Here is a 144179-nt window from a genome sequence, read left to right as displayed (position 1 = left end):
GATCGAGAGAGTTGCATGTTTTCGTACTTTGAAACTATTTAACTTTATTTTAATTATGTTTGAAATGTTTGAACTATTTATGTTTGGGATTTTGGGTCGTTATGGTTCCAAATTGTAGGAGGCCTCAATACTTCATTTATTATGTTTTTAAAAGTTAGTTGACATTTAATTCCGCTGCGTAATTCTGGTAATAGCCTTAACCGTTATCACGGTGGCGGTAATGCTTTAGTAATTCCTTTATTTTAAGTTGGAAAATGGTTTTATAAAAGCAAGGAATTATTAGGGTGTTACACCCGAGGAGAGCCACCCCATGGCAACTACCCCCTAGTGCCCGAATATGGTTGGCCGCCCTATACCGACGCTTCGGGTCCCGATGTGGACCCCACCTTCAATTTTACCCCGTTCACCGATGATGCGGCTCGTGCTTATCGTCTTGAGAGGGATGAACATTGGAGGATTTATGATGCAAAGGGTAAAGGGCATGCCCCGGGCCCTTCTTCTTAGGGTTCACTCCATTTCTCCCCCATCTTGATGTGATGGTATGCTTGTGATTAGCTTGGGGGAGAAATTGTTAGGTTATGATACATATGACAATTCATAAATCATGCGGAAAAACCATAAAGCCAGGAATACATATTATTTACACATTATCATTTAGCATAGTTTAGATGCATACTCTTTGTTGCGTGCCTTCCCTAGCTGCGCCCGAACCGAACAAGAACAAGTCTTTAGGACTCCAAGTGTCGTCCCTCCGTAGATAGTCCACAGCACGTCCGGATCCGCCTTAAGATTGACCAACTAGAATCGCCCTTAAGGTACTATTATTTTCGGCACTTTTAGGCAATTGTGTGAGTGAATTTTTCTCTCAAAAACTCACTTTGAATACTTGAAAACTCGTTGTAAATATGTGACCCTAGGCACCTATTTATAGAGTTATGGAAAAGGATTTGGAATCCTATTAGGATACTAATTTATTTAATTATAATCCTACTAGGACTCTAATTAAATAAACTAAATCTTTTAGGATTAGATTTAATCATATGACGAATCCCGGTAGCCTTAGGATTCGATTAACACACTTCGAGTAATACGCTAGCACCGCACGCAGGCCTTGCGGCCCACGCACAGCGCCAGCCCACTCGTCGCAGCCCCGCGCGCGCGCCCAAGCTTCGGCTGGGCCTGGCTTTTGCGCTGGGCCTGGTCGTATGCTTGGCGTGTGGTTGTTGCGCTTGGCTTGCTGGGCGATGGCCCGGCTTCGTGCTGGGCCTTCGTCTGGCAGGCCTCGTCCGATGCTAATTCGTACGATGCGCTTCCGATTAAATTCTCGATTCCGGAATTCATTTCCGATACGAACAATATTTAATATTTCCGATTCCGGAATTAATTTCCGTTTCGAACAAATATTTAATATTTCCGTTTCCGGAACTATTTTCCGATTCCGATAATATTTCCGATTCTGACAATATTTCCGTTTCCGGCAATATTTCCGATTCCGGCAATATTTCCATTTCCGATAATATTTTCCGATACGTACTATGTTTCCATTTCCGGCAACATCTACGACTTGGATAATATTTATATTTCCGATACGATCCATATTTCCGTTTCCGGCAATATCATCGTTTCCGGAGTATTCATTTCTTGCCTGTGACGATCTCAGCTCCCACTGAAACCAAGATCCGTCGATTCCGAATATCCATAGATGGAGTATTTAATGCCATTAAATACTTGATCCGTTTACGTACTATTTGTGTGACCCTACGGGTTCAGTCAAGAGTAAGCTGTGGATTAATATCATTAATTCCACTTGAACTGAAGCGGCCTCTAACTAGGCATTCAGCTCACTTGATCTCACTGAATTATTAACTTGTTAATTAATACTGAACCGCATTTATTAGACTTAACATTGAATGCATACTTGGACCAAGGGCATTATTTCCTTCAGTCTCCCACTTGTCCTTAGGGACAAGTTTGCATTTCCTAATTCCTTTGTCGCTCGATGCTTGCTCTTGAACATAAGGTAAGAGTTGTCATCCTTATTATGTCCAGAGGTGTTCCTCGGTTTCAGAGTTCAACTGATCAAATAAACAGATAATCATAGCCTATGATTCATCCGAGCACGGCCATGCATTTCACAGTTTCTAGCTCTCCGAGTGGCCTTGTACAACTTTTAAGCATCTCATCCCGATTTATGGGAGGACAATCCCAATCTTGCGATCTTGAGATTAGACTTCCTTTATAGCCTCCTTTTACGGTGCGACGGTTGTTCAACGTCAAAGCAACCAGTTCTCAAACAAGTAATCTCAAATCACTCAGATATTGAGGATTTAGTGTCTAATAATTTTAATGAAATTTACTTATGACAGATTTTCATCTCTTACAGTAAAGTTTCATAGGTCTTGTCCGATACTAGTCTTCCCAAAGTAAGTATCTATGCAAATGATTATGACATTGCCATGTCCACATAGTTCAAGAAACAGAACTACTAGTCATCTTGCATTCTAATCGTCTAACGTTTTCTATGCGTCCAATTTTATAGAAAACTCCGACTAGGGACCATTTTCAACCTTTGACATTCAAGTTCACTTGATAGACATTTCTTAGTCACAGGACTGGTCCTGACAGTCTATCTTGAATATATCGTCAACCTGAAGGGACTCATCATTTAATACTAAACCAAGATTAAATGGAATATGAAAATACATTTCATATATGATAAATGTTCAACCCCATTGTTTTACAACCATGGGCCTCAAACCCATCTTTAAAACAGTTCATGGAATTCGAAGCTATGCTTGATTTCCAGTGCTACAACGTGAGTGTTGCTTCTCACTTTTTGCATAGGTTTAGTTATCACGCTTTGCCAATCTTAACATCCTTTTCATCGAATGTTCTTCGAGATATGATGATAAGATCTTTTGAGTTTGTTTATTATGTGATCTAGTCTTTCTTACTTCGATAGTGGTTCTACGCATTTTGTAATTAAGAACCATCAAGTTAGCAGACATGTGATCCACCCAAGTTCAATGAAGAACTCATTAATATAAACAACTCTGTTTTATTGCTTCTTAGGCAATAAGTACTTTTACTTCAACTGTTTAGGTTGCTAGTGATGCTTTGTTTGGATTTACTTATCCAAGCAGTTCACAGATATGTGGAAGACTTTCCAGCTGTATCTTAGAACATGGAAATTATTATTTTAATTTCCCACGCAACAACTCATGGTCTTCAATCCATGTTGCCATTTCAAAACACGATGCTCTTTAGCTCGTCCTTGTCAATGGTTAACTCCAAAGGGTCTTGCTTGATCCTTTGCCAGTGTTTATGCGTGTAGCATCAATATTTAGCATATCTTTATTTCCTTGAATCAAGAACTAATCCTATGTACCTTTTCAAGTACCATAAGTGTTCTTGATCTCAATCTAGTTGATCTTCACTTAGATCAATAGAGATTGGTATATGTTCGTCATGCCTAAAGTCATACGATACATTTTTGGCGATCCTCATATTATATCATACATGATAAATTCTTTTGCAGAATAATTCCCAATTGAATTCTATTCATGTAACTTTAGCTCATTCAATTTCAGCAGATACTGAATCCAGCTAAATTCTTTGACATATAATATAGGTTTAAGAATCTCATTTAGACTCTTTGATGTTTAACTTAGTAAATGCTTATACATAGTTCAAACATCCTTTACTTAGATTTATTCATATGGGTCGAATATCTCCAATGGAGTCTTTCGTGTTTGATTTAGTAAATGCCATTACTCAATCTAAAACATTAATATAAGATCTTTGTAAATAGATCTTAATACCCAGTATGTACTAAGTTTCGCCTTGGTCCATCATTGATGAATAATTTCAAATCTAAGTTATTAGCATTTGAATGTTATTTCACAATAGAGAGATATGTGTGTGATACACATAGGACCAATTAAGTTTTACGTACTCCCACTAAACTTCTTATATATCTATAAGAATCATGTACATTTTATGAAACTAAAATACTTATTAGCTTCACTAAAATACATTTCTAATTCCCAAGCATCGATCTACTCGAATGTCTAGGGACTAGACTCATTCGAGAATTAAATGGAAAAAATATTTTAGGTTGTTAACCATTGGTAAAGCTGAGCGTTTAAACTCAATGCTTTATGATCTCAAAACTACATTGTATTTTGAATTCACAAGCACCAATTGGTTTGCCATTCGATTTTGATATTCGAAAACAACCATAAAAGTCACTAAAAGAAACGTACATTTAAATTGCTCATTTTCTCTCATTTCCGTGAATCGTTCTTGGATTCATTACCAATCGAGGAAATTTACTGTTACATTTCTAAAAGGATTTACCGCAGTGCAAGATTTTTAATTATAAACAATAATTAAAACATACATTGAAGCATGCAAAGTCTAAACATTTATCATGAATAATAACTTGAAAATTAAAGCAATCATGCAATTCAAACAAGTTATTACATTTTATTCGAATTTATTGTTCCGGCAGGTGTGAATAAAATGATTCCAAGATCCTAAAATCATTGAAGAATTAAGCACAGTTTGTCGACTTAATCCTAAAACATCTTAGGTAAGCAAAAGCCGTTTGCTAATAGTCTAGAAACTATTCTTGGTTGATAGGTACGTCTAAGAACTTATTAGGTAAACCTATCGATTTTGCCATGACATAAAAGGACTCCTTACTTATATCGTTGAGTTTCACCAAAACTAACGTGTACTCACAATTATTTGTGTACCTTGCCCCTTTAGGACCAATAAGTAACACCTCGCTGAGCGAAAACTATTACTAGATTGATGTAAAGGATATCCAAGCAAGTGTATATTTTGGCATGGCACCTTTTAACTCAATTTTTAAGTTTGGAACTTAAGGCTCTTACTATGTTGGTTAGATTTTAAGTGAACTAAAATCCTTAATCATGCAACATAATCAAGCTTTTGATCTCATGCATTTTAAGACATATTTAAAAGCAATAAATAACTTAAAACATGCATAAGATAAATGTGATCTAGTATGGCCCGACTTCATCTTGAAGCTTTAACTTCAAAGTCCGTCTTGAAAATCTCCGTGGGAGGCACCATTTTCTTCAAATAGGATAAGCTATAATTAAAACTAATTACAACTATTTGATGGTACGCAGACCATATTTGAATTGAAAAACAACTTTGGTACTTTAGACAAATTACATTCAAATTAATGGTACGCAGACCATATTTTCTATCCTATTTGGGCCATACTAGTCACTTCATAACCTGCAAAACAGTACATATACAATATATACCATTCACCCATTCATTATCATGAATGGCCCACATAGCTGGTTAGTAAAACACATTATGCATCACGTAAACATTTGCAGCAATTAATCAAGGGCACCAATAATCTACCAATTATTCAGTCCTTATTAATTCTAATCAAGTTGTCTTAACCTTAAGGATTTGTAGACCTAATCAAGAGTTTATGACTAAAAGGGCTCCCACTTAAACCAATAAATTCATATGCTTTACTAATTTTAAACATAAAAATGTATTTCTAGTCTAACCGGAAACATACAAATTTAATTAAAATTTAAAGCTCATATAAATTTATAATTGAATCCAAAAAGTTTAATTTAATTTCAGTCGTATTTAAATTAATTCATGATTTTAATTTTAGTAAAATAATTAGAATAAATAAAATTTATTATAATTACAATATTCAAAATTAAAATCCAAGAAAATAATTTAAATTATTAATTTTAAAATTAATTAAAATTACGTAAACTGAAAATTTCAAATTAAAATTTCAAAACGATCTAATCGCAACGCAACAACCCTACGCGACGTACGCCCATGGGCCACACGCACACAGCCATCGCTGGCCATGTGCGCGCAGCCCATGCGCTGCGTCGCATCGGTGCTGCTGCTTTCCTTCGCAAGGCCTCATGCGAGCTGGTGCTCGCTGCGCGCGCGCCAGCGCTCGATGCACGCGAGCCATCGCTCGCTGCGCTCGCCAGTGCTCGCTGCATGCGAGCCAACGCTCGTTGTGCGCGCTCGCCAGCGCTCGCTGCGCGCGCTTGCCAGCGCTCGATGCTGCGAGCCATCGCTCGCTATGCGAGGCATCGACGCTGGGCGGAGCACTCGTGGCACGCGAGCTTGCGCTCGCTGCGCGCGAGGCTCCGCACGCTTTGCGCGAGGCAGTGCGCGCTGTGGCGCAGCTCGCTTGCTGCCCACACGCGACTGCCGTGCCTTGCCTTCGCCCATGCCCATTCGTCCATTGCTCATAGCCCACGACACAAGGCAGGGCTGCTGCCTTGTGCTCGTGCACCATGGCCTTGCTCATTGCATTCGTACCGCATGGGCGACGAGCTCCCTTGCTCGTCGTCACATGCCCGCACTATACAACACCCCTTAAGGGTAACACGTAGCGTCCATTGCTTTGTGCGTGCAAGTTATATGAGCGAATCGCATAAAATTTTAAAAATTTATATTTAAAATTAATGACAAATTAATAAATAATATTAATTTCATAATTTTAGGGCGAAAAAAATCGAAAATTTATTATTCAATTGATTTCCGATTAACATGGATTCAAGTCTAGGTCATAAAATTTTAAAATTTATCATAAATTTACAATTTTTATGGTGGTTTTTAATCATAGGTATCTAATTAAATTATAATTAATTATGAAAATCATATTAATTCTAAATTATTCTAATTTTCAACAAATTAATCATAATTACAAATTAGATTGCATAATTAACAAGGCTAGGCATTCAAACTTGTTAAACATATACAGTAGGTCAATCAAAAATTCAAGATTTATCAACAAGAATCGCAAATATTTAATTTAACATCTTAAATTTACGAAATTTTGCATTCGAAAAACTAAAACCTCCGAAAAGTCATAGTTAGGTTGTCAAAATTTTAGAATGCCTTTTACATGCGGAATTGACACAAAAATCACTCGATTTGGATGAGTAACGAAGAAACTGCCGAAAAACTGCGTACGTATAATTAAATAAACGCAATTTGCAATTAATTAACAATTACGAAAATTAATCACCCCTTTTAATTCTTGCAAATTTGTAATATTTAACCATGTTCATGCAATTTAGATTATGAAAATAATAAGAGGCTCGTGATACCACTGTTAGGTTATGATACATATGACAATTCATAAATCATGCGGAAAAAACCATAAAGCCAGGAATACATATTATTTACACATTATCATTTAGCATAGTTTAGATGCATACTCTTTGTTGCGTGCCTTCCCTAGCTGCGCCCGAACCGAACAAGAACAAGTCTTTAGGACTCCAAGTGTCGTCCCTCCGTAGATAGTCCACAGCACGTCCGGATCCGCCTTAAGATTGACCAACTAGAATCGCCCTTAAGGTACTATTATTTTCGGCACTTTTAGGCAATTGTGTGAGTGAATTTTTCTCTCAAAAACTCACTTTGAATACTTAAAAACTCGTTGTAAATATGTGACCCTAGGCACCTATTACTTTAGAAGCTTCGGCTGGGCCTGGTCGTATGCTTGGCGTGTGGTTGTTGCGCTTGGCTTGCTGGGCGATGGCCCGGCTTCGTGCTGGGCCTTCGTCTGGCAGGCCTCGTCCGATGCTAATTCGTACGATGCGCTTCCGATTAAATTCTCAATTCCGGAATTCGTTTCCGATACGAACAATATTTAATATTTCCGGTTCCGGAATTAATTTCCGTTTCGAACAAATATTTAATATTTCCGTTTCCGGAACTATTTTCCGATTCCGATAATATTTCCGATTCTGACAATATTTCCGTTTCCGGCAATATTTCCGATTCCGGCAATATTTCCATTTCCGATAATATTTTCCGATACGTACTATGTTTCCGTTTCCGGCAACATCTACGACTTGGATAATATTTATATTTCCGATACGATGCATATTTCCGTTTCCGGCAATATCATCGTTTCCGGAGTATTCATTTCTTGCCTGTGACGATCTCAGCTCCCACTGAAACCAAGATCCGTCGATTCCGAATATCCATAGATGGAGTATTTAATGCCATTAAATACTTGATCCGTTTACGTACTATTTGTGTGACCCTACGGGTTCAGTCAAGAGTAAGCTGTGGATTAATATCATTAATTCCACTTGAACTGAAGCGGCCTCTAGCTAGGCATTCAGCTCACTTGATCTCACTGAATTATTAACTTGTTAATTAATACTGAACCGCATTTATTAGACTTAACATTGAATGCATACTTGGACCAAGGGCATTATTTCCTTCAGAAATGCGGAGTAGGGGTTTGCTATGGGGAGTGTTTGATGTTTGTTGGTGTGATCTTCTTGCCACTTCATGTGGTTGTATATATGATGATGAGTTTTTTTGCTTGTTTTGTGTTTGTTTTGGCCATTTGGCCTTGTCTACTAACATTTTTCTTGATTGTTTATGAGTGTTCTTTGTGGATTGGTTTCGTTGATGTGGGTTCCAACTTTCCACCTATGCCTTGTTCGTCGTTATTTTGGTGAGTTTGTTCGGTTTTTACCGGTTCTTTGCGGGACTTGCTCCCACGACATTTCCGGTAATATCCTTCTGTCTCACATGCATTCTTTGGGACGGGCATCTTGCATTTGTGGCATTTGGTTGGATGGGTAGTTGTGCCCCTCCTTACTTAGTTTTAGGCCTTGAGGACATGGCCTATTTCTAGCTTGGGGGGAGTTTTGTTGTATAGTTGCCTATTTGTGATGCTCATGTCTTGGAAACCATACCATTATGTGCACTTATATGTTAGTTTCTTTGTTTTTAGTTTGATTTTAGTTTCTTTCTTTTCGTTTGTTTCTTTTTGTTTTCCTTTTTGGTGTGTTTTCTTATTTTCTTTCTTTTTCTTCTTTTTCCTTTCCTTTTGTCAAGGCAAGTTTTTCTAGGTTTTCTTAGGCAATATTCTTGATTTGGGCAAATAAAATTGGAACTTGTAGACTAGAATGCTTTTATTCCCAATTGGTAGATGTTTACACGGTTTTTAATGTCTTGGGTCAAATTTAGGATTTGGTGTTAAGGAAGTTGGTTAGAACTTTGGGTAGCATGCGTCTTGAACCCTTGGCTTGTGGTAAGATGGTGTCGATCTCTCTATTGACTTGAAACCGGAGAGAGTGGTATTTGCTCCCATGTGAGGTTCATGTTCAAACTAGCCCAAACACATATTCATATATTTTGAGTGGCATGGATCCTTGGCATTGACTTTCCTACTTCCCGAATTTGACTATTTCCTTCCCGAGACCGCGACCGAACTACTTTAGGGGACGATAGAGGCATTTCTTTCGGTGACTATTTTTCTTTTTAGTTTAGGACTTTATTTTCTACTTTTCTCATATATTTTTGTTTGCATTTGCCCCCTTGCTAGCCATTTGAGCCTTGCCCCTTCATTTCTTATAAGCACATTACAAGCCTAATAGCCTTTGTTTTGTTTTCACCCTTAGAAGTGATAGTGAAGCTTAGAGTTATGATGCTTGTTGGTTTTGGAATGATTATGCATATTTAAGGAATGATGTTTATTGGTATGAATGGCAAAGTTTGGGAAGTATGTTTTACATGTGAATAAGTAATGCAAAAGCAAAAATGAGAAATAAAATTTTTGAAAAATCCAAAAATAGAGAAAAACAAGGCATGAGAAAAGTTTCAATTGAAACACAAAAAAAAAGAGAAAATCAAATCAAGAAAAGTGCAAAAAGAGTTGTAGTTTAGAATTGTTGTTGAATAAGCTTGGGGGTACCCCAAATAAGTGTTATGAGTTTGTATTTGGTTCGTTTTGCTTGAGTTGAGTTCTATCATTGCGCTTCACTTTAGGTATGAGGACCAAATTACCAAATTTGTTCCACACCTTACCCCTAGCCTACGTTACACCCTAAAAAGTCCTCTTGACCCTTTAGAGTTGAGTCATTGTCGGTGGAGAGAGGATTTGGTCAAGTTTATGGAATGGGATTGTCATGCTAAGAAGTCGGATAGCCTATCTTATTTTTTCTCCGGCGCCTTCGCGGTGTCTCGAGACGCTACTCTCAAGGGTGGATAGGATCTAGAGATTTGACGTGGTATGCTTGGTTGAAGGGGAATTGATTAGTGTTCACCCTTAGTTCGCTTTGCTTGGCACTTGAATCTTTCACTCGATTTAGGACATTAGTTAGCGTGTATTCATTTATTTGATTGGTAATGTTAGTGTTCTTTTATACTTGTTCCATAATAAAGGCCCTATCTTGGATTTTGTAGTTTAATTTCTTTTCTTCTCTTTTCTTTTCTTCTTCTTTTCTTTCTTTATTTTCTTGGTTTGTGCTTTTCATTTTTAGTCTTGCCTTGATTAGATTTGCTGGTTTTTTGTGTTTGGCGGTTTTTAGGATTCAATTAGTTGCTCATTCTTTCCTAGTTGAGTTTAGTTTGCTAGAGACTAGCAAACGCTTAGCTTGGGGGAGTTTGATGAGCGACATTTATGTCGCTCTTAGCTTAGGATTTTATGTTAGTTTTTATACTTTTTTATAGTTTTTGTAGCTTTTGTGTGAATTTTATAAGTTTCGTTCCATCTTGTGCTTTATAGGTGATTATGATGAAAAGTGATGGAAAACAAGTAGAATCAAGCCAAAACAGGGCTTGTGCGATCGAGTTATGGTTTGTGCGCCCGAACAAAGGAGTGCAAATGGGCACAAGGAGTATCCAGTTCTGTGCGACCGAACGTGCTCTGTTGTTCGGTCGCACAGGTTTGGTTTTTGGAGGCAGAATGTCCCTAATTTGGGATGCGATCGCAGAAGCCTACTATTCGACAGCACATGTTTTGTGCGACCGAACGTGCTCTGTTGTTCGGTCGCACATGTTTGGTTTTTGGAGGCAGAATGTCCCTAATTTGGGATGCGACCGCACAAAGCTCCCAACTCGACCGCACAAGATTTGTGCGCCCACACAAGGCCTTTCGTTCGATCGAATCATGCTGCAGAGGAATTATGAGCCAAAGAAACCCCATTCGACCGAACAGGGTTCTTCGTTCGGTCGCACATGACGAAGGAAATGTTCTTTGCTGCCTTCGCTCGCACAGGACCCAGTATTTGCTCGAATGACTCTTTTACGTTTGGTCGCACAAATGGTCTGTGCGACCGAATGGTTGCGCGGGCTGCTCTTATTCGAATTTTTGCTTCTATTTGGGGAAACTTATAAATAGATTTTTCGAGTATTTTGTTAAGTGGAGAATCTTAGTTGATAATTTTAGACTCTCAAAGTTAGTTTTTCAGCATTTCTAGAGAGAGAAACTCTCCTCCATTGAAGCATCAATTTGTAATTCTCTAAACTCTTCTTCTAATTTTGTGCAATTCAATTCAATTTCTTAATTATTGCTTTGTTGTGATTGTTGATTGTTCTATAATTCCTTCAATTCTTGAATTCTTCTTGATTTTACTTTAGTTACTTTGATCTTTAATTCTCTTGTTGATTGTTCAATTGATTGTTCTAGTCTTTGATTCTCTCTTCCTAATCCTTCAATTTCATGCTTGCTAGTGTAGAATAAATGGATTTCTTGATTTCTAGAATGGCTAGTGAGTAGATTTAGGTTAGGGAAAGGGGAGAATCTAGGGGTCTAATTAGGGGAATTTATGATTTAATTGATTAATGATTGATGTGATTAAATTGATTTAGTGCTAGGATTTTCCATGATCAATTGAGTAGTAGTTGCAAATTCTAGTTGATTGAGTTAGATTGGAATGTATGATTTAGGTTTGGCAAGACATTGTGAGCCTAATTCATGCAAGTGAATGATAGTTCCTATTATATGCAAGCTAATCTAGCTTAGGACTATGCGAAAGCTTTTCTATAGGCTAGGTTGCTTCGCGTGCTCTATCCGAGAGGTGGCGAGTACGTCATTAGTTTTTATTCCCCTATGTGCTATTTCATTGCATCATCCATGATTACTATATGGTAGTTCATTTCCCCTGATTTCCCTAGACTATCCCCAACTCCCTAACGTTTAGCTTCCTTGATTCAATCTAGTTTAATTCTTAGTTTAGAATCTTAGTGATAATTCAAATCAAACCTCTTGTTCAAATTAGCTTGACATTTAAACTCGAGAACCATCATTTCTTTGGGACGATCCCTTTACTTGCCACTATAGTTCATATAGTTGGTTAATCTAGTGGTTCTATAAATTTTGTTTGATTGAGGCGTTGATCTTTCAACGACAGAAAAACCCCCTATCAAGCACTACGTGCCTGCGTGCTGTGTGGTCGTCCTCGCCCGCTGCCCACTCGTGCATCACCCCTCGTCGTGTCGCAGCACAGCAGTAGCGATGTGTGCGCGTGTGTTCCTCGCGTGTGCCCAGCGCCCAGCTCGCCTGCCCCTGTCCCTTGCGCGCGCGCGCCCTTGCTGTGGTGCGTTGCGTTGCCGCTGCTGTTGCTTGTGCTTGTCATGTGCGATGGTCGGCACACACACACACACGATCATTAATCGTTGTGTGTGTGTGTGTGTGTGTGTTGATCAATTGTCTCAATCAAAATTTATTTTCAAAAATATTAATTTTCAGTTTTAAATTGATTTAATTGTTGTGATTAGTTTAAATATTTGAGTTGTTTAAATTAATTAGAACGGTTATGAACACCGTATTGGGTTAGTGTTGTGTTTTAATTAAAGAGATTGATTTTGATGATTGAAATTATGATTTTCAGATTTAATAAGTTTATAAAGTGTTGATTTTTGAAGTCAAAACATGTTTTGGAATAAACTATTGTAAGGGTTTTAATTTCAATTAATTAAAGCGATTGATTCACATAATTTAATGACAATTTAAATTATGGGAATCAACTTAAATTTTCAGATTGTTTATAAGCTTTAAAAAGTTAGTTTTAATGATTTTAAAGCTAAAAAGTCAACGTTTTTATGTTAGGACTTGAGTTGACTATTTGAGACTATTAAATTAATGATTAATGATTGATTTCTAATTAAAACAAAGGTTTTAGAATCTTAAATAGTTGCTGGAAATGTAGTAAACATGGATAATAATTTAGTTCTCTTATTTTTTTTATAGGAGTTGATTTCTAGTGAGTCGTGATTCGCACAGTGGCCCCCGTACTTAGGAATTCCAGGTACGTACAAGACTAGGGTGACCACCCATCCCTTGAGGACTTTGTGAAGTGTATTGAATGCGAATCATGTTAACTTATATGTTGTTATGAATTCATGTTGATGATTGAGAAAGAATATGTTATTGAATTCATGTTTGATAGTGAGAACAAGCATGATATTATTATTATTGAATCTATGTGAACGAGCATGTTATGAATTGAATTATGCTTTATAGATTCTGGTGAACTATCATATTATGGACTTTTATAATCTTTGAATTATGCCAAGCATGTAGTTCAAGTTGGTTTGCATGTATGAGTAGTGCGCATGCAAGTTGTTATTATTGTTATGCTATAGTACAGGATGTCTAGCATAATTATTGAGCCAGTCGAATATTGCCGGAGAGCAATATATATTCTACCAAGGGGTATAATATGTTAGAGAGTCTATGTGAATTGAATTAAGGACAATTCGTGCTAAGGGCACACCCCGTTTGTTAATAGGCAATGTCGGGTTATCTCAAACAGTGTTTTTGAGAAGGAACAATGGGAGTAATTTCACTTGAGTCTATATTTGATCACAAGTCCTAAAGAAGTAAAATAATGAAGTGTCATTGTTGAATTGTTTATTTGTTCAATTGTTTGTATGTCGTGTCTTGAGTCGCCTTGAACATAATATACTAATTAACGTAAAGTGTAACCCAAAGAGCTTCAAAACTCTTGGAACGTATATACCTTGAGTATGAACAATGGGGGGAGTCTTGCCGGAAAACTTGTACTCCTAGAATGATACAAGACGTTGTTTCATTCTCTTTTATGCCGTTGTGCATTGGAATTCCTGTCGGTATGGCCCGACTATCGGTAGTAGCCCGACTTATTTTGGTGTATGGTTGGCTCCCATCACCCTTTTCTTTCCTTTTGAGGATACTTTACTTTACCCGTTCGAAGCTACTTTTTTATTAATCTGTGAGTCAAGACTCGTGTCAAGTGTCGAGTCTTGTCTCCATGTTTGATTGTTTATTACATGGCTTTTGCATGTGGATTATTTAATTTGTCGAGTGAAGCATGTTAGGATAGAATATTATTCTAGCTTGTTCGTACTCAGCTTTCGCTGACTTCGTGCTTCATGTCTTCCGGTCATGGCCATTACCTTAATGACCCTATGATGATCCATCAATTGCATTTGCGTTGTTGGGGAGTAGATTTTCAATAAAGAAGGTTTGTAGAGATAACTTGCGGGATAAGTTATCATGGGATTCGAGTTGAGAGTTTATTCTTCCGTATTTTATAAACTCTATTTCTATTTTTAGTCATGACTACTACTAATACTATTTATAGTTAATGGATTTTCAAATGGTTTAATACTTTGGATTTGGGCCTCAACGGTTCCAACTTGTTTTAATAACCATTAACTATTTATTTAATATGTTTTGAAAGTTAGTTAATTTCGCTGCGTAATTCTGGTAAATAGCCTTAGCCGTTATCACGGTGGCGGTAATATCTTGGTAATTCCTGTGTTTTAAGTTGGAAAATGTTTTATAAAAAGCAAGGAATTATTAGGGTGTTACAATTATCTCACGCACATAATCAGCATAAACTATTCTTGCCCATTTTCTTAATTGCCCTACTTGTTATTTCTTTTCTCTCTCCTCAAATCCAAAACCTAATCATCTTCTCCCTCCCTCGAATCCCAAAACCTAATCACAACATGTGCTTTCTCATTTGATCTGCTACAATCAGAATATTTATCTATAGAAAATGCTTATCTATTTTGGAGAGATTATGCTAACCAAGGTTAAGTCACAACGCCATTAAACTAAAACTAAAAGATGGCGTTATGATTTATGAACTTGTGAGTTCTAGTGTTCTATAGATCTAGTTTTCCCTTTTTACATATATTTTGTTGTAAATTTTCCAATAAAAATTTATTAGGTAGTTAAAGATTTTTTATCTTTTAGATATATGTATGTATATACTCCTTGTTTTCTATCTCTAGATCAATTTTGAGTACCATAAATTATCTCAATTTTAGTCATTTAATGATTTTGTTAATTCTGTTTTTTTTTTCTTGCTTCTCCTTTGTTTGTTTAGCCCATAAAAATCTCCACGAACTGGAAATATGAAACAGTGACACTGGAGTTTAGATATCGGATATCCGTTATACCCCGATCCGAGAACTTTCGGATATCTGATATATCCGTCCGAAAATGTTTGGATCGGATACGGATATGAAATATTAAAATTTTCGGATACGGATATCCGATTCGAAGTCGGATTTCGGATCGAATATCCGACCCGTGCTCAGCCCTATCGGCGGCAGCAAAGTTCGCGAAGGCTGCTGTGAAAACCCGAAACAAAGTGAGGGGGAGAAAGGCAAGGAGACCGAAAGAAGAAAAAAGGACGAGGGAAGAGAGAGAGAGTTATCGGCGGCGACGTACGGTGGTTGCAGGTTGGCGGAGGCGGCGAAGTGAAGCAGCGTGAGGAGCAGTGTCGTGAAAAGTGAGGGAGGAGGGTTTGAGAGTTCTTGTTCACGTGAATAGTTAAGGAGAAGGGGTTTGGTGCTTCTTTTGTTTTACGTAACATTGAAGGAGAGGAAAGGAGTAAAGTGTTTTGGGTCTTATTATTTGGGCTTTGCCAATTGGGCTAGAATTAGGATTTAGTTTTAGGATTTGAATCCAAAACCAATTAGGATTGTTTTCTAAATTCAATCGGTTTTCGTAATTCGATTTCTTTTCAACGTAAAATTCTAAAATTACTTTTGATTTCATAAATCGTTAAAAATATTCAAAATGTAATCAAACAAATATACGTTAATTATATATTTATTTCTAAAATTCTTAAATTCTTATTTAAATAAATTAACTATACGTTAAAATATATAAGTAACGTTTATAAATTTACGGGGGATTACCAGTTACCCCTCTTAAAAGAAGTTTCGTCCCGAAACTTGACACAAAAATTCACACCCTTTTCCAAAGTTTTCAACTTATTCTTACGTAAAGAAGTACTTGTGCCACTCATGTGCACTCTTTTGCCAACTTAGAGTTACTTGTAATATTCACGAACACATTTTCTTATGCGGAGAATCTATTTACTTGCATCAACATGTATAATTTGCTAAAATAAGCATAAAAATGCATAAAAACACCATAAAAATAGGTAAAAAGCGCGAATTTCTATCGCATTCTACCCCCCTTAAAGAAAACGTGTTACGCCCTCGTAACTCACCTCAGAAAATAACTCTGGATACTTAATCTTAATTTTAGCTTTGGCTTCCCACGTTGCCTCTTCGTACTCATGGTTCGACCAAAGCACTTTTACGATGTTGACGTCCTTATTGCGTGTACTCCGCACCTTCCTATCGAGGCTTTTCACAGGCCTTTCCTCATATGTGAGGCTACTATCAATCTGGATTCTCTCAGGCTCTAATATATAACGCTCATCAGGGATATAGCGCTTTAGTTGGGAAATGTGAAACACGTCGTGCATCTTTTCGAACTCCATTGGCAAGGCTAACCTGTATGTTACTTTCCCTATTCGTTGCAGAATCTCATATGGGCCTACATATTTGGCACTTAGCTTGCCCTTTTTCCCAAATCTCATCACACCTTTGGTTGGCGATACTTTCAAGAGCACCTTATCACCTACTGCAAACTCATCATCTCTTCTTTTCAAATCAGCATAACTCTTTTGTCTATCCTGGAAAGCCTGAATTCTAGCCTGAATCATTTTTACATTCCTGACAGTATCCTCGATGAATTCTGTTCCCAAAACTATGTTTTCAGTGAAATCATTCCAGCAGGTGGGACTTCTACACTTTCTCCCATATAGTGCTTCCAAAGGTGCCATCTTAATGCTTGCATGGTAGCTATTGTTGTATGAAAATTCAATCAAGTCTAGATGGTCTTCCCATCCACCCTTAAAGTAAAGCCCTCAACATATCTTCCATGGTCTGGTTAGTTCTCTTAGTCTGACCATCGGTTGTAGGGTGGAAAGCGGTACTCATTTTCAATGTTGTACCAAGGTTCAACTGGACCTTTTGTCAAAATTTCGATAGGAATCTTGAATATCGTCTGAAATAATATCGGTTGGGACCCATGCAACCTCACTACATGCTTAATGTAAGTCTTTGCAAGTTGTTTCTTCTTCCATGTCTCTTTAATCGGAATAAACACAGCTGATTTTGTTAGACGGTCCACAATCACCCAAATAGTATCATTTCCGTTCTTTGATCTAGGCAAGGAAGTAACAAAATCCATAGAAATGGAATCCCACTTCCATCCAGGCACCTCTAAAGGTTGAACTTTCCCCATGGGTCTTTTGTGGTCTATTTTGACTTTCTGACAGGTTAGGCATTTAGACACAAACTCAGCAACTTCACGCTTCATATTGGGCCACCAATAGATATGCTTAAGGTCTTTGTACAGCTTGTCACCCCCGGGGTGCACAGAATATGGAGTATTATGCCCCTCATCCATAAGACGTCTCTTAAGTTCTTCACACTTCTGCGGTACACACCATCTCCCTTTGAACGTCAAACTACCATCATCATGAATCTTGAAATCTACTTCCTTTCCTTTCCCCATATTTTCTTTGATCTTCTCTAAGTATTCATCCCCAGCTTGACTTTCTTTAATCTCCTCGAATATGGACAACCCCATTGATAATGCACTCAGTCTTGCTTTGATCTCCCCAGGATTCACTATTTCCATGCTAAGTCTCTGCATATCTCGACACAACTCCTCAAGAACTACCAAGACATTCATACCATGACTCGATTTTCTACTCAATGCATCGGCAACCACATTTGCTTTCCCCTCATGGTACTGAATGTTCAAGTCATAATCTTTGATCAACTCTAACCATCTCCTTTGTCTCATATTGAGGTCTTTCTAGGTGAAAATGTATTTCAGGCTTTTGTGGTCTATAAAGATCTTACATGTTGCCCCATAGAGGTAATGTCTCCAAATTTTCAAAGCGAATACAATAGCATCTAGCTCTAGATCGTGGGTAGGGTAATTAGCCTCATAAGGTTTCAATTGGCGCGACGGATATGCAATTACCTTCCCATTCTGCTGCAACACAAACCCCAAACCATGCTTCGAAGCATCACTATACACCTCAAACCCCTCGTTCCCATTAGGCAATGTCGAAACAGGTGCGGAGGTTAATCGCTCTTTTAGAATCTGGAAAGCTTCCTCACATTTTTCACTCCACTCAAATGTTGATTCTTTCTTCATCAAATTGGTCATGGGTCTTGCTATGTTCGAAAAATCTCTCACAAATCTCCTATAATAACCAGCTAGGCCTAGGAAACTCCAAATATCAGACACATTCTTTGGAGTAGGCCACTCACTCACAGCTTGAATCTTGGCAGGATCCACAGAGACTCCCTCTTTTGACACATAATGACCCAAAAATGCTACTTTCTCTAGACGAAACTCACACTTAGAGAACTTTGCATACAACTGGTTCTTCCTAAGCGTCTCCATTATAACCCTCAAGTGTTCATCATGTTCTTTTTCACTCCTCGGATAGATCAGGATATCATCAATGAATACCGCAACAAACTTATCTAGGAATTCGTGAAAAATCCTATTCATCAAATCCATAAATATGGCAGGTGCATTGGTTAACCCAAAAGGCATTACTGTAAACTCATAATGACCATAACGAGTCCTAAATGCAATCTTAGGTATGTCTTTCTCAGCTACTCTCAATTGGTGATACCCCGAGCGTAAATCGATCTTTGAGAACACACTCGCCCCATTCAACTGGTCAAACAGGTCATCTATCCTAGGCAAAGGATATTTGTTTTTTATGGTTACATTGTTCAACTCCCTATAATCGATACATAGTCTCATACTCCCATCTTTCTTTTTGACAAACAATACAGGAGCTCCCACGGTGATGCACTAGGTCTAATATAACCTTTATCGAACAACTCTTGCAACTGGGTCTTCAACTCACTCATTTCTGGAGGTTCCATTCTATAAGGTACCTTGGATATAGGTGTCGTTCCAGGATTTAACTCTATAGTTAACTCAAGGGATCTAGCAGGTGGCATACCCGAAATCTCACTCGGAAATACATCCATGAATTCATTCACAATTGGGACATCCTCTATCTTCACCCCAACTTCTTTACTTACATCCTGGACACTGCAGTAAAATGATTCACACCCCTTCTTGACCAATTTCCTCACTTGCATCGCAGAGATCACCCCAAAGTTCTTGGACTTCTCAAAACGTCTATATGATATCAATTTCCCAGTAGGGTTCCTTAGGCTCACTTTCTGAATCTTACAGTCTATCTTGGCCTTGTACAAACTTAGCCAATCCATCCCCGGAGTCACATCTAGATCTCCCAAACTAAATTCTATCAGATTAGAAGGAAAAGTGCAGTCTTTTATCTTCAAAGGCAAGTTCTTAAATAATTTCGTACACCTTATGGTTACACCAGTAGGCATACTAACAGGTAAATCAATCACCTCAAAATCTACTAACTTCAAACTTTTAACAATAGAGGATGAAATAAAAGAATAAGTTGTCCCTGAATCGAACAATGTTTTAACTAGTAAGGAGTTAATAGACAAAGTACCCGGAACTACATCCGCAAAACGTTCAGCTTCATTTCTGCTCATTACGAACAGTTTGCCCGGAGCCTTGCTGTGATTGTTGTTCCCATTGGCAGGTTTGTTTTGGTTTCCCTGGTTATTTGCTGCCCCAACAGGCTTCGAACATTGGTTCCCTGAATGGTTAAACCCTGGTTTCCCTTGGTTACCACTCCCACTACCATTCTGCTCTCTCTTCTTCTTAGTGAAACACTCGAACTCTCTATGCCCCTTTTTCTGACAGTAGTTGCAAGTCACCAACTCTCCCTTACAGTCCTTCCCAAGGTGGTTATTGTTGCACCTCTTGCAGTGATATGCTCTTTCATATTGGTTTCTATTGTTGTAGCTATTGCCATGGTTGTTTCTCCCTTGAAAATTCCCATGTCCATTCCCATTTCCATTTCTATTTCCATGCCTATTCCTTTTGAAGTTCCCTTGACTTCCCCCAGCATTAAACTCTTTCCTTTTATCCCCAAAAACAACATTTTTCTTGTCTCTCCTGGTCTGCAGGCCATGAATATGAGCAGCTCTCCCATACACAATGTCTAAGGATGTAAAGGTTTCCCCACCTAATCCTAGTTGGATCTCATCGGTCAACCCTTGCTCAAACCTCTGAGCCTTTAGCTCCTCTATAGCTACAACCTCAGGTGCAAACCTCGACAACGCTATAAACTTGCTATAGTAGTCAGCAATGGTCATATTCCCCATCCTAAGGTTTATGAATTCATGGGCTTTCTGCTTCCTCATAAAAGGAGGATAAAATTTCCCCCTCAATGCAACAATAAATGAGTCCCAATTAAACCCCTCGGCAGCACCTAGCCTAGTTCCATTTTCCCTCCACCACAGGTCGGCCTCATCTTTCAAGTAAAGGACAGCTTGGCCTACTTTCATGTTTTCAGGACAGTTTACCGCCTCAAATAGTTTTTCGAACTCCCTAATCCAGTTTTCCAGGAAGGTCGGATCTACTTGCCCCTTGAAGTATGGTGGCTTGACTTTCTCAAGCCTTTCAAACATGTCCCCTGCAGAATCGGGGCGCTCAGTTCTTTCCTGGGTTAGCTTTTCCGCCAAGAGGAGAATAGCAGCAGCTAGGTCATTATTGTTGGCCATCCTAGAGCGCGACCTGAAAGTAACATATTCTACTTTAGGTTCGAAACATCACTTAATAGTACCCTAGCAACGTAATATCACCTCAACAACCAAAATTCACAAAAATAAACAATCATTTATGAAGATACTCCCCTCGATCATTTGTGAATGATATTCGCATAAAGAACATTCCATTGAGAAATAAGGAACAACATTCAATCATCACGAATAATAAGATAGAATAAAAAGAAGAAAACATTCTCCTTGCATTTCCAGAATAAACTCTTGATCCTTTGTATAATCAATAATCTAACTTTATTCCTCAAAAGAATGTTAATAACAATCCTAAATATTAACAACACACTTGCCCTCAAAACAAATAAAAGGTTCTATGATATAAACATAAACTACGGTTGGGCGAATTGTCCAACTTTATTCTCAAACACAACTGAATAAATAAACAAGGCTAGAGGGAAACATTATCAGACTTGTCCTTTGATTCGTTATAACCTTCTAGGGTGAATAGCTCGTATTTAAGTTCATCATCATCTTCCATATCGAAATAATAAGATTGTTTTCTTGGCCTTGTGGATCTTCGGGGACCTTGAGGTTGATGATTATCTTCCTCTGGCTCGGGCTCATGCTCAGGCTCAGGCTCAGGCTCTCGGGCTCAGGCTCAGACTCAAGCTCAGGCTCAGGCTTAGGCTCAGGCTCAGTCTCAGGCTCAGGCTCGGTATCAGGCTCAGTATCACTATCAGGTCTCAAAACGGCATGATAAATATCGATCCTAGTTTGTCCCCTAGCACGATCAAACTCACAAAGAGCTTCATCATCACTATCAGGTTCTCCTGTTCTTAAAATGTAATGCAGAGTAAGTTCGTAGCTGGTGTAACTATTAATGTCAGACTCATAATCCATTTCACTTTCATCATCGCTCAGAACGATAGGGTTGGAGTCATCGTGGTTCAGAACGATAGGGTTGGAGTGGCTGCCTACTCTATTTTCTTCTATGCCAGACATGGTTAGTGATCTATAACAATTAAACATAGTATTTATGTTAGTAATTAGTACCCTCACTTACCGTACGATCCCATTATACAATAAGTAAGAAAATGACAATCATAAAGCATAGGAAAGACAAATAGTTAGCACACATAGGAAATACAATCATGTTGAACTAACTATTTAATGCAGACATAATGCTCCTATTCTATATGCTCTTTCCTACACTACCCATCTCTCAAAATAATCATAATAGGTCAAACATTGAAGCATTCGAACGATGAAACAAGAATGATTTGTAAGAAATAATTTTATTAAACGAATAATTAATAAACGAATAAATAATAAACAAATAAATAAAATAATTTTTTTTAACGACACTGTAGCAGCGCCAGCAGTGAGAGAATTTCTTTTTTTTTAAATAAAGAAAATTTAGAAAAGATTAATTTCGAATATAATAATTTAAATTCGAAAGAAACGTACTAAATTCGCCTAAACGAAAAAGAAAATTTTGAATCATATAATCATAAACTTTGAACTTAAAATAATTTCAGACTTTTTCTAAATAATAACGAAAATATTTCAATTTATTTAATTTAATAGCTGCAGCTTAATTCAACAAAATTCGGTTTAAGTAAATACTTATTTAGTTAGTTAGGCGCCTAAAAATTTAAAAAAAAAGTAGACACGAAAAGTCAATAAAACCTATAGCTCAAAAATACCACTTTGTAACACCCCGAGAATCCTCCATTTTCTATTTTTATAAATATAACTACAGAGAATTATCAAAGTATTATCGCCCGTGTGAAAACGTAACGGCTTATTCAGAATTTTTGCAGCGGAAAACATAAAACTAACTTTAGGTTTATGAATAATAAATTACAGAGTAAATCCCAAAACCAATCAACGGAAATAAAGTAATGTAGCTTGTACGACAAGTTTAAAGTCCAATTAAACAAACCAAATTCAACTTAGCAAAACCAAGTAAATACAAGCTCTCTAATCCCGAACCCAATGATGCATCATCTTCAAACCTGTAGATGGGAAACGCTTATTGATCCTTAGAGACTGCTCACCAAAATGGGTCATCACAGGATCAATAAGGCATAGCCATGATCAACACACACAAACAAAGCACGTAATCAGCAAAGATGGGTACTACACACTAAATCAATGCATAAACATTCCTAGCATGATACTAATAAAGCATTAGTAAGGACGACCCATACATATTAACTTGAACACCACAATTAACTGGACTAGACCTTTATATCATTAATTTTATTTTAATTGAAATAGGCAATGGACCGAGTTGTCCAACCATAAGTCTTCATTAAGGAAGACGAGGTACGGGCGCGACTCCGTAACCTCAGTGACCTGCGATATCGAGGAACTTTTGAATAAAGTAGAACACGGTGATCAATCCGGTCCCAGAAAAGGCCATGGGCTACCACCATGAACCCCAACTCATGTTTGTCTGTTACTTCAGACATGCACAGTCTAAAGCTATTGGTATTCAGTTTCACTTTACATGGTTTACCAAGTAATACTTTGTTATGACTCGACAATCACATAAATCACGTAATCATCAAGTATTCACAATTGTTTTTATCATGGAATTAAGTAGGCGATCAGAAAAGCATCAATCAAGAACTCATTCCAATTAATTCAACATTTCCTTTAACAATAATCAACCCCTCTATATGGGTATAAGGTTTCAACTTACTAAATAAGGTCCTCGACCCTCATAAAGTAGTGAAATGCTAAAAGGGAACAACGATCAATCGATCCAAACCAATATATATAAAATAATATAATGTTCCCAACCAACATGTTTGCATCAATCATCCATACTAACATGTCATCATTCTCATAACGAAATATATATTCAACATGTTCATCTAGCAACACTAAACATGTAAATTTCAACATAATTAAGTTCATCGACGAATTCAGCATGGGTTCAATAATAGCACACATCCCAAGCACACAGGTATGTACGTACCTTGTGTAAAAAAAACTGATATGCCACTTTAACACTTTCAAAAGTCGCCTATAGAGAATTCTCCGCCTAAAACAACCAACAAATGTTCCCAATCAATTTCTAATCATTCGCAACAATAATAAAGCATTCTAAATACATCCTAAACATATTTAGAACCTTCACCAACATCAAAACTTGAATATTTGATTTCCTAGCATCATAATTATTGAATTAGTGATTGAAATTCGTTGAAAACTCTTCGCAAACCTCATACTTTAAATTTTCAGCAATATAACTTGTTTAAAAACTTCACCAAGACCAATTTACGTTCTTAGAACATTGAAATAATAAATTTCAAAATCCCTAATCATCCCACCATGATTTCCAACCATTAAAGACTAAAATTCTCGCTTTAACTGATTCAAATTCTCGTTTCAATCAATTTATGAAATCTGAAAAATTAATAAATCGATTACGCAATATTAAAATCTGAAATTCATGAATAAGTCATAAAAATCATAAATTTAACTAAATATAACTTAAATTAATAATATATAATTAAAACATTTAATTTAATTAAGTTAAGGTTCAAGAAATAACCAAGTAGAGAAGGAGAGAGGAAAGCTCCGGCGAACGCAAGGTGGCTGGCGGCGGCAGCGAGGGGGGTTGTTGTGTGAAGGTGGTGAGGAGGCTCGCGCAAGGCTGTGCGAAAGACAGGAAGTCGATTGAGGAGGAGAGCAAGCAAACGAACGAGAGAAAAAGAACGAAAAAGGAAAGGAAGGAGGAACGGTAAACTACCGTGCGGTGGCCGGCGGTCAGGGGCTGCGCTGGCGGTGGCATAGTGCTTGGCGGCAGCGAAGTTCGCGGAGGCTGCTGAGAGAAACCGAAATATAGTGAGGGGGAGAAAGGCAAGGAGACCGAAAGAAGAAGAAAGAAGGACGAGGGAAGAGAGAGAGAGTAACCGGCGACAACGTACGGTGGTTGCAGGTTGGCGGCGGTGACGAAGTGAAGCAGCGTGAGGAGCAGTGTCGTGAAAGGTGAGGGAGGAGGGTTTGATAGTTCTTGTTCACGTGAATAGTAAAGGAGAAGGGATTTGGTGCTTCTTTTGTTTTACGTAACATTGAAGGAGAGGAAAGGAGTAAAGTGTTTTGTGTCTTATTATTTGGGCTTTGCCAATTGGGCTAGAATTAGGATTTAGTTTTAGGATTTGAATCCAAAACCGATTAGGATCGTTTTCTAAATTCAATCGGTTTTCGTAATTCAATATCTTTTCAACGTAAAATTCTAAAATTACTTTTGATTTTATAAATCGTTAAAAATATTCAAAATGTAATAAAACAAATATACGTTAATTATATATTTATTTCTAAAATTCATAAATTCTTATTTAAATAAATTAACTATACGTTAAAATATATAAGTAACGTTTATAAATTTACCGGGGATTACACATATAATCACATAATCATATATTTCATATACGGGCATATAAACTTAAAAATTGGGCATAAAAATTACAATAACATAATATAATAATTTTATATACGGGCATATAAACATAATTGTTGGACATAAAAATTACCTCGACTGAAATATCCTTAACCACCTTACTTAGATTTCAATAATCGATATCCGTAAGCTCTAACCGTTAGTAGCCTCCATTATTCATAACCTCAATATCACATAATAAAAAATTAATGTTAACCTCTTGCTTAATAATAAGTCACGAATAATCTTCAATGAAATCTCTACTTGAAAATTAGAACACTTACTACTCCATATAGTTTCTCTCCTTTTGTTTTGATGAAATCCCATAATTGCTCCTTAAAAACACACGGTCCACTACATACTAGTGCTCCTTAAATAACCAATCTTGGCCCACTAAATAACAACTCCCTTCTTTTTTTAACTTGACTTTAATTTGTCAGAAATCTAAAACATACAACAGCAATGAAACTGGGGAAAGCAACAAACATCATACCCATCATCTCATCGATGTGGCGTAGCCACGTAGAACGGGGCTAAAAATGGTGGTTGGGTGGCGGCAGACGAAGGTCGACGGCATAAGGTGGTGGTGGTAGCGGTGGCCAAGAGGTGGCTCCGCGGTGGTCGAATGGAGGAGAAAGAAAATGGGTAGCCATTAGTGGTTTCTTGAATTGAACAAGGAAAAATAGAGAGGAGCAAATTATATTAAGCTTGGAAATACAATCAGAAAGATTAATTGATTTTTAGCTTGCATAACAATGGAGTTCTCCATGGCTATTTATAAAAATTATTGACATTGGTGAGTCATGGAAGAAGAGAAAGAAATTGAACATTTGGCAATCAAATTATCAAGATTTTGACACGCATAAAAGGAGAAATAAGAGTTGTCTTTCAATGAAGATGAACTGATTTTATGAAGAAAGATAAAATATTTACTTGTCAAGCTCCCCCATTTACACCTTTAAAGAAAGCAAGAAGAAGAACATTGAGTCTTTTAATTGACTTAGGGGTAAAATTGTAATTTCAGAATTCAACAATAAAAGATCAGATTTTTTTGGTATACTATGCTTAGAAAATTGGAAACTCACGTGTAAAACAAAAAGAAATTAGGCTTAAATATTCTTATCATGTCACAATTAAAAGGTAGACATAATAAGATAATTAAAATAGATTGGAAAAATTAAGGACGTGATTCAATAATAATCATAATTACAAAATAATAAGTGAGGTTTAAAAGTACGGGGTGTTACATTCTTACCCTCTTAGAAAAAGTTTCGTCCTCGAAACTGGATATCTCAAAACTCAAGGTAACTCTAAACTCAAATAGTCATACTATGACATAATCTTTTAATAACCCCAAAAATTTAATTCACTTCTTTCGAAAACTCTTATCCTCATAACTTAATATCTAATAACCCAAATAGAGGTTTAAACTTCAAAGTTTTTTCATATCCCAAAGATCATACCTAGGCAATGCAGAGCACTTCAGGCTGGGCTCCGCTCTGATACCATCTATAATGCCCCGACTTTTCGGTACCTTAATTATCGGTAATAAACCGTACTTAACTTGTCATTAGAAGCAGAATTAGGTATAAAATAATCCTGGGACCTGTGGGTATGGGCACACAAATAAAATAATCCTCAATAAAATTTCATAAATAGTACAATATTCCCAAAATAAATATAATTCAATATTCTCATAATCACCTTAATAACAACATTTCAATAATAAATAATTTTTCATCTTGATTATATTTCTCCATAATAAAAACAACAATTCCAGTAATAACTTTGACTTTAGCAACTCGAGCTACTTACTCGAACTTGTACATCATTTTAAAAGAATAAAGAACAACTTAAACTCTTATTGCTTTAACTTTAAATTGTTGTAACTTTGCTACGTACTTATTCTTTAAAACATAAAAGAATTAACTAACTATTGCAACTTCAAACTCTTATAGCATCTTGCTATCTGTTCTTTCCTTGGAAGCTTGCGGACTGAAGTCTAGAGTTTCAGGATTATCGAACTCTTCCTCCGGCTCTGAGTCTTCTTCCATGTCTTCATCTTGATGAGGCTCACTTGCCACCTCACCATCACCTTCAGGCTCCACATGTGAATCACTAGAGATCTCAATGGTAGGCTCATGGGCCACTGGGTTAGGGTTCTCTACCTCAACCATTACATCCTCATCCTCCATAGCTACATCATTTCCTTCTAGATCATTATCAACTCCTATAAGTTCCTCTAGAACCGCATCACAAGCATGACTCCATATGTTTCTACCTTCCTTGAACCCACTTTCTGCTACCTTAATAATGGTGGTCATTATTTCTGAGTCATATCTCCACCTACCATCCCTAGTCCCATACTTAGCCAAATTTGGGGTTCCATCATCACAATGCATGTCTTTAAATCTATCTTTGAACTCTAGGTATGATATTTTATTAGGTAAACAATGAACAATATTGGATGATATGATATCCTCTCTCATTAAGATGGGTTGCTCTTGTATATTAGCAAAATACTCACATCCAAACACTTTCTTCACAAAGAGATGAGGGGTCTCGGCGTCGATCTTTTAAAGGGATCCTATGTTGGTGTACTTAGAAAGCCACATTTTATTCTTGAAAGAAACAACTTAAGGTCTCACTAACGATTTCCCAACCAAACCATAATCAAAGTTCAACAAAACAATAAGTTTGGTGGAATCAAACAATTTCTCTTATGCTCATTTAAATGCAACACTTAAACATTTAACAAATGCACATAACAATTAACTTCTTATATTCCCTAGAATTAACTAGCTACTAATGCACATATATTCTATCCTATATGCCCTTCCTATAGTACCCATCTCTCATAATATAATAAGAATAACTAAAGCATTGGAGTAATTATAAATAATGGAATAAAACAAGAAAAATTAGTAAGAAAAGAAGAAAAAAAAAAGAATTTTAATTTTTTTTTTCCGAATATATTTAAATTAAATTCGAAAAAAAAGCGCTTAATTCAAACAAAAACGTTTTGAAACCTATAACATAACAAAAAAAAATTGGAGTCTTTTTTCTTTTTCAAAATAAATTTGAACCCTTTGAATAAATAGAGAAAATATTTCGACCTCTTAGTTTAATATTTGGAGCTCAATTCAACGAAATTCATTTTAAGTAACAAATTAGTTACTTAGGCGCCTAAAAACTTAAAAATATACACGAAAAGTCAATGAAAACCTATAGCTCTAATACCACTTTGTAACACCCCGACAATTCTCTCTTTTCTAAAATAACATTTTAATATAAAACGTAGAGAATTATCAAGGCATTATCGCCAGTGTGAAAATATATTGGCTTATTCAGAATTTTGCAGCGGAAAACATAATGAATAACTTTAAGTTTGGAAATAGTCAAGTACATAATTAACTACAAAACCAACTAACGAAAAACAAAGTCAACGTAACCAATTCAACAAGTTCAAAGTCCACTTAAAACAAACTAAAGTCAACTTAGAAAATTAAGACTAAACTACAAGATCTCCAATCCCGAACTCATTGATGCATCATCTTCAAAGATGTAGATGGATAATGCTTATTGATCCTTAGAGGTTGCTCACCAAAATGGGTCATCACATGTTAAATAAGGCATAGCCATGATCAACACACACAAACAAAGCACGTAATCAGCAAAGCTGAGTACTACATACTAAATCAATAATAATCCTAACATGATTCCATTAAACGAACAATCCTAACATGATTCTATTAAACGAACAATCCTAACATGATTCTATTAAACGGACAATCCTAACATGATCCTATTAAACGAACAATCCTAACATGATACTAACAAATCGTAGACAATAATAATTAACATCATAAAGGCTCACAGATAACTTTTACTAGGCTGACTTGAATAACTATTCTTTTAGTTGGATTTGTCAATGGACTGAGTTGTCAAACTGAGAAGGTTCCATTTGGAAGACAGAATACGAGCGCGACTCCGTATTCTTATGACCTGCGATACCGATGAACCTTTTAATTAAATAGAACATGGTGATCAATCCGGTCCCAGAAAAAGCCATGGGCTACCACCATGAACTCCAACTCCTAATTGTCCGTCACTTCATACGTGCACAGTCTAAAGCTATTGCTATCCGGTTTCACTTTATATGATTTATCAATTAATGTCGTTATGACACATCAACAACATACACAACACAATCAACAATCAACAAACAATTACAACATCCTTTTTATCTTGGATCTTAATAAGTGATCACACAGCTTACAATCCAGGATTAATTCCAACTTTAATTCAATCATTCATTAACCAACGATTAACTACCTTTCATAGGTGTAATTATCAACTTACTAAACAAGGTCCACAGTCCTCATAAAGTAGGGAAATACTAAAAAGGGAACAACGACCAATCATGATCCATGTCAATATATAAATAATAAAAAATTCCCAAAACAATCATGCTTGCATAAATCAATCATGCCTACATAATATAAATCTCATAATAAAATTCTACGTTCAACATGTTAATACAAGGGCATCGAACATGCAATTTCCAATATAATCAAGTCATACATGAATTCAACATAGTTTCCATTAATAGTATTACATCCACAAACACATAGGTATGCACGTACCTTGTGTAAACAAATTGGAAGGTCACTTTAACAATTCAAAAGTCGCCTACAGAGAATTTTCCACCTAAAAACAACCAATATAAATTCATATCAAACCTCCATGAACTTACATCAACATTTGAGTACTTCAACGCATCCTAAACACATTTAGAACATTCCCCAATGTCAAAACTTAGCTACTAAACCTCCTAGCATAGTGATTACTTCACTAATGATCACAAATTATCATAAACTCCAATAAAGCATCCCTTTTTAAAATTCCAGCAATCTAAAATAATTAAAAACTTCACCAAAACCTAATTAACATGCTTAGAATTATAAAAACAATAACTTTAATAATCTATAATCACCCTACCATGACTTAAAACTATTAAAACCTTAAATTCATGCTTTAAATAATTAAAAATCTTATTTCAATTCAATTAAATAATCTGAAAATTAAATTATTCATTATGCAAAATATATAATCTGAAATTCATAACTTAATCATAAAAACTATTAATTTAATTCAAGAAACAAAAATTAAATCATTAATTAGTTTTAAGGGTTTAGGAATTAACAAAATAAAGAAGATAGGGGAGGCTGTCCGGCGACAGGGGTGGTGCGCGGCGACAGGTGGTCGCGGCTAGGCGACGCGGCTGTGCGGCAGGTGGTCGCGCTCGGTGGTGCGTGTGGTGGTGGCTGTCGCACAGAAACAGAACACAAGGATTAAGAAGGTGAGGAAAACGAAAGGGAGAAAGAACAAGAGGGAAGAGAAGTAGAGGATAATACTGACTGGAGGGAGCAGGGTGGCGCAGCAGCAGCGACGACGGTCGTGGTGGATGGTGCGGCGGCTGAGAGCAAGGAGAGGGAGAAGCAAGTTCTACGTGAAAGAGAGAGGAGGAAAAATAACGTGAGTTTTGTTGTGGGTTTGTGAGTTGATAGGAGAGATAAATAATCGTGAGTAAACTTTTGGGTTTAGGGGGTTTATTTGGGCTTAGATATTTTAATTGGGCTAGAATTATGATTAATTTTCTAATTTAAAAGTGTTCGAGTCCAAACCCGATTAGAAATACTTTTCTAAAATCGAAGTGTTTCTATGTTTCAAATCGTTTTCGAATTATGATTCTTAAAAATGTTTGATTTCATAAATCATTAAAGTATTTAAAATGTATTTAAATAAAATAAATATACAGTAAATATATATATATATATATATATATATATATATATATATATATATATATATATATATATATATATATATATATATATATATATATATATATATATATATATATATATATATGTTTAGGCTCACGTGAGAAGTACAAGTTACGTGAGAAGCATGAGAAGCATTTTGAACCATTGGATCAAGTAAATCAACGGATGATAACCACGCGCGTTTGTTTAATTAATACGGACTTACGGAGTAACACTGAATTCCTTAACCCAGCCCATCTTCCCGCAGACCCGCACGTGATACAACCAAACAAACAAACATCCATTTTTTCTCTCATCTTTCTTTCTTCTTCCTCTCCCCTTTCTATAAACTTATTCTGCAACAATGGTAACAAAATTTGGTGTCAGCAAATATAAGAAGCTAATAATCTATTCCATCAATTTTCTCTCTCAATTGTGATTTTTTATGCTAATTCTTTTTTACGGGTAAAATTAATTGAAAAAATGATGATTATTACTATGTGTTATGTGTTATTGTTTCTAATTTTTAAGGTGAAGAAATGACTCAAAGAAACTAGAATCAAGCTCATATCAATTTGTTTTTTTTTAACCCCTGCTTTATTCGTACGATGTATCTGAGAGGGACTTATAATGTACCTCCAATACATTTGTGATGTACCCCTGACATGTTTTCAATGTATCTGCAATTTTGATGTACTTATAATGTACTTGTGGTGTATCTGCCATAGATGAAATTTTAGGAGGAACATGGAAAGTATTGTGATTAAACAATAGTGGTATTAATTAGGATGTGTAACAACAAAAAGAATCTTATTTGGTAGTGTTTCTGAGTGTCTATTGTATTGGAGGTGAAGAGAGAAGAAAGAAAGAGGCTTTGGGGGTTTTATTTTTCGATGTATCTATAGTTCTATATTGATGTACTTATAGTTCTATCTTGATGTACTTTTAGTTTTATGATGATGTATTTACATAGGTTTCAATATGTACCAGCGTTCTTCGTCCACGATTAAAGCTTTAATTTCATGGCATATTAATGTTGATGTAGAAAAAAAAGAAAGGGCGAGAGAGAAAGGGACAAGCACGTGCAGTGGGGTTGGAAGAGGGCTGTAATTTGTTACGTTTTTATCGACTTCTCGGGCCATTATTCCATTAGTGAAGCAGTGCTCTATTGGATTGTATTTACTCCGTTGGATTGTGTTTTATCTAACGGTTGAGATTATTTCTCACGATTCTCACCGTAAGATCACTTCTCACCGGATCCCAACCCTACATATATATATATATATATATATATATATATATATATATATATATATATATAGGGTGAGGTTCCTGTGAGAACCCTCTTATCGTGAGAACCTCTATTTTTTGAATTATATGTGCATAATATTTGAACTATATATGCATAACTTTTAAACTAAATGTGCATCAATTTTTTTATTGTGAATATAATTTTAAAAAATGCACATTTTGGTCAAAAAATGTGCACATAATATGTGGGTAAAAATATATACACTTAGTTAAAAGATTATGCACATTTCGTATAGTTGAAATATCATGCATATTTAGTTCAAAAAATATGCACATTTAGTTCAAAAAATATGCACATTTAGTTCCAACAATGTGCATATTTAGTTCAAAAAATATGTACATTTAGGCTTTCACCCTAAGTGGTTCCCATAGAGTTTTCCCTAGTAAACTTCTCGTACTCCGTATGCATTTTTGTTGCCCCTCCCTCTCTCCTGCTTTTCTGTGGAATTGCATCTTAGCTAAAATATTGCAGTATATAATTGTTTGTGGGTTATCATTGATCATTTGTATTGTGAAATCAGAACGAAAATCAAACAAATTAAGCTAGTAAAGGTTTCTTAATTTAATTTGTTAAATGATTTATTCTAAAATTATAAACAAATTGGGTGGGGGAAAGCATTTATTGATCTCGAGTTTAGCAGTGATAAGGCAGAGTATTCATCGGAGACCACAAAAATCGAAATTGTTCGCCGCTTAACCACCGCCCTCATCCCTTGTAATCAAATTGTATAAATGCGAAAATTTTGAAGTGTTTAGATGAGAGAGAAGTGAGTATACCAGTGAAGAGAGTTTTGATGGCAGATTAAAATTTAGCAGTTTCATTGGATTTTTGCTTCAATGGGGTGACGAAAGTATTCGGGAGAAAATGATGAAGCTAGTAAAGGTTTCTTAATTTTAATTTGTTCAATGAGTTATTCTGAATTGATAAAAGAAAATGGGTGAAGAAGCCATTGATTGATCTTTTACCGGTGATAAGGTATGTAGATGAGGATGTTGATTTTTTTCTCTCTCTTCATTTTCTCTATCTTGGAAGCATGGAGATTGGTAATTGAATTTATTTTGACGGGGGAGAACGAATATTTGTGAAGGAAATAATGCCCTTGGTCCAAGTATGCATTCTATGTTAAGTCTAATAAGTGCGGTTCAGTATTAATTAACAAGTTAATAATTCAGTGAGATCAAGTGAGCTGAATGCCTAGCTAGAGGTCGCTTCAGCTCAAGTGGAATTAATGATATTAATCCACAGCTTACTCTTGACTGAACCCGTAGGGTCACACAAATAGTACGTAAACGGATCAAGTATTTAATGGCATTAAATACTCCATCTATGGATATTCGGAATCGACGGATCTTGGTTTCAGTGGGAGCTGAGATCGTCACATGCAAGAAATGAATACTCCAGAAACGATGATATTGCCGGAAACGGAAATATGGATCGTATCGGAAATATAAATATTATCCAAGTCGTAGATGTTGCCGGAAACGGAAATATGGTACGTATCGGAAAATATTATCGGAAATGGAAATATTGCGGGAATCGGAAATATTGCCGGAAACGGAAATATTGTCAGAATCGGAAATATTATCAGAATCGGAAAATAATTCCGGAAACGGAAATATTAAATATTTGTTCGAAACGGAAATTAATTCCGGAATCGGAAATATTAAATATTGTTCGTATCGGAAATGAATTCCGGAACCGGGAATTTAATCGGAAGCGTATCGTACGAATAAGCATCGGACGAGGCCTGCCGGACGAGGGCCCAGCACGAAGCCAGGTCATCGCCCAGCAAGCCAAGCGCGCCACACGAACAGCCAAGGCCACGCCAGGCCCAGCGCAAGGCCAGGCCCAGCAGGCCATGGCAGCGCGCGCAGCGCGCGCAGCAATGGGCTGCGAGCATTGCTGCAGCTCGCGTGGGCTTGTAGCTCGCGTGGGCCGAGCGGCCGTGTGGGCTGTGCGCGGGCATGGCCTACACGCTTGCGGGTCATGCTCGTGTAGAGTTTGTGTTCACATACAAAACCTAAAGAGTATAGGATTTGTTTAATGATTAAAATTCCTAATCCTAAAAGATAAATTAATTAAATAAGAATTCTACTAGGATTCTAATTTAATTAATTCGTATCCTAGTAGGATTCGATTACTTATTCCATGGTCTATAAATATGAGTTAAGGGCTCATAATTTATATCGAGTATTCAAGTATTCAAAGTGATTTTTGAGAGCAAAAATTCAGTCATATAATTGCCTACAATAGCCGAAAATTCTAAGTACCTTAAGGGCGATCCTAGTTGGTCAAGCTTAAGGCGGATCCGGACGTGCTGTGGACTATCTACGGAGGGACGACACTTGGAGTCCTAAAGACTTGTTCTTGTTCGGTTCGGGCGCAGCTAGGGAGGGCACGCAACAAAGTGTATGCATCTAAACTATGCTAAATGATTATGTGTAAATAATATGCTTTCCTGGCTTTATGGTTTTTCCGCATGATTTATGTTTTGTCATATGAATCATAACCTTGCAGTGCTATCACGAGCCTCTTATTATTTTCATAATCTAAATTGCATAAACATGGTTAAATATTACAAATTTGCAAGAATTAAAAAGGGGTGATTAATTTTCGTAATTGTTAATTAATTGCAAATTGCGTTTATTTAATTATACGTACGCAATTTTTCGGCAGTTTCTTCGTTACTCATCCAAATCGAGTGATTTTTGTGTCAATTCCGCATGTAAAAGGCATTCTAAAATTTTGACAAAAACAGTATTTTTCGGCCGAACCCAGAATTCTCAAATTCGAAGCCTAACTATGAATTTTCGGAGGTTTTAGTTTTTCGAATGCAAAATTTCGTAAATTTAAGATGTTAAATTAAATATTTGCGATTCTTGTTGATAAATCTTGAATTTTTGATTGACCTACTGTATATGTTTAACAAGTTTGAATGCCTAGCCTTGTTAATTATGCAATCTAATTTGTAATTATGATTAATTTGTTGAAAATTGGAATAATTTAGAATTAATTTGATTTTCATAATTAGTTATAATTTAATTAGATACCTATGATTAAAAACCACCATAAAAATTATAAATTTATGTTAAATTTTAAATTTTTATGACCTAGACTTGAATCCATGTTAATCGGAAATCAATTAAATAATAAATTTTCGATTTTTCACCCAAAAATTATGAAATTAATATTATTTATTAATTTGTCACTAATTTTGAATATAAATTTTTAATTTTTATGCGACTCGCTCATATAACTTGCAGGCACAAAGCAATGGACGCTACGTGTTATCCTTAAGGGGTGTTGTATAGTGCGGGCATGCGACGACGAGCAAGGGAGCTCGTCGCCCATGCGGTACGAATGCAGCGAGCAAGGGCATGGTGCACGAGCACAAGGCAGCAGCCCTGCCTTGTGTCGTGGGCTGTGAGCAATGGGCGTGTGGGCAGGGGCAAGAGCAAGGCACGAGCAGTCGCGTGTGGGCAGCAAGCGTGCTGCGCCACAGCGCGCACTGCCTCGCGCAAGCATGCAGAGCCTCGCGCGCAGCGAGCGCAAGCTCGCGTGCCACGAGCACTACGCACAGCGTCGATGGCTCGCGCGCAGCGAGCGCCAGCTCGCATACTGCTGCCTCGTGCGATGAGCGCAAGCTCACGTGCGGGAAAGGCAGGCGCACAGCGAGCGATGGCTCGCATGGATCGAGCGCTGGCAAGCGAGCGCAGCGAGCGATGGCTCGCGTGCATCGAGCGCTGGCGCGCGCAGCGAGCACCAGCTCGCGTGTTCGATTGATGCCTTGCGATGGTGAGTAGCAGCGATGCGACGCAGCGCATGGGATGCGCGCACATGGCCAGCGATGGCTGTATGCGTGTGGCCCATGGGCGTGCGTTGCGTGGGATTGTTGCGTTGCGATTAGATCGTTTTGAAATTTTAATTTGAAATTTTCAGTTTACGTAATTTTAATTAATTTTAAAATTAATAATTTAAATTATTTTCTTGGATTTTAATTTTGAATATTGTAATTATAATAAATTTTATTTATTCTAATTATTTTACTAAAATTAAAATCATGAATTAATTTAAATACGACTGAAATTAAATTAAATTTATGGATTCAATTATAAATTTATATGAGCTTTAAATTTTAATTAAATTTGTATGTTTCCGGTTAGACTAGAAATACATTTTTATGTTTAAAATTAGTAAAGCATATGAATTTATTGGTTTAAGTGGGAGCCCTTTTTAGTCATATACTCTTGATTAGGTCTACAAATCCTTAAGGTTAAAACAACTTGATTAGAATTAATAAGGACTGAATAATTTGTAGATTATTGGTGCCCTTGATTAATTGATGCAAATGTTTATGTGATGCATAATGTGTTTTACTAACCAGCTATGTGGGCCATTCATGATAATGAATGGGTGAATGGTATATATTGTATATGTACTGTTTTGCAGGTTATGAAGTGACTAGTATGGCCCAAATAGAATAGAAAATATGGTCTGCGTACCATTAATTTGAATGTAATTGGTCTAAAGTACCAAAGTTGTTTTTCAATTCAAATATGGTCTGCGTACCATCAAATAGTTGTAATTAGTTTTAATTATAGCTTATCATATCCTATTTGAAGAAAATGGTGCCTCCCACGGAGATTTTCAAGACGGACTTTGAAGTTAAAGCTTCAAGATGAAGTCGGGCCATACTAGATCACATTTATCTTATGCATGTTTTAAGTTATTTATTGCTTTTAAATATGTCTTAAAATGCATGAGATCAAAGCTTGATTATGTTGCATGATTAAGGATTTTAGTTCACTTAAAATCTAACCAACATAGTAAGAGCCTTAAGTTCCAAACTTAAAAATTGAGTTAAAAGGTGCCATGCCAAAATATACACTTGCTTGGATATCCTTTACATCAATCTAGTAATAGTTTTCGCTCAGCGAGGTGTTACTTATTGGTCCTAAAGGGGCAAGGTACACAAACAATTGTGAGTACATGTTAGTTTTGGTGAAACTCAGCGATATAAGTAAGGAGTCCTTTTATGTCGTGGCAAAATCGATAGGTTTACCTAATAAGTTCTTAGACGTACCTATCAACCAAGAATAGTTTCTAGACTATTAGCAAAAGGCTTTTGCTTACCTAAGATGTTTTAGAATTGAGTCGACAAACTGTGCTTAGTTCTTCAACGATTTTAGGATCTTGGAATCATTTTATTCACACCTGCCGGAACACATAACTTGAATAAAATGCTTAATGAATATTGAATTATGCATGTATGCTAGAATTTAAGTTTATTAAGAGAAACTGTGAATGGTTATTTATTTGTTTATTCTTTTCAATTGTAGTTTTAACTATGGCAAACAACAATCAAAACATCATCATGGGTTCTGAGCTTATGGTCAAGCTGAACTTAGCAAATTTTCTTGAATGGGAAGCTAAGCTAGTTGAAATAGTCAGACTCAATGGACTTGAGTATGTACTGACCAATCCCATGCCAAGCTACTATGCCAGAGACATGACCCCTGAGAGATTTTACGCCTGGGATGCGGATCTCAAAAAGGTTATGAGTCTCATGCTGAACAATATCCCTGATGATTGGGCTAGAAGGTTTGTAGCCTAGGAACCTTTTACGCTCATCAAGAATCTGAGGGATATCTGTCGTGGAAGCACGGAGGACAGGGACCTGAACGTCCATGAGTTGATTGAATCAATGTCTGGTCTAAAGGTTAGTTCTCCCAACAAGTGTTATAGGATGGAAGTCCAAGAAACACATGTTCAGCTCCTTCGCACTAAACAGAGGGTAGGCGTCCCACTAAGGTTCCATGTGGATCTTATGCGTTCATACTTTGATCGCCTAAGTCTACTAGGAACACCAATAAGCGAAAGGATGGCAGTCTCTATCTTGCTCAATTCACTACACAGTGGGTTTGGTCGCTTCAAGCAACTATACCTAAGTGAACCAAGAGAAGAAACAGTTGCAGAATTTGTTCACCTTGTCAGAAAGGCTGAAATAATACTGGACTGTGAAGCCAAAGATTTACTCAAGGCTAGAAGGAGACCGTTCAAGAAAAGTGGAAAGTCCAAGGGCGATGCTAAATCAAAGCAGGACAAGTCCACATCAAGCTGTCTTTATTGTGATGGAATAGGCCATTACAAAAGAGAATGTCCAAAGCTAAAGGAAGATCAGAAGAACGGAACAGTCGTTCCATCTTCAGGTATTTTCGTTATAGACTGTATACTTGCTAATTCAACTTCTTGGGTATTAGATACAGGTTGTGGCTCACACTTATGTTCCAATCCACAGGGACTAAGAAGAAGTAGAAAGTTAAGCAAGGGAGAAGTCGACCTACGAGTGGGAAATGGAGCACGGATTGCTGCATTAGCTGTAGGAACTTATTATTTGTCGTTGCCCTCCGGGCTAGTTTTGGAACTGGAAGAGTGTTTCCATGTTCCAAGTCTTACTAAAAACATCATTTCTATTTCTTGCTTAGATGCTAAGGAATTTTCCTTTTTAATAAAAGACAATAGTTGTTCGTTTTATTTTAAAGAGATGTTTTATGGATCTGCTAGATTAGTCAATGGACTTTATTTATTAGATCACGACAAACAAGTATATAACATAAATACCAAAAAGGCCAAAAAGGATGATTCAGATCTCACCTATCTGTGGCATTGTCGATTAGGCCATATAAACTTGAAACGCTTAGAAAGACTTCAAAAGGAAAGAATTCTAGAACCATTTGACTTAGAGGATTATGGTAAATGCGAATCATGTTTACTTGGCAAAATGACAAAGCAACTTTTCTCTAAAGTTGGAGAAAGAGAAAATGAACTATTGGGTTTAATCCATACAGATGTATGTGGACCAATGAGTACAAATGCTAGAGGTGGTTTCAGCTACTTTATCACTTTCACTGATGACTTCAGTAGATATGGTTATGTCTACCTAATGAAGCATAAGTCTGAATCCTTTAACAAATTCAAGGAATTTCAGAGTGAAGTAGAGAATCAATTAGGCAAGAAGATTAAGGCACTGCGGTCTGATAGAGGCGGTGAATATCTGAGCTATGAATTTGATGACCATCTGAAAGAATGTGGAATTCTATCAGAATTGACTCCTCCTGGAACACCACAATGGAACGGTGTGTCGGAACGGAGGAACAGAACCTTGCTAGACATGGTCAGGTCAATGATGGGTCAGGCCAAACTTCCATTAGAATTTTGGGGACATGCACTAAATACAGCTGCACTCACTATAAATAGAGCTCCGTCTAAAGCTGTCGAAAAGACTCCATATGAGTTATAGTTTGGAAAGCCTCCAAATGTGTCTTTTCTTAAGATTTGGGGATGTGAAGTATACGTCAAACGATTAATTTCAGACAAACTTCATCCAAAATCTGACAAATGTATCCTTGTGGGCTATCCAAAGGAAACAAAGGGGTATTACTTCTACAATACATCTGAGAACAAGGTGTTTGTTGCTCGAGATGGTGTCTTTTTGGAGAAAGATCACATTTCCAAAATGACAAGTGGGAGAAAAGTAGACCTCGAAGAAATTCGAGTCGAACAACAAACTCTAGAGAATTCTCAAGATGACATTCAGGATGAAACTCATAGATCTTTAGAAGAATCTGGTGAGAATCATGGTCAATCTAGAAATGTTACCCCGCGTAGATCGCAAAGATATAGATCTCAACCGGAAAGGTACTTAGGTATTTTGACGAACGAGAGCTATGACGTTCTATTACTTGAAAGTGATGAACCTGCGACTTACAAACAAGCTATGACGAGCCCTAGCTCCAAGCAATGGCAAGAAGCCATGCAATCTGAATTAGACTCCATGTCTGAAAACCAAGTATGGGATTTGGTCGATTTGCCAGATGGCTACCAAGCCATTGGAAGCAAATGGGTTTTCAAACTGAAAAAGGACAAGGATGGGAAACTTGAAGTTTTCAAAGCTAGATTGGTTGCAAAGGTTACAGGCAAGTCCACGGTGTGGATTACGATGAAACCTTTTCACCAGTTGCAATGCTAAAGTCTATTCGGATAATGTTAGCAATCGCTGCATATTACGATTACGAAATATGGCAGATGGATGTCAAAACTGCTTTCTTAAACGGCATTTTAACAGAAACTGTGTTTATGACACAGCCTGAAGGTTTTGAGGATCCAAAGAATGCTAAAAAGGTATGCAAGCTAAAGAAGTCAATCTACGGATTGAAGCAGGCATCCAGGAGCTGGAATATACGTTTTGATGAAGCAGTCAGTGACTTTGGTTTCATCAAGAACGCAGACGAATCTTGTGTATACAAGAAGGTCAGTGGGAGCAAAATTGCTTTCCTAGTATTATATGTCGACGACATATTACTTATCGGAAATGACATTCCTATGTTGAACTCTGTCAAGATTTGGCTTGGGAAATGTTTTTCGATGAAAGATCTAGGAGAAGCACAGTACATATTGGGCATCAAGATTTACAGAGATAGATCTAAAAGGATGATTGGACTTAGTCAAAGCACTTATATCAATAAGGTGCTTGATAGGTTCAAGATGGCAGACTCCAAGCGAGGCTACCTACCCATGTCTCATGGAATAACTCTAAGCAAGACTCAGTGCCCAAAAACACTTGATGAGCGTAGACGAATGAATGGGATTCCATATGCATCATTGATGGTTCAATAATGTATGCTATGATATGTACACGCCCGGATGTTGCGTACGCACTCAGTGCTACGAGCAGATACCAGTCAGACCCAGGAGAGGCGCATTGGACTGCTGCCAAGAATATTCTGAAGTACCTGAAAAGGCACAAAGATGGCTTCCTGGTCTATGGTGGAGATGATGAATTAATTGTTAAAGGTTATACGGACGCAAGTTTCCAAACCGACAAAGATGATTTCAGATCACAGTCTGGGTTTGTCTTCTGCCTCAACGGAGGTGCAGTAAGCTGGAAAGGTGCTAAGCAAAGCACCATTGCGGATTCTACAACTGAAGCGGAGTACATTGCTGCACATGAAGCAGCAAAGGAAGCTATATGGCTAAGGAAGTTCATAGGTGAACTAGGTGTAGTCCCCTCCATTAAAGGACCAATACCCCTGTATTGTGATAATAACGGAGCTATTGCACAGGCAAAGGAGCCTAGACACCACCAGAGAGTCAAGCATGTACTTCGTAGATTTCACCTTCTACGAGAGTTCGTTGAAAGAAAAGAAGTCGAGATAAACAAGATTGGAACTGATGACAACATATCAGATCCATTGACTAAACCTCTGCCGCAGGCGAAGCACAACTCGCACACTGCAGCTATGGGAATCAAGCATATTGGAGAATGGCTTTGATATCCCTGTTTAATGTTTTAAAGTTTTAGAGTTTAAATCTTTGTAAAACATTATTGGTTAATCATTCACAATAAATGAAGAGAATTGATTTTTCCATTTAATTTGTGGTTTATTAAATGATGAGTCCCTTCAATTTGGCGATATATTCAAGATAGACTGTCAGGACCAGTCCTGTGACTAAGAAATGTCTATCAAGTGAACTTGAATGTCAAAGGTTGAAAATGGTCCCTAGTCGGAGTTTTCTATAAAATTGGATGCATAGAAAACGTTAGACGATTAGAATGCAAGATGACTAGTAGTTCTGTTTCTTGAACTATGTGGACATGGCAATGTCATAATCATTTGCATAGATACTTACTTTGGGAAGACTAGTATCGGACAAGACCTATGAAACTTTACTGTAAGAGATAAAAATCTGTCATAAGTAAATTTCATTAAAATTATTAGACACTAAATCCTCAATACCTGAGTGATTTGAGATTACTTGTTTGAGAACTGGTTGCTTTGACGTTGACCAACCGTCGCACCGTAAAAGGAGGCTATAAAGGCAACGCTCAGGTAATCACCTATCAAACGAAGTCTAATCTCAAGATCGCAAGATTGCGATTGTCCGCCCATAAATCGGGATGAGATGCTTAAAAGTTGTACAAGGCCACTCGGAGAGCTAGAAACTGTGAAATGCATGGCCGTGCTCGGATGAATCATAGGCTATGATTATCTGTTTATTTGATCAGTTGAACTCTGAAACCGAGGAACACCTCTGGACATAATAAGGATAACAACTCTTACCTTATGTTCAAGAGCAAGCATCGAGCGACAAAGGAATTAGGAAATGCACACTTGTCCCTAAGGACAAGTGGGAGACTGAAGGAAATAATGCCCTTGGTCCAAGTATGCATTCTATGTTAAGTCTAATAAGTGCGGTTCAGTATTAATTAACAAGTTAATAATTCAGTGAGATCAAGTGAGCTGAATGCCTAGCTAGAGGCCGCTTCAGTTCAAGTGGAATTGATGATATTAATCCACAGCTTACTCTTGACTGAACCCGTAGGGTCACACAAATAGTACGTAAACGGATCAAGTATTTAATGGCATTAAATACTCCATCTATGGATATTCTGAATCGTCGGATCTTGGTTTCAGTGGGAGCTGAGATCGTCACAGGCAAGAAATGAATACTCCGGAAACCATGATATTGCCGGAAACGGAAATATGGATCGTATCGGAAATATAAATATTATCCAAGTCGTAGATGTTGCCGGAAACGGAAACATGATACGTATCTGTAACACCCCGACAATTCTCTCTTTTCTAAAATAACCTTTTAATATAAAACATAGAGAATTATCAAGGCATTATCGCCCGTGTGAAAACGTAACGGCTTATTCAGAATTTTGCAGCGGAAAACATAAAACTAACTTTAGGTTTATAAATAATCGATTACAGGTTTAGTCTCAAAAATCAACCAACGAAAATAAGGAAATATAAATAGTATGACAAGTTTAAAGTCCATTTAAACAAACCCAAGTCAACTTAGCAAATCAAAACTAAATACAAGCTCTCTATTCCCGATCCCAATGATGCAACATCTTCAAACCTGCAGATGGACAATGCTTATTGATCCTTAGAGACTGCTCACCAAAGATTGGGTCATCACAGGATCAATAAGGCATAGCCATGATCAACATGCACAAGCAAAAGCACGTAATCAGCAAAGCTGAGTACTACATACTAAATCAATAATAATCCTAACATGATTCTATTAAACGAAACACCCTAACATGATACTAATGAACACAAACAAGGGTAGACAAAACATGATAGTTTGACGACCATACTTGACCAGACTAGACTAGGCTAGACTTTTAGCAATAATATTATTTTAGTTGAAATAGACAATGGACCGAGTTGACCATCCAGAAGTCTTCACTAAGGAAGACGAGGTACGGGCGCGACTCCGTAACCTCAGTGACCTGCGATATCGAGGAACGTTTAAATAAAAATAGGACACGGTGATCAATCCGGTCCGAATTAAAGGCCATGGGCTACCACCATGAACCCCAACTCCTGTTTGTCCGTCACTTCAGACGTGCACAGTCTAAAGCTATTGCTATTCAGTTTCACTTTACATGATTTACAAATTGAGATCCCGTTATGACTCAACCATTACATAAGACAGACAATTCACATTTGTTCACAACTGTTTTTTTTTATCTTGGAATTAAGTAAGTGATCATAACAGCATCAATCAAGACTCATTCCAACTTAACCAACCTTTCCTTTAACCATGAGCAACCCTTTATATGGGCATAAAGTTTCAACTTACTAAACAAGGTCCTCCGCCCTTATAAAGTAGTGAAAAGATAGAAAGGGAACAACAACCAATTGATCCAACCCAATCATATAGAATAATCTAGTGTCCCCAACCAACATGTTTGTATCAAACATCCATACTAACATGTTACAGTTCTTATAGTGCAAAATAAGTTCAATAAGTTTGTCCAACAGTATTAAACATGCACATTCCATATAACCAAGTTTGTCTATAATATCAACATCACCAAGTTCAACAATAATATCAACATGATTTCAACAATTAGCACACATTCCAAGCACGCAGGTATGTACGTACCTTGTGTAAACAAATTGATAGGCCACTTTAACACTTTCAAAAGTCGCCTAAAGAGAATTCTCCGCCTAAAATAACCAGCAAGTAATCCCAATCAATTTCTAATCATTGGCAACCATAATAAAGCATTCTAAATGCATCCTAAACATATTTAGAACTTTCCCCAATATCTAAACTTAGACATTTGATTTCCTAGCATCATTGAAATTCGTTGAAAACTTTTTGCAAACATCGTACTTTAAATTTTCAGCAATATAAATTCATTTAAAAGCTTCACCGAGGTCAATCTATGTTCCTAGTATCTCAAAACGACGAATTCAATAATCCATACTCAACTTACCATGATTAATAATCATAAAAACCTTGAATTTCATACTTTAAACAATCAAAATTAATATTTCAAAGTAATTTGATAATCTGAAAATTAATAACTTTATTATATAATTTGCATAATCTGAAATTTATAATTTAATCACAAAAACCATAACTTTAATTCACGAAAACGTAATTCAAATTAATAAAACCTCATTAAGCCCTAACTTATTTTTAATTAACCAAAACTGAAAATAATTGGTTTATAATATCAACACCCAAATCTGGAAATCATATTCAACAACAAAATTATAAATTTAATCCAAGAACATCATTTAAATTAACAAACTATAATTAAAATAATTAGTTACTTAGGGTTTAAGAAATAACCAAGAAAGAGGAGAGGAAAAGCTGGGCGGTGCACGACGCGGTCAGCGGCGGCCGGCTGGGTTGTTGACGTGGCGGCAGCGGTGGTTGCTGTCGCGGGTGGTGCTGTGCGCAAGTCGAACAAGAGGAGGGGAGTGAGGGAGGATGAACAGCAGTGAATCGAAAGAAAAGAAGGGAACGACGAGGAGATGAAGCGGTGGCTTACCGGCGAGGACAGCGACGCGGTCCGGCGGCCTTGGTGGCTGTTCAAGAAGACAAAGCATTAAGGAGGAGAGGAAACGCAAGGAAGAACGAAAACAGGGGAAAAAAGGACGACGAAGGAGAAGGTCGAAGGATACTTACCGACGGCGAGGAGACCGGCGGCTGGAGCAACGGCGTGAAGGAGGAGAGCAGCGACGAGGAGAGAGAGAGGATGAGTTCTTGAGGGTTTGAAAACTTACGTGAATAGTGAAGGAGGGTTTTGTTTTTCTCTTCCTAGCTTTCACGTGAATTAGAAGAAAGAAGGGGAGGGTTTGAGTTTGGGTTTTAATGTTGGGCTTTTCAAGTGGGCTAGACTTAGGATTTAGCTTTAATGATTCGAGTCCAAAACTGAATAGGATCGTTTTCTAAATTCAATCAATTTTCGTAATTCAAATTCTTTTCAACTTAAAATTCTAAAATCATTTTCGATTTCGTAAATCGTTGAAAATATTAAAATGTAATAAATAAATATACGTTAACTATATATTTATTTCCAAAATTCATAAATTCTTATTTAAATATATTAAATATACGTTAAAATATATAAATGAAATATATAAAATTACGGGGGATTACAATCTACCCCTCTTAAAAGAAGTTTCGTCCCGAAACTTGACACGAAAATTCACATATTTTTCCAAACTTTTCAACTTATTCTTATTGTAGAAGTACTTTGTGCCACTCTTGTGCACTCTTTTGCCAACTAAGAGTTACTTGTAATATTCAAGAACACATTTTCTTATGCGGAGAATCTATTTCCTTTACATCAACATGTATAAGTTGCTAAAAATGAGCATAAAATGCATAAAATACCATAAAAATAGGTAAAAAAAGCGCGAATTTCTATCGCATTCTACCCCCCTTAAAGAAAACGAGTTACGCCCTCGTAACTCATCTCAGGGAATAACTTTGGATATTTCACCTTCAACGAAGTCTGTCCCCAATACAATATTTTTACGAAAATTATTCCCGCAAGTGGGGCTTTTGCACTTCTTTCCATAAAATGCTTCAAAATGTGACATCTTAATGCTCGCATGATAACTATTGTTGCACGAAAATTCAATCAAATCTATATGGTGTTCCCAACTGTCTTTTAAAGTCACTAGTACAGGCTCTCAACGTATCTTCCATGGTTTAGTTAATCCCCTCAGTCTATCCATCAGTCGCAGGGTGAAAGGCAATACTCATTTTCAATGTTGTTCCCAAGGTTCAATTGGAACTTTTTGCAAAAATTTTTGACTTTTATGGTCGGTAAGGATCTCAAACGTTTTCATATAAAGGTAATGTCTTCAAATCTTCACAGCGAATGCAATAACAATTAGCTCTAGGTTATGGGTAGGGTTATTTGTCTCACAAGGTTTCAACTGACGCGACAACAGGTGCGGATGTCAAACTCTCTTTTAAGATCTGGAAAGCTTCTTCACATTTCTCACTCTTGAATTTCGATTCCTTTTTCAACAAGTTGCTCATTGGTTTTTCTTTCTTCCAAAAGTCTTTCACAACCTCCTATAATGGTCATCTAGGCCTAGAAAACTTCAGATATCAGACACGTTCCTTTGGAGTTGGTCACTCACTCACAACTTGATTCTTAGTAGGATCTACAGAAACTCCTTCTACTCAGCTTTCTCTTTCTAGTGATCCTCATTACGGCTTTCATGGATGTATAACTCTTGGGCTTAACTCTTAGCACTTTCACCAATTCATACATTACCATCTTTTCAAGACAACAAATGATTTCTAACGATCCTGGACCACTCAAATTTTCTTTTAAATTTATTCCCTTACGTAACATAGCTCTCAATCAATTTAGTCCTTCACTTTTCCGTCGGTGTCACTTATACACATATGACTTCAAGATTTGTATACTTCATTTAATAAAACTAGATTCTTTCTAAGCGTCTCCAAGTAATTCTCAAGTGTTTGTCATGCTCTTTCTCATTCCTTGAACAAATCGGGATATCATCAATAACATAATAACGAACTTAATTCGGAATTCGTAGAAAATCTTATTCATCAAATCCATAATTATGGTAGGTGCATTGGTTAACCCAAAAGACATTATTCTAAACCTATAATGACAATAACGAGTCCTAATGATGTCTTAGTCCCTTATCAGCTATCCTCAATTGGTGATATTTCAAACACAAATCAGTCTTCGAGAACACACTCGCCCAATTCATTGATCCAATATGTCATCTATTCTAGGCAAATGATACTTGTTCTTGATGGTGTTTAGCTCCCTAAATTCGATGCATAATTCCATACTCTTATCCTTCTCCTTAATAAACAACACATGAGCTCCTCACGGTGACGCACTAGGCCTAACATACTCCTTAACGAAACAACTCTTGCAATTGTGTCCTAATTAGATCATTTGTAGGTGTCGTTTCAGGATTTAACTCTATAGTGAACTCAAATGCTCTAGCTGGTAACATACTTGCAATTTCACTCGGAAACACATCAATGAATCCACTCACAATGGCAACATCCTCGATTTTAACTCCAACTTCTTTACTCACCTCTAACACACTACAGAAAAATCGTTCACACTCTCTATTCATCAATTTCCTCACTTGCATTACAGAAATAACTAAGGTTCTTGGACTTCTCAAAACATCCACATGAGGTCAACCTTCCCATAGGGTTCCTTAAACTTACTTTCGGAATTTCACAATCTACCTTAGCCTTGCAAAAACTTGGCCAGTCCATTCCCAGAATTACATCTAGGTTTCTCATTAAACTCTATCAAGTCAAAAAGAAAACGCAATCTTTTATCTTCAAAGGAAAGTTCTTAAATAACTTGGTACACCTTAAGGTTATACCAGTAGGTATACTAACAGGTAAATCAATCACCTCAAAATCTACTAACTTCAGACTCTTAATACGAGATGACGAAACAAAAGAATAAGCTTTCCCCGGATCAAATAACTTTCTAACTAGCACGGAGTTAATAGAAAAGTAACAGAAACTAAGTCAACAGGTCGTTCAGCTTCATTTCGACTTATCACAAACAGTTTACCCGGGGCTTTGTTATGGTTGTTATTCTAATTAGCAGACTTATGGAGGTTTCCTTGGCTGTCTTGCGACCCTATAGGCTTCAAACTCTAATTTCTTGACTGGTTAAATCCCGACTTCACCTGTTTAGCACTCTCATTACCATTTTGTTCCTTTTTCCGTTTAGTAAAGCACTCATACTTCCTATGCCTCTTTTTCTAACAATAGTTACCGTTCATTAATTCTCCCTTACAATTCCTACCAGGATGGTTGTTATTGCACATCTTACAGTGATACACCTTCTCCGATTGGTTCCTATTGTTGTGCCCCTGTTTGTTCCTTCCTTGAAAGTTTCCATATCCATTCCCATTCCCATTTTCATTCATATTCCTCTTGAAATTCCCTTGGTTTTCCCCAGCATTACACATTTTTCTTTTCTCCCAAGAACAATATTTTTCTTGTCCCTTCTAGACTGCAAACCATAAATATGAGCAGCTTTCACATACACAATATCCAAAGATGTAAAGGTTTCCCCACCTAATCCTAATTGGATCTCCTCAGTCAAACCTTTCTTAAACCTCAGAGCCTTTAGCTCCTATGTGGCTACAACCTCAGGTGCAAACTACGACAGTGCTATAAATTTGCTATAGTAATCGGCAATGGTCATGCTCCCCATACTAAGGTTTACGAATTCCTAAACTTTTTGCTTTCTCATAAAAGGTAGGGTAAAATTTCCCTTAAGGCAGTAACAATTGAATCCTAATTGAATATCTCAGCAGTGCTAAGACTAACTCTATTCTCTTTCCACTATAAATCAGCTTCGTCTTTCAAATACATGACAACTTGACCCACTCTCATATTCTAAGGACAGTTCACAGCCTCAAACAATTTCTCAAACTCTCTAACCTAGTTCTCTAAAAAGTAAGATCAGTTTCCCCCTTAAAGTATGGTGACTTAACTTTGGCTAGTCTCTCAAACATGTCCCCAGCAAAATCGGGACGCTCAGTTCTCTCTTGGGTCAGCTTTTCCGCCAAGAGGCGAATAGCAGCAACTAAGTCATTATTGTTGGCCATCCTAAAGCGCGACCTGTAAGTAATATATTCTATTTTACGTTCGAAACTTCACTTAACATTATCCTAGCAATGTAATATCACACCAGCATCCAGAATTCACATACATAAACAATCATTTATGAATGATATTCGCATACATGACATTCAACTGAGAAACAAGGAACAAATTCAATCATCACGAATAATAAGGCAGAATAAAAGAAGAAAACATTCTCTTTGCATGCCCAAAATAAACTCTTGATCCTTTGGATAATCAATGATCTAACTCTATTCCTCAAAAGAATGTTAATAACAATCCTAAATATCCACAACACACCTGTCCTCAAAATAAAATTAAAAGTTCTATGACATAAACATAAACTATTGTTGGCGAATTATGGAATTCTCACATTGGGAACGAATGCTTTAACTTTTATTGCTAATTCTATAAAGGTTTAATACATCCTTGAAAAGAATAAAGAATAACTCAAACTCTTATTGCTTTAACTTTAAACTGTTGTAGCTTTGCTACTTATTCTCCAAAACATTTAAGAACAAACTAACTATTACAACTTCAAATGTTTAAGGCATCTTGCCTATCTGTTCTTTCCTAGGAATTTGTGAAGTGAAATCTAGATCCTCAGTATTCGTCGATCTTCTCAAAGGATCCTATGTTGGTGTACTTGGAAAGAAACATTTTATTCCTGAAATAAACAATTCAAGGTCTCACTAACGATTTTCCAGCCAAATCATAAACAAAGTTCAATAATGCAATAAGTTTGGTGGAAGCAAACAATTCTTTATGCACATTTAAATGTAACATTAAACAATTAGCATACGCACGTACATAACAATCAATTTCTTATGCTAGCATTGACTAGCTACTAATGCACATATAATTCTATCTTATATGCCCTTCTTATACTACCCATCTCTCATAAACTAAAGCATTGAAATAGTTTAAATAACAAATTAAAAGGACGATAATATAATAAAATTATAACATAGAATAAAAATATAAAATAAATAAAGTAAAATAAATTAAGGAAATGCGTAGCGAATAAATTCGAAAATAAAGTTATTAATTCGAAGAAGATTTATATATATATATTTTTTTTTTAAATAACGAATTCTAACTCTTGAAACAATTTAAAAAAAAATTGAACTTCTAAAAAAAAAATTGTACTCCTTTTTTTGAATAATAATTAATAAGAAAAAGAATAAAAATTTCGAAAGTCAATTTAATTCGAATAAATAATTTGATTTCGAACTTAAATAAGAAATATTATATACTTTCAAACAAGATAAAAGGAGATCTGCCCCCCCAAAAAAAAAGTACCAATTTTTGAACACTATAATACGTAGAATCTCGATTTTTAAGAAATTTATTTTAAATAACTAGATAGTTAGGCGCCTAAAAATTTATTAAAGTAAAACCTTAGCTCTGATACCACTTTGTAACACCCCGACAATTCTCTCTTTTCTAAAATAACCTTTTAATATAAAACATAGAGAATTATCAAGGCATTATCGCCCGTGTGAAAACGTAACGGCTTATTCAGAATTTTGCAGCGGAAAACATAAAACTAACTTTAGGTTTATAAATAATCGATTACAGGTTTAGTCTCAAAAATCAACCAACGAAAATAAGGAAATATAAATAGTATGACAAGTTTAAAGTCCATTTAAACAAACCCAAGTCAACTTAGCAAATCAAAACTAAATACAAGCTCTCTATTCCCGATCCCAATGATGCAACATCTTCAAACCTGCAGATGGACAATGCTTATTGATCCTTAGAGACTGCTCACCAAAGATTGGGTCATCACAGGATCAATAAGGCATAGCCATGATCAACATGCACAAGCAAAAGCACGTAATCAGCAAAGCTGAGTACTACATACTAAATCAATAATAATCCTAACATGATTCTATTAAACGAAACACCCTAACATGATACTAATGAACACAAACAAGGGTAGACAAAACATGATAGTTTGACGACCATACTTGACCAGACTAGACTAGGCTAGACTTTTAGCAATAATATTATTTTAGTTGAAATAGACAATGGACCGAGTTGACCATCCAGAAGTCTTCACTAAGGAAGACGAGGTACGGGCGCGACTCCGTAACCTCAGTGACCTGCGATATCGAGGAACGTTTAAATAAAAATAGGACACGGTGATCAATCCGGTCCGAATTAAAGGCCATGGGCTACCACCATGAACCCCAACTCCTGTTTGTCCGTCACTTCAGACGTGCACAGTCTAAAGCTATTGCTATTCAGTTTCACTTTACATGATTTACAAATTGAGATCCCGTTATGACTCAACCATTACATAAGACAGACAATTCACATTTGTTCACAACTGTTTTTTTTTATCTTGGAATTAAGTAAGTGATCATAACAGCATCAATCAAGACTCATTCCAACTTAACCAACCTTTCCTTTAACCATGAGCAACCCTTTATATGGGCATAAAGTTTCAACTTACTAAACAAGGTCCTCCGCCCTTATAAAGTAGTGAAAAGATAGAAAGGGAACAACAACCAATTGATCCAACCCAATCATATAGAATAATCTAGTGTCCCCAACCAACATGTTTGTATCAAACATCCATACTAACATGTTACAGTTCTTATAGTGCAAAATAAGTTCAATAAGTTTGTCCAACAGTATTAAACATGCACATTCCATATAACCAAGTTTGTCTATAATATCAACATCACCAAGTTCAACAATAATATCAACATGATTTCAACAATTAGCACACATTCCAAGCACGCAGGTATGTACGTACCTTGTGTAAACAAATTGATAGGCCACTTTAACACTTTCAAAAGTCGCCTAAAGAGAATTCTCCGCCTAAAATAACCAGCAAGTAATCCCAATCAATTTCTAATCATTGGCAACCATAATAAAGCATTCTAAATGCATCCTAAACATATTTAGAACTTTCCCCAATATCTAAACTTAGACATTTGATTTCCTAGCATCATTGAAATTCGTTGAAAACTTTTTGCAAACATCGTACTTTAAATTTTCAGCAATATAAATTCATTTAAAAGCTTCACCGAGGTCAATCTATGTTCCTAGTATCTCAAAACGACGAATTCAATAATCCATACTCAACTTACCATGATTAATAATCATAAAAACCTTGAATTTCATACTTTAAACAATCAAAATTAATATTTCAAAGTAATTTGATAATCTGAAAATTAATAACTTTATTATATAATTTGCATAATCTGAAATTTATAATTTAATCACAAAAACCATAACTTTAATTCACGAAAACGTAATTCAAATTAATAAAACCTCATTAAGCCCTAACTTATTTTTAATTAACCAAAACTGAAAATAATTGGTTTATAATATCAACACCCAAATCTGGAAATCATATTCAACAACAAAATTATAAATTTAATCCAAGAACATCATTTAAATTAACAAACTATAATTAAAATAATTAGTTACTTAGGGTTTAAGAAATAACCAAGAAAGAGGAGAGGAAAAGCTGGGCGGTGCACGACGCGGTCAGCGGCGGCCGGCTGGGTTGTTGACGTGGCGGCAGCGGTGGTTGCTGTCGCGGGTGGTGCTGTGCGCAAGTCGAACAAGAGGAGGGGAGTGAGGGAGGATGAACAGCAGTGAATCGAAAGAAAAGAAGGGAACGACGAGGAGATGAAGCGGTGGCTTACCGGCGAGGACAGCGACGCGGTCCGGCGGCCTTGGTGGCTGTTCAAGAAGACAAAGCATTAAGGAGGAGAGGAAACGCAAGGAAGAACGAAAACAGGGGAAAAAAGGACGACGAAGGAGAAGGTCGAAGGATACTTACCGACGGCGAGGAGACCGGCGGCTGGAGCAACGGCGTGAAGGAGGAGAGCAGCGACGAGGAGAGAGAGAGGATGAGTTCTTGAGGGTTTGAAAACTTACGTGAATAGTGAAGGAGGGTTTTGTTTTTCTCTTCCTAGCTTTCACGTGAATTAGAAGAAAGAAGGGGAGGGTTTGAGTTTGGGTTTTAATGTTGGGCTTTTCAAGTGGGCTAGACTTAGGATTTAGCTTTAATGATTCGAGTCCAAAACTGAATAGGATCGTTTTCTAAATTCAATCAATTTTCGTAATTCAAATTCTTTTCAACTTAAAATTCTAAAATCATTTTCGATTTCGTAAATCGTTGAAAATATTAAAATGTAATAAATAAATATACGCTAACTATATATTTATTTCCAAAATTCATAAATTCTTATTTAAATATATTAAATATACGTTAAAATATATAAATGAAATATATAAAATTACGGGGGATTACAGTATCGGAAAATATTATCGGAAATGGAAATATTGCCGGAATCGGAAATATTGCCGGAAACGGAAATATTGTCAGAATCGGAAATATTATCGGAATCGGAAAATAATTCCGGAAACGGAAATATTAAATATTTGTTTGAAACGGAAATTAATTCCGGAATCGGAAATATTAAATATTGTTCGTATCGGAAATGAATTCCGGAATCGGGAATTTAATCGGAAGCGTATCGTACGAATAAGCATCGGACGAGGCCTGCCGGACGAGGACCCAGCACGAAGCCAGGCCATCGCCCAGCAAGCCAAGCGCGCCACACGAACAACCAAGGCCACGCCAGGCCCAGTGCAAGGCCAGGCCCAGCAGGCCATGGCAGCGCGCGCAGCGCGCGCAGCAATGGGCTGCGAGCATTGCTGCAGCTCGCGTGGGCTTGTAGCTCGCGTGGGCCGAGCGGCCGTGTGGGCTGTGCGCGGGCATGGCCTACACGCTTGCGGGTCATGCTCGTGTAGAGTTTGTGTTCACATACGAAACCTAAAGAGTATAGGATTTGTTTAATGATTAAAATTCCTAATCCTAAAAGATAAATTAATTAAATAAGAATTCTACTAGGATTCTAATTTAATTAATTCGTATCCTGTAGGATTCGATTACTTATTCCATGGTCTATAAATATGAGTTAAGGGCTCATAATTTATATCGAGTATTCAAGTATTCAAAGTGATTTTTGAGAGCAAAAATTTAGTCATATAATTGCCTACAATAGCCGAAAATTCTAAGTACCTTAAGGGCGATCCTAGTTGGTCAAGCTTAAGGCGGATCCGGACGTGCTGTGGACTATCTACGGAGGGACGACACTTGGAGTCCTAAAGACTTGTTCTTGTTCGGTTCGGGCGCAGCTAGGGAGGGCACGCAACAAAGTGTATGCATCTAAACTATGCTAAATGATTATGTGTAAATAATATGCTTTCCTGGCTTTATGGTTTTTCCGCATGATTTATGTTTTGTCATATGAATCATAACCTTACAATTTGGGCATATTCAGGTGGATAAACAGGGGCCATGGGAGTGTTGTCGTGGGGAGGAGATTGGGAAGGGGGAGAAGATTGAAACAGGTTTTCGCTATAAACGGTTGAGATTTCACCCAATCAACGGTGATGATTGGAGTTCTCACCATAAGATGGTTCTCACCCTAAGATGGTTCTCACCAATTGTTACTAAAATTCACCAATTGTTTTCATTCAGCTATGACTGGGCTTTGACCCGATACGGTGCCCATATCTCGAAACCTGATGTGAGATCTCATTTAAATATGAATAAATATACGTAAAATATATTAATAAACTTTATAAATTTACGGGGGATTACAAGGGTCATTCCTAATTTAGAAGTGTAACAACTAATCTGGGACGGACGAAAAAGGAAAGTGTAACAACTAATCTGGGACGAAGGGAGTATTAAGATGAAGCCAACAATATATTATATACTATTCTGTAAATAAAATAGGGTAAAAGTGAATTATGTGAATAGTGCAAAAAATCAAAACGTTGCAAGTATTCATGGACGGAGGAGTATTACATAAGTGTTTGTGTTTAAAATTTGTATATTTGTGATGTTTATATTTCGTTTTCCCGACCTTTACTATACAAGTTTAAAAATTTACTTTCACTAATCCGTTTTACATCCCTTGGGGGACCGCGCGCTAGCGCGTGGTCCAACAACTAGTGTCAGTAAAAGCATCCCTCTCCCAACTTTCCACCCATGTGCAATAGTAAAAATCAGATCCCCATCCACTTGCATACACTTTCTAATTTTGCTCTAAACTAACTTATCATATAGGCATTGAAGTAATTTTACCCTTCATTTTTCACTACAAAAAGTGGCCCAAAAGTATATAGTGCGATAATTCCGGAACGGAGGAAATATATCTTTTAAAATTTATTATTTAAAAAAAATTAAAAAGCGACACATGAACTTATCGAGTTGACCCAGAGCTTGCTCAACTTGTCTCGTTAAGGTTTCGAGTCGAGTCAAGTACGAGTCGATCGGAATACAAGTCAATATGCCGAGTTGAGCCAGACCTTGCTCAACTTGACTCGTTAAGGTTTCAAGTCGAGCTGATTACAAGTCGATCTAAATACAAGTCAATCCTACTGGTGGTCGAGCTTTGACCAAACATTAAACGAGTCGAGTTTGAGTTGCTCGCGAGATCACTTTAACACCCCTACTCCCCTCTCTTAGGTACGACCTCTATATGCTCCTTCCTGCCGCAAACCGGCATTAGTAATATTGCTCATCGCCCTCATCCTCAGAAATCAGCGTTTCCATGGTGGATTAAGGGTGTTGCAATTTCTCAGTTGAAACTCTGAAAACAACTCAATTTCTCAATTAAATCTTAATTTTTCCAACAATTACCGGACAACTGTGTTCTATCATAAACCCCAGAAACCGTTTTGCAGAAATCAAACAATTAGCGACAATCTCCGCTCAATTGGGTCATAGAATTGATTAACCATGTCTCTTCCTTCGATTCAGTGTGCTTATATAACGGATGATTTTCTCCATCAATTGAAAATCGGAGACCCTAATTTCAAATTGCCCAACCCCGTTCCGGCACTTCGATTCCTTTTCGAGCTCGTTTCGTCCATGGTTTCTTTCTATTAATATTCCTGTGAATTAAACTGAGTTGATTTTAAACTTTTGAACTTTTTTGATTTTAACTTGTGGGTTTTTTGATTTTACAGGTTCATGGTGCCTTGCCGTTTCAGAAATGTAAAGCGGCGTTAGATGCAGTTCGGTTTTCGGATGTGGTTACGGAGGAGGAATTAGGTTCTTATTTTGCAGATATTGTTACCCAACTGGCTCTTGATGTGAGTTACTTTAATTTTCCACCGCCTCGTGGGGTTTTTTGTGATAGTTTTTGTCTATGGTTTAGTAGAAGACTACCTTTGATCAGGAAACAACTATCAAGCTTTCGATTATGACCTGCTTCCTCTTTCTTGTTAATTCGCTCTTACGGGCTGGCTATTAGTTTTACTCCCGCTTCATTAGCAAAGAGTTTAGGGTTGCGGCCGCCTGAGGCAGATGCGTGTATATGTAAATTAGATTCAAACTTATAGTTTGTGTTAAGTTAGGAAAAATGATTTTGGAGCAAATCATGTCTGGAAGATGAATTTATTTTGAGTTTAGAGTTTGATTAAATGAATTCACCTGAGTTCAAACATTACCAGAATAGATGTTATCCTATTGTTCTTTCTAGGTTATCTTCGTTTGTGGGTTCCTTCCATCACAATTTAGATGCTGTGTTGAGATCCTTGTGCAATACTTTCTGGAATTCCATGGTGGGTAGGGTTTTAAGGGCTAGAATTACTTCGATAGCTTCTCTCCGTCTGCAATTGATGCCTTTCTTTTAAAATTCTGTGTGTTGTAGATGACATAATTGAACTTGTTATTTCCTGCTTGCTGTTCATATATAAAAACAGACATTTGAATTAGCTTGGACGTAAAAGGAGAATGACCATCAAGTTGGGATACCCTTGGTCTTCCGTGTTTAAGATGTTTTTTTTCTCTATGATAGAAAATAGTTACCCAGCCTATTTGTAAAGTTTATGTGGTCTAACGGTCATAAGAATAGAGTGGGTGGATTTTTAGGAAGGGGGCTGTTTGTTTTTGTTATGTTGTTCTTGTGAGAATTTGGGATGTTGATTTCCTTTGTATATGTTCTCTAACGAAATTGTGGATGTTACACATTCAAATCATTGGGTTTTTTCAACCAGTTTACTTTGTGTTTCTTTTGGAGAATCAAAAGGGAACAGAAGGGGAGGGGTTGTTCAATTCATGTGCTTTCAATTAAGGTTGGTGGTCGACTGGTTGTAGAATTTGTCGCATGTTAGGTTGTAAACTTAAGATTCTGATAATTAGTAGACACTTGGTTGATGCCTTTGTCACATGAAAGTGGGCCGTTTTTAAGTTACTACTATAGTACTATGTCCCTCCTAGGTTCCTTTTTGCGAGGAGAGAGGCCGGGGGGGGGGGGGGTACTACAAGGTGGTTAGACCCTTGTAATTTCTTTCTCCATGGGATGGGGCTACAAACTTATGCCTTGGATACTGAATGCTCATCGTATTTGTTTAAACTTTTTTTTTTTCCCTTGTACTCATTATCGATTTCTGTCTCTGTATTCTGTTGACTTTTTAAGGCTCTATTTTGTTGCATAGCTCACTGGTTTATTATTCATTTTGCTGCCACCCGCTTTACCTGGTATTAACAAGCTTATTTGCATTGCAGCTGACCTTGCCCGGGGAAATTCGAGCTCGCCTAATTAAACTGGTTAGTTGTGTTATTTATTTTAATACCGAGTTTCTGTAGACAAAAAAAAAAAGAATAGTGAATTAACATACTCCCTCCGTTCTTTAATTTTTGTCCTCTTTCCATATTGAGTTGTTTTTTTATTACTCCCTTTTGGAATCTTTTCTCATTTGTCCAATATTTATCCCCGTTATACCCTCATCAATATCTAAAGAGCTCACTTGTTTTACTCCCAAATAAACCTTTATCCCTATTAAGCCCCTTAATTATTTCTCTCCCCTACTCACATGGGTTAGATTCATGTCACAATTGGCAAGTGTACTTATTTAGAAATCAACCACAGACTATTGATTTTTTAAATCAATGGCCACATTATAAGACATTAAAAAAATATGTACAATTGAGTACAACAAAATTGTAAAAATATAAATTACATATTCATATTCAAATGGGTTCTATATGTAAAATTAAATATCAAATGGAAATCCAAATTTACAAACTGCGGGATTAAGGACTACCATCATCCTTTCATCGTCATTCGTTACACGGTGTTGAATGTTAAAATATCTCGATTATCCATGGAGGAGGACCGGTGGACACAAATCTCATTCGTTAGAGAGGTGAAAGAAAGTGAGAGTAGAGACTAGAGAGGATGAGGAGAGAGAGTGAGAGTTTTGGAACGGCCTGAGTAAAACAAAGTTTAGGGTTTATTTTCTTTTTATATCAGACATTTTATATGGCCCTTACTATTCGGATTCGGGTCGGCTCCAACGGACTAACCGCAGGGTGTCATCAATCGGAAATCAAGACAAACCGGACACTATGGTGAGACGTAAAACGCCCGATCCCATTTTGACCTTGATATGTGGAAGCCCTCACTTCACTCCTCTGTCTAAGTATCAACACCTATGTTACTCGAGTGCCGGACAGTGGGTGTCGGTGTCGGTGTCGACACAACCCGACCTGCGATACGACACTCTACACGTGTTCGGGAAGGTGTCGACACCGGTGTCGGAAAGAGTCCGAAAGACAGTGTCGAAATCAGGAGGAGAAAAATACGAGTAAAAAAATTCAAATTTTATCATTCAAGATGATATACATCGTAGGTGTTAAAATTTGGTCTTACCCATAACCAAAGACACTAGATCTTGAAGAAGTCGAAACCCTAGCTCTAGCAATTGACGGTTGGGGAAGGCGAGAGAAGAAACATATTGTTGGGCTTTTATTGTAGAAGAAAAAACGATTTGAATGCCCTTTTCAATTTTGTTTTTCGTTGAAATTAACTCCTTGAGGATCGACCATATCCATGGCTTTCGAGTTCCGGCGTTCCTTCCTCCCGTCATTTTGTTGTTTGAGTTGTTTCTGCAATTGTGCCTGGGCGGGAAGGTGGACAACTGGGCTTTGAACTTCACCGTTTCTAACTTCTATTTTTTTTTTAACCTTTTTTTTAGTAAAGTAAAGGTGTGGTGTGGGAAGTAGACAAATCCACGTGCCTACTTCCTACCTTTCCCACTCAATGCTGTATTTTAGTTTTTTTGTTTGTTTTTCTTTTATTATAAAGTGGTGACAAACCCATGTGCCTGGCAGTATGTTTCCCATTCATTTTTATTTAGTATTTTTTTCCCTGTTTTTCATTTATTATTAGTTTACTTTAATAAATTTTGCATTTGGATATTTAAGCAACTTTGATTAATATTTTAATATTAATCTTTTTTTAAAAAATTATTTTTGTATATTTTTTTAAAAAAGTGTTGTGTTTTTTTATCCGACACTTTGTATGAGAGCCGTGTCTAAAAAACAAGTCAAGACACTCCTTTGACCGTGTTAGAGTTTCTCCAAATATTTTATTTGGATCGGAGTGTCGGATACGACATCGACACCCGTGTCTGAGTAACATAGATTAACATAGATCAACACTATTCTTAGGCGCTGTTAGCCAGTTTGAATTCCCACTTTTGAGTTACTTGTGTATCGCTAAGAGGGTGGTCCCCTTTCTCGCGTCAAGAGCTTCATGGAGCACCCGAGGTCCCATGTATGAAACAAAACAAGCAAACTGAACATGGAAGAAAGAACATTTACTTTTATCTGAGAATTCGACCTGAGTTCGATTATCGGACTCGTAGTTTTTTACTCGGATTCAGACTTTTTTGTATCGTATTCGGATCGGACTTTTTCCTTTGGATCGGGTCGGGCTCGAGTTGGATTTGGATTTAATTGCCATCCTAATTCTAACTTTCTCCCTTACTAGACGTTTCCCACTATCAACCTGCAAAAATACATAAGAAAAGTGAGAGAGACAAACTCCAAGTAATTACGAATCCATCCCTTAAAATAAATAATTTTATTTTAAAAACATTTTAGACTTAAACTTAAGCAAAACATGGTAAGAAAATTAAATAACTTCGTTAATTAATCGACAAACAACAATTTTATATTTTATTTAAGAGAGGGAAAGAGAATGTAAGTAGAGCCGGGATTAATCCCCAAGTAACCACCTACTAAATAAAGGTCGCTCGTGACCCTTTAATGATGGCTACATTAACAAGATGACCCCTCATTAATAACTTCATGATTAGGAGGAAGACTTTGTGAAAAAGAGTTGAAAGAGAATAATACGAAACCTACGAGAAGCATATTAAGTAGTTACACGTGTACCCAATAGAACAAAATCTAGTAGGGCAACCTGTTCATTACCCTTACATAAGTTTAATAAGTCCAATACACACACATAACCAAATTAACCAAATTATTACTCATTAGGAACAAATTGTGTATCCAAATACCTCAACCCAATAAGTCATGCATAGTCACGCAATACGTACTGACTAACCCTTTTTAGTCAAATCTGTCCGATATTCCAAATCAGCATTATTAGCATAATACTTTAAGTCGTTCGCAACTATAAACTCGATCATATGTAAAACATGCATCACTTACAAAACAGTTTCATCCCGTAACTCATTACATAATTTCAAACTAGAATAGGTAATAGTAGTATAGATTATAAAATGACATATCTTCGTACTTTATAAAAACACAAACTTCATACTTAATAATCGTACCTATATAATGCAGTACACTTAACACATGGTCGCATTAAGTTACTTCCTAACGGGATCTTAGAAACGATGGACGTTGATAATTACCTCACGTTGCTTAAAACCCAAAATACGTACTCCCTCCGTATTTATTTAAGGGATACACTTGGTTGGACACAGGTATTAAGAAGAAGAATTGAATGAAATAAAGTAATAAAACAAGTGGGGTTGGGGTAGATATTTTAATAAGTAAAACAAGTGAGGACCATGTCATTTTAGAGGGGTGGGGGGTGGGGTGTAGTTTTGAAATTATTTGTTTAATAGGGTGGTGGGACATAGGATATATTAGATAAATTATTTAATTAGATGGTGGGGTTGATAAGTTAATAAAAATGACAAGTGTATCTCTTAAATAAATACGGTCGGAAAAGGCAAGTGTATCCCTCAAATAAATATGGAGGGAGGGAGTAGTACCCATGGAATTAAAACTCGGCCGTTCTGTTACGGGTTTTGTATTTGCCATTCTGCAAAACGTTAATACATAACGGTGTAACAAAAATCACACCTTTCTTCCTTCGCCATCCGTTACGTAACAGTAACTCGCCGCATTAGAAGGTTTTTTTCCCATTACACCTTTCTTTTTTACAAATTGGCCAAAAATATTTTAGTATTTACTATGTACTCACTCTGTCCCTAAAAGATTGCCCCATAAATGGAGGTCCCTATTTGTTTGCCCCATACCTTATTTGGGTTATGGTCCCCACATATTTTTCCTCAAACACTATTATTTAATTTAGCTAAAAGACAAATCTACCTACCTATTTGCTTTTGAATATACCCAATTCTTAATAAAGTGAACAAATGTGTTTGGGCAATCTTTTTGTGACGTTGAGAGTATTTTGTGAAACATGATATTTCGAGTGATTATGTATTCAAAAAATATTTTACCCACTAATATTATGATACTTTTGGATTATTGTGTTGAAATAATATTTTTTAAACTTATAAGTATTAACATGCTTATACATGTTATATGATTTTTAGTCGAAATTCACACCGCGTTGGCCGCGATCCGTTATATTTATCCGTTACAAGCAGTTTTCACGACAAGTCGACAATGCAACCGTTACCGCGATCGCGACCGCATCCGCGATTTTTTTCTATGGTAGTACTCAGAACTAGGAACGTCCTTGATCGTTGTCACCTATGTAGCCTCGAGCTAAAAGCAAACAACAAAATAGACCCAGAGTTAATTTCTTATTCAACTTCTACAACATCCGCTGAATATTTTATAAGCCAAAAGCTCTACCCACAAAACCCATAAATGAATGGTTTTTGTACTTTGTAAGAATCACATGTTTTAAAACAAAACAAGTTAATCAAGTCATAGTACTACTATAAATTCTAAAACGTAAAATAATATTATAATAGAGACCTAAAATAATAGTTTGAAGAAGAAAAGAAAGCATTAACAAACGTAAATTCTCCATTTCATGTTACTGTAAACCGAAACAAAAAGAAAAAAAGGTCAACAAAACCATTTGTAAAGCAATAGCTTCTCAAGTTGTAAAACCACCGTAATGAGACAAGATTTCGAGAGAGCAAGAATCCAAGGAGTTCAAGAGTGAAGGAATGAAAAGTACGGCAATCCCATCACCGTAGACTGTGGAACAAGACTCAATTATTTTGATTGAATGCGAAACATAGGATAGGAAATGTATATTATCAACAAGGAAGGAAGTGTAGACAACTACGTAAACGGAGAGGAATAGGTGTATATAGATATATATACACACATTGAAGAGCTATCATTCATAGTATTGCTTGGCAATTGGTGGTGATGATGAATAGTAGTGACGATTGGAAGGCAAAGTTGCGTCATATTTCTCCTCTTTTTCTTTGTATTGTTTAATACATAAATTTAGTTTCTTAGAATAAGTTAAAAGGCCATTACTCATTTACTCCAAATATATATATTTTTATTTACAAAGTGAAGCTAAAATATAACTTTCTCTTTTAAATGATAACATAAATTGAATGTACAATCTATAAATCGTAATCGATTACTTACGACCCCAATTTTATTAAAATGTACTCACTCCGGTTTTTTGTACTTGCATCACTTGAACTTTGGCACTATTCATATACTAAGTTTAACTTGAATTTTTATTACTAATATATAATAATCAAATGTTATTATGTCAAATGTAGTTGTATTAGTCACCATATATATTTTCATAATATCATATTTTTATAATTTTTACAAATACAAAATTAGAGATATTTAATGGTTAAATGATGCATTGACAAGTGAGCCGGTCAAAGTGATGCAAGTAATAAAAAAACCGGAGGGAGTAGATTTTAAGTACGTAGAAATACAGGGTATTACATATACTCCCCCCTGAAAAATAAAGTTCGTCATCAAACTTAAATGCCAGCTCTCATAAGAAACCCGGAAAAAGGAAAGACGGAATTAGCATGTTAGTATCGTAGGTTACCTAACCCAAAAAGTAGAAATCTGAATAAAGAGAATCAGTAATCATATTAATGGTTGAATTACGTTTATATAAGGGCGGATCGAATTGATTGCTGAGTTTCCAGGGAGCCTGCAATTTAGAGTTATTTTTTTTTCTTTTTCTCTTTGTTAAATATACTGACACAAGTAAGATGTCTTTTCCAAAATTGTGAGAAAGGTTACTTTTCCTCGTGTGTTATGTAAAACTTTTGGCCAACCAATGTAGTTTATTTTTCAAAATTGCTGTTGGCTATCTGCTACATCTTCTATGGGGCTTCCCATGTGATGCTTGAGAAAATCGCATCAAGTGTAACCTCCTGTTTTTTGTAGCGATGCGTACGAAAAACCTCCCATTCTGCTGGAGTTTATAGTCTTGTAGATAGCTGAACCCCTCTGTTGTGAATAGCTCTTTTCTACATTGTAATTTTTCCTTAACTAAAATATTTTGTAAGTTACAACTTCTGTTCTCTTGCTCGGTCGATGTTTTGCATGATTTTTTCTTCTAAATTTAGAAGTTCTGGCATCAATAGTTACTATCCTCTCATTATGCATCTCTGTTTGAACTTATTGGTTCTTTGACATTTATTGTCTGTTTTTACTCTGGTCTAGGCAAGGTGGCTTGTGGAGTGTTCACTAGTTCCAGTGAGGTGTTTTCAAGAGCGGTGTGAGGTTTGTATTCTTATTTCTTATTTCCGTTTTATAAAGATTTATTTGGTGCTATAGTTTTAAAAGCAGTAACTGTTACATTGCTTACACCTCAGGAAGAATTTCTCTGGGAGTGTGAAATGGTCAAGATAAAAGCTCAAGAACTAAAATCTAAAGAGGTTTGCAGTTGTTATGTTTTTCTGTTTTCTCATGCTAGCTATCTGTGTTTTTGTCTTATATTCTTTTGCAGCATTCTTTTGTGCATACTTATCTGGGATTGGTCTTAGGCTATGCAAAGCAACAATACGTATTATACTTGAATTCCAATTGATTTGTTTGCTGCAAGTTTTCTTTTCTTCTGTTTTGTGTGTGTTTGTTTTCAAGAAGCAATAATTGTATAATATCACCTAAGCCGTCCGTACCCTAAACCATAAACTCTCATGCTAGATTGCCAGCTATCTGTGTTTTTGTCTTATATTTTTTTGCACCATTCTTTTGTGCATACTATCTGGAATTGGTTTTAGGCTGTGCAAAGCAAGAATACCTATTATACTTGGAATTAAAATTGATTTTCGCTGCAAGTTTTCCTTTCTTCTGTTTTGTGTGTGTTTGTTTGTTTTCAAGAAGCCAAAATTGTGTGATCACTTAATCTGTCCGTACACTAAGGGGGCTTTTGGCTCAGACGGGGTAAACGGAATGAGATCAAGAAAGGGAAAGAGAGGGAATGAAAAGTAACTCCATTTGATCTTATATGTTGTTTGGGGAATTTTGGCCACTTCAATTCTCTTTCCTTCTCTCATCATTGCTCCACCAAATCTCTCTTACTCTAATTTCTCACCACCGCCCTTCCGGTTTCTGAGATTGCCGCGGACCTCCAAGCTTCTTCCGTTTTTCCGTTGCCCGACCATTCTCCAATGCCGCACCGGCGCGCCGCTGCACCCTTCTCTCTTCCTTCCCATATTGTTTCACCACCACCATGGATGTGATAAATTTGAGGCTTTGAAGGCCAAATTCGATCATGAAAACTTCGGATCTGGAGTTTTCATGGTCGTATTTGACCATCTAAAGCTATTATTGTTGGTAGAAAAAGTTAAAATTTTCATTTTAACTTTGAAATTTTAATTTTTTAATTTTTGGGGTTGTTGGTTTTTGAACAAGTTGGGTGGATTTCTAGATGAATGGGAGTGTTTTGCAAGAGTGAGAGTGGATTTTCCGGATGTGTTGGAGCGTTGTTCGTGAGTTTAGATGGTTTTCTGGGAGCGTATGTGTCGATTTTAGGGTGGTTGGGTTGCTTTTTCGTGGTGGGGATAGGGTTTTGGGCGGGAAGGGGTTGGGTTTCTTGGGTGGAGGTTGGTTTTTGGGTGGGTATGGTGGGGTTTCACGGGCAGGGGTGGGGTTTCAAGGACGGTGGTGGGTTTTCTGTTGGGTGAGGGTGGGGTTTGCGTGGGAAAAGGTAATTTTTAGTGGTTGTCTGATTTGTAACAGATGGTGGTAAGGTGGCGACGGCGTGTCTGGTTAGGGTGGCGGTGGTGGAGCGGTTCAGATGAAGGTGGAAGTGTGGTTGGTGTTTAGTGGTAGGCGGTTCTAGTTGGGCGTGTTGGTGGACATGGACATGTGGTGGTGCATTGGTGGTGCGGTGAAGTGAATGGAAATACCTTGAGGGTGGGGTGGGGAATCAGAATAGAGGGCTTTGGGGAGAGAAGGTAAAGGGAATGATTAAAATGCATTTACAAACGACAAAGGGAATTAGACATTCTCATTCTCTTTCCCTTTCCTGAGTACCCCACGTCAAACGACCCCTAATATGAATGGTGGATAGCCCGTCCTACTGTTGCATCTCTGCTGTCTGGAGGTCAGTATTATGTAAAATAGAAATGTTCATAGCTGAAGGAGAATAAGGAGGATGGAGAGATGAACTCAGGGTAGGGTATGAAAGTGAATGTAAGAATAATTTAAATCTCGGGATCAACAGCTGAAAATCAACTCGGGGTGGGGGGCTGAACTCTTAATTAAAGAATTTGATTATTTGTTAAGCAAGTTAAAGGACTCTTAAAGCAATGTTATTTTTAATCAGGAGACTAAAATATTTGTAATGTTAGAATATATGGACCGTCTTAAAATACATATTTCCAGTTTACCATAATTTCTAAATGGAAGCTAGATACATTTGTTGACGAAATATAAGCATGTCTTCCAATTGCTTGGAGTAATTGTTAGAAGTAACCTTGAAAATATGTTCTTTTACTTCTGTTCAAATCGATGTCTTGAATTATTTGAAAAATGACCTACGTTGAATAAATTTCTCCGTAGACATATGGGAATAGGAAAGGCAATGGGTCTGTGTAGGGCCCACTAATGTCTGGATCCTACTTTTCGATGTATACCCATACTCTACGTGGACCCATACCATTTTACTTTTTATTTATTTTTTACATGTATAATGCACAAAAAAAAAAACTAATATATGACGAACATTGACATGGTAATGCAATTAAAAGGGCTAGTAGGTTAGTTTGTCCTTGAATGCGTTACTGATCGATTTAAACTTGAATGCTTCAACAATTCAGCATACAAAATGAGTGATCTACTTAACTTGGTGAGTAGGTTAGTTTGTGAGGGTTCAAGCATAAATGTCTGATTTGAATATAGTAATTTGAGTACAGTGATCCGACAAGTGACAATAATTTATTATGAGTAAATGAGTAACACGAAGGTGTTATTTATTTGTTTTTGAAATCTGTATTTTGTTTGTTTTTGTGCATGTGTGTTTTTGTGCATGTGTGTTTTTGTGTGACCAGGTCCCGGGTGTGAACACTTTGGACATACCCTACCCAATAACACCTAGACCCATAATCTACTCGGACCAATAGGGTCTTAAAAAGTTTAGACCCATACTCTTAAAATTGGGGAGGGTCCTATAGGGTGAAGGTAGGCTGGTAGGGTTCTATACCCACTGCCATCCCTACTGACAATATTAGCTTTCCTTGAACAAAATTATGAGAAAGTGTTGTTGAAGTGATTGTTGGCTTGTTGTTATTACGTCTTAAGGAAATTAGAATGAGGGGGAAACTGTTATTGTTTGGTCGTTTTCTAGGTTGAAACTGCATAATATTGCTATGCTAAATATAATTTCTCCATCTGTTCTATTAATTTGATGTTTTAGCTTATTAAGGGTTCATTGATTCGGATTAGTTATCTTCCTCTTTTGACATTAACATTTAACAAAAAAAGAGAATCAAATTTATTTCCAGCCACTATTACTTTTTGCTCATTGAATGAGAATGTTTCCAAACTCTCATTTGTAAGTTAATGAAAAGAATGTCAAATTAGCAACAAGTGCACAAATATAAAAAATAATAGACGCAGTATTAGGTGACATAGTTTCTGAAAAAACAAATGAAATTTTGGTGGTCTTTTATAGTTTTCTATATCTTTAAAGTGGCTTTTAAGAAATCACTCAACCTTTTAAAATATCTCTCATGCGCTTACGACATATTGTTGAATCACGAAGTTGAATTATTTACGGTGATATGATTTTACTTATTCACATCGATCTCTGGCTTGAGTTCCTTCGGCAAGTCACTAGTGCAATCAGCTGCAAAATGGATTTGTTAGCAATGTCTCTTATTTTATTGTTGTTTGTATCAGGTCAGAGTGAATACTCGTCTTCTGTATCAACAAACAAAGTTCAACCTTCTTCGAGAAGAGAGTGAGGGCTATGCTAAGCTGGTATGTATACATGTGAAGGAATAACTAACACCGGTGATGCTTTGTTTGGATGATAGGCCTAGTTGGTCCTAGTTTGTGACTATAAATCATAATTCGTAATGTTACAAATGGATTTAATTATTTGATCTTTAATTTTCCTTATTAATCTGTACTTGAATGTGAATTTTGATTGATTGTGTTTATGAAAATTGCAATTGATGTATAATGGGGAAAAGTACACTTTCATATACCCAATATTATTTTCCTCCGTTGTCTAAACTTATTGGAATTAATTATATTCTTAACTTCGCAAAACTTAATAGAAACCGTTATCTGAATTTATCTAGACTTATTTTAGTTGTAAATATACCGGACTTGTCTAGACTTATTTTAGTTGTAAATTGAACTTGGCAATCCTTATTTATCGTGAAATAAGTGGAAATAAGGTGAACTAAATCGGGTATGTTCCATCTATGCTAGTTGGAACTAATATTAACTCAATTTGAAGATAAATATTAATTATTTCCAGTGAAGAATGTTTCCCACCAACTTGTATGGTTAGATGGAGTTGATGCATGAACTTGTCCACATAATTGTATATTCTCAAAAGATAAAGTTTAGACAAGAGCATATAGCAAGGATCCAAGTTTCATATATATATATATATATATATATATATACATATATATATATATATATATATATATAACTGTGATACGTTTTAATGTACTCCTTCCCTCACATAACTTGTTACGCTAGTCTTTGCTCAAAGTTGTTGGTGATAAGTGGTTATTTGGTTTTTCAATTGTTATGACGTGATAAGAGTTGGTGGGAAGAGAAAGAGTGTGGGACCAAACTTGGGAAGAGAGTGTGGGACCAAACTTTTTATTGGTGGGAAGAGAAAGAGTACAATGTTTGTGGGATAATTTTTAATATGGAAGTGTGGGAAGTATCATTGGACATATGAATAAGGAAAGTGTAATAAGTATGATGGAATGGAAGAAGGATATACAAAATTATTTATCTTGATTTAAATGTCTTTCGGTTTCGGAATTTTGGTCGGCTTCGGGCCAAGTTGGTAACATGTCGGGTTGAATTCGGGTGTCCGTGTCAGCAGGTCTAATCAAGTTGGACTGTTGGAGTCTCGAATTCTCGAGTTAACTTCCGAATGTTAGTTGTTTTTCGATTTAGTACTTTTGTTGGCTTTAGCTCACCATTTTCTCGCTTTCAACTACGTTGAGTTATGATTGAGCTCGATTGGTTTCTCTGTTGGTTGGGTTAGCTTTTAACAACTCTAGTTGTACTATCCGTTTTCCTCACTTCTATCCACTTTCCATTTTCATCCGGTTTTTTGTTCTACTCTCTTTTGCTCTTTTCTCTTTATGGTAACCTTTTATTCAGCTTCCACATCTTTAAACCTGCAGTGTAAGACTTCATTATATGAATCAAACCCTTATTTTCTCCTCTTGGTACGAAGGCGTACAAGTTAATATTGGACTTCTTGTTGTCCTCGTGTTATAATACTACTTCCATTCTTTTATTATTGTAACACTTCTATTTTGGGAAGTTCCACAACTTTTCCATCATTTATATTTTTGGGATGTGCTCAAGCCATAAGTTACAACTATTCTTCTGCCCACCCACATGTCTATCTTTATTTCACCTTTTTGTTTAGTCACGTGGGTATTTTGGTCTAAAATCCCACCTGCGTTTTCTAAAATATTGTGCCAAGCCATTAATTTGCAAATGTTGCAATAATAAAATAAAAGAACGGAGGAACTACGATTGTTGTAACAGTTAATTAGAGTTTTAAATGAACTAAAATTTGAAAATGGTATGCATTTCAATTTTGTATTTTCCTGTCACATTTAAATATTCAAAGTGGAACTGCCAGAAGTCTCGAACACTAAATATTAATAACTTGTTTGTACGCGTGAAATGATTGTAATAATTTTAAAACTAAATTTTACATTATATTTCACAATATCATAGGCAATCACAATATTCCAAATATTTATTGGGATAAAAAAATCACACTTTGATTTATGCTAAACAAATACTCCGTATGACCAAAATACATCCTTAGTTTTAAAAGCGCGCTAAATCCGTATGACCATAGTACATCCTTAGTTTTAAAAAGATTTGGGAGCGAAGAAGTTCCACTAGGAACGATTTGCTTGGCAGAAGCCAAGTGAGGTACATTCCAAGCGCTTATGGGGAGGCGAGGAGCGATGTAAGCGTTGGCTTCCTGTTGCCGGGCGCGCATCAGGTCCCCATGTGACTTATCCTTCTTTTTCAAAGTACAACTGATTTTTTTTTAAATGCACTTGAGTTTTTAGTTTTAGGTAGTGGAGTAATTTGAGGAGAGAGAAAAACTCTTTCCAATATTTTGGGGGGTATTGGAGAAACCATATTGCGATTCTCCGGCCTTCTCGCCACCGTTCCAGTCTTCTCGCCGCCCGCTGCAGCCTTCTCGCCGGCCAGCCGCTCCCACCTTCTCGCCAGATTTTTCCTTTTTCTAGTTTTTCCAATACTTGTTTTATGTTGGTTGTGACTTTTGTGGCCTGTGACTTACTCTAAGTCTTTGTTTAGTACTTTAGCCTCTTAGAGGCATTTCGGTTTGGTGTCTATTATTGAATAATGCTTCCCTTTGTTAATATTGTCCATTTTCGATGGAGCCAATGATTCATTTGTTCTTTTGGCTGTGGGATGTAATGGACTAAATCAAAATGTCTTTTAAAACCTCTTCGCTTCCTTTCCATGAAATAGAAGATAGTCGTCCCGTTGTCGTCCCGTTATCACCTCTCTGCAATTGCAGGGGTAGAGTTGCGTACGTCCGACCCCCCTTACCCCGCTTCTTGCGGGAGCCTCTTTGAGGCAATGAGGTAATGATAATGAATGGATAATATAAGTATCATGTTGTTTTAAGTACAAAATATGTTCTAGAAATGATTTTAAAGGTTTTTGGCACTTAAGGTCCGCCTCGCCTACGAAAAGCATGCGCTTTCGCTTTGCGCTTAAGCTCCAAGGCCCTTGCGCTTCAATGCACTTCACGCTTTTTAAAACTAAGAGTACATCCTACATTCAATTTCAATTCCACATGTAACTGTTACAAAATAAAGTAAAAGAAATGGAATTAAGCTAAATATTCATATTGTTGAAAAACAGAGTAACTGAAAATTCATATTGGGGTTTGGTGAGATTGATAATGCATGGGTTTTATAGAGAGTGAGTAAAGACAATCCTAATAGTTTATGATTCTTTTTTTAATTTTCTACTATTTGATAAATAAGAATTGTAATAGCATTATGATTCTACATTATTATCATTTATTACCCATCATACTACAATTTTTTTCCCCCTAGGTTACGCTTTTTACGCTCTTGAAAAGTACCTCTTTATTCGGATAGCTGGATTGAAACCCCAACAATATGAGGTGGCACTCTCGGAAAGTGCCCTTTGTAATCCGTATACATATAAATTGAACACTAATATATTCATACGCGGTTGGATAAAAAATTATGATTTATTTTTAAATTTTTAAATGTGTGATAAAGGATCTCATTTAAATTGTTTAAGTCTTTCTAATGGTAAATAGACTATGTTTTGTTGGATTGAATTTCAAAACTTATATTCAATTCACATGACTTTACTCACTCTAATGGTTTATTTAAATCAAACTTCATTTTTCTATTTCCTCCATTCCAATTTAAAGTGCCCCCTTTATCATGACACATAGTTTTAGGTAGAGTTTTGGAGTGTCTTTATCAAATAAGGAGTATTAATTTATTAGAAAAGTAGGTAGAATGAAAGATAGTGGTGTATTTTTTAATTGATTGAGAGAGGGTTTAGGACCCTAGATCTTATTATTGTGAAGAGAGAAGTAATGGTGGGTCCTTGTCAAAAAATAGAATGAGGCAAACTAAATTAGGATGGGAACTATAAATTATTAATTTTTTTTGTAACATAATATTTGTGACAAGGAGCGCTTATGTGACATATGCTCTTGAAAACTTCATCTTGGTGTACATTGTGTTAAGTTATTGAAAGACGCTAATGTAAAAGTTCCTCTAATATTAGATTCAATTATATTATTATTGTATACAATAAATCATAAATCAAATATTTTTGGATTAGGTCGTCGAATTTTTTTATTTTTTTTATAAAATTATGTCAAATAAGCTAACTGCCTGTATGGGATTTGAGCTTGATGTGATATTTATTATGCATGTCACTTTTTCTGTGGCATTTTCTAGTGAATTTTACTTGTATGAATTTTAATGATAGATAGTCGTAGATTATTTCTTAAAATAGATAATCTTGTCATATCCTTAAACTATTGTTCTTGAAATAGATAATATTGTCATATCCTAAAACTATCATCCTACATCAGCTGGTAGTAAACAACTAAGTTGATCAAACATCGATTTGCAAGAAAATGCAATTAACGGGTCAAATCAACTATTGTAGTATGAGCAGTTAGCAATGGATCACAAGCATATAATATTTTGTTGCCACTCCTTTTAAGCTACTAACTTTTTTAGGAGGACTCTCGGTCTTTCTTACAGTTTTCATTTAATTTTTCTTTATTTGACAGCGGTAACCTATGTATAGAATGTGTTATTGAATTATACACTTAAGCGACTACATTTGCTTTCAATTTTATTCAACTCTTTGGGCATTGACATAATCTTTGTGTCACTTTTCACTTGAATTTTGTCAAGTTCTCTCTTCTCTGTGCCCAAATCGATAGTGATTTGCAAGAGCTCGACAAGAGCTTCAATGCTCTTTTCTATAGATCATTGAGGAATTTATGTTAGAATGTTTTCATTTAATGAGAAAGAGAAGACGTTGAGAGTTGAATGTTTTTTTCTTTTGATTTCTGTTATGTTGGAATGTTTCATTTGTTGAATGGTCTTTCAGTCGTGTAAGATTGCTTTAACTTATAATATTTCTGGTTTGCATGTTCTTTATTTGCATTTCTCACAGTTTCTTATGCTTTTTGCTGTAGGTGACTCTTCTTTGTGAGGGTTCAGGAGCTCCTAACTCATCATCCTCAATGATCGGCACTATTAAGGTTTGATTCCTTTCCTGTTTCATGCAATTGACAGTCTTGTTGCTTTTCTGTTTGCATTGACCTTGTATATTTTGCAGTCCTTGATTGGTCACTTCGACTTGGATCCAAATCGTGTTTTTGATATTGTAAGTTGCTGTCAATTATCACCAGATTTGGGCCATGCATACATATGGTTTCCTAGTTGTTTTGTATGTCTTGATTGATTCTGTTGTACTTCTTTCAGGTCATGGAGTGTTTTGAAATGCATCCTCACAATAGGCTTTTCTTGGATCTCATTCCAATTTTTCCTAAGGTATGTAATAAGTCAACTGGAGTATTGAATGGCTAATGTTGGTTTGTAATTTGTGGTCAAGACTTACCATGCCAACTTTGTGCAGTCACATGCTTCTCAAATCTTAGGTTTCAAATTTCAATATTACCAGCGAATAGAAGTTCAAGATCCCTTACCTTTTGGGCTGTATCAGCTTGCAGCAGTGCTTGTGAAAGAAGACCTTGTTGATCTTGATAGCATGTGAGTGTGTTTGTCATAAGCTGAGTGTTCCTAATTTCCTATGGTTTTTGTTTTTTCTTGCAGCCTTTCCCTCTTTGCCTTTTTGTTTTAAAAGATCATTGTTGAATTTTTTCATCTTGTCCTTTTGAGCTTTCTGTTTAGGAAAAAAAGCAAGAACGGAAAAGGCACTATATTGCATAGAAAGGAGTTTTTTTTTTTTTTGAGGGAATTTTGGACTTAGTTTTGACTCAGAAGTCTCTTTTATTTTAGCTGGATAAATTACATATTAGAACTTCTTGTTTATCTTGATGATTGTTTATAATTGTTTACCCTAGTAATTGCATTGCTACATGAAGTGTTGACTTCTATTTTGAAGTAGAGTCAGTAATAATCTTTTATTGCTGAATTTCCAATTATGCAGATGGGTTCAGAGCTTTAAGCAATTTATTATAGCTGAAAGTTTGAGGTAGAAAAAGAAATTAGCTTTATGTGCAGCATTCCTTAGAGAGTGGGCCCCCTGTTTTAATACTTCATGCTGTTTTATGGTATATACAATATGTTTGCCAAAATTGTAAATCTGATTTCAACATAATTGTGTTTATTTATCGGTGACTTATTTGAAATAGTGATTAAAGTGTTAAATATAATGTTCATAAAGATTTGACAAGGAAATACGATCATAAAATTAGGACTTGAGGGCAGGGGTGACTAGAGTACTAGACCCATTCCTTAAGTTAACAGCATAACTAACAAACATTTGAACAAATCCATTTAGCTAACTAATGTTTCCTCAAGTGATTGCATAACAGCACAAGTACAATATAGATTGTTTATTGCATCTAACTCCATGAACTTGCTCGAAGTGCGGATTGTGGAGTCCGCATCCATATATGGCTATGTGGTGGGTTGTTTAAAGCTTCTTATTGATAGTTTAGTTTTTTAGAACTATGCTATTGTTTTATTTGTTCGGAAAACAGCTGTATGGAAGACTTTAAAGAGAGTGCTATGTTAATCTTTCTTTCTTTTGCTTTTCTTTTCTTCTTCTTTTTTTTTTTCTTTTTTTCCCGGTTTTTTGGGTACAACAAGATAACTTTGTGTGATCGACAGTGGAATCACTCTTTTTCCTTATGTTCTTGTTACTGAGAGACGGGTTGAATAACTTCAATTCCATTAGCTAATTATCACCTTGGTTTTGAAGGAAAGGAACAATATATGTTCGAGTTGACTGTGTTGAGTACTGTTACTAATCTTCTTTACTGCATGGTTTTTCACCGCATTGGACGCAGTCAAGTGCTCAATGTTAAAATCTTTGTTGCATTTCTTTTGCCAAATATAATTAATGTTAAATGAAAGAGTGATGATTTGGTTTTCTTGGGAGGCCCAGTCTCTTACTTGAATATGCTGTTACACATTCAATGACTCCAAGACTGTGAATATGAATTGGAGTAATAACTGAAGCGAAGTTTCGAGGAGTGAAATAGGTATACTTGGGGACATGATGTCGTGTTTGATGTGTGAGTTCTCGTTTGGAAGTATTGCTTTTGCGGAAGATAGCCTGACTTAGCTATGGGGCGATCTTTTAGGGATTGAGGGAGTAGTACGTAGTACTCCCTCCATCCCATAATATAGTGCTTGTTTGACATTTTTCACGGGAATTAAAGAATTTGAAAAATGACATGATTAATAATTAATGTTGTTGTACTTTATTAGAAAGTAAACATTTTATTTTATTTTTTAAACCAAAAAATAAAGAACAATAAAGTTATGGAGGAGAGAAGGTGATTGTTGAATAAAAAATCAACAACACAATTTTCCATGGTACCAGCATTAATTATAGGCACATATTTTGTAGCTAAAAGTAGGAAAATTTGGGTATTTAAATTGTTTGATTAGGGTAAGTTGGGAAAAATTCAAATGATTAAATAGGAAATTGTTAAAGTAGGCACATCATTTGGGGACACCCAGAATGGAGATGGAGGAAGTATAATATAAGGGAATGTGATGACCCTTAAGACATGCTACCATCAATTATGACCAAAATAAGATGACAAAACTGTTTCTTCTAATTCTGATGAAAATGAGGTTACTAGAGATCTGCATCATCTAAAAAGTGACAAGTGTAATAATTTAGTGTGCATCGAGTGAAATGAAGATAAATTTTTTATCCTCCATGGTGATATGTTTATGTTACAGGAGCTATAAATCAACCACAACCACTAAACTACCCTAAATTATTGTACTCTGTTAGACTGTTAATTTATCGCACATCACAAGTATTTTCTTAATTTTTTAGCATAAGTAAATAATAATAACAAATTATAGTAATAATTCATGTTAATACGTTTAGAAGTAGATGTATACACTGGATATGTATTAGGGTGTAAGAGCCATCTAGGCGGATGATAATGATTCTTTAAGATGGTTATTTGGATGGGTAATTAAAGTGGTTGGTGTGATGGGTGAAATATGTATTAGGGTGTACGAGTCAGCTAGGCGGGTGGTAATGAATCCCACCACGGGTGACATAAATGAATTGTTTTTACTTCTCTTATATTATTTACTAGAATTAAGCTCGTGCGATGCACGGATCAATAAAGTAAAAATACAAAGGGAATGCATGATTTATTACTTTTTTATGGGTTAAAAGTATTAATGACAGGGTTTTCCATCGTAAAAGAACAATTACGACATAATTCTGCCGTAGAATATTTCACTTAAAAGCCGGGATTTAAGCCCGTCATAAATAGCATTCGCTAATGAGATTGTTTTTTTTTACCCCCCGGTAATGGTAGTTGCATACTTGAATTGCATTATATAGAGCATGGTAGTTGACTCCTAGTAAAATTTATCTCTTAGACTGTTATTATCTTTAATTAAGTATTTATTTATCTATTTGGACTCTTAGCAAAATTTATCTCTTATTATCTTTTACTGGTAGTTGACTCCTATAAAATTTATCTCTTATAATCTTTTATCTGGTCTTTATTTATTCATCTTTTATTATCTTTTACCGGGTCTTTATTTAAAGATCAAGTACTTATAAATTAAGCAATTAGCTCATTGGTCAATTGCTTAATTTACTTCTATTTCAAAATTTGAAAAGGATATGCTCATGCTTATTGTTATTTTCAAATATTAGTTTCAAGTATTAAAAAGTTGAAACCTTTTGGTTTTATAAGTACGTAGAGGTAATTTTTTTCCCCTTATCGTCAATCCTTTTATTAGGTTATTTAAAATAAATTTGATCATTCCTCTATACTTAACTCTATATTTAGGAAAAAAAGGATATACACTACCCGTGTCTTTTTAAATGCGTAACTTTGGCTTTTACACTATTCATTTAAGTAATACTTCATATTAACTTTGAGTTGAATTTCTTTTTATTAATATAATATTATATATATATATATATATATATATATATATATATATATATATATATATATATATGTTTTTATAAGGCAAATGTCATTGGATTATTCACAATGCATGTTTTCATAAGATAAACATACTCTAAAGATAATTAACAGTCAAATAATGATTAATTATGTTAATTACCAGTCAAATGATGTATTGTGCTTGTGAAAGTGATGCATTTAAAGACATGGTTGGAGTAATCAATGTGAAGCATGAGAGATGCAAACAGCGTTAAGCGTTATTTGGAACCTTATATTATAATTTTTGTATCACATATTATTGCGTGTGTATAATCGTGTAATAAGTTCGTTAATGTAAGTGAGTCCACTGTTACTAATTTCAATTTGTTATAAATATTTTTACAAATTAATATTATAATTTGTAAACCATGCATTGCACGGGTATTATACTAGTTATCCACTATTTTCTTACACTCACTCACCTTTTTCAAACTCCCCTAGAAAAAAGAGTAGTGTGTAGAACAAAAAAAAGAAAAAAAAGAGGATGGAAATAGTGCATTTAAGAAATGATGGGAAGTAAGCTGTAGTTTACAGAAAGTGCCATCCAAACATTTGTATACTTTATGAACGCTGCATTTAAACATATGTATGTGTCAGTCCCTTCTGCAGCATTATAAGTTGTGGAGCTTCTTGTACCAATCTTTTTGTTTGGGCTTCTGTTGAAGTTTCATGTTGCAATGACAGTTTAATTGTAAAGACTATGCATCTTACTCTTGGGCCCCTTTACTAATTGTAGTCAGTTAGTATTTTATCTTTTATTTGGCAATTTTAGTTTGATTTAGTACTCCCTCCTTTGTCTGCAATCTGTAAAATGGTACGGTTAGATTGTCACAATCATCGCTTTTGTTTTTGGCAGTTCTCAGTTAGGTTTTGACTTTTCAGAAATTTATATACTTCGAGTGACTGTTTGCTGTATTGAGGTCTCTCACTCTGGATTAAATGTAACAATTTCATATCATACTTGCAGATACGCGCATTTAATTCCCAAGGATGAGGAAGCGTTTGAAACTTTCAATGTCGTTTCAACTAGGCGTCTTGATGAGGTTGGTTATTAGATAATTAACATGAGAGCCTACCCCCCTCCAAAAAATATAAAATAAAATTAGAATGTCCTGTTAGTTATCATCAAAATAGGAATGCCTGTGAATCTGACAGGATGTTTTTTTTTCTGCTATATGTTGACTTGGGAGGTGTATGTTTGTTGATAGTAGCAATTGTCTTGGTTGGTCCTTCCAATATGCTGTTTCTGGCAGATTGAATAAATTGTTACAATATGTTTTATATTTGAAATGTATACTAGTTGATCCGGGGCAGCAGGCGATGTTCTTTCTTTTATTGGGCTCTCTATAAATAGACAGGTGGGTAAAACCTGTTGCATTAGCTTAAGAGCAAAAAATATCTTTGAAGAAGTAAGGTGTAGCATACCTTTCTAATCCTATTGGCCAGTTTGGTAGCCGGTAAAATATGGTGGGAATGAAAATAAATGTGTCATTTGGCAAAAAAAAAAACATCTTAATGTCCATGGTAATGACACTTATCTTAAACTGTGTTTTTCTTCATAAATTTGCGTTCCTACCCAATACCACTCCCCAAAATGGTAATAGACTGTATGAAAAATTATGAAAGAAAAATAGATAATTTTGAGTGAACTAGCATTACCATTGGATATTGATTTTCACATTGGATATTGAATATTGATTTTGGTAAAAATTTACATACAAATTCATTTCGCTGACACCATTAATGACAAGCTACTAAACGGGCTCTAAATGATATGACTAAAAATAAAAACTTTAAGTTGGCTTAGGGTCTGTTTGGCCAATCTTCTAGAAAACAACTTCTGTTTCCTAGAAGTACTTTTTCGGAAGTAGTTTCTAGAGAAACTGTTATGAGAAATAGGTTTGTTTGGCCACAAAATTTAAGCGTTTTTGAGAAATAGAAAATGTTTTATCATGTTTGGCCCATTGTTTACCAACCATAAATATTTTATATTAATAGTTTAATACTCAATAGTGACTAACTAGTACTTCCGATTTTTAATACTCACAACGTTTGAAATTTTGACACTATTCACACATACTACTTTGACTATTGTTGGTGATTTATATGTAAAATAAAACATAGTCATGTGGTATTTTGTTAGATTCGTCTTCATGTGTATTTTCAAAATATCATTTTTTTATAATTTTTGCTTAAAGAGAAATAAAGTTATTAATGATCAAAGTTGTGCATTGGCATGCGTGAAAGTGACCAACATGCGAGTAAAAACAAACGGAGGAAAGAAGTATGTTATACCAAATTTTATTCCCTGAAAAAATTAACATGTTTTTATTCATTTATAAAAACTTTTATTTTACACACACAAAAAAAAAACTAATATTATTTTAAGTAATTAATGGGATTCATGGCTGTTGAATTTTGTAATATACGAATGTACACTTTTTTTCTACTTCACTTCACCTGATCTTCACCTCCTTTATTTCTGTAAAATCTGTTGATTTCACCCCGTAATTTTTAAGCCCCAAAACCTCAATTCATCTATTGAAAGAATCAATCTAATAGTACTTTACGTGGAGATCGACGATGAGCTTGCCGGAATTAGCTTCACTTGCTATCTCGCTCTTCTCTTTCACTTTTTTATTTGATGTTGACTGATTCTTAAAAACACCGACTGTGTGATCTACTTTGTCTCGTCGAGAATGTTTGCCGAAGACAAGGAATTGATAATGGCGGAGGACCCAATGCTGAGTGGAGAAAGGAATTGATCGAAGAAGAACATTGGTCTTTTATTACTTGGGACAAGAAAGACTTTCTAGTAATATGTGAGGGTATTTTTGAAGACGAAAAGTGTCCTTAAGTTGGCAAAACTCCTCCTTGAGAAACAGTTTTGAGAAGCTTGGATTGCTTTTAATTCCCAGCCTCCTAGAAACTGTTTCAGCCCATTTTGGGTTTCTCAAGTAGAAATTACTCCCAAAAAATACCGTGTTGGCGAAGTTTCAGCTGCTTATGGGATCTCTCAAGTAGAAATTACTGCCAAACACCCTCTTAGTAACAACTCACAACGAAATCTTTAACTGACTTTTTAAATGCACCATTTGGACTTCTTCACTATTCACACATTCTTCTTTGACCAGCTTTTGCATTTTCTACATAAAGAAAAATGTAGTTATGTGGGATCTTATTAATTTCGTCTTGATTTATAGTTTCCAAAAATCAAAAATTTATTATTTTAACTAAAACATAATTTAACATATTAATGGCCAAATTTTTGCACTGGCAAGCTTGAAATACCAAATGGTGCAATTGAAAAAGAACGGAGAAAGGTGAGACGATGTTAAAATTTTAATTTATGGACGAATATTAAGCAAATCATTATTAATGGCTTGCTGGTAAACCATCCATTTTTTTTGGGATTAATTAGGGCGAATACTGAATTGGAGTGCAGAAATCAGGCAAACCCAATTATTCTGAATTTATCACTTATTTGCTTCATGTCTAATTTAGGAACTACTCTTTTATGTTCCCACTTCTTTCATTAGTGAGTTACCCTTGAAGTGTTGATGTTGGTTATGATTTTTTATTTGGAGTTGTTTTATATTTCCTGTTAGTCTTGTGGTGCTATCTAGGATGTGTTTCATGGTGTTATTTCATTGTGACAGGCTAACAAGATTGGAAAAATAAATCTAGCTGCAACGGGTAAGGACCTTATGGATGATGAAAAGCAAGCAGATGTGACCGTAGATCTTTATGCTGCTTTAGATTTGGAAAATCTTGCTGTCAATGAATCTGTTTTGGAGCTTGAGGACTGCCAAACATTAGGCTTGCTTACTGGTTTCCTTCGTGTGGATGATTGGTATGTGACTGATCATGATCTCCCTAATGGAAAGAGGGAGAAACTGCTTTGGCCCTCTCTCCACTTTGACATTTCTTTTAATATTCCTCGTACTAAGTTTGTTAACTGCTAGTTTTTTGTTTGCTTTGTTACTTTCTTGTAACAGTTTATTTTTTTCAGCAGTTCTGCTCTTCTGTTAGAATTGATTTTAGCTTATGGTAATAGGTATTCTTTGTTGTAATAGGTATGTTTTCATTTTATTTTTGGGGGTCTAATTAGCAAAACATCTCTTGTGATGGCCAGACTGGACACCTACAGGGGAGGTTACATTTATCTTGATCACGCAGATGGGAACATGGGTTGTGAGATTTTCATTGGGTGATGTTCTATTGTTATACTTGAATATATTTCTTTTCTAGCATTTGGGAGAGGAGGCATTTTATATGCATAATTTGTTTTCTTATTTCCAAAACATGGGTCGTTTTCTTATTTCCAAATTAACATGGGTCTGTGAGATTTCATTGGGTGATGCTCTATTATTATACTGTAATATATTTCTTTTTAGCATTTGGGAGAGGAGTCACTTTATATGCGTAATTCGTTTTCTTATTCCCAAATTAATATGTCATTTGGTGTTCTATTATTATACTGTAATATATTTCTTTTTAGCATTTGAGAGAGGAGTCATTTTATATGCTTAATTCGTTTTCTTATTCCCAAATTAATATGGGTGTCAAATGGTTTTTCCTTTTGTATAAATAACAACTTGAGTCAAGTGATGAAACCAGTAGCACATTAAACATGTTGTCTGGCGTGCATACACTCACAAAAGATCAAGGAAAAGGATAATAGGTGGTTTACGTAACGTAGAGAGTTGATAGTTTGATACGCTATGATGCTATGTAATGATTTAACAAAAGGTTCAGCATTAAGATTGGTAGAGCCGTTGAGGTGTGGAGTGGCTTTCTTCCGATGAGATCCTGATGAATATGTTGAAATGATTTTTCTGTATGATAAATTGTGTTGTCTGTTTATAAAATTTAGTGTTATACTTTGAAATATTTGGAGGAGTAAGGGTTCCTCAAACTTTTATTTATTTACTAGTTGTTGGATCGTGCGCTAGCGCGCACGATCCCCCAAGGTATACAAAATTATTTTTGTAAAAATGTTACTTAAAAGCTAGGAACTTACAATTTATGGTAAATGCTAGAAATGATATGTTAAAGTTAGATGTTGGATTTACATGTAACGGGAAATAGAAACCATATGCGTTTTAATTGATAGTTCGAAGGTACAATAGATAGGAAATTATACCCAAAGAAAACAATACATTTTGTATAGCAATGGAAGGGTGAAACCGTAAATGCTCTATTGTTAAGAATAAGACAAAATAAAACAAAGAAGGAAATGAGGGGCATGCACGTAAATGCACTATTGGGTGAATAGTAATCAAAGTATGAAGCTTTATAAGTGTTAGGATTTATGGGGATGATTAGTAGTATTAACAAAATCATGGTGGAGGGTGTACATGAGATATGCCACTTAATGTTTGCTAGTCATTATGCCACATAAGAGGAGATAAGTACCATGATAATTCAGATTATATCTCTTTGACAGATCACTTTTGTAGCGCATCATAGAAAAGGACTAAGAGGGGTTGGATTGCTGAATTGGTTATTAGGCGCAGCCCGAAAAAAGGTCCGGGTCAAAATATTGCTTTCAAATTAAGTTCCAAATTAGTGGATGTGGAGGGTGGCTGAATTGGGTTCAATCTTGTGGGAAGTAAAGAACACGTCAAATTTTTGTAGAGCTTGCTTACTTGAAGCTGTTTCATAGCTGGAGTCAAGAATTAGCCTCCGAGTGGTACTTGAGTTTTCTTTAGTGTCTGTGTTTTATGGTAAGATATCTTGGGAGCGTGAATGCGTGATACTTACTGACTTAGCACTCTTTGTGCTTGCGCTGGTAACACCCCGTTGATGTCTTTTTTAACACTCCCTTTTCTTTCTTCTAATGTAATGACTTTCCATTTGAGGTGTTTTTAGGTATGCCAACTTTTACTTTATTCTATTTTTGGCACACACATTTTACCATCTTACTTCATTATTCCAAAATGTTTACACTTTTCCACTCACTTTTTTTTTTTAAATCTTTAGCCACCTTTTTCCTTACACCCATTTACCTCTCCTTAAAAAAGATTCGGTAAATGGGTAGATCAAAGAAAATGGAGGGAGCATATTACTTCTGTAGTTAAACTCGGGTTAAATAAGAAAAAATGAGTACCGAAACGTAAATACTGTTTTCTGGTACATAAACAAGTCTAATGTAAGTACGTAGTATGAATTTCTATCCTAACCGGTAATTTTCTTTATTTTTTGGTATATTGCTTGAATGAGCCGGACTTTCATTGTTTTTCAGGTATCATGCAAATATCTTGTTTGAGCGTCTTTCACCACTTACTCCAGTGGCATATGCCCAAATTTGTGATGGGCTGTTCAGGTACACAAAGACATTTATCCTTTCTTTTGTTCGCGGTTGGATAAATATGATAATGCTATTTCTTTCTCTATCTGCTTTTGCGCTGCTGAATTAATTGTCTGCTTGCGCTTAGTATTTCAATAGACGTAGTGACATACAATCTTCTAATGTTTTCCAAACTTCACCCACATGGTAGACTTAGATCTAGGTACCGAATACGGGTCATACCTTTCACAATTTGTATGGTAGTTTTGAGATGTGCACATGAGGTGAGCCTAAGCGAAGGACTTTGAGACACCTCGGCAGGATTTGGGATAGAGAAGGAGACGATATGAGTTAAAAACAAAATTTTGACCAAAATTTCTTTGAATAAATATTACCTTACCAAGGGCTTTGAAAGTGTAATTTGACCTAAAGCCCGCAAGTAATTGCATGGAATTGATCTTATTTGGGCCCTTAATCATAAGCCCTAAGTTACTTAAACCGTTTATGGGAGTCGGTCGCAATTGGATATCTCTAGTCAAAGGAAGTTGGGAACTGTGACCGGTATCTCTGGATTCTCTATACCGGTGGCTAATTGTTGTAAACTTACTTCTAGTTCACGTTGTTAGGTTATGAACAATTTAATTGCCTTGCGGAATAAACCTGGAGAGCTAGGAAACATGAATTCACATAATCAATTATCATAATTTAGGGAACATACAATGTGATGCGTGCCTTCTCTAACTGCGCCCCAACTGAACAAGAACGAGTTCTAGGACTCCAAATGTCGCCCCTCTTAATTCAATTAGCTTAGAATATCAACGAAGGTATATACTAGAATTTGGGATCTCACTTTATGTAATAGGCTTAAGAGAATAAACTCATGTATAAATATTATGACCATAGGCCTATATTTATAGGAATAGAAAACTTAGAATCCTACTAGGATTAGAATCCCGATCCAATTAGGATTAAGAAATATATCTCAAAACTAGATCTAGATCAAAGGGAAGTTGGAAACAACTCAAACACCAACAAACCAGTCCAATGGACCGGTTGGAATAACTTGTGCCTTTCCGGCAATATTTCCGACTAGTTTTGAAGCCCGTGCGATGCACGGGTTTCGTTTTATTTGTTCTTTTTTAGTAACGGTTTTGTATTTATGTTATTAGGTTTTGTTACGGTGAATGGATGGTATTTTTTTTTTGGAAGACAATCATCTTTAACGACAATCTAATTACGACGGGTCAAAAATCCCGTCGCAAAAGCTTTTTGCGACGGGGCTAACAAGCAAACAATGACGGGAATAACCGTCGCAAATGTCTTTTACGACGGGTTTACGACGGATTTACGACAGGATTTCTATTAACGACGGCCCCCTTTTATGACGGGTTCGCGACAGAAAATCCCGTCGTTAATCAACGATTATTGGCCTTTCGCGACGGGATTTCCCGTCGTTAATAGTACAATTTCTTGTAGTGGGATCAGTAACTATTAACAATAATAATAATTAAGTTCATTTGGAAGATAAAAATGACACACATGCATTAAGTAGATCTAAATTCATTTTAACTTAATTTATTTCCTATGTTTGGTTTAGTGGCAATAGATTAAATTAAAATAAATTTGTCCATAATTGGATTAATGAGTTAAATGAAATGGTGCATAATAACTGAGCAAAAGTGAACCTATTACGACAACTAAATAATTGAGCAAAAGTCTAGTCTAGACTAAACTAAAGTACTTGTTATTTTTTTAAGTGTGATAAAGACTTCAGCAACTTCCGATCTATTTCTCCACAATCAAAATGTAGTCGTCTCTATCTCTTCAATCATCTTCCCCAATCACAACCAGATCAAATCTCACCTTCGATTTCCCATCAGTTTCAGCTAGACCTCTCAATCTCAATGTCAATGTTGTCCCCTGCAATAATTTAGATAAGAAAACTAAATAAATAATAACATCATAAATAATATATTTAATTAACTCTACAGAAGAAGGAAAAAATATGTACCATTGGTCTTCTATTTCGATAGAATCTCCAACTTCATTCACAACCATACCAACGACATCTAAAAAGAGAAAAAAAAACAACAAAGGAAAAAAAGACAAAGTATTTGGCAAAATTATTTGACAATAACTCAAATAAACTTTAGTACGGAATAAATAACAAAATCATACATACCAGGAAGTGAGTAGTTTTTAACAAACTTATTCAAGTGTACTGTAATTGTACACAATCAAATCGATGCATTGGCAACGGCCCTAACAACAGTATTTTGAAAAAATTGTATCATTATCTTGTTGTCGCCAACAATACGGTATTGTTCCTTATTAGGTTGGACCGAAAAATATCTGATTGTATAGATTTTTCCCTCATAATTTTGGACAGAAGCTAGTGATGGACAAAATTGGATTTAATAGAGGCATGCACATAATCACCCTGCAGTTAAATTATAACAGTTAATTTAAAAAGTGCGTTGTAAAATCATAAAGTAAATATTAGAAGAATTATATACCTCTTCGTCAATGAGGACCATGTCCAAACTAATTAAACTATTTTGTTTGCGGAAGTTCACCACATCAATCAAGCGCGAAACACGAACTTTAATTTTCCAGTCGTTCCTACTGGAATTTAAATCATGGATCAAAGAAGTAGCCATTGATAACCAAACTTAAAAGTGAAAGATGTGATTGTGTATGAGTTATGAATTGAACAATACGACCAATTTATAGGATTTCATCAATTATAAATTTGAATATGATTAGAACTTCCAATTTATATCTTAAAGAATTGTAGTGTATTAGTATACGTTTATCTACGTTTATCTTAAACGTTTAGGTTATATCTAAGGTTTTTTTTTTTAATTATTAAAACTTAGATATATATTGAGTAGGATTATTAGGAATTTTTGTTTTTTGAACTCTTCCCATCAAACGTTTATCTACATTTATCTAATACTAAGTTTTTTTTTTTTTTTAATTAAAACTTAGATTGAGTAGGATTATTAGGACTTTTTGTTTTTTGGACTCTTCCCATCAAACGTTTATCTACGTTTATCAAATACGTTTAACGTTTTAAAAAAAAAAAAAATTAAAACTTAGATATATATCCACGTGGCATCTACTTAATTATATACGTGGCACTTGAATTTTTTAATTCAAAAATAAATAAGAAATCTTCTTTTTAATTGGCCGAGAGCATTACTAATCCTACGTGGCGCTCTAATATCTCAGCAAAAGTGCCTCCTTTATATATGTATATTAGATTCAAACCATATTTCCTTTTCCGTTAATATCTCCGCTTCTAACGATATTTCCGATGTTTCCTTTTGATGATTTGTTTAGCTCCCACTGAAACTAACATCCATCATTTCCGAACATAACCATCTATTAGAATATTTACTGAATATTGTATATTCATCTGACTATTTGATCCATTCACATACTCTTTGTGTGACTCGACAAGTTATGTCAAGAGTAAACTTAATATTAGCTAGGCATTCTGATTACTTGATCTCATTGAATAATGAACTCGATAATTAATCTGAACCACATTTATTAGACTTCGTATAGATACATTAAGGCCCTGTTCTAATCAACTTAAGGACCTTATTTTCAGATCCTATAAGTTAAGATAAGCTCCTATAAGTTAAATAAGGTCATATAAGGTTCTATAATTAAATAAGGTTCTATAATTAAATAAGGTTCTATAAGTTCCTATAAGGGCCTATAAGTTAATATAAGTTCCAATAAGGTCTTAAATAAAATATGTAATATTATGATTATTTGCGTTGTTATATTAAATAAATCTTATTTATATTATTGTATTAAATAATTTGTGGTTACTTATTGACGATGATAATCATCAATGATATGTAAGTATTAATTAATATGTTATTATTAATTGCTATCAATATAATTATAAGGGAAAAACTTAATAAACACTTTTAAAATTACGTGTACATCAGTAATCAATGGACATTTTTTTGGTGAGACGCAAATAATCATAATATTACTTCTTTACACCAATGCATTAATATTTGCAATCAACTATTATCAATAATCTAAAGGTTAATAGTTTAATAACAATCTAATAAACTTTAAATAAAGTCTAGTAATGTTTAATAAGGTATTATAAGGTCTTATAAGGCCCTATAAGTTAATTAAGGTCCTATAAGTTCAGATAAGTTGGTCCTATAAGTTCAAGAGAGCACACCCTAAATATATACTTGTCAGTCATCTTGCTTTAGAGCTGTTCATTTCTCTTTTTGGTTCTCTATTTTATTCTCTTTGGTGCTTCAATATGTTCTTTTCTCTCTTTTATGTCTCTAGAGGCTAGAGAACTATCATATATGGTAAAATTTTATCGTCGAGTTTTACCTTGCTTTTTAGTTTTTCTACCTTCACCGAACTTTTGAGCTTTCGCTATATTTTTTTTTTTAAAGAGAACACTGTCAATGTTTTGCTTACATTTCATTTTAGTTTTTCCAATGCTTTGAATTTTTTAAAATTTTGTGATTGATTTGTAATTTTTTTACTCTTGTTGATTAAATTTGGGGACTTTTAACTGAAAGTCTATACCACAAAAGGGTTGAGGTGGTGTGGGAGAGATACATAAAGGTTATTTCATATTTGCCATCAAAAGAAACCATGTTTGACCTAATTATTTCGGATCTATGGTTACAGAGAAGCCCTACATGTTTCCAATGGAAGCAAGGTTCATCATAAGAAATAGCGTTTAGGACTACATTCATGTGAGTTAGGCAAGTCAAGAGTCTTGTTTGGTGCTACGGGCACTCTGGCTGTTGTCTTCTCAGGCGATTTTGTATATTCTAAAAGCTCCATGACTGCTTGTCCTTTTATTTTGTCTTCTCTCCTCTCATGCTTAGTTTTAAAAGGCGCGAGTTGGTCTGAGGTGCAAAATTCCCTGGAGCCTAGACGAAGGCGCGACCTTTCTTAGACAAGTCACACATTTTTTTTTGCGGTATTAAATTTTCAAAGAAAGTAACCCCGAGTTTATAATACTGGTATATTTCAAAATAAGTGGAATAAAAAACAACCGTAAAATAGAAGTTAATAAAAATTAATTTAGAGAATAGGGGGTCAAAGTGACACGTGACTACCTTAGTCACCAGCTTAGTACTTTGTAGGACATCCACCAGTAAAAGAAAAAGAAAAGAAAAGAAAGAAAAGCTGAAAGTTCACACTCCTCGACCGTAGAGTTAGAGGTAACGAAGAGAGAGAAAGGCGGAGCTTACACAGAATCCAACAGAGCTATGGTGCCGGAGATGACTGCAGATTATCCAGCTGGCGTTCTCTTAGACGAAAAGTTAGCGGTCATCAATTGCCTGTAGTTGCAATTTAGAGATTTTCCAGATTAGGGCCTTCAATGGGCTTCTAGTTGACGATAACTAATTAAATTGAGTTAGGGCTTTTGCTCGAAATTGATTAATAAATCGTGGGTAAGTTTTAATTCGAAGTCTTTAGATTCAGAGAGATGTTAAGTTATCTGTTGTAGCTGGCTGTTGTTTCAAAATGATTTTTCTTTGAATTATAGATGTAGGTTATCTTACCGTTGGGACTTGCGAGCATGTGATATTGTTTTTTAAAAAAACATTATGCCATGTCAACTATAAGATTCCTAATCTACAAAGGGGCAATGCCTTGCGTCCGGGTAAAGGCTTACTCAGGCCCTTGCCTTTTGTAGTTGGATGCGCTAAACAAGGAAAAGGTGTTGTGCGCCTTGTGCCTTGGGTGCGTTTTTTAAAATGTAGCTCTCATGTGGTCCCCACATAGAAAACAAGCGCGGATGTGATCGTGTTTGCAGCGTGAATTTTTTGAAAAACATCACATTAACATGTCGAAGTCTTATTATTAAATTTTAAGTCTAAAAAGTACTATATCAACACAATATAACTAAATTTATCATAGTATGATTGAGTATTATGTTTTGTGAACAAATAACTACTCAAAATATCATGTTTTATGATCTTAACTAATTACTAAAATATTTTTGGTCAATTGGTGTAAAAGAACGGTGTAACGGGCAAAAAATGTCCTAAAGCGGCGAGTCACGTTACGTAGACGACACGGGGAGAAAGACGTGATTTTTGTCGCAACGTTACGTAACGGGGTTTTGCGAAACGGCAAATCCAAAACCCGTTACAGAACGGTCGAGTTTTAATTCCACTCCCACCATAAATTTCTTATATTTGATGATATGATTTTGTATAATATAACATATTTGTGAATCTCATGTCCTGTTACTGTAGTCCAAATTTAGGGTGGTGTACTGTTTTTCTTCGTATGTTCAACTTCTGTGTCGGTTGCTTGTATCCTTGTCCTTTTCGGATGTCCATACTCAAGGCATTAATCTCTGCCCTTCAACTTGAAGCTAACTCAGTTATCAATGGTACTTCTTGCAGTGTTTTATTCTAAGCCCCTCCTCTTTACAACTTCACTTGTGATCTCAAAGCCTTCTTGTAATTTTTTCCATCCATGGATGTAGGCTAATTTGAAGGGAAACTACCCTGACTACATAACTAGTATAAGAGTTTTTTCATATAGGCTTCTACCATATGTGCACTTCATTACCTCCAGCACCACCTAGTCATAGTCTTAAGGTTTCCTTATTGGTGGCTAGGAAGCACTTTATACATACTCAGATTGGCAAAGATGCTGTTTTCTGTTGATCCTCGTTCGTACGCAACCTTACCCCTGCAATTGCAGAGAGGTTGTTTTCAATTGACCCAAAAGCGATAACGGGACAACAACGGGACGGCCATCTTCTACTTCATGGAAAGGAAGCGAAGAGGTATTAAGAGCCATTTTGATTTAGTCCATCTTCTACTTCATGGAAAGGAAGCGAAGAGGTATTAAGAGCCATTTTGATTTAGTCCATCACATCCCACAGACAAAAGAACAAATGAATATTTGGCTCCATCGGAAATGGACATAAGTTGTATTGATTTAGTCCATCTGTTGATCCTCAATGATAATAAAATGCTATAAGTTGTATTGTTGGTAGGCTAGTATTAATAGTATGTTATATTATTTAACATGTGTCAACTACTAGAAAAGATAATAATAATACTATTATTACGAACATCATTATCAATAAAATAGTACTGGTACAATAGTGGTAGTTGTAGTTATGTGGTAGTGGTAGTACCGTAGTAGTGAACGAGTATTAGTACATGTTTTAAGGGTTATTTAGGAGACATCTTTTTACTTTTTGAAGTTGACTTGTAAAGGTTAATAATTCAACCTGTTTATGACTTTGTAATTTTACTGTGTCTTAGGCTTATTGGAAGATCAATTTCCTCAGCATATGATACTGCTTGTAAATTGCATCATGCCAACAACACCATAAATGGCCCGAAAGTGTTGGGGAGTGCAGATTCTTTGAGTAGCTCCCTTGTTTTGCTACCTAAAGAGCTTTTTGAGATGCTTGCCTGTGCTGGACCTTATCTGTATCGTGATACTCTCTTGCTGCAAAAGGTGATAATTTTGTTTGTGATTGTTCTTTAAGGTCTTTTTGTTGTTGCAAGCCTACTAACAGTATGCTGTATATGTGTCCTCTGAAGGTCTGTAGGGTTTTAAAGGGCTACTACCTCTCAGCACTTGAACTCATCAGTAAGGGGGATGGAGCTCTCATACCTGTTGGGGGTGATAATATTAATCCCCGGTTGCATTTGAGAGAAGCAAGGTCAAAAATTGAGGAAGCGTTGGGATCATGTCTGCTTCCTTCATTGCAGTTGGTTCCTGCAAATCCTGCCATTGGCCATGCAATCTGGGAAGTAATGAGTCTTCTTCCATACGAGGTATGAATTTTTAATCAGCATAAGCTATAAGTGGTGACTTGCTGTCGTTTAGACATTTTTACTGTCATGGTTGAATCATGTGGATGAGTAATAGCTTTGTTTTTCTTAGGCGAGATATCGTCTCTATGGTGAATGGGAAAAGGATGATGAGCGGATACCTATGATTTTGGCAGCAAGACAAACAGCTAAGGTAAACCCAACGGAGATGTGATCTGAAAGTTATTTCCCCAAGCAATTGTTTGTGTGTATGTTCAAGTTTTGATTTGCATTTGTAGTTGGACACGAGGAGGATCTTGAAACGGCTTGCAAAGGAAAATCTAAAACAACTGGGTCGTATGGTTGCTAAGCTTGCTCATGCCAATCCCTTGACTGTTCTCCGGACAATTGTTCAACAGGTACCTCATTATCATTTATAGCAGCATATTTAAATGTTTAAAATTTAGTTTTTGAGTGAGTTTCACTGATATTGCTAATGCAGATTGAGGCCTATCGAGATATGATTATGCCGGTTGTGGACGCATTCAAATATTTAACACAGGTAGGTTTTTTATCCATCTAGGCTATTTTCTGCGTGCTCTCCTCCTGCTTTGGTTCTGATGTCTTCCAGATAGTAAAATTTGGGAAATTTTGCGTGCAAGATAATTGTGCAGCTATCTTCCAAAAATTGATTATTCCTTTTAAGATAACCTATGTCCTAGTGTATATGGTAGTATGGGTTGACATTTTGTTCCAAGAAATTAGTCATATACAATTTCATGTGGGGCAGATCATTTCTGAAGGTACTTTGCTGTAAATTTTATTCTGAGCAGCATTTAAAATTATCAAATCTTCAGAACTACTCCTTCCATCCCTCAAAGATTGCTCTATTTGTCTTTTCATGCTCTCCAATTCAAGACTTAACGTACTAATATCTCCAATTCTGTATGCATAACAATTAGATGTTTTAAGAATACACACTGAGTGAGTGCTTGTTTGGTTGATATCTTAAGTCATGGGAAGTGAAACTTCCTAGGATTTGGCAGGGAGTGAAGTTGTTTGGCTGGCAAGTTCAACAGAAGATACACTTCCTAGATAGTTCCATATCCCATGAAGTGTAGGAAGTTGGTTACCTAGGTCCCCTTAGGTAAGTGGAACTTTCCATGGGAAATCCCACTTCCCATATACAACCAAACAACACTGTTCATAGGAATCTAATCTCCGTGGGAAAAACTACTTCGTAGGAATTTTTAGTTTCCTACATTTAACCAAACGAGCACTAAAATGAGTTTAGCAAGATCCCATTTGACTATATATTTCTTATAGATTATTGAGAAACTGAGAATTTGTGGAATAAGTTTTTAAAGCTTGACCAAAAAATATGAAATGGGTTTATCTTTAATGGACCGAGGGAGTAAAAATGTTGCTTGCTGTTTTAAGTTGAAACCTTATTACGTGCTGTTTGTAGTGTGTTCATTGCAGTTGATTATGTTTGTAATATCGAAAGGGGTTAGTTGACCATTTGTTCTGGGTGGCTCAGTATTCCTTAGTGAAAGATGATTATGCATTGCTGAAGAAGTTGTTTATGTTGAAGGGTAGTTAAGGACAAAATTGGAGAGAACGATTCATTTTGCATAATGTACTTGAAAAGGATTGGGGAGGAGGGGGGGGGGGGGGGGGGGGTGGAGGGTTGTGTAGACGAACCAAATATGTGGAATTACGCATGGGTTTCTGTGTGATGTGTAGACTTTTTTTCATTCAAGCAGTATATGAGCGGATAGAGGACAAAATAATCTTCTTGAAAGGGAACCATTCCTACAAAACTCTGTCCCTGCTTAGAGTTTGCAGAGCACGTGATTACGTGAACATCTAATGGTCTAAGTAAAGGCTGAAATTAGGAAACACAATTGTGTTTGTTTGGACGGGGAAGGTTGAGGGTGTAATAATTCACCGAAAAACCTTTCAGTTGTAACTCATGTACGTTTCTCTTGATATGACTAAATGCTATGAATTGGCATAGATAACAGACCAAAAAACAAGAGAAAATGAAGATTTGATTAACTGAAAGAAAAAGACGTAACCGATATTAAAGCATTCGAGATGCTTGATTTCTCTCCCAGTGATCTCTTAAAACCTCAACCAAACTGCTCCACAATATTCAATATAACATCCCCTCTCTACTAAGCTCTCTCTATATATATATTACTATTTCCCTAACTAACCCCCTAACTTATTCCCCAAGCTACTTGTACTAACTTATATAGCCATTCCCTGAAGTGCCCCCAACCGTAAATCAGTTCATAGCACTAGTATGGCATCTTAATGTTAAAGGGGTTTTAGACTGAATCATCTTATTTCAGGTAAAGGGATATTAGAGTTGTAACCTTATTGTAGTCCAAGCTTTCCCAACTTTATCTTGAGCCTGATTTAATACCAGGATTGACACTGACTAAAGATATCGCTATTGAAAGCTTGAAGCCATTACTGCTCTTTAGCTTCGTAGTTAGCAACCATAAACTGCACTGGGCAACAACCTAAACCTGGAGTCTCAGCTCAAAACCACATTCGCATGAACAAGGAAAACTAGATGAAGATTAACGTATACGAAAGTAGTCACCTACGGATTCAGTTAAGGAATCTTGTTACAAGTAATCATGCGTGCCTGTGTTCAATTTACATTTGTAGGTATCCTGAATTGATCTACGGTTCTTTGTGTCTCTCTGTGTGCATGTGTGTGGCATATGTGTTTCAATTGGTGGGTTAGACTTTGGGTTCTCTTCCTGTTGACATGGTATGGTCTAAAAAGTTATACTGGATGTACATTTATGAATCCTTTTCTATAATTTTGTCTACCAGCTGCTCAGCTGGTTTCTTAACTCTTTTTTTCTTGCAGTTGGAGTATGATGTCTTGGAGTATGTAGTGATAGAGAGATTGGCGCAAAGTGGTCGTGAAAAGTTAAAAGACGACGGGCTTAACTTGTCAGACTGGCTTCAATCTTTGGCTTCATTTTGGGGGCATCTGTATGTGTGCTCTCAGAGTTATTCTTTCGATCTTTTAGTCTGATTTTATTTTCTATTATGCCTAGCTAACTACTTTTATGTTTTCCTTTGCTTTTTCTGTTTTCGGAGATATATTTCTTTCTATATATGAAAAATTCGTCTTCTAGCAGATTTTCAGTAACGCTGGTTAGAAATTTGATTCATAATTTTGGTCTGGGTCTGTGTCCTCTCTTACTCCACCTGTTAGTGGAAACATTCTTAAGCTTTGTCCATGAAAACAACTCCTGGAGTTCATTGTGGACCTGTCAAATCGCCGTGTATAATGTGATAATGATCAAGACAGCTAGACATGACTTTGGGTATTGTAGTTTTATTTATACTGGAAACATTATGTGACAGCTTTCCGATTCTAGATTTCAGTGTCAGTGTCCTGGCTGATATCCTTTCAATGCTTGCTTTTAGGCGTATCTGAAGTTTGAGGTGTATTACGATGGTCAATCAGCGAGTTTGATTGAATAAGGATTCCTTGCAGAGGGTACCAGGGTAATAATTGGTGGCTTGGCAGGGGGCTTTCTTTAATGCTCCTGTTGGCTTCTGCTCGCTGGGTGTTGTTGGCTTGCTGCTCTAAGGGTTAGATGTCTGAGGTTGGGTCAATGGGATGCTTGGGCTTCACCTTCTTTATGTTCTCTTTTCAGATTACCTCCATGATATTATTAGTTTACTTGATTTTAGTCCTATTTGAGGAGTTGGCTGTATTGGCGGACTTCTGGAATGTATGACTTACAGGGGGTTTCTGCTAAGAGAGAGTGGATTTGCTGCAAGTTGATCTGACTTGTCTGAGATGAAGCCCCATATGGGAAGGGATGATCAGAAAGGCTGCTGGTAGTCGTACATTTGATGTAGATAATTGAGGAGTCCCGCTTCTTGAAATAAATACTTGTAGGAGCTGGTTTTGTAGGGAATGGGTGCAGATTTGCTGTTTAAGCGTTTTGCTGATTTTGGTGTGAACTCACAACATAAAACCAACACTTGCTCTATTAACTACATGTCACCAAGAGAAATGGAACGTTTCTTGTTGGACAGAGGGAGTAGATTTCAGTGGTTTCTAAGTTTGACTTTTATTTTGAAATCTCGTTGTTAGACCTTAGGAAAGAAGTTGATTTAGTTTAAGGCCATGCCTTTTATAAACTGGTATTCAGACTAGCTGTGTTGAGAAATGGTTGGCCTTTCAAAGTCTTCTCTCCTTTGTTTTGCGTATGGGGTGGTGATTTTCGAGAATCATTTGTCACTGCAGTGTTTTCGAAAGTATTAAGGTTTTCAAGCTGTGAGCCAGGCTAGGAATGATCTTTTCAGAATTTGGATTTGTTGCTTCTTAAGTGATGGTCATATTTTTTTTAACGATTCCATATCTGGATGGTTTGCTTTGCATCATATTGGAAAACGGTGTGCTTGTGTTAACTTCCTCTATGAAGCTTCTAGATATTGGTGTATCGATAAAACACTGGCTGTATTTGGAGTTTCTAAATCAATTGAAGAACTTCACAGGGATGAGCCCTCAAATTGTTCTTGGTCTTCACTTGTGAAATCGTAAGGTTGTGTGATCTGCTTGCTTGTACAACAGACATGAAATCCGTTGGAATTGAAGAAAGCAGGAAATGGAAAAAGTGCAGTAACAAAAGAACCCTTTTCTTTACTAATTTCTGTATTACATTCTTAATCATGTTAGAAACTCTGCATGTATTTTCCGTTACGAAGAGCTATGCGTAAAAGCCTAATTCTTTATGAGAATTACGACGAATAATAAGAGCACGATGGTTTCGTTTGTCAAAGGTTTAAGGTTTCATTTGGCTGGTATATTGTTGTATGTCCTGCCTGTGTGGTGCGGGTGTTGCTCTTGTCTTAGAAGGAAAGGGAAAGTTCTATACCAGTGGATTTTTGTGATTATTTCGTTTCCTCTTCTGTTCTTGATATGTCAAGACATGTAGATCAACCTCGGTCAAAATAGGAGCTGAGGTGTTTGTTGTCAGGAAGCGATTATTATTCTATTTTGGGATGAATTGGGATTTTCGATACAATAATAGGTAAATAGTTGAAGTGAAATGTTATTCTATTACATTGGTCATATGGAAAAGCAAGATGACAATGATGATGATCATGACCGCAAGAGAACAACTTGGGAGGTTATCAATCCTTCTGCTCTTCTATATTTTGGGGCAAACCCTTTCCAAGTTGGAGTCCATGTGATATTGCTACTGGAAATCCTGGTGAAATTTTCTTAACATTTTGTATCTTTTGACGCATAACTGGAAAATATAATTTTTTCTGGTGAAATCCTGGATAAAATTTAGTTATAGACTTTACTGAACTCAGGTCTTAAGGCTATGGATAAGCATTAAGCACCTAAATTTTTTATGTATTCTTTTGAAACAGCCACATGATTTTGTCATAAATTCCCAACTTCATACCATTTTGGGAACTGTATGTATTATCCATGTCCGTAAGGCTGTGTAGCTTGTGATTGGTGATGCCCTTTTTGTGTTATTGAGTGAAGTCACTGAATTTTGTGAATGCAGTTTATTGTTCAACTAATAGTTCTAAATATATTTGCTCACTTGCCAAGGCTTTGGTATTACAGAACAAAGACTTTTTTTACCTGCGTTTATCAGCCTGATATCCCTTTTGTAACTTGTTTACCGGCTGCTCTCTACCAGATTTTGCCTGAGTTTGTATAACTTTTATTTCTTAAAAACCTACTAAATTGTAGCTATAGGATCTGATTCTTTGTTATTACCATTTTTCCGTGCACAAAATGGTTCTTAAATCCTCTTGAAGTCCTTAACAAATTGTTGTTATTATAGGTGCAAGAAGTACCCTTCAATGGAGCTGAGAGGTCTTTTTCAATACCTTGTCAACCAATTGAAAAGGGGCCGAGGAATTGAACTCCTCCTTCTGCAGGTATACATTATAATGTTTCATGCATATCCGAGAACACTTATGTCGAAGAGCTTTTTTTCCCCATCCATCTAGTTTTCTTCTTTGTAGGAGTTGATACAACAGATGGCGAATGTTCAATACACGGAAAATATGACAGAGGAGCAGCTGGATTCCATGGCAGGTGGAGAGACTTTGCGATATCTGGCCACATCTTATGGCGTTAGCCGAAACAATAAGGTGACGATTTTTTGAGATATGATATTTCTATTTAAGGATAAGACATGGACTTTGTTGAAGTACTACGAGGGCAAGCTGTTTTTGGGAGTAACTGAAAGAATGCGAACTTAGAAAGAACTAATGCTTCCTTAGAAATCATGAAAGGGGTGTTGTACTGTTGTTGCCTCATGGAGCTAATGGTCCAGGAGCAATTTTTGTAGAAATTATTCTGCTTGCTTATTATTTTGAACCTTAGCTTCATTTTTATTTGAAATAGGTTTGTTCGAAATTTTGGCTTTATGTCCAAACAGTCATTCTTAGCAGGATAATATTGCTATAAAATATTATTGTTGTGAATGTTACAAGATATTTTGTTTTCTATTTTAATTGATTAACAAACGAATAATTCATATTTTTAAAGGTTTCTCTATGGTATCTTTCGGAGAGGGAAGCCCCACTCTTTAATTTGAAGCTCTTTGCAAAGTCATAGAGGGATTGGGGGTTGAAAGAGGGAAGTTTTGTGCCGTACGTTTTTAATATCATGTTGTATTTGGCTTGTATAAGTTCAGTAATCAACTGTTTGAAGTACTAAGTTCAGTGATCAACTGTTTGAAATTTAATTGCTGCTTTATCAGTTTTAAAGTATAGCCAGCTCATCCTTTTTGTTTTTTCAATAAGCTTTTTCACTGAAAAGAGTCTCCTACTTGCCTGGATATAGGTTGTGGAGGGGAGGGGTTGTAGGCTCTGTGATTTGAACTTGGTTAGAAGTATCGGACACGGACGTATGGGTTCGTGCCCTATGTTAAGAGTGTCAGATGCGACTTATGCATGGAGATTTTACATGATTTAGTTCAATATGAGTGTCTAACTGTCAAACAAAATGTCCGAGTGTGAACTATTGAAATGGGTATTTGAGGTAAAATAAAGAGTCGGGAGTAACCATAGGCTTTAGGACTCGCTGAGATGTGCACCTTTCATTCATGAACAACTGATCTGCTGACTGTCCTAGAATTGCAGTGGACTGTTTTCGAATCACTCCGGTCACTAAAGTTAGACGCAGTGCCTGAAGTATTGTCATGAATACTATATTCTTTGTATCTGGTCAGAATTCAGTGTTTTGTGAACTTTTTCCTGTTCCGGTGTCCACCAGAGAAGGCCTTTCGTAACAACATTATTCCATCTTTGGATTAGTTTTCCTTACCATACCGAAATGTGTGTGAATATCTTTATCACTAATCTTCTTACTTTGTCTTGAAAATTTGGTACTTTAATCCAGGATAGTGTTTGTTAGGACTCGGGAGCCTCATTCTGTTGATAGTCTCCCCTTTAATTATATTAGATGTTCCCATTAATTATGTTCTGATTTTGCTTTATTATTGTTTGCTTTTGAAGCCTATTTTCCTTAATAGTTCTGTGATTCTTTTTTAAGGTATTAGTGCTACTGAACAATAGCCATTTTGGTACTTACTCAAGATGCCAAGGTGATTTCGTGATGATGACTTCACATAATATTGCAGGCACTGATTAAATCTACAAACAGACTCAGGGACTCCTTGGTTCCGAAGGAAGAACCAAAGCTGGCCATTCCTCTTTTACTGCTGATTGCACAACACCGTTCTCTGTACGTTAAGTATAATTGTTTGACTTTCATTTGTTAGACCGGGTAGCACTTTAGTACCCGATTTGTTGTTTCTTAGAGCTAGGGAGAACTGTAACAAATTTATCCGTTAGATGTATGCTGACTAATTCCCCTTAAAAATCCGTGCACCCCTTTCTTTTGAGCTTAGTGGTTTGGTTTTCACCAGTTTCTAATTATTTCTGTCTGGCACAAGGTTTGTATGTTTCCCTTTAATTTTTGTTTTTTTTTGTAGGGTTGTTACTAATGCGGATGCACCTTATATAAAAATGGTGTGCGAGCAATTTGACAGATGCCATGGAATTCTTCTTCAGTATGTGGATTTTCTTTGTAGTGCTGTTAATCCAGCAACTGCATATGCACAACTAGTACCCACTCTTGATGATCTTGTTCATCAGTACCATCTTGATCCTGAGGTATTCCCTCTTTTTAAAGTGTATTTGTGTGGGTGGGTGGGGGGGGGAGGGGGGGAGGGGGAGAGGAAACGGAGGACTGGTTCGCCATCACAGGTACGGAGTACTTTTTTTTTCTAAACTATTAACACATGTATAAATGTGCTAGGTGGCCTTCTTGATCTATCGACCGGTTATGAGGCTTTTCAAGTGTAAAAATAGCTCGGTCACATGGCCTTTGTGTGATCGTGACGAGCCAAGTGGTGCGGGTGACCTGGTTTTGGATCTTGGGCCTCCTCGCCATCCTGTGAGGTAGCACTTTGACTTTCTTGTGTGTAGCATTGGTTAAGAGTTATGCATTCCAAATTTGGGAATGTCATTCCCCTCACTATAGACACTTGTGCCTCTCATTGACGGCTATTAGTTGTGATCAACGTGATTGTTTGACCCTCACATCATATATGTTGTAGCTTGCTTTATTCCAGTGCTTTATCTGTTAATTGTAAATTTTGCAGGTGGTCCCATCTTCTTGATACAATTAGAACTATGTTGCCATCAAAAGCGTGGAATAGCCTTTCCCCAGATTTATATGCAACCTTTTGGGGTCTTACGTTGTATGATCTGTATGTTCCTCGGAGTCGCTATGAGTCTGAGATTGCTAAACAGCATGCTGCTTTGAAGGCTCTTGAAGAGTTCTCTGATAATTCAGGCTCTGCAATTGCAAAGAGGAAGAAAGATAAAGAGAGGATACAAGAATCCTTAGATCGTCTCATGAGCGAGCTCCAAAAACATGAAGAGAATGTCGCTTCCGTGCGTAGGAGGCTTGCAAATGAAAAAGATACCTGGTTGAGTTCTTGCCCTGATACATTGAAGATAAATATGGAGTTTCTACAGCGTTGTATTTTTCCACGCTGTATTTTCAGCATGCAAGATGCTGTTTATTGTGCAATGTTTGTCCATACTCTTCACTCCTTGGGCACACCATTTTTCAACACAGTCAACCATCTTGATGTTTTAATCTGCAAAACTATACACCCAATGATATGCTGCTGTACTGAGTACGAGGCTGGTAGACTTGGAAGGTTTTTGTTTGAAACACTAAAAATTGCATATTCTTGGAAGGTAACTATATATTTTTGTGAACATCTGTTTGTTGTTGTTTCATGATTGGAACTTTATGTTGGCTATTTGGTTTCAGAGTGATGAATCAGTTTATGAACGTGAATGTGGTAACATGCCTGGGTTTGCAGTTTATTATAGATACCCAAATAGTCAGCGAGTGACATACGGCCAGTTCATTAAAGTGAGTAGTAGATATATTGCGTTTATGATGTTTTATTTGTTTTTTATGTCGGTCCTAATTCTTTGTCTGAAAGAATGTGCTTGTGTCCAGATTTCAATTATTATGATGTTATCATGGTCATTCCCTTTCTCTGGTGTGTCACACGGCAGTGCACCAATGCAGTTGACTCTTGTGCTTCTGAATTTGAATTATTTGAGGAAAAATCTATGTTGTTGTATGTGTGATTGTGGGACATCTTATATTATCTTTTGTGTTTATAATAGTTTATGTATTGTTCCTGCTGCTAAATTTCTTTCTCCGGTCGTATTTTTTCGTAAGATTGAAACTTAAGTATGTGTTTTAACTCTTTTAAAGAGACTTGAGAATGTACTTATGACTTCTATACTACCGTTAGAACATTTATATTCACAGAGCAGTGATTGTCTTCACGTACTCAATTCCAATCCAAATCTTTGCCTTGTTTCTCAAGTTATAGTTTAGATCTTAAATTTGTACCTTAGTAAGCATGGAGTGTAATTTTTCTCTGATAGCTATGATAAGCTTTCTGGTCATCGTATACCCTGTTTGTGGGTGTGGAGGGCATTTAGTTGTTGTGTTATATATGTATATATTTTTTTGCCTTGTTCTATTCGGTATTTGGTCGTGACATGAATATTTGAAATGAAAACCCATGAACATGTTGTGTATGGTAACTTCGTCCTTGATTTTGAGTTGTATAGGATACTCATCTGTGTTCTTTTTATTTGGAGGTGCATTGGAAGTGGAGTCAAAGAATCACCCGGCTGTTGATACAGTGCTTGGAATCTGCAGAATATATGGAAATCCGAAATGCCCTCATAATGTTGACAAAAATATCAAGTGTATTTCCAGTTACTAGGAAAAGTGGAATAAACATTGAGAAACGAGTGAGTTAGGTCTTTGGATGTAGTCTTATTTGTGAAGTTGATATTTTCTCTTAATACATTTTAACTCGTGTGTTTCCTGCCATGTCTATAGGTGGCGAAGATTAAAGGTGAAGAAAGAGAAGACTTGAAGGTTCTAGCAACTGGTGTTGCGGCTGCTTTGGCAGCTAGAAAGGTAAATCAATTGGACAATGCAAAGGAGTCTTCCATTGTCTGTCATGTTTTTTTTTAATTATTTATACCAAGTACATCTTATTTCAGCCGTCATGGATTACTGAAGATGAATTTGGGATGGGATATGTTGAATTGAAGTCTGGGCCATCAGTTGCTCCAAAGTCTTCCACAGGTAATGGTGTTTCTCAAAGTGAACCTACTGGGGGACGAGTTGCCTCTGAAGCTCAACCTTTGGATTCAGGGAGTTCCCTGAAAGATCAAGCAATCCGAGTGAAGCCTATTGATGGAAAACTGGAGAGGTCAGAAAATATTTCAGGGAGTGTTAAGAAAGGTGGTTCAATGACAAATGGGCCAGATGTGCAGCCATTTGGAGCACATGTTGACGAGCCTTCAAACAAGATTGTGGATGAAAGTATTGCAAAAGGAATGGTAATGTCTTCTACTGAAAGCGAGGTATTGCCTATATTCTGTTATTTTCCTTTAGTCGAAACACCAGTTTTTATTGTCATTAAATCTAAAACCAGGGTAATTGTTTGCTAGTAGAAGCAGAAACACTTTCCAGTGGCTTTCTTTAACCTTGAATTCTTGATTAAGCATTCAAATAGTATTTCACTTAAAGCCTGGCATTTTGGTAAAAGAACTCTTTCAGAGCAGTGTTGCTTCCTCTGCTTAATGCATTTTCACATTGTTCTCCTATCCCAGTGCTCAACAAAGCCAAGATTTTCCACACAGAAGACGAAAATTCTGGAGCTTGCGTGGACTTGTGGAAAATCTTGGCTTTGTTGAGCATGGTGTCTCTTGAACACGAGTAATGTGATACAATATAGCAGTTATTTCACTTGTGAAGAACTGGGCGACTACTTTTCTTTTTTGTTTGTTTGTTGCAAAGTACTCCCTGTGAGTTGTTTCTCTTATCAACTAACGGTGTTTTATCTTCAACTTATAGGACCTTTAATTATCTGAAAACCTTATTGAACTTTATTTAAAGTTTATTAAACTATTACTAAACTTTTAACCATTAGAATATTGATAATAATTGATGTTAGGAATACACGTGGGACCTTAGGTAAGTGAGAGAAACAATATAAAATTAGAAAAAACATGCTATTTATAGAAACGGTGCAAGTATTCCGGGACGGCTTTATAAGGAAAGCGGTGCGAGTATTCCGGGATGTAGGGAGTAATAAACTCCACCAGATACCTCAATGTATACTTTTCTTGTGTATGTACAGTTACCGGTTATCATTCTGCACAGTTCCTGATTTATATCCCTCGATTCTCAAAGAAGGGAAAATATTAATTTTATTTTTTCTCATTTGGAATGTGAACGGGAAAAATAACAAGTGTTTGTTTCTGGTACAGCAAAAAAATGCTACTAAACGGACCTCAGCTGGAGCTGGTGCAAAGGCACTTAAACAAGAGCCTAAAGACGAGGCAAAGTCAGCGAAAGCTGCTGGAAGAGGTATTGTTTCTGGAAGTGAGAGGGAGCATGCAAGTCATCCTATTGAGGGAAGGCAAACCGGGCAAGCTACTGTTGTGTCTGCCTCTGTTGCTAATGGTAATTCAGCTCCTTCGTCTAAAGGCTTGTCTTCATCCACAAAAAATGATTTTGAAGCTAATGAATTACGGGGAGAAATCGGACCCACAAAGTCCGCTAATTTAAGGGGTTCTTTGAGGGATGATGGCACCGATCAATCTGATATTCCTCGGCCTCAACATTCCCGTTTAGCTCATTCTCCGAGGCTTGATGCTGGTGCAAAGGCTTTAGAGAGACAACAAAAAAGAACTAGCCCTGCAGAAGAACCAGATAGGATACATAAAAGGAGGAAAGGTGATTCTGATATGAGAGATTTTGAGGGAGATGTTCGATTGACCGACCGAGAGAAAACAGTTGAGCAAAGAGTACTGGACAAATCTTATCCTTCAGAATTGGATAAGTCAGGGACTGAGGAATTGGCCTTTGGTGGGGTTGCTGATAAACATGCGGATAGGACAAAGGAGAAAAGTAGTGAAAAGTATGAGAAGGACCACAGAGATAGATCTGAGCGCAGTGATAAACTCCGTGGTGATGATATTTCTGAAAAGTCAAGAGACAGATCAATGGAACGGTATGGAAGAGAGCGCTCAGTCGAAAGAGTACCGGAGCGGAGGATTGATAGGGGTATCGATGGCCTCAATGACAAAGTCAGGGATGAAAGAAGCAAGGATGACAGAGCTAAATTGCGTTACAATGAAGTATCTGGTGATAAATCTCATAGTGATGATCGATTTCATTGTCAAAATTTGCCACCTCCACCCCCTTTACCACCTCATGTAGTTCCACAATCTGTAAATGCTGGTCGAAGAGATGATGATGCTGAAAGAAGATTGACGACCACTAGACATAACCAAAGGCTTTCTCCTAAACATGAAGAAAAAGAGCGTCGACGGTCAGAGGAAAGCATGTTGACTGCGCAAGATGATTCCAGGCGGAGAAGAGAAGATGAAATTAGAGATAGAAAGCGTGAAGAGCGGGAGACTTCGACAATAAAGGTATGTAGGACAATTATTCATTTTATCCAACTAAATCTCAATTGATGATCGTACTATTACATTGACTTTTAGCTATTAAATAACAAATTACTGCGAGAACACTTGCAAAGAAACACTCATCTTGACAGCTATTCTAAAATTTCTGTTCTTATTTAGAGTGTAATAATTACTAGTGGACTTCTATGTTTTATCAATCAACTGTTGTGGCTTTTTAAATATTTTTTATGTTATTTTATTTTCTTTGACGTTGCTTATTACAGAAGTGGCTGTTTGGCAGTCAACGGACTTAAGATGAGTCAAAACATGTTTAGCGCAGTTGTAATTGTACTTAATTTGTATTGCACCCATTGTTATAGTTTCGTAATTTGGGTTTCTGATGTTAGCTACATTTAAACCTTCTTTCACTTGTGTTCTTGCTCTCCATACTGATTGTTTTGGCCATTTGTTTATTGAAATTTTGTACTGATTTTCGGTAAAACTTAGTTCATCTGACCTCCTAGTACGAGTTGAGTCACGTTCTGTTCTATTTCTAAAAGATCTTGTTGGTTTCGTCACTTTTGCAGGTGGAAGAGAGAGAAAGGGAGAAGGAAAAAGAACGAGAACGGGAGAGGGATAGAGCAGGCCTTTCGAAAGAGGAAATAGATTCAACAGCAGCCTCAAAGAGACGGAAACTTAAAAGGGAGCACATTCCCGGTGCAGAACCTGCTGAGTATTCCCCTGTTGCTCTACCACCCCCGATTTCCATTGGCATGTCGCAGGCGTATGATGGTAGGGAAAGAGGAGATCGGAAAGGTTCAATGGTTCCGCGTTCAGCGTACTTTGAGGAACCAGGTATGAGGATACATGTGAAAGAACCAACAAGCAAGATGGCACGGCGTGATGTTGACCCGTATCCTTTTTTCTGAGTTCCCTACTGTGTTTGTACAAATGAGACTACTGGCTTCGAATTTTTATGAAATTCTGTGTGCACTCTCCTGTTTGTCTGGTCCCCCCCCCCCCCCCTTATCATCTCTCATCCACGCCGTCGTTTCTTCCTGGATAGGACTTTTCTTCAGCAAGAATTTAGAGGTTCTTGGTCGGTTGTTGTCAAATTTCATTGAAGTTAATGGTCTTTATATTTCTAGTTGTAAATTATGTGAATAGTTTCTTTTTCTTTTGTGGTTGTTCGTGGTAGAAGTTGATATCAGTAGGCCTTTGTTTTTCTTTTTAAAGGTTATTCGTTTATTGATAATGTAAATAGGATTGATTTTCTTTTGTTTAGGAACTAAGAGTAGTTATTTTAGGTTTTTTGGAGTATTTGATTTCGGGTATACTTTCATGGTGAGGTTAGATGGTAAATCTTTACCATTCAGCTAATTGTTCTTGTTTGTAGTCTATTCACCAAGTTTTCTTGGAATTGGGCTTGGGTAGATCGAAGTTCGAGCGCAGTTTCATTGTACTCGCTATTCTCCTGTTATTTATCTAGGGCCATATAAATCATCCGCAAGGGAAAAAAAAGGGAAAAAAAAACATTTCTTGTAGAGGGAAAAAAAACATTTCTTGTAGAGTAAGTTAATAATGCAAAGTGTAGGCGAGTCTAGTTTGTTAAAGAAAATCATTGTTCTATTGTGAAATGATTAGATTGCTAGAGTATGTTGTGAGAATGTGAGGTACAAGTTTCACAATGATTCAATTATCAACTGCATGTCTTACTGCGTTAGGTAGCAGTGAAAGCACGTTTCTTTGCAGTATGGGTCTAGTTTTGAGCATGCTGCTGTTAGAAACAATATTATCATGTAATATTATTGAAGAAGAAACACAAACCACAGCATTTTTTACTCATCACATTTTAACCCTTTTGCTGTATTCTGAATAAATTTGCCTACCTTAATAAACGTGTGCCAGAATGTATGAACGTGATTGGGATGATGAGAAAAGACTGAGAGCTGAAGCAAAACGCCGACACAGGAAATGATCAGGATGTGATTATCATATTGCAGACAAGTGGTAGCTGTATCATGTTTTACTGGAATATTTCCATAATGTTGAGGATTTTGTCCTGTTTTTATATTTTAGCAGAATCGCATCATCAGTTTTACCCGAAGGTAGGGAGATCTATGATATTATTAGCATTGTAAGTGGAATTGTATGTTAATTGTTTGAGAAATCTCCTGGCACTAATTACAAATAACGAGATTTGGAATATTCCGAAATTCAAGTTATGAATGATGGTGATTTTGATTATTGCGATTAAGCAAACGGGAAGAAGCAAGGCTGGATTCTCTTACCATATTGCTTGAGGAGAACTGTTGGGCTAATCCTGCATGTGTAAATCCCAACATTGCCGAATTACAGTAGACAAGGGGGACATATTTAGGAGGTATGTCTCATATTGAAAATGTATTCGAAGTTTGATGTGCTTTAGATAAAAATAGACACGTCCAAGTGTTGGTTATCATGTGGTAGTCTTTTGTTGACAAATTCTAGTATATTAGTGTATCATAGTAAAAATCAATTGCTTGATAGAAATATGATTTCTGATATGTAAATCTGCACATTCGAAAATAGGCAATTTTGATAAATTTTATGGTTATTTTATTGCCTCTTATGTTGTATAATTAGTTGATTCCTTTATGCCAAACATTTAGGTTTTGTTTGGCAACACTAGCTGAAATTAAGTTGAAACTGATAAGGGAGCTGAAACTGATAAGGTAGTACTTGAAATTGATAAGATGCTGAAACTGATAAGGTAGCTGTTTATATTGTCTGTGTGGTAGAATTAGTTTTGTAAGTACCTAAAATTGTCCGTTTCTATTGATTGCTAGCCAATATGAAAAAAGGTAACACAAAAATGTACTAGTTGTTGGCAATTCCAGATAGACAACTACGTAGTACATATTTGACATAAATGTACCATTAGTTTTGACTAGTGGTATGTACATAGGCAGCGAGGGATCACAAATTTGTGATTTTTTATACAATCGAAACTTTAAACTTACTTCCCTATGTCCAAAATACAATATACATATTAGTATACTCTTTATGATTATCGGGAGGGGTATGAATTTAGATATCATAATACTTTCTATTACCTTCTCAAATTTCCCTTGCCTCTTACTCAATTTCCACCAACAAACAAATTAAATATACCAAAACTCCAAAAGTTGTAATACGCTAAAACCTCTCAAGCTTACCTAATTGCAGGGAGCACTCAATTGTTCTTAAGGCGCTTGCGTCAATGTTTGAAATCTAACTAGTGAGTGTCCCGAGCGTTGGCCCGGTTTTGACTTTTATTTGGATTTATTTGTTGTAAATATGTGTCCATGTAGATGATGGGTCGTCATAGAATTATGGGGTTATACACAAGATTATTAGTTGCCGATTAACAACCTTCCCAAGCTCAAACTCTACCCTCTATTACCCAGAGTGCATGTAATATGTTCTATAATTATTTACTCGTTACTACGTTCTATTACCCTGATTTTTTTTATTTTTTTTTTGAAGCTTTATCTATAAAAGTAATAACTTTACATTTATAAGTTGAATAATTATTCCCTTTTTTTGCATTCACTTCTATTCAATTTGTTATTTATTGTAAAAAGATCATAAATGTTTATACAGAATATATAACACAAGTTGTAGTTGGTTTAGATGGTTGGATGTTGAACTTTTAACAAAGAGGTCTGGTGTTCGATCCTTGCTTACATTTTTTTTTTGGTTGTCAATGACATGTCATGATGCTGATTAGTGGTTACGTGGCGTAATAAGGAGAGGTATACGTGACACGCATACGTTCTTAAGAACGCCTTTTAATATATTAGTATAGATTCTGAATTTTTAGTTTGTTACCCTGAACCCAAGGCCGATGAGTTAATGTTTAAGCCATGAAAGACTTCTTCTTGTTGGCTTCCCTCCGATGTACTCTGCCATCAAGTTTTTCATGACAATTGTGTAAGGATGAACGTACTGAACATTGGAAGCCATTTCTGACGAGAGCAAGAGGGGAAAGGAAAGAAAATATGGATGGTTGTTTGAATAAAGAAAGAAAGGGAAGTGATGGATATTGGAAATAGAAAACAGACCTCTATTTATAAAGGTGTTATCAACTTATCATGCATTGGATTCTGCTTTCATGGTAGTTACCTGGGTAATTTACCACGGTTTGAATGCATACATGGTAATTACCAATGTATTTTCATACTTTAGTTTTCCAAAAATATATTACTTCATTAAAAAAAAGCACTGAAAAATTATTTAAAGTCTTCAACAAGGCCATTTATTGAATTGAATGGTCATATCCCACTGTTTTCATGCTTGGTAGGTACCTGAATCATATGCCATTGATTGAATGCATGGTAGGTACCTAGGTCTTGTAGCCTTGCAGTGTTTCGTTTCCCAATAACTAAGTCAGAAGCACTGTAAAGTTTCAAAGCATGCATTTTCAGCTAGGAATCTAACTGGTATTTGTTTTAAAGTCACAGTGTTCACTAATGTAACTATTCATAATAACAGTAACCAAATAAAACTAGTTCCGTTGGAAGTGCTTACATGTATTTATCAAGACCACTACTGCTGGAACAATGACATAGAGTATCAATGACTAAATATTTATCCTTGGTTGTATCTAGAGTGTAATAATGGCCTATACAAAATACAGATACTATCCTAAACAATCGAAACATAAGTCTGTAACGTTGGAATTATATTTCAAATTCACTAGCAAAATAAAATTTTAATACAATAATAAAAATAACCATCTGATGCATATTACATTATTACTTCCATTTAAAAATGACCTTGACGACTGTCATTTGAACAATTATTTAGACAAACGAGAAATAGAGTGTCACTAGATAGATGAATATAAAAAAATATTGATACATTTAGATAAATGTGTACTACATGCGGGTTGGTGATAGAAAAAAATGAATAAAGTATGATAACATGAAAAAGAACATATACGTGTTGTGGGGAAGAAAGATAAGATGGTTAATTTCCATGTTCATAAATAAAGTAAATCATAACATTATGAAACAAACTAAAACGATTAGTAATTTTGAAATGGAGGTATTATTTAAAAAAATAAAAAAAGAAATTATTTTCAATAAATAAAAAGTATGAGTTTTCTGTATTAATATTATAAATTGGTGAACATGTGTGGGTAATTACCAACTATTCACATGGATGGATAACACCATATTTGTATACCAATTGGTTATTACTGACTTATGTCCCGGTAGTTACCTTCCACAAAACATGGTTCTATTTTTAAGTTATTATCTTTAAGTAATTACCAAGATACTTCTCGGTTGTATCCCACATAATAAGTCTCAAAGTGAAAAGGTAAATTTTGTGGTAGTTAGGTATGAGATTTAGTTAAAGTATTTTCATTTGGTCATTACCGAGTAATGGGTTAATAGTTGTCGTCGGAAAAACATGGTTCTAAATTTAAGTTATAATTTGTAAGTAAGGACCACGATATCTCTCGGTAGTGACCCACATAATAAGTCTTAAAGTGGAAAGGTAAATTTTGTGGTAGTTGGGTATGAGATTTAGTTAAAGTATTTTAATCTATAAAATAGATTTTCATATGTATTTTTCCCACCAAAATAACGGGCATAGGTTAGGGTGAGGGCTTTCTCATGGGTAAACATTTTTAAGATTGATTTCTATTGCAATGAATATGTGTGTTGTACTTATTGGGTCCGTAAAGAATGCTACTAGTTAGTAAGGTATACGTATAAGTTATCATGTTACTTTAACTCTAACTAATAACTCTTAGAGACATAGGGGTATTTACATTTGGTTTATAATTGCTCTGGATATGTAGTTGATTTTTGTTTTTACTAATAATAACAATAATTAAAATTGTAATGGATATTGTTGTTTTAATCGCCACGTGTTAGAATGTTGTTACCATAGGTAACACACATATAATAAACTCCAATTCCTGATAAATGCGAGAGTGAATGTTGATGAGGAAATGGACGAGTTATTTAAAACCTCTTTCGATATCGATCAACTACAAGTGACACGTGTTATTTAAAACCTCTTTTTATATCAACTACAATTGACAGAGAAAACACATTAATCTAATATTTACACGTTATTGAGAGGCCGGCTGGGATCAAGCTCCAAGTGAAAACTCAACTGTAATATAATCTTACATAAATAAGAACAAGATATCTTTAATGGTTATTTTACATGTACAAGTAGTATGATTTGGAGATAAAAAAAATAGAATGACTAAGGCAATTTAAAATTAGTGTAAGAAATTGAGTAATGAGTTGATTAAGACTATATTTAATGTCTATCGAAGTTAACTTGGTACGTACCTAGATATATACTGGTACCTTTAGTATATCGGTGACATCGTGATTAAAAATTCGACCAATAGCGACAAAATAAGAACACATAATTGTTGGCGGAACCTTAAAAATTTCAAAAATATGCAGTTTCTCCAAATATTTTTAATTCGTGGGTAATCCGAAAGTCCTTGCCAAAAGTTTGATAAAAACCCCAATATTTTCTCTCTCTTCGGAAAACCTTTCTCTCTCCTAAACACCCTAAATCCCCTCCTCTCCCTCTCTCCAAAAAAGCCCCTAAAATCACCCTCCAATATCTACTAAATTTTGAACTCCGGTAAGGTTTGTTCTTACATTTGCTTTGAAATTTCTTATTTTGCTTATAGAATTATTGAATTACATAATTTCAGGTACTCCAATTTATTTGTTCACGTATCAATTGTCGCCGACTACACTTCCGTTCTCGTGTTCTGTTGGCAATACATTTATGATTTTGAGGTCAATTCATTCAAAGTACCCATTAATTATGTTTACGGTCTGAAAACTAAACTAGAATTGGAAATTATTGTTGCCTATCTTGCAGATACTTTTCATTTTTACAATAGACAAAGGGTTAATCCCTTTCCTAGTATGTCATTGATTTTGAGTATTGGTTTACAACTGTTAGTAGTGTTTTATGGCTCATATACATGCACATTGAAGAGGACGGAGACAATTCTTCTATTTAGGTGGCTTTCAGATGATTATAGATACATGTGTTCCCTTCTTACTATCCATGTTGTTGCATGTGCCCTTTTATTCGGTTACTATACACGTTAGAAGCCCATTTGGTTACTTGTCCCAAGCTTGGCTTGAGGGAGCTATTAGTGAGTGAGGCAAGGGAGTTGTAGTGTGCTTCATATAAGCACAATTTGGGTGTTAAAAAAGGAAAGGGACTTCTTCTTGTTCTTGTCTGGTGATTTGAAAAGAAAAAAAAAAGCAAAATGAGCAAAAAGATGAGAAGGATTGAAAATGTGAAGGTTCCTAAAAGGAAGAAAAGGAAAAAAATAAAAAGAGATAGAGAAAGAAATTGAGAAAAAAAAGGGATTCATTACTTTCGGGAAAATTCAAAGCATAATTTCACCAAAATGTTTCAATTCCATATTCTTATGAGTGATCGGTCGTATAGATGAAAAAAAAGTTGAAAAACTATTGTGTGGTTTGTTTGTTGTATTCTCATTTGTTGAGTGGGAGAGTTGTGGTCATTATTCGTCTCTGATCATGAGATATACTAGGATTTTGGCTCCCCAAAGCTAATGTTTTAAGCTCACATTTTTTTCCAAATTTACCTTACCCTTACCCTTACCTAAGCCTTACATTACAAGCTTTGAAGACCTTCCGACCTTTGTGCATAGAGTCATATTAATGTGAAAGTAGTTATGACATGACATATTCCGAGTCGACTGTTAGGTTGAGTGCATGTCCTTTTAAACACACGAGTGTTGTGAGTTTGGGAGGGCATTTTTCACATAAATTGTTGGGAGGAGAGAGATCGGGTACATCTTTACCCGCCACATAAATGAGTGAAGAGTGTGTATGCAATAGTCTTGAATTCCATGTGCACTTGTGGTTCGCTTTGCGTGACGATTGTTAGGGAGGATTTATAGTCGAATGGATTTGATTAGTTGACATTGATGCATATTTGTTTGATTTTACCTTGAATCGTATCCATTGTTTTGAGATGTGTTTGGGGTGAAGTTGATTTACGTATTCATCCATGATTTCTTTGCTTAGGGACAAGCAAAGATCTAGCTTGGGGACCTTTGATATATGCATAATTTATAGTGTTTTTACCCCCGTTCCGTAGTACTAATATGTGTTAAATGAGCTCTTAGGAGCCATTTTTGGTACTAATATGTGTTGTGTAGTGTGCCTTGAGTTTTCAGGTTGTTTGAAGAGAAATTAGCCTTTTTAGGCTCGTTTTGTGATATTACGAGCCACTACACGATCCCGAGTATGTTCGGGATGATCATTGTCAACTCTTGAGAGCCTAGGATGTTCATATTTGAGCTCCAAGAGTTAGACTCGGTGATTGGGATGAAGAATGACATGCCAAGCCGGTCTCCCTTCGCCCACAGGTAACAAAAGAGAGAAATACTCAATTCAGAACGCGCATGATCAGCTGCTGGATTCCCGTTGGGCGAGAATTAATGTTTTGGCACGCGACCGATCGGGCGCCCGTCGCCCGGTGTCCATCGGGAGCCTGCCCTGAAGTCTGGTATCAAGAATTTCAGTCAAGCTGCACGCCCGATCGGGCGGCCATTGCCTAATCGGGCGACGACAACCCCCTGGGGCGCGGATTTTATTCAATGTTGCGTTTTTGTTTTGTTTTTGGGAAAATTATAATTACTAAGCCCTTAATATTTTGTAATCATCTAATTTTCAGCACTTAGTTTATTCTACACTTTTTGGTTAACACTTTTTGTTATTTCAATTAAAGATTCAAGCTTTCACTTTTCATCCTTCGTTCCTTAATTAGGTATTGCTTCGTCCCATTTTATTATTCAATTTCATTCATGTTTTCAATAATTATATTTGTTATGTTTACTTCAAATCTAGGGTTTTGGGAACCCATGAACTATTAATGAAGGGATGAACTATTATTGTTGATTGTTGGTATTGTTGGTTGATTTCCTATTGATTGATTTCATTTACTATGCGACTAGATTTGCGCAGGTTTAATTTTATTAGTCTTGCAACATTAAGTTAAAATACAAGAGATGCAATTTGATGTTTAGGCTGGTGTCTATAGGTACAATTGGAGTTAATAAATTGCGAGAGCCTGTTAATCCCAATTCTATGATTAGTATCGATTCGAGAAAGCATGCTAGTCTGATTAATTGCTTTATTGACTGTTACTGATTGTTTATTATCCCGAAATATTGTTCACTGGTGAACCTATACTCTATGCCTTTTATTAATTGATTTCTCATTGTTTAATTATCGTCGTAGTTTAATTACTCAACCTAAACCATTTTCTTGTTACCAATAGTCTAGACCTTTATTTTAGTAATAGGAAAAACGTTGTTTCCCTGTGGATTCGGTCTTGACTTCCCTTGCTACCTGGTTAGTGGAATTAGGTTTATCTTTGATTAGGTGATACGACTTTAGGCTATCAATTACCAGCACAAAAAGGAACTCAAAACAATACCACCCAACACAGCTTACTAAAACAGACCATACTAATTATTATAACCTAGTACCTAACACAAAGCAAATCAGAGGAGGTACGGGCAACACACAAATGGCAAGTAAAACCCCAATTCCTAAAACCCTAATCTAGCCTTTATCTTTACCGTCAAGGTCGGTGTGTGTCGATATTACAAGACGGCGGTGATTACCTTTACCGTCCAGAGCGAGGTGGTCCGACACAAAACAAGAAGACGGCTATTGGAAGGAATGGGATAACAAGCCAAGAAACCAACACACAGGGTGCTACCCACAACCTACACAAGAGAATCAACCCAACACAACAACAATTCCAAATTCTAAACACAAACGCTAACCCTAGAAAAATATATTTACCAACCAACGACAACGACGACGAATAGAGAAGGGATGGAAAGCCGCCTTAGTTGAACCTCTAACCCGATCAATTAACCTCTGGGCACAAAACCAAACGCTTTGCTTTGTTATTCTGCACAACCAAACAAAACTCTTGAAAATACACAAACTCCGACGAGAAGCGCGACGATCCAAAAGGAGGCGGAAGCAACGCTTGGCTCCTCTTTCACCTTCACCACCGATTGCCGCTTGAACACGAAAATAAAACTTTAATCGTCGGCAAAAGCTTCTTCGATCACTCATCAAAATCTCCAAAGAAAGCTTCTTCAACCTGAGAACAACTACTTGCCGGCGATATCTACAAAGCTAACGGAACGAAACACAAAAATTACTTGTCGGCGGCGGCAGGGAAGGAGACCTAGAGTTAGGTTTTACTTTTTAGAGAGGAGGAGTGTTTATTTTTAGAGAGAAGGTGGATTTGGAGAAAACAATCATTTCTTTTCTACAATACAGGAAGGTGGACGGGGAGAAAACACAGTTATTTCTTTCTTTTCAAATTGTCCAATAGAGGAAGAGAAACTTTTGAAGCACTAAAGAGTGGCATATAGGGATTCAATAGTTTTGAAAAAATAATCGCTTGAGATAGTACAATCTAACCATTTTCAATCTAACCATTTTCTAGTTAGTCTATGAGTCCAAACTTTGGAGTTATATTGTTATTCTAAAAGCGAACACTTATTTAAGTACCCAAGGAGTATACTAGTAATAAGGTATTGATAGTAAAATACGTCTTGCAAACCGTAAAACACTAATTGTTGCAACAAAATTTAATCTGAGAAGAGCACTGTGGTGTAGGAATACTACAGGGCTTGAGCTTAATATGATGGTCCTAATCTTTAAGTATTTTATAGGATGCTTAGAAATTCAAAAGATGATTTAGACCTCAACCAATTAATCACTCACTTGAAATGACTGTCTGGAAACAAATGATTTTGTCCAAATAATCACATAAAATAAAATTCTAATCACCATCACCATCACCATCACCATCACCATCACCATCACCATCACCATTCACCACTAGTAAAAACATGAAAAGAAGTAACACACGAATGTAAATTAGAAGGATGGTTAGACCCACAGCTGTTTAGTGGCCTCCATTCTTTCAACTAAGCCGCTAATTTCAGCCTGCATTTTAATCTTCATCTTGTAGTAATCAGAGTTTGTATTCTCGACTATCCTCAGTTCCTCTAACTTGTTTCTTCTTCTTTCTTCAGTCTCTTGCAAGCACAATTTTGCAAGCTTACCAGTGTACTCTTCTTCCAGCTTCTTTGTTTTTGCCTCCACCAACTGCCGATATGTTTCCACCTCTTTTCGTGCTTCATCTGCTCGATTCTGGAAAATTGTGGCTTCTGATTCCTTCAACCGGATGATACTTTCTAAGCTGTCAAATCCATCCTTGTTTGATTTCCTAGACAACTCTACTGCCAGGTATCTATCACTTGATAAATAATGAGGTTTTGGACTGTTTTGATGGAAATCATAAGAACACAAACCCTGCAGCGTGGTGGCAGAGTTGAGTAAGTTAGACTTTGGAGCCAAGTTGGAGGATTGGAGAGGGAATACATCATCTACGCGACGCCCTTCACTGTATGTGCGGTCTTTTGCCCCAACACCAGTAGCAGCAAATTCTGACGTGTCCTTGTCTGTCACACAAAAATAGCCATTATATATATCGTTAATTTTACAAAATATCAATATTTGAAGACCTACATTATAATTTCACATTAAGGCAATTTAGTATTGGGAAATAATGGTACACCAACCGTAGAATAACCTAATATTAATGGAATAAACATGGTTAATCCCTCGATGTCCACACACCCCATGAAAAACATCCATTATTTAACATATAGTATGTACCAGAGTAAACCTGCAAGTTTTGAATGGATGAGCTATAATAATCCTTGCTAGTGATTGCAATATTTGGGTAAGACATGACTATAGGAACCAAACAACAACAACAACAAAGCCTTAGTCCCAAAGGGTCGGCTAACATGAATCGTCGTAGGAGATCGTCATTGTCACCAATCAAACCAGAAAGGAACAGGAAGTAAAAAAAAAAACAAGGAAGAGAAAGTGGAAATAATGAAAGTAAGATAAGAGAAAAATGTATATATATATTATAGAAGAAATATTGTAAGAGATAATAAAAAATAAGTAAAGTTTAAGTACATTTCAAAATAGCATGTAAAATTAAAAAAATTAAAAGAATTTTAAAAATAAAATATAAAATAAAATAAAAAAAATAGAAAGAAACAGAAACATGGAAGCTGTATAAGTCAAATGAAGTTATCTCTACCTCCACTTTGTCCTATCCAACGCCATATTTTCCTAATCCCAAGGAAGCTCATATCATGCTTAATCACCTTCCTCCAAGAACCCTCTCAAGATAATTCACAAAACCCTCCTCGACTCTGATTACACCCTCTGTCGATAAGCAGATTGCTTGACTATGTTTGTCATCTCTCTTATAAAGTTATAATGACAACACTACCTCTAAGTGGATTATCTTCCTGGTAGGACAAATGACGTAGGTGGTCTCATAAATCCTACACGACACGCATTAGTGATTTCCTTCCATATATGTAGGATTTTTTGTCCATAAACCGAATCAAGTTCATTAATGACATTTACATAGGGTCTCTGCTCAATTCCGTTGGACTCCATCATGTAATAGCGCTAAGCTCTTTTGCATACAAGAGATATATCCTCCTATCTAGCAATATATTTCTCTTCTCTATATCCACACACCGCACATACACAGTCCTGAACACAGATCTCCACAAGCATTTAGCATTTGGATCCTATTCGACAATTTTTCTCAGTTCACATTTGGTGGACAGCAAATTCGACCGAAAAATCAAATTTACAAAGTGATGCATTAAACAGCAATGTATTAATATTTCTATCCCTAGAAACAAAATTCTACTTCACATGCTTGGTGAAATGCTAACTACACCATTTACAAAATTGCAAACTATAAGTCAAGCCTATTAGTGGGCTAATTGCCAAACAAGCCCAAACACACGAAAAAGATTGAAATAGTGGTTAGTACAGTAAACACAATTGCAAGATCAAGCATATTCCTCTTAAAACCCACTTGTTTGACCTGCTAGGCTAACAATACATTGCACACATCATCAAATTATACATAAGTTATCAAGTCACAAAGGAATTGTAGCATTGGAAAAGCAAAAAACAAGGAGCATACAATTAAAGATAAATTTAAAAAAAAAATCCACCTCTTGGTCACAAATAAAGATTGACTGTGATGGAGAATACATGCCAATCTTACTGAAAGCTTCTCTACCAAATTAATGCCGTTTTTTTCAAGGACGATTCCAATTTTTGAATGGAGAAAAATAATGTTAACGCTAATTAAACATCATAGCACAGACAAATACAGGGAGCTCGGATAAAAATAAAAATAGGTATCAGGCAGAAATTGTAGGACAATACAACTTATTATTGTATACAGAGGTCAGCAAACAATTAGTATTAGAAGGATAGTCAAGACTTTTTTAAAAAAAATACCAAAATCGATCACTGAAGTTGTATTACTGCCCTAATCAGACTTTACCATTCATTTCTATCTAGTGCTACATGCTCTTCCAAATGTATCCTCTTCATACGTGGTTAACTGCATCGATTTCTCATATACCAATGGAAAATAACAGCAAGCTATTTATGGGAAGTAAAAATGTAAATGACTTATTGGAAATGACTATTCCTAGCACTTGGTAGATAGCGGACTAAGTAGTGCCTTCTTAAAGACAAACTTACAAAATGTCAAGAAGAGGCGGAAGAAATTGATGAAAACAAAATGTAAACACTAGAAAGGGCAAGTTAGCAATTAAACAGAAAGTGTCAAGACTCTTACCAGACTTGGTAGTGAAAAAGTGAATAATGACACTGCAGGCATCTGATGGAGATATAGCCCTTCTATCAAGCCTAGTGATTAACTCAGCCGCCTTTAGATACAGCTCTTTGCCTTTTAGATCTTCACTTCCTTTAAAAATCCTTCTGACACAATCAAGCTCCTTTATCAGTGTTTGTAGACCCCAGTCTTTAGCACAACAAATAAATACATCTTTGACAAATCCAAACATTTCTGAAGCATGACCACATCCAACACAATAGAATTGCATCTCAGTTGTGCCAAAAGACCCCTTCAAGCTAGGGCCAGGTCTTATTAAATTCTTCTCAGCGCCGCAAGCAGCATGACACCAATGAGAGCATGCGTCACATCCAACCCAAGTACATGTATTGTTGGCACAATCGTAGTTATAACACACAGGACACATACACTGACTGCAAAATCCCTTGTTTGTTGAGCAAATCTTACAGTCACAGTCATCTACAGGCAATGAGGATTTACAGTTTACATTTCTACATCTCTGATACAAGAAAATCTCAGCCAATTCACTGGCTGGGAGACGTAATTTCCCTGAAACAAACTCATTAAGCCCGAACTTCACTGCAATCAGGATCTCCAACTGAAATCTGTCGGACTTGGAAAGAGTTTCCCCTGTAAGGTCTGACCTTCTTTCAAGCATATTTTGCAGATACACTAACTCATCTTTTCTTTCAGGTGCTGCCATTAAATAGTTCAAGTACTCCGTAGCTGATTCAATAGCTTCAACGGGAAGATCACGAGATAATTGTGATATAACAGGAATAGGCTCTGTAATGACATCACGAACAATCCTTTCTCCTCTAGAAAGCTTTTGTCCTCTCATATCCTCCAAACTCTCCAACCCCTTTAGTTGATCCAAAGATTTACTACTCATGGAGTCAACAGAGCACAAATCTGTTCTTGGCTTGGCAGGCAACTCTGAGGGAAAGAATGAACTGCTATCTGAGGCAGCAGCTCTGTACAGACTGTTACCTGGATCCCTATTGAAGGTATGAGATCTGTTTAACAGAGTATAAGCTACACCAATACCATGGTTTGATAAAGAGACCCCATCCCCAATTGGTTTAAAACGACTATGAACAGATCCATTAGTCCCCTCACCACAATTCCAAATTTGATCAGTCTTGCGACTACCCAAGGAATTCTCATAATATTCAGTAGAATTCCGAGTCAATGAGCAACTGGGGTTATGCGAATGTGGCTGAGAGTAAGAGTACGATAACGAAGCAGCAGTAAAATCATCCGAGCATGTTACTTGTATATTATTATTATTATTATTATTGTTATTATTGTTCGAAAGTGACAAAGATTGCACACTCCTACACGGCTTAGGCTGAACTGCAGCATCACAGTTCGGTTGTGCAGCAGCATATGATGCAGATAGAGAAAGAGAAACATCAGGCAGTGCTAGAGACAAGTCAAGTGTCTGTGTCTCAAGCTTAGGCTTCTTCCTTCCATCTCCCTCCCTCTTCTCGTCCTCCTCGGCTTCTCGTTTAGACGTACCTCCTTCACTGTTGCTTAACTGCAGAAAATCCCTCTCTACCCATTTCTCCAAAACCACCCCTTTCCCTTTCAAATTAGATAAACCCTTTCCTGCATATTGATTCTCAAGGAAAACCCCCGATTTTGGGTTATCGCTAAGGTAGCTAAATGTTAGCTCCTGAGACCCAGACTTATCAGACTTTGACTCAAACTCACCAAGATCCACCACAGACTCTCTAACAAAATCGAGACGATTCCCTGAAAATCGAACCTCATCACCATGATTTTGACCTGAATCTGGTGTTTTTAATTGGGAACCTTCACCTGATTCTCCACCAAAATTCAACTCATTACCCGAAAACCCAATTTTATGATACGGCTTCGCAATATTTTCACCTGAATCCAGCTTTGAAACCCTAATTTCCGAGTTCACAACTCCATAACCACCATTTTCCGACGCGTTTTCTTCTCTTAACATTCTATGAACATACAAAATTAAAAAATACAAAGTCGAAGTCAAACCGCGTACCAGGAGGAGGGAGAAATACTGGGATCGTTGCAACTTCTAAGATCTTCAATTCTTCGGAAAAATGGTCGAGAAAGTTGTTAGAGAATCTTAAGCTCTTTCTTCAAATAATCGCCATTGTTGCTTTTTGTTTTTCTTCAATTTTTTTGATCTATTTCCTTGGCTCCGCAACGGTCCCTTTTACTCTAATGTTTTTCTTTTTAACTCTCTCCGTCCCTAAAATATGGTCAAGAGGTGTCAATTTTGACAAATGGATCGGATTCGGATCGGATTCATCGGTTCGGATTAAAACGGGTTCATTTGACTATCGGGTTAGATCGGTTATGTTCGAGTTGAAAAATTAACGATTCGGTTTGAGTTCGGATTGGATAAAACGGGTTCATGTCAGTTCAGGTTAATATCGAGTCGGGGATAATCGGGTTGGGTCATATTGGTCAGGTCGTAAACGAGTTTAGTCGGGTTGTATTGGGTCGGGTTATAATCGGATCAGATCGAATTATAGTCGGGTCGGGTCATGTCGGTTCGGGTTGGAGCACGTCGGGTTGTAAACGGGTTTAGTCGGGTTATAGCAGGTTCATATTATATCGGGTCGGGTTCATCTCAGACTGTGTTCTTATCGGGTCTAGTTCACGTCTGGTCAGGTCAATTCGGATATAAATTATAAACAATATCGAGTTATTACTAAAATCACAATTTTCAATAGGTTTATATTATAAATTTTGGGAAAATTTGTCAGAAATGACCTTTTAAAACACAAAAATTGTGACAAAAGACCTTTTAAAAAAAGTTGTGACATTGGGCCCAGTTCGTTTTTTTTTGTGAATAAGGACCAAAGGCTATTTTCCGGTGGTCAAATCCAATTTTCCGACGTTGACCGGTGCGTGGCCTGCACGTGTTCCTTTTTTAACAATTTTTTAAAAAAATGATTCCTGGCCTCAAATCCCCCCCCCTATTTGACCCAACTACCCAGTAATTTAAAAAATAAAAACTTCGTTTTTCGCTAAACTTGATGCTCTGCTGCTTCTCCTTCCTCTACATCATTAATGGCAATTCATTGCTCCCGTCGAAATTCAATGAACAAGATTTGTTGAAGTCGAATTTAAAGCATCTCATCATTGACTAAGGTACGAATCCTCTCTCCTCTGTCATTTTCGCTCAAAAACCCTAATTTCAAGAGTAAAATAATTGGGGAAATTTGAGCAAAAAATTGGGGTTTTATTGTTACCTTGTACGAAATTGCACGAAAAACAAAAGGGTTGCTCGAATTTGGTTGATTTGAACTACAGAGAGGAAATTCGTGGATTAAAGGAGGAAGAAAATAGCGACGCAACAGAGCCTTGAGGAGAGAGTATCAATTGTTTTTTTTAATCTCAGTAAGTTAGTTGGATCAAATAGGGAGGGATTGGAGGGAATCATTAAAAAAATGTTAAAAAAGGAACACCTGCAGGCCACGCGCCGGTCAACGCCGGAAAATTGGCGTTGACCACCGGAAAATATTATTTGGTCCTTATTCACACCAAAAAAAAAAACGAATTGGGCCCTTACAACTTTTTTTTAAAAGGTCATTTGTCACAATTTTTGGGTTTTAAAAGGTCATTTCTAACAAATTTTCCTAAATTTTAAAAGTGTTAAAAGTTTAAGACCAGTAGAGTTAGTGAGTATATAGTATATTACTTAAGTTTATTATAGATAACGATGAACTAATGCCTAATAGAATTTATCACTTTGTATTCATGAAACATTTATTGACGAATTAATAACTAATAACGTAGTAATTAATAATAGATATTGATGAACTAATACGTAATGAATTTGTTAATCTTGTAAATACAAGTTTATCATATATTCATATTGGTTTAAATATCAACGAGACTAACATGTTCAACAACGAAACGAGACAAACAAGTTCAATTGTTAATGAATTAAGTCGATTCAGTTAAAACAACATAGTTTTTCGATTAGTTCTTTGGTTATAACTTATAATAAGATTATAACGTATTGAATTAGATCAATTTAGTTTAAGTAATCTATTAATCAGTTGAATATGAGTCAACAAAAGAGTGCAAGACCAATAAAATAATACAAATTCATATGTTTTATAACATTGTCAAGCATTAAAGAATATAACATTCTACATTTGATTACTCTAATAAAAGGGTTACGAGTTGTAAACGGTTCGGGTTGAAACAGTTCGGGTAATAAACGGTCCGGGTTGAAACAGTTCGGGTTGTAAACGGTCCGGATTGAAACAGTTCGGGTCATAAATGGTCCGGGTTGAAACGATTCGGGTTGTAAACGGGTGTTTGATATATGAGCGACATTTATGTCGCTCTAAACCATTATTTTCTTATTGTTTTCATCTAGTTTCCGTTCTTATTTCATGATTTTACTTCCACTTCTTATTTTAGTTGATTTCTTAATAATTCTTAGTTTATATTACTTTTCCTTACTTTTATTTTGTTTTTATTCATTTATTTTAATTTTGTTGTTTTAGTTGATTTCTTAATAATTCTTAGTTTATGTCATTTTTCCTTACTTTTATTTTGTTTTTATTCATTTATTTTAATTTTTTAGGAACTTGGATGAATGCAAATAAAAAGAAGGGAACTTAAGGAGATTTTAGCAATAATCACATTTGCAGAAGGGTGCGCCCAAAACCTAGGCTGTGCGCCCGCCACTAGTAGAAAAAGTGCTATTAGTAACTGGCAAAAAATGGCTTTTAGTAACTAACACGGTCCGTTGCTATAGTCACCGTTACTAATAGTGTAAATTATTTGTAACTGGCAAATGCCAATTACTAATACTGTGCTATTCGTAACTGGAATTTACGCCTGCCCGTTACTATATGTCAAATTTTACATTAAAAAATGAGCTATTTATAACTGGTGTTGGACTTGGCCAGTTACTATTGTTTTCTTATTTGTAATTGGCTTCTATAATTGCCAGTTACTACAAGCGTAGACCAGTTACTAATATGATTTATACTAGTAGCTATATCCATTTCATGCCGATTACTAATCTGTTTTCTTTTTAATTATAATAAAAACAGTACTGCAGCTTTAGCAGTACTGGAGCAGCGCAGCAACAGCAGTACTGGAGCGACAGCAACAACAACTGTGCAGCGACAGCAGCAGCAGCAGCTTGCAGCGGCAGCAGCTTTAATATTCTACTAAAATTTTGACAGCATTTCCCTTATAAAGTTGATCACCCAATCAAGTTGGGGTGACTGAATTAAACCTGCAATCTGGTCTACATACTCCACCACAAGTCCTCTTTATCCAATATATAATACACCAATATTACACATACCAAATTTTCACAAAGACAACAAAACTAACTTGAGATTATCAACCAAATTTCAATAATAAGATAGGAAATATTATCAATAAATGTTCTATTTTCTTGGACAACATAAATGAATGATTGTAGATACAAGTTCCTTCGTCTATGAACATAAGATGCGATTATACCTCTCTAAAAATAATTATCACAATTAATGTCACTAAAAAAGTTTAATCTTTCAATAAATAAGTTATTCTAAAAAACTTAGCCCATTGTTCTCGAACCTCGTTGATTTCTTCATCATTATATGATGCATCCCTTTCCATGTACTCCTTCACAATAAAATAAAATAAAATAAAATAAGCATGTTAATTACTTAGCATGTAGTATTTTATTTGCTCGCTTAGCTTCCTTGACTATAAAAGAAATATTGAAGTATTTACTTCAAAAAAGAGATTGAGATGAACAAAACGAGCCTTAGCAAAAAGCCAAATAACTCAAAAATCATAAGTAAATAAATATATGATACTAAAAAGAAGGTTGAATCAAGATAGTGTAAGTAAACAAGTGAAAAACAAATACGGACATGACACTAACCTCTTGCAACTTATCCTTGCAGTATCTATGAGAAGAAACTATCTCATACATGTATCTCATTACATAATATCCACACTTGGTACTTCCACGTTGTTGAGCGCACTAGTAAATGAAAACGTAATAATATTTAGTGAATTAATTATTAGGTATGTTTAAAATAACAAGAGAAGCTAGTAATGCATACATACCTCCATTCTTATGAATAACAATTGCACCTTGCTCTTTTTGAAAGCATTCCCTTTAAGTCTACACCTGTAAACATTATAGGGTCTACCAAACAACAAACACCACCACCAAATATTTAATGAGAACAAAATAGAAGATCAATTTAATTATATGAAATATGTTTAGGTTACCAACTAACGTTTTCATTATGTTTGCTAGGTCTGAGTGTCGCAGTTTGTTCACAGGTTACATACAAGAGTCAAACTCGTACACAAACCCCATACATAGGTCAATCGCATAGAGAAACCAATGGTTGTTGCATTTTAAGAAACTTGTTAATATAATAATAACATATATAAAATAAGTAATGGGCTTGGATTCAAATTATAAGTAGTACATACTCTTCATAATACGACGCCAAAATGAATTTGCAATGTGCATCCTTCTTGTTCAATTCAGCCAAGAAAGCATTTCTTAAATACATCGAAACTTCAGATGGGTCACTCTTGATTTCAGCTGCAGATATTCTTTGGGGACACTGGAATTTGATCTCTGAAATTTGAAATAAAGAGATGCGCTCTTCAACAAGAAACCTGCATAAATTTTGCAAAGTGAATATTTCATAAGATGATTGTAAAAATTTCATAGTTAATGCAATTCAATTACATAAAATATAAGTATTAGAGTGTAAATAGTTTACAATATGTAGACATGAATCAATGAGACATTAGCCCATGCCTCTCTTAAGAATTCGTAGACGTCAGTGGATGTAAGAAAAAACTGTTTGTCTTGATCTTGATAAAACAATGGGGCCTTCAGTGATATTGACGTGGTATCATAATCTCCTTCACCCGAAATCATATAATAATATAACATAGAACAATAGTCACCAAGAATTTCAACGATCTTTTCGGAAAGTTCACTGCATTTGCCTCCTTTGCCTTTGACAGTTGATGACTCCCCTGATTTATAGCCACAACTATCAACTGTCTCCTTGAGTGATATCGATTTAGCCTTCTTAGGCGTTGTCTCGCCCTTTCATGTGAAGAGCTAAATGTTAGTATAAGTTTCAGAAAAATAGGTTTCAAGTCATTATTTATGATAGAACTATTACCTTATCCACAAAGAACACCATGTCTACGGGCCATTCCACAAAATAACCTTTAGCCTCACCCAACTTAGTGACACCATCATCGGTCTCAACTGGAAGATCAAAGATGGCATAATCACTATAAGTGTTGTCTACACTAACCCTGTAGTTGTCACGCTTCATTTTCTTGTTGTGAGTCACCTCGTGCGGGAAAGGTTCTACCGTTCCATATGCCACGATCACTAAGTTCCCATTGCATTCATCATTCAAAGCAAGACGACATTTAGTTGGAATCTACATACATTTAGAGCAAACATTGTTATTGCACTTGGTCACTCAGAACCGTTATGACAACGATTTAAATATTAACATTTGAACAAATAAAAAACATATAAACTCAAAAAAAAAAAAATTGACGAAGACGCTGATAGAAAAAAGTTTATTGTAGATAGAAATCTGAAAGCAGAATCCCAGATGATCTTGTATCTATTCAATCTTACTTAAGATGGGAAAAATCTGGGAAACCAAAATTTCTTCAGATGAGAAACTTACTATAGATTTATGCATGAGACTCAATGGGCTTCCTAAGGTGTTTATTATTTAGAATCATCAGATTCTTCATGGTATTAGAGATAAGTTACGAGTGACCAAGCACCGATTGAGAGTTACTTATAAGCAAGATCAAACCTTTCTAAGCCACACACTCTTTTATTCTATTTTATATCCTAAATCTGCTGAATTAAGTTTGAGTCTTGGAATATTTTAATTCCCTTGAATATCTATGATTACTTTGGCTAACATGCAATACCCTATTTACATGCATCCACCTGATGGTCAGCACTTTGTGGTTGTTAACAAACTCACTAGAGCCAACAAGTACGGGGAATGGTGTAGATCAATGAAGGTTATCTTGGTTTCCAAGAGAAAGGTAAAGTTTGTGACTAGTTTAACCAAGAAGGACACCACTGATAACACCAAGAAGGAATTGTGGGAGACTTGCAAGAACAAGGTCATAGCAAGGCTAACTGGCTCCATGAATGATACAGTTAAGAAATCTGTGAGGAAGCAAGAAAAGAGTGGCAGAGGGTACTAGATAAAGGTGCTTCAATAGATGATATACGAAAGAAAATTGCGAAAGGAGAGATAAAAACTAAGGTTACAAAGCAGGTGGATAAGCAAAGAAATTATTCTTCTAAAAGAATACAATGCAAGAAGAGAAATCTGAAGCAGTTTATTAGTAAACATACTGCTGAACCAGTGGACAATGTATCCACAAAAGTCAAAGATCCGAAAACATTATCTGCAGTTGAGCTTTTTTCTGAGGCGAAAGAAGCTTAAAATGGTGATCTACTTAGAAAAACGATGTTTAAGCTTGCTGACAAGAAACTTCTGGTGAGTGATTGTGTCATTATTAATGTCTTCTTTCAAGGAAGTTCCAGTTGTGGGAAGCTTAAAACTCTTTTCCTTTCTTAAGGTACTTGTGACTAAGCTTGGTGGAAAAACAAAGGTATGTCTACCTACAAAAACGCAAACTCACACTACAAACTGTAGAAACACAGCAGCATCCAACAAACAATAGAAGTAGCAGCTGCAATGAACAACCCATGGCAGCAGACTGTAACAACAGAACAAACAGCCTGCAAACTTGGCTGTTTATTGATAAATTTTCATGATTTTGACCAAAAAATGAATTGTTAAAGAGTCCGTTGAAGTGCTTCACTTGCATTATTTACTTTTAATTTTATTTTCTAGCATAGGAAGAGGTGTGAATTCTTATTGGTATTGATTAATTGTGAAATGTGATGTTGTGTTGGCATTTTAATTTGATCCCAATAACTTTTGATCCAAATAACTCATAAATTTTGTTAAGGAAATGCTTACCTCTACCAACCGAGGGTCTTTTTTTTACTGGACTTGACAAGCTTTGTGGCTCCTCATGAAGATCATTGCTTGGCTTTTCAGAGCTGGTCATATGTTGTTCGGTACCGCTGGCCCTGCCGCGCAAAAATGAATCAAAAACCTTCTTAACTCTTTCTTGCACCTTCTCTTCTAGTCTTGCTTCAAATTCTCGAGTTAGGATAGCTTTCATCTCTTCTAACTCTTCTGGTGAACCACCACTATGGGTCGTCTTTTTAGCCTTCCGATCTACCGGCCCAAATGCTTGCTTACAGCCTAGACCAATCCCACACCCACCAAGTCCCTTGACAAATCCACGGTGGTCCTTTTTCCCAAGAGCCATGGTAAGGACATCAACACCCCGCTCTAATGGTTTATATACCCCTTCCTCTCGCTCTTTGGCCTGTTTTTGCAAATGATCCTCCTGGCAACAAGTAATAAGGGTTAGAATGGTTATTAATCGTAACATATATATATATATATATATATATATATATATATATATATGTGTGTGTGTGTGTGTGTGTGTGTGTGTGTGTGTGTGTGTGTGTGTGTGTGTGTGTGTGTGTGTGTGTGTGTGTGTGTGTGTGTGTGTGTGTGTGTGTGTGTGTGTGTAGCAAGCTAGGTGTAGCAGTAGCAGATGTGCTTTAGTAGCAACCATAATAGTCACACACAAGAATAAAGGTGAATGATATTTATAAAGTAATCCAAATGTAAAACATTGGAGTAAATAAGGAGGTACGTATGAGGTATCAAACTTATTTCTTTATCAGAATTCCGAATTGCAACTCCTAAACAGAAGTTTAACAATAAAATAGAATATTGAAAAAAATATTAGCAAGACTACATTGCTCAACTGTGGTTTGTGATTTCTCACATAAGTTGCGTACAAAAATAGCATTAAAACCTCTTATCCTCTTTATGGTATTACTAGTACAGCTTCTTTGTTCTCTTTCTAAATGTATCTTCTGAGGGAAAAAATAAATTTCATCAATTTATTAGTGCCACAATATCTTGAAGTGATTTACCAAAAGAATTCACCAAACAGTGAGTAAACTGAAAAACATTCCAAACCTAATGAACGCATAAGGTCTAGGACTAGCAGCATCTTTTATCTAATTCCCCTTTACTGATATGCATGTTTTATATAGTATTTTTACCCCCGTCCCTTAGTACTTTTATGTGTCAAACGTGCTCTTAGGAGCCGTTTCTAGTACTAATGTGTGTTATTGAGTGTGCCTTGAGTTTCAGGTTTGATTATGAGAAATTGGTCGTTTTAGACCCGTTTCATTGTTGATCTAGGCCACTATATGAGTCCGAGAAGTTCGGGACCTCCATCGTCGACTTTCGGGAGCCTTGGATGCTTATGGTTGAGCCCCGGGAGTTAGACTCAGTGATATGAGCGAGCTACATTGAAGATTGCAAATCGCCCTGGAAGCGGAGGGCGAAATGCAACCATCGGGCGGAATTATAAGCAATCTGGAATCATCAACGCGCGCCCGATCGGGCGCAGCTCGCCCGATCCGGATCGGGCGGTCAATCTGGAGGCTGTATGGAGAGTTCACAAACCGCCCGATCGGGCGGATTTTGGCCCGATTGGGCCGACTATCGAGTGGATCGCCCGATCGGGCGAAGCGACGCCCGATCGGGCGAAGCGACGCCCGATCGGGCGACGCCAACCCCCAGCACTTATGCGCGAGTTTTCTTTCCGTTTTTTGGGCTTTATTTTGGGCAAACTATATAAGCAAGCCTTAATTGTTTTTAGAGGACACCTTTTATTTTTAGTTTTGAACCTTAGTTTATTTCCTGAGCTTATTATTCTCTCAAATTTGTTCCAACACTTAGTTTTATTTTCAATCAAAATTTCAAGCTTTCATTATTCATTGTTCTTCAATTAGGTATTGCTTCTTGTTTTAATTTAGTTTATTTCTTTAATCATGTTTTCTATTATGTTAATTGCTTTGCTATTTATTATCATGAGTGAGTAGTTTAATTTCTAGAGTTTAGGGGATCCATGAATGCATGATTGGGATTATATGTGGACATGATATTTGATTGATTGATTATAATTTCTATAGCTTATTATTATTGCTCGTCAATTCTGTTCGGCCGGACTATTTTGATTTGAGTTTGATTAACCTTAGATTATGCGCCGAGAGGTATAAATCTGATGTTTTTGGTCTGTGGCTATTAGATAGGAATTATTTCTAGTACGTAGCGAGAGCCCGCTAGTTGTTCTATCCTAAGGAATTCATAAGATTCGAGAGATGCATGTTTTCCTAGTTATGATTGTTAGTTGATTGTTATTGTCCGTTGTCCAATCCCGGTCTGCATTTATGGTGAACCGCTGCCCTAGATTCCTTTAATATTGTTATTTTCCGATTTGATTACTTGTTTTAGTTTAATACACAAACCATTCCAACTCTCGTTAACAGTAGTCTAGATTAGTAATTTAATAGTAGAAAGAACGCATGTTTCCCTGTGGATACGATCCCTGCTTCCCTTGCTATATTTTTAGTTGGTGAACGTTAGGTTTATCTTTGATAGGAGTGCAATTTAGCCTGTCAAATTTTGGCGCCGTTGCCGGGGAAGCGGTTTTATTTTCTGTTATTAATCATTTTTCTAGAGTATTGTTTGTTACTTCTCAAGGGACTCCCGTTCCTTGAGATCGGATCTCACGACTGTTTTCTAGTTTTTGCTTGTTTATGCCCAGGACTGTCCATACCAGCGATCTGACTTCGTTCGATCCTGAACCTGAACGGACTTTCCGTAGACGACGTAGATTCGTTGAACAGTTGAGAGGCCATTCTGACTCTGAATCCGACTATCTGATTAGCAATCTATTCCATATAGATTCAGAGATGGGTGACCAAGCACCACCACCGCCTTCCCCACTTGTGCGAAGGCTTACAGACTATTCTAAACCAAGTCTGTCTATGCTTCCCAAAGCAATCATGCCTTCCATTGCGGTCGAGAATTTCAAGATCGAACCCCAGCTGATAAACATGATCGAGAGACACCAATTCGGTGGGGAAAAGGGTGAAGATCCCAATCTCCATATTCAGTCTTTCATTCAGTATTGTGCCACCATTAAGCAGAAGAATTTAACACCGGAGCAGACCATGGAGATACTCTTTCCATTTTCATTGAGTGGGAAGGCAAAGCTATGGATTAACAATCACAACCGCGCAGCTATGAAAATCACCGATTGGAATTCCTTGGCCCTTGCGTTCTATGTTAAATATTTCCCACCTGAGAAGACAGCCCGTCTAAGGGGACAAATATTAGGTATCTCTCAACAAGCGGATGAGAGTTTGTTCGAGGTTTGGGAAAGATTCAAGGACTTGCAAAGAGAGTGCCCACACCATGGTTTGGAGGATTGGTTCCTGGTTCAGCAGTTCTATAATGGTCTGGGTAATGAGTCTAGGTGTCTTTTGGATTCAGCTGCCAGTGGGAGATTTATGCAACTGGAGGTGCCTAGAGCTTTAGAGGTGATTGAGGAAATGGCCATCCATAGTGCCCAATATGGAAATCCTAGAGGTTTTGTCGACCGGGGTGTTAAGCATGAGATGAATTCTATTGAACAGCTTACTGCTTAGCTAACTGCCCTACATCACAAGCTAGATAATATACAGATCGCATCCTCCCAATCCGCCCAACATGCTAGCTAGTGTCACTGCAATGAGTGCCCAATCTGCTAATGTCTGTAATAGTTGTGGGATGCAAGGCCATTATGCACAGGAATGCCGGAGCTCCATCGAACAATGCAATGCATTCCAGTCCTACAAGCAGAACAATCCGTATTCCAACTCATACAATGAGGGGTATAAAAACAACCCCCTATTATCATATAGGAGTACTAATGTTCAGAACCCCCACCAGATTCAACACCCTCCACCACCACAACAACCCTACCAACCGCGGAGTAACTACAACTCGCAGCCTAGTGGACCACCTGGCTTTCCTCCACAACCTCAACCCACACAACCTGATCCCATGCTTGTAGAGATGAGGAATATGATGTTGGAATTGCAGAGATCTCTAAGCGAAAAGGATGCCAAAATCGATGCCCTCACTGCTCATAACAAGATCATGGATAAACAGTTGGCACAAATGGCTACCGCTCTTGCAGAGAGACCCAAAGGTCAACTCCCTTCACAGCCTGTGACCAGAGAGTCTGTAAATGCTGTCACTTTGCGGAGTGGATATGAGTATGATGGGCCACCTATGACTATAGAGGAAGGGGTTGAAGTATCTGTTAGTGGTGCTGTGCCAAGAGAAAGTGAGAAGGTGGTCAAGGATAAGGAAGCTGACACAAGGGTTGAGACAAAAGTTGAGATACAAGTTCCACCTATCAAACTTCCCTTCCCTCATCGTCAGCTAAAGAACAAGCTAGACAAGCAGTTTGGTAAGTTCTTAGAAGTGGTAAAGAATCTGCAGGTAACAATCCCTTTCACTGAATTGATTACTCAAGTACCTGCATATGCTAAATACATGAAAGACATCTTGACTAGGAAGAGAGCATTTAGTGAGGTGGAGACTGTTGCATTTACTGAAGAGTGCAGTGCCTTACTACAAAATAAGTCTCCACCCAAGTTGAAGGACCCCGGGAGTTTCTCTATCCCGTGTAATATTGGCAACCTTTTTATTGACAAAGCCTTATGTGATTTAGGTGCCAGTGTTAGTGTCATGCCCCTGTCTGTATGTACTAAGTTGAACATGGGTGATTTAAAAGTTACCAACATAACTCTGCAAATGGCTGATAGATCTGTAAAATACCCCCTAGGTGTTTTAGAAGATGTGCCTGTTAGAGTAGGTAAATTCTTTATTCTTGTTGATTTTGTTGTTTTACACATGGAAGAGGATAGGCAAATTCCTATTATTTTAGGTCGGCCTTTCCTACACACCGCGGGGGCAATCATAGATGTCAAGAATGGCAAGCTGACCTTAAATGTGGGGGATGATAAGGTTACTTTCAATTTAACCCATGTTGCTAAGAGCCCTATGGTAGAGGAGTCATGTTTTGGAGTCAATGTTTCTAATGATTATTTTAATACCGAATTGACTCATACTAACTCTAATAACTCCTCGGAAAAAGCACATGTTTCAAATTGTTTTGCAGGTGGAGGTGAGCGGAGTATGAACTCTTCGGCATGGGTTCGAAATAAGGGACGGATTGATGATGCCACGACCCAAAAGGCCGAAAGTTCTGTAAACGGTGGACACCGTATTCATGATCGGGGTCGTGGTCTGTCACTTCCCGCACCACATAGCTCATCCAAGGCAATCGATGTGACACCAGATGGCACCATCTTTGGTGCCCCCATTCGATGAGTTGTCGTGGCTCTCATCCCTTTCATGTCGATTGTCTGCGCATAAACGGAGATTGTGTAATGGGGACATTACATCAATCTAATAGGGGATGAGTATTTCATTATCCATTTATTGCTTTAGTAGTATAAGTTTGATTTTTGATTCTAATTTTTGTGTGTTTAGTTAGTATTTTCCATTACCTACGTGTGTTTAAGTATTGTTTTTGGTATTAGTGAGGCGAGAAGAGGGCATTACGCTGTTTGGGTGTTTAATAATGTGCAGGCCTAAAGCTCCAAGTTCAATAAAGTGAAATTACGCACAAGGCCAAGCACGCTGCAAACCGCCCGATCCGAATCGGGCGAGGTGCGCCTGATCGGGCGCGCACGGATGAGTTTCTTGCAGTTTATTTCCGCCCGACCGGGCGCAGCATGCCCGATCGGGCGGTCTGGCGAGTGGAACTCCCGAGTCGGGCGATTGTTTGCCCGATCGAGCGCAGAAGGCGAGTGGAACGCCCGATCGGGCGAAATAATTTTGCCCGATCGGGCGGTTGATGAAAATTTCGAGAAAAAGTCAAGGATGATTCTGGGCAGGAAAAAGTCAAGAAAATGAGCATTCGCAAATCGCCCGATCCGGATCGGGCGAGCTGCGCCCGATCGGGCGCGCACGCATGAAAAGAAAAGGATCGCATCCCGCCCGATCGGGCGGAAAGTCGCCCGATCGGGCGAGACGCGATTTCAGCGATAAACTCACGGTTTCCCCAATCTTTCTTCACTTCCTCTTCATCTTCAACCTAACTTTCTCTCACTCCTCCATTAAACCCCAACTTCCAAAAATTTTAAACCACCATATCTCCCTCAAATCTCCACCAAATTCAACAATTCTTTCATCAAAATCATCCTCTCATCATCCTCTACAACCTACACCTAACCGATTTGAGTTTTCTCTCATCCCCACAAAATCCCCAAATTCACCCAAAAAGCTCAAAAACTCAAAAATTCAGATTTTTCATCAATGGCAAACCGACCACAAAGGAAATGCACGAGGGTACCAAGAAATCAACATGAGGCTTCCACGAGCCAAGCTCGGGAACCGACACCACCACCTCCACCGCCGCAATTCGAGCCCGACACGGATTTTCCGGATGTCATCTTTATTACGGAGGAGCAACGAGCACGATTCATGCACCTCAAATTGAGGGAGGTAATCCCTACTCGCTTTATATGTCAAAAATCCTTGCATGAAATGGGAATTGAGCGTGATGTAAAACGTGTTTTTGTTGGTGTTGGTATGAGTAACATGTATAGTATGCTCCGTCTCACATTTAGACGGTTGACTCTAGAATTCTTGAGTAGTTTTAATGTGCGTAGGGATGGTTATCGAACCGTGTCATCGGTTCAATTTCGTGTGATGAACCGAACCTACACCATGAGCTTATCTGATTTTGGTAGGATTTTTGGATTGTCTACCACATATAGTAGGAAACCTAAATAACAACTGCACCATGTGGGGAAAGCTTACGGACAATGATAATCCCGGGAGTATGCAACATTTGCATGCTTCCAAGATACAACACCCGGTACCCATTGTCTTTTACAGGTTCCTAGGATTTACAATCTTTGGTAGGGATGAGACCCAGAACATTAGGAGTACGGAGCTAGAGATCCTAGGTGGCTACGTTTCAGAAGGAGAGGAGAGCTACAAAATGAACCTTGCACATCACATGGCCTCTCAATTTTACTCCATAGCCACTTCCACACATACTACCAAAATTACCATTGGTGGGTTGATCACCCACATAGCCATGGCCACGGCCAACTTTACTGAGGCTAACCAGATTCCATTTCTGGGTAGCAACTTGCTTGATTTGGCTTATTTTGCTGGACTCCGTAGGCTACAGGGGGAGCATGGGTTATTTAGGCCGGGAGCCATGTACTGGATGTTCGAGGGAAACAGGCTTTTCACCTTGCCTGACCCTCAGGGCCGCACTAGTTTCAGACCCGGTCAGGCTCATTATCTATTTGTTGGATTTGAGCAAGAGCCTCAGCCTGACCCCCAGCCTCAGCCTGACCCTTAGCCAGAGCCCCATCAGTACCAGCCAGAGCCTCGCACCTACTTCAGGAGGGGGCGTCGAGACACGGGGAGGCCCCAGAGTGGCCCGGTAGTACATGAGGAGCAGGGGTCCATTGATGAGAGGTTGAGCAGACTTGAGCTCGGGTTCCGGGAGTTCGCAGCTCATCACCAGAGGACCATGTTCCCATTTTATGATCAGTATGCCAGGCAGGGCTATATTGCCCCAGATTACGAGCACCCTACCTGGTATACCTATCCCGCGGAGGGATATGGAGCTCCGGGTTCTATGGGCACCTTCACACCCACCCAGTACGGAGGGTGGGGAGCGGGTCCTAGTGGGCATGGTGGCCGAGATGATGGTGATGATGATGATGATGGCGGCAATGGCCGTCAATGATGGAGATGAGATCGAGTTGGTTCGATACCCTTGAGCCAATGAGGACATTGTCTGATTTGGTTTGGGGAGGGTTTCACATTACTTGTACATTGTAGGTATATTTTTCTTTTCTTTTCGCATTTCTTTATTTTGGTGTGTTTAATGCTTTCTAGATTAGTTTATTGCTTTGAAAAAAAAAAATACAAAAATACGTTCCGATGAATGTAAAATCATGCTTCCCTGTGCCCCTTTGATTGAAAATTGTTTTGATTCTTGGTGTTTGATGATGGGCAATGTAGATGTGTTAGCCATGATTTGATGTTCGATTGTTTTGATGCCTAAACATGAGTCAACTTCGACTAACTACTTGTGGACTTGGTGCTTGACTAGTTGACTTGGTTAGGATGTGTGATAGCTTCCTGGTGTGTCATTGATTTTGAGTATTGGTTTGCAACTATTAGTAATTTTTTATGACTCATATACATGCACATTGTGGAGGATGAAGGCATTTTTCTATTTAGGTAGCCTTCAGATGAAATTAGATACGTTTGTTCCCTCTTTTTCTACCCATGTTGTGCTTGTGCCATTTATTCGGTGACTAACCACATTACAAGCCCGTAAATTCCCCATTGGTTACTAGTCCCAAGCCTAGCTTGGGGGAGCTAATAGTAGTGAGGTGAGGGAGTTGTAGTGTGGTACATTTTGAGCATATTGAGTATTGAAAAGGGAAGTTCTTCTTATCATGATTGTTGTTGAAAAAAAAAATGCGAAAAATGAATGAGATGAGGAGAATAAAAAAAAAAATCGTGTGAAGGTTCCAAAAGAAAAAAAAATGAGATTGAGCAAGAAAAAAAAAAGGAAAAATCGTTATTCTCAAGAAAATTCAAAGCATTGTTTCACTCAAGTATTGTAATTTCTTATCTTTATGAGTGATTGATTTTAATTGTGAAAGAAAGGCAAGAAAGTATAGTGTGGTTTGTTTGTTGTTTCATCATGTGTTGAGTGGGAGAGTTGTGGTCATCATTTGTGGTTGATCATGGTTTTGCTAGGATTTATGCTCCCCAAAGCCAAGGCTTTAAGCTCACATTTTACCCAAATTTACCGCACCCCTACCTAAGCCTATCATTACAAGCTTTGAAAACCTTCCGACCTTTGTGCATAGAGTCATATTAATGTGAAAGTAGTTGTTTATCAATGCAAGTTATGACATGACACATTCCGAGTCGACTACTAGGTTGAGTGCATGTTTTTCTAGACACACGAGTGTTGTGAGTTTGGGAGGGCATTGTACACATATATGTTGGGAGGGGAGCGAACGGGTACATTTTTTATCCGCCACATAAATGAGTGACGAGTGTGTGAGCACTAGTCTTGAATTCCATTGTACACTTGTGGTTCGCTTTGCGTGACGATTGTTGAGGTGGATTGGCGGTTGAATGAATTTGATTGGTTAACATTGATGCATGCTTGTTGGATTTTGCCTCGAATTATGTTTTTCATTTTGAATTATGTCGGGGGTGAAGTTGGTTTTGTGTTCATCGATGATTTCCTTGCTTAGGGACAAGCAAGGGTCTAGCTTGGGGAGGTTTGATATGCATGTTTTATATAGTATTTTTACCCCCGTCCCTTAATACTTTTATGTGTCAAACGTGCTCTTAGGAGCCGTTTCTAGTACTAATGTGTGTTATTGAGTGTGCCTTGAGTTTCAGGTTTGATTATGAGAAATTGGTCGTTTTAGACCCGTTTCATTGTTGATCTAGGCCACTATATGAGTCCGAGAAGTTCGGGACTTCCATCGTCGACTTTCGGGAGCCTTGGATGCTTATGGTTGAGCCCCGGGAGTTATACTCAGTGATATGGGCGAGCTACATTGAAGATTGCAAATCGCCCTGGAAGCTGAGGGCGAAATGCAACCATCGGGCGTAATTATAAGCAATCTGGAATCATCAACGCGCGCCCGATCGGGCGCAGCTCGCCCGATCCGGATTGAGCGGTCACTCTGGAGGCTGTATGGAGAGTTCACAAACCGCCCGATCGGGCGGATTTTGGCCCGATCGGGCCTACTATCGAGTGGATCGCCCGATCGGGCGACGCCAACCCCCAGCACTTATGCGCGAGTTTTCTTTCCGTTTTTTGGGCTTTATTTTGGGCAAACTATATAAGCAAGCCTTAATTGTTTTTAGAGGACACCTTTTATTTTTAGTTTTGAACCTTAGTTTATTTCCTGAGCTTATTATTCTCTCAAATTTGTTCCAACACTTAGTTTTATTTTCAATCAAAAATTCAAGCTTTCATTATTCATTGTTCTTCAATTAGGTATTGCTTCTTGTTTTAATTTAGTTTATTGCTTTAATCATGTTTTCTATTATGTTAATTGCTTTGTTATTTATTATCATGAGTGAGTAGTTTAATTTCTAGGGTTTAGGGGATCCATGAATGCATGATTGGGATTATATGTGGACATGATATTTGATTGATTGATTATAATTTCTATAGCTTATTATTATTGCTCGTCAATTCTGTTCGGCCGGACTATTTTGATTTGAGTTTGATTAACCTTAGATTATGCGCCGAGAGGTATAAATCTGATGTTTTTGGTCTGTGGCTATTAGATAGGAATTATTTCTAGTACGTAGCGAGAGCCCGCTAGTTGTTCTATCCTAAGGAATTCATAAGATTCGAGAGATGCATGTTTTCCTAGTTATGATTGTTAGTTGATTGTTATTGTCCGTTGTCCAATCCCGGTCTGCATTTATGGTGAACCGCTGCCCTAGATTCCTTTAATATTGTTATTTTCCGATTTGATTACTTGTTTTAGTTTAATACACAAACCATTCCAACTCTCGTTAACAGTAGTCTAGATTAGTAATTTAATAGTAGAAAGAACGCCTGTTTCCCTGTGGATACGATCCCTGCTTCCCTTGCTATATTTTTAGTTGGTGAACGTTAGGTTTATCTTTGATAGGAGTGCGATTTAGCCTGTCATTTACACGCTCAAATTCATTCGTAATATAAAAATGATGTTTTATGCACCACTTACAACTAGATTAGCAATGCGAATAGTCTCTGTATCTTTCGGGTCAATAGCCTACGTTCCATCTGGCTGCGGCTTTTCATGCGCTAAAAGCCATTCCACAGAGCGTTTATCAAAATCGGAATTGGTTGCGATAGTACTCTGCTCAGAAACGGTCGTTGATGATTCTGATATAGCGGGGAGTCTCTTTTCAAGTCTCTTCTGCTGACTCCATTTTTTCCGGGCCCTTTGATAACTATGTTGGCCTAAGTGATGATGACATTTGTTTAACTTTGCATTTTCCTTTCCCTTTTCACTTTTGACCTGTTGAATAAGGAAACAAAGCTAACAATTAGCATAAGAGATTAAGAAAGTGAACATCAGCTAAGTTAACTTTCCCTATCATCTGACACTCACAGTCTGTGGCTGAACTTCAGACTGAACTTTTTATATGCAAAACTTTCTTGCTTATCCTTGCCCACTTGTCTTCTTTGTGTTTATATTAAAATCCACTGTTTTTCTTGCTTATCCTTGCGCACTTGTCGTCTTTGTTAGCAAGCCAGAGCCTCCAAGTTCTCAACCACCAGCTACTGTTGCTGATGGCAAAGATGGCACTCCAAAGAAGCAAAAGCAATGTAATTGCAAAAATTCTAGGTGTTTGAAACTGTAAGCGATGATCAGTAAACCCATTCTCATATTAAACCTCTAATGTTTCCTGCTATTATGAATCTTGGAGTCCGCATAATATAGCCTGATTTTAGAGAGAAATCTCATTTTTTCTGTTGGTTATGTCTCTGATACTTATCATTATGTTGTTGAATCGGCAGCTATTTTTCCTTGTAGACTTCACTACTTGCATCAAACTAGCTACTCGTATAATTGTATTTATTTTTAGAACTTTAATGCTCGCTTCAACTATCTGGGTATAATGACTATGCTTTGGCAACAGATGCTGACTGCTTATGCTGCATATTAGGCTCTTCATTACTCTGTTCAGGATCTACTGTTTTAGTCTCATCTGTTGCAACATTCATGCTATTAATTCTGGGGAGAGAGGACGAAAAGGTTACAAATGCAGAAATGGGTTCAGAAATAAGAAGAAAGCAAAATAGGCAGAAACCGGAATACTTAGTTTGGGCGACTTAACCTAAAACGCGTACTGATCAAATAGTTTGATTTGGACTCACATCGAAACTAACTCCACTCAACAATTAAACCGTACACAAATTTAATGTACAATAGTATTCTTCTAGTAGTTTGGTGGAACAAAATTTGTTTTCTTCTGACATTTGACTTTCCTAAAACTATCTACTGAAAGCAACCACCCAGGTTTAAGCATCATTTCAAATCAGGCCATACTTCTAACGAAAATCATGTGAATATCAGAGTAAAGAAGCATTATTATCACCCTTTAGTTTACATAAAGTAGCACCAACCCCAACCCCAACCCCTCTTAATGTTTAAACTTTGTGACACTCATCAAAACTACAGAAAACACTAGCTATCATGACTGTTGTGGTTGTGCTCGAGTTCACTGCAGGTTAGTGTTTTTGCTTTCTTGACAGCATATCAGTTTGAGTTTCTAGGGTCTATTCAGTATTATTACCTTCAATATTCTAGAGTTCTACTTTTCCTATTCTGAAATCATGTTTTTAGTTTTGATATGTGTGTTTTATATAGAGTTTTACCCCCGTCCCTTAGTACTTTTATGCATCAAATGAGCTCTTAGGAGCCGTTTTTAGTACTAATATGTGTTATTGAGTGTGCCTTGAGTTTCAGGTTTGATTAGTGAGAAATTGGTCTTTTTAGACCCGTTTCATGGTGATTTAGGCCACTACACGAGCCCGAAGAAGTTCGGGACCATTATCGTCGACTTTCGGGAGCCTTAGATGCTTATGGTTGAGCCCCGGGAGTTAGACTCGGTGATATGGGCGAAGGATGTTGATGATTGCAAATCGCCCTGGGAGCTGAGGGCGAAACGCGAAGATCGGGCGGAAAAAAAAGAGAATTGAAGTCCTTCGTGCGCGCCCGATCGGGCGCACTTCGCCCGGTCCGGATCGGGCGGCCATCTGGGACCTGCTGTGTGCCTTTCGCAAACCGCCCGATCGGGCCGACTATCGAGCACATCGCCCGATCGGGCGAAGCGTCGCCCGATCGGGCGACGCCAACCTCTGATGCTTATGCGCGTTTTCTAATTTCGGTTTTTAGGCTTTATTTTGGGCAAACTATATATTCTAAGCCCTATTATTTTTAGAGACATCTTTTATTCTACTTTCGAGCACTTATTTTATTTTTAATTTCTCTCTAATTTCTTCAAACACTTAGTTTTTAATTCTAATCAAAGATTTAAGCTTTATTATTTCCTTGTCCTTCAATTTGGTATTATTTCTTACTTTAATTTATTTTATTGCTTTAATCATGTTTCCAATCATATTAATTGCTTTGTTATTTGTTATCATGAGTGAGTAGTTTAATTTCTAGGGTTTAGGGGATCCATGAATGCATGATTGGGATTATATATGGACTTGATTGTTGATTACTCATTATAATTTCTATAGCTTATTATTATTGCTCGTCAATTCTGTTCGGCCGGACTATTTTGATTTGAGTTTGATTAACCTTAGATTATGCGCCGAGAGGTATAAATCTGATGTTTTTGGTCTGTGGCTATTAGATAGGAATTATTTCTAGTACGTAGCGAGAGCCCGCTAGTTGTTCTATCCTAAGGAATTCATAAGATTCGAGAGATGCATGTTTTCCTAGTTATGATTGTTAGTTGATTGTTATTGTCCGTTGTCCAATCCCGGTCTGCATTTATGGTGAACCGCTGCCCTAGATTCCTTTAATATTGTTATATTCCATTTTGATTATTGCCTTAGTTTAGCATACAAACCAATTCAAATCTTTTGATACCAATAGTACGTCTAGATTAGTTAATTAGTAAAAGAAAGAACACTGTTTCTCTGTGGATTCGATCTTGACTTCCCTTTTCTACCTAGCTAGTGAACTTAGGTTATTTTTGATAAGGTGATAAGACTTAAGCCAGTCAAGTTTTCAGAAACAATCCGAGAACTCAGAATGATAAAGGAAAATTCCAATTTCTCTTTTTCAGATGTCAAATTTTGTATGTAGGTGTTCTTTATTACTCCTATTTATTTTGTGAAATGGTTGTAGGGGCAACATTGTGCAAGGGATTGAACAGAGGACTTGGGATAGTTTTGGCCGGATCATTGGCATTTTTCATTGAGTTTGTTGCCAATGAATCTAGCCATGTCTTTCGCGCTATCTTCATTGCATTTGTTGTTTTTTTATTGGTAAGTTATTAGAATTCATTTAATCCAATCCTATGAACATCTTATTCTTTTTACAAACAGATTACTGATAGATACTTTGGTGTTTGGCAGGAACATCAGCTAAGTTAAGAAAGTGGGGGAAACTCGACATTATTCATGTTAAATTTTCCCAATCATGAGTACAGAGTATTAATTTTATACTATGTAGAGTTCTTCTTATATGCAAAACTTTTGGCTTTTTCCGAGTTAGGAAACGTGGATAACTTTGAGAAAAGAAAAGGGAAAATGCAAGGTGAAAAATGACTACAATATCAAACAAGTCTTATAACTTTCTTTTAATTTTCTTTTATTGGAGTTTGGATGTGGACAAAAGTAGGAAGAATTTATTTCCTTATGAACTTGATGCTTATGTTAACACTGATCTGGTTTGCTTCATAGTTCGAAAACTGGTTCCAAAACAGAATATAAACTGAATCAAAGGTCAAAAAGCTTGTCAGTATACGGAGGAATAAAGCAAGGTGGGACGTTAATGGCACGAGCAGAAGTTAATTCACCAGAAATGACAGTAACCATAGATCCCAAAAACAACCACACAGACCATAACCACAACCATGGCAACGGCGAATCCAACAATATTAATACCAACAACAACAAAAATAACTGGGAATAGCAAAACTTACTGTAATGACTCTGGCAAGTTAAATATTTACCTTAAACTCTGGCAAGTTAAATATTTACCTTAAACTCTGGCATCTGAATTGATAAAACGAGACCTCAAATTTGACTTATGGCATCTGAATCGTGCAGCCACACCGCTATGAAACTTTTTTTGCTTCTCACCAGTTGGATCCTCAATGTGAAACTTTCGCTGTCAAAAAAATAGATAAACTTAAATTAGATAAAGAAGAAAGGGAAAAAAAGAATATGCAACCAGATACAAGGAGCTCCTAATAAAACATAATGCAACCAGATTACTAATACTAAACTAAAGCAATATATATTTTGGTGGGGTGACAGGAGAAGAGAAGAGGAGAACATTGGCTGGATGTGGGGTAGACTGGTTTGATAGGCTCGTTCTTCTTACTTCTATTTTCAGTGCTGCAGTAGGTAAGTTGTTTTGGATTGGTTTGACTGGTCAGCTGACAGGAGAGGAGAAAAGAAGAGGTACGTTTATCTCAGATTCTCCCCTCACACTGAGAGGTATTAGTATGCATTTTGTTAAGTTAATTAAGACATTGGATGGGATTTTACCAGTTCAGCAATGAGGTACGCCGATTAAGACAATAAATCAATGCACGAGCTAAGTTAATTAAGACAGTAAATTCATACCTTTGTCTCCTCCCATAAGATGTCCTTGTCAACTTTATAAATCTTCGAATATTCGTTGAAATTTATATCAATTCTCTTAGCACAAGCGCCAATTTGTTTCCCGTAGGCAGCTTCCCAATCCCCACAAGGCAAATCAAAAGCATTAAACTCTAGGAACATAGGCGTACTTGACTGTATCCCCTTTGATGGACCCCTACTCCTCTTCTTAGATGGTTCATTTTGTTTAGCGGATCCTTGATCTTGACTTTGTTCCGCTGATCTTTTCTCTTGACTTTGTTCATCAGCCATACTAATTCTGGCAAGTATATAACCGAAGTTAGCTAAGCTATACAACCAATGTATTCAGCCATAAGTTAAACGAATCCATATAGATGAGATAATTTGGACAAGTTGTTGGTTTAACGAATCTAAACAAAAAGTACAAGGACACTTACCAATTATGAATAAGGTTAACTGACCATGATAAATTAACCCTAAGAATGTATAAATTAACTAAAAGTACAGAAAGTGAAATTCAGAAAAATGTTTAAAAAAACAGAATCCATGATGAAGGCATGTAAAGTAAATCCGGTGGACAAAAAGTTACAAAGAAAAACAAAACCACACTAATCTATATCATCAAATCGATGTCTAAAGTAACTCAAAGTTTTGGCAAAATAAGACATTAACCAAACTGACTTAAGTGATAAACACCAACTAAATAAGAAAAGCTAAAGGACTATGCTAACAACGTTTTGTCTAAATAACACCATATATAATATCTGACAAATTATATATCAAGATCAACATATACTCCTTCTTCATGATCATAGTCTCCATCATCAACAATGTCTTCCCCATCTCCTAGAGGTTGAACACCAATAGATAGAGGCGGGGTATCATCAAATCGATCATACTCTTCTTCATCAACAACATCTTCGACACCAACAATTTTTTTCTTGCCTTGAGCAACAACACGCCACTGATGATCAATGTTGTCTTGGACGTAGAAAATTTGTTTAGCATGAGATGCCAAAACAAAGGGCTCCTCGGTATCAGTAAATCGACTTGAGTCCACCAAAGTAAGACCAAATAATTCATCCATTTTCTGACCACGTCGATTGTCAGCCCACTGACATCGAAATAAAGGAATTGTGCAATGGACGTAATTTAGCTCCCATATCTCCTGAATTACCCCATAATATGCTTGTGTTGCATCAATTGGTCTAATATCCTTGGCGCTAGAGTATTCGGTAGAAGATGCAACCACCATAACACCACTATTCTATTGTACACTCTTGTCATCTTGACGACTAGTGTAGAAACAATATCCGTTAATGTCGTACCCTTCATAAGTGTTCACAAATAATTGAGGACCTTGTGCAAGCCATCTAATCATTTCAGAAACATTATTATTTGCTTTTCTCCTTTCGTTTCTCACTTGGTTTTCAAACCATGCAACGAATGAACAATTGTGTTGTCTCATCATATCAATGCATATTGCCCAATTTTTGGATTCTCTCTTTTCAATTCAATGAGATGTTTTTCTACGTAAGGAGTATTTTCAGGAAGGTGTTGGAGAACATAACGGTGAGCTTCCTGGAATCTATCAGATGGAGGTTTGACCAATTTGCGACCAATTGTACCTTTACCTTGAAGTCTTCCCTCATGACGAGATATTGGAACTCCAATTTCTTTAGCTTTAGCCAAGAACACGGCACAAAAGTTTCCTGCCTCTTGCTCAATGGTACCTCGAATAATACTACCTTCGGGTTTTGCTTTATTTGTTGCCAAACCTTTCAAAGTCCCCATGTGTCTTTCAAACGGGTACATCCATCGCAAAAAAAAAGGACTGCATTCCTTGATCTCCCGTATTAGATGGACAATTAAGTGAACCATTATGTCAAAAAAAAGGGTGGAAA

General features: G+C 36.6%; 4 protein-coding genes, 2 long non-coding RNA genes and 1 other non-coding gene across 9 annotated transcripts in view; 1 reads left to right on the top strand and 6 right to left on the bottom strand.

Moving 5' to 3' along the window:
- Positions 1-44376: 44376 nt before the first annotated feature.
- LOC130469072 (uncharacterized) lies at positions 44377-46011 on the bottom strand. Its single transcript, XR_008929449.1, has 4 exons — positions 45392-46011; positions 45255-45291; positions 45053-45154; positions 44377-44418 (listed from the first exon to the last, which is right to left on the bottom strand). It is a non-coding gene; the product is annotated as an uncharacterized lncRNA (long non-coding RNA).
- Positions 46012-55861: 9850 nt separating this feature from the next.
- Positions 55862-106263, top strand: LOC110783214 (THO complex subunit 2). Of its 3 annotated transcripts, XM_021987523.2 has the most exons (33): positions 55862-56291; positions 56387-56512; positions 57930-57971; positions 64113-64172; positions 64265-64327; positions 67797-67877; positions 72868-72933; positions 73011-73058; positions 73157-73225; positions 73311-73444; positions 77828-77903; positions 80520-80713; positions 83108-83188; positions 90454-90652; positions 90739-90975; positions 91085-91165; positions 91251-91370; positions 91454-91513; positions 93845-93972; positions 96810-96906; positions 96994-97122; positions 98619-98722; positions 98973-99153; positions 99299-99441; positions 99645-100251; positions 100328-100432; positions 101182-101337; positions 101429-101509; positions 101596-101680; positions 101750-101961; positions 102871-104040; positions 104604-104929; positions 105925-106263. In XM_021987523.2, the coding sequence occupies exons 1-33, from the start codon at positions 56157-56159 to the stop codon at positions 105992-105994; spliced, it is 5466 nt and encodes a 1821-aa protein (XP_021843215.1). In that variant the 5' UTR covers positions 55862-56156; the 3' UTR covers positions 105995-106263. The 3 variants fall into 3 exon arrangements, with proteins under 3 accessions (XP_021843215.1, XP_021843214.1, XP_021843216.1); XM_021987522.2 differs by having other exon boundaries at positions 101596-101961; XM_021987524.2 differs by lacking the exon at positions 100328-100432 and having other exon boundaries at positions 101596-101961.
- Positions 84846-85542, bottom strand: LOC130470368 (uncharacterized). The gene is made up of 3 exons (XR_008930568.1): positions 85335-85542; positions 85164-85221; positions 84846-85072 (listed from the first exon to the last, which is right to left on the bottom strand). It is a non-coding gene; the product is annotated as an uncharacterized lncRNA (long non-coding RNA).
- An 8539-nt stretch (positions 106264-114802) lies between the features above and the next one.
- On the bottom strand, positions 114803-120042 carry LOC110783215 (protein OBERON 3). The gene is made up of 2 exons (XM_021987525.2): positions 117811-120042; positions 114803-115573 (listed from the first exon to the last, which is right to left on the bottom strand). Exons 1-2 carry the CDS (start codon positions 119804-119806, stop codon positions 114999-115001), a joined length of 2571 nt encoding a protein of 856 aa, XP_021843217.1. The 5' UTR covers positions 119807-120042; the 3' UTR covers positions 114803-114998.
- A 3324-nt stretch (positions 120043-123366) lies between these two features.
- Positions 123367-125171, bottom strand: LOC110783204 (uncharacterized). The gene is made up of 6 exons (XM_021987510.1): positions 125013-125171; positions 124599-124933; positions 124300-124491; positions 123922-123985; positions 123734-123835; positions 123367-123468 (listed from the first exon to the last, which is right to left on the bottom strand). Exons 1-6 carry the CDS (start codon positions 125169-125171, stop codon positions 123367-123369), a joined length of 954 nt encoding a protein of 317 aa, XP_021843202.1.
- A 4979-nt stretch (positions 125172-130150) lies between these two features.
- On the bottom strand, positions 130151-130257 carry LOC130471037 (small nucleolar RNA R71). Its single transcript, XR_008931731.1, has one exon. It is a non-coding gene; the product is annotated as a small nucleolar RNA R71 (small nucleolar RNA).
- Positions 130258-144155: 13898 nt separating this feature from the next.
- The window catches only part of LOC130469728 (uncharacterized), a 2153-nt gene continuing 2129 nt past the window's right edge, over positions 144156-144179 (bottom strand). The window contains exon 3 of the mRNA XM_056839177.1: positions 144156-144179. This exon is cut by the window's right edge and continues 546 nt beyond it. Coding sequence (XP_056695155.1) covers positions 144156-144179 — 24 coding nt within the window.

Source organism: Spinacia oleracea, chromosome 3 (assembly GCF_020520425.1).
Source record: "Spinacia oleracea cultivar Varoflay chromosome 3, BTI_SOV_V1, whole genome shotgun sequence".
NCBI lineage: Eukaryota > Viridiplantae > Streptophyta > Magnoliopsida > Caryophyllales > Amaranthaceae > Spinacia > Spinacia oleracea.
Note: the sequence above shows the minus strand (reverse complement) of the source record. Positions and strands in the feature narration are given on the sequence as shown.

What these genes read in the sequence shown, in the direction of transcription:
- LOC110783204 (XM_021987510.1), bottom strand. Translation starts at nt 125,171, where the DNA reads ATGAAGCGTGACAACTACAGGGTTAGTGTAGACAACACTTATAGTGAT. An exon ending in TTGATTCATGTCTACATATT is followed by an intron (nt 124,492 to 124,598) that starts GTAAACTATTTA and finishes AAATTTATGCAG; the next exon opens with GTTTCTTGTTGAAGAGCGCA. An exon ending in GCAAGGATAAGTTGCAAGAG is followed by an intron (nt 123,469 to 123,733) that starts GTTAGTGTCATG and finishes TTTATTGTGAAG; the next exon opens with GAGTACATGGAAAGGGATGC.
- LOC110783215 (XM_021987525.2), bottom strand. Translation starts at nt 119,806, where the DNA reads ATGTTAAGAGAAGAAAACGCGTCGGAAAATGGTGGTTATGGAGTTGTG. An exon ending in CTTTTTCACTACCAAGTCTG is followed by an intron (nt 115,574 to 117,810) that starts GTAAGAGTCTTG and finishes TTTGTGTGACAG; the next exon opens with ACAAGGACACGTCAGAATTT.
- LOC110783214 (XM_021987522.2), top strand. Translation starts at nt 56,157, where the DNA reads ATGTCTCTTCCTTCGATTCAGTGTGCTTATATAACGGATGATTTTCTC. An exon ending in TTCCTTCGTGTGGATGATTG is followed by an intron (nt 80,714 to 83,107) that starts GTATGTGACTGA and finishes ATTGTTTTTCAG; the next exon opens with GTATCATGCAAATATCTTGT. An exon ending in CCTCCTCGCCATCCTGTGAG is followed by an intron (nt 99,442 to 99,644) that starts GTAGCACTTTGA and finishes TAAATTTTGCAG; the next exon opens with GTGGTCCCATCTTCTTGATA.